This window comes from Akebia trifoliata, chromosome 14 (assembly GCF_017979445.1).
Source record: "Akebia trifoliata isolate Shusen 1 chromosome 14, ASM1797944v1, whole genome shotgun sequence".
NCBI classification, from domain to species: domain Eukaryota; kingdom Viridiplantae; phylum Streptophyta; class Magnoliopsida; order Ranunculales; family Lardizabalaceae; genus Akebia; species Akebia trifoliata.
Window position 1 is genome coordinate 13,049,849 of NC_141388.1, and position 131,984 is coordinate 13,181,832.

The window sequence follows — 131,984 nt, forward strand, 5'->3', positions numbered from 1 at the left end:
TCCAGTCCTAAGCTTACCTATAAAAGTCCTCCTAAGTACCGTACGAAAAGTCAAGAAAGATAGCAAAGCATGATCAGACAGTAACTCTAGAAGTTCAGAGGAGAATAAAAAGATAAAAAATGATGAAGCCTACTAAGTTGAAAATCCGAAAAGGGCGACTTAAGCAAAAATTAAGGTAAGCTCGCAGGGTTGAAAATCTGAAAGGGTAACTTTGACAACAATCAGAGCCAAGAAAAAAAAAAGAAGCTCGCTAGATCGAAAACCTGAAAAGACGATCTAGGCAAAAACTAGAGCAAGCTCAATAGATTGAAAACCTGAAAAGGTGATCTAGGCAAAAGTTAGAGCAACAAAGAAAAATAGAAGAAAATTCCAAGCTGAGAACGGTCCGAGCTGAAACATCAGAAGTCTGAATAATCAAGTTCAATACTTAGCTTAAACTAGGCATAGACTCAGAAGCCACAAGTATCTTGTCTACGATCGATCTGAAAATTCTTACTTCCCCAAGTGAACCAATGGAGATAAGGGTGAATTTTATGATGAGTCTCAAAAGGAAATATTATGTTCTCTTGAGCCTGACTCAAAATCTTCAATAAAATTAATCAAAATTAAAAGTTGGATCTTTATTGCACTTGTAGTAATCAAATATTTCAAACCTTCAAATAAGGGGCATTTTTCTTTTCTCTTTAAATATGTAATTTCCCCCCTTGTACCAGAGGTATTTTTTTAATGATGTGTTTAATTATCTTCAATTCCATGTTTATTACCAAATTAGGGATATTTTGTTTTTGAGCAATGTTAATCCTAAAAGATAATGGGAACCCCAAACTTAAAGTTACCCTCTTGATAACAGTTTTTCGAAAAACCCTTGAAGTTCAAAAGAAATAAAAACTCAGGTTTTAAATTCATAAAACTTTTAAAAAAAAAAAAAAAAACCCTTAAGGGTCAAACAAAAGCGTTCTTGATCTCATATTTTGGTTTTCTCCCAGAGAATAACTCATTTATCTAAAGTAAGAGATAAGGCATTCTTTCGTTCCTAGATTCATTAATCTTTTTCTAGATCCATTCATTCTTGGATTCGATCATTTCTCTTCCAGATTCATTATCTTCCAGACTTATTCATTCATTCCCCGATTCAATCGTTATTCTCCAGATTCATTTTCAATCTTATCCAGATTCATTTTAATCATTCTTCTCCAGATTCATTCATTCTTTCCCAAAATTCATTCATTCCTCAGCCAGTTTTGCACAGTTGCCGCCAAGGGTTATCTTGGATTTTGCTCAGTTGTCGCCAAGGGTTATCTTGGATTTTACTCAGTTGCCGCCCAGAGTTATCTTGGATTTTGCTCAGTTGCCACCAAGGGTTATCTTGGATTTTGCTCAGTTGCCTCCAAGAGTTATCTTAGATTTTGCTCAGTTACCGCCGAGGGTTTTCTCGGAACTATGCTCAGATGCTGTCGAGGATTTTCTCAAAATTATGCTCAATTACCGCCGAGGGTTTTCTCGGAACTATGCTCAGATGCCGCCGAGGGTTTTCTCGAAACTATGCTCAGATGCCGTCGAGGATTTTCTCAGAATTATGCTCAGTTACCACCGAGGGTTTTCTCGAAATTATGCTCAGATGCCGCCAAGGGTTTTCTTGGAATTATGCTTAGTTACCGCCGAAGGCTTTCTCGGAACTATGCTCAGATACTACCGAGGGTTTTCTCGGAACTATGCTCAGTTACCGTCGAGGATTTTCTCGGAATTATGCTCAGATGCCACCAAGGATTTTCTCGAAATTATGCTCAAATGCCGCCGAGGGTTTTCTCGGAACTATGTTCAGATGCCGCCAAGGGTTTTCTTGGAATTATGCTCAGATGCCGCCGAGGGTTTTCTCAAAACTATGCTCAGTTACCGCCGAGGGTTTTCTCGGAATTATGCTCAGATGCCGCCAAGGGTTTTCTTGGAATTATGCTTAGATACCGCCGAGGATTTTCTCGGAACTATGCTCAAATGCGTTGGAATTCTGCTCAGATGCCGCCAAGGGTTTTCTTGGAATTATGCTCAGATGCCGCCAAGGGTTTGCTTCGAATTATGCTCAGATGCCGTCGAGGGTTTTCTCGGAACTATGCTCAGTTACCGTCGAGGGTTTTCTCAGAATTTTGCTCAGATGTCGCCAAGGGTTTTCTTGGAATTATGCTCAGATGCCGCCGAGGGTTTTCTCGGAACTATGCTCAGATACCGCCAAGGGTTTTCTTGGAATTATGCTCAGATGCCGCCAAGGGTTTTCTTGGAATTATGCTCAGATGCCGTCGAGGGTTTTCTCGGAACTATGCTCAGATGCCGCCAAGGGTTTTCTTGGAATTATGCTCAGATGCCGCCGATGGTTTTCTCAAAACTATGCTCAGTTACCGCCAAGGGTTTTCTCGAAATTATGCTCAAATGCCGCCGAGGGTTTTCTCGAAACTATGCTCAGATGCCGCCAAGGGTTTTCTTGGAATTATACTCAGATGGCACCGAGGGATTTCTCGGAACTATGCTCAGTTACCATCGAGGGTTTTCTCGAAATTATACTCAGATGCCGCCAAGGGTTTTTTGGAATTATGCTCAGTTACCGTCAAGGGTTTTCTCGAAACTATGCTCAGATGCCGTCGAGGGTTTTCTCGAAATTATGCTCAGATGCCGCCAAGGGTTTTCTTGGAATTATGCTCAGTTTATATTCACTTCATGATCAGATTTGACTCATTTCCAACTCAAACTCTTTGAAATCTATCTCAGATTTTGAGTCCACACACTTGCACAGTTGTTACATCAGTCAAGGAGAATTTTCTAAAATTCAAGGATCTGACACTACCAGTGAGAGCTCACACTCAAGGACTTGACATTTTTCTAGTTCGGGGAGAGTTTTACCCTTAAGGATCCGAATACCCCGACGAATTGCTAAATCAGGCTGCAAAATGAACTGTCACTAGCTTTGACATTCGGATATCGCACTATCTATAAAAATAGATTTGCTATCTAGTTTGCTTCAACCCACTGCCAAAGAGGGGCATCTGTAGACATCCCATTTTTACACTCGCCTGATTAATCAACTCGTCAACCCAATCGCAGCAGTTCCCAATGATGGATGTTTATTCCAATGCATTATTTTGTTACCAGATATGTTTCAGAAATCCGGATGAGGTATCTCGAACTGACAAAACTTTAGAAACCACACTACGCTAGGAAAATACAACCCGAGAAACATAGAAATCATCATCTTGCAGACCAAAAAGAAGCTTCACAATAAAAATCACTAAAAATGACCAAATTACCAAAATACCCCTAACATCAAAACAATCCTACAGCCTATGTTACAATTAGGAAAACTCATTCAAACACATAAAATAACAAATCGAAATCAAATAAATCATTTCGTCAATTTTCACAAAATTCGACAAAATTATGAAAATGCCCCTCATAAAGTTCACGACCATTTCATACAAAAAAATTCATAAATGACAAAAACCAACATTCCCATTGAATTCCTTATGAAAAATTGATTCCAAAACATCTTGAAACATTGAAAAACGACTTAAAACGTAAAAAGTCCTTTCCGAGGGTAAAACGATAATTTTACAACTTTAATAATTAAAATTTTTGAAATTAATAAACAAATCATTAAATAATGTAAAGTGAAACATTAAAGTCAATCAAGTAAGACTAAAGTCAATCTTAAAGTCAATCAAGTAAAACTAAAGTCAAGATATTAAAAGTCAACCAAGAATGACTAAAGTTAAAGTATTAAAGTCAATCTCATAAGACTAAAGTCAAAACCCTAAATCAAACCCTAATCTAAACTAATCAAGTCAAACTCATAAGAATAAAGTCAAAACCCTAAATCAAAACCCTAATCTAAACTAATCAAGTCAATTTCATAAGATTAAAGTCAAAATCCTAAATTGAAACCCTAAAGACTAAGTCAATCTCATAAGACTAAAGTCAAAATCCTAATTAAAACTCTAAAAGAAACCCTAATCAAACCCTAATGCTTCTAAAAAACTTTATAAATAGGAGCCTCCACACCCTATTTTCGTATCAAAGAAAAAATCCTAGAAAAAGTAAGTGAAAAAACCTCCACAACCTCTCCAAAACCTTAATTTTGGAGCCCCAACTCCTTACTTAACACCCATACTTATATTTTAGCCTGAAAAACATCTAGAAACCTTTCAAAAATACTCTAAAATTCATAACAAATTCAAAGCATCCAAATCCAAGAAGGAGATACCTTGCCTCGGAGATCAGAAATCAAATCATGAGACAGAACGAAGTAAGGAGTACGGTACAAGGAGCAGTTTCACCAGATCTGAGGGAATAGAACCTTTGCGTATCGAAGGTAACATTTCTATTATTTTTTATCTAGGTTTTGCTATTAGCAATGTAGTCTTATTTGGGATAAGTAGAGACCGGCACTGGCCGGGCGGGATTGGTGCCTAACACCTTCCAACCCCGTAATGTGATCCCCGGATTCAATTTTTCTGTAGTAGATTAGTCTTTTATCCGTTTAAAGTCAGTATTCTGTTCCTCGACCGTAATAACTAGGTGGCGACTCCCAAACCTCAAGGGTCAAAAGTGGATCCACGCACCCCGCGGATCGAGGATGCTTTCAGACATCGCCATATTGTTGAAACTGGCATCACTCTCCTTCATCACTCCTCTTTACCTCCTTCGTTTTGGTCTCATATTTTTCTTACTGCAACTTACTTAATCAACCTCCTTCCCACACCTCTTCTTGACAATAAATCATCATTTGCCATTCTTTTTGGTGACTCACCAATTATCTTAAGCTGCGTGTGTTCGGTTGTCTATGCTACCCACGGTTACGTCTCTACTCCTGCCACAAACTTGATTATCACTATTGTCCATGTGTCTTCCTTGGCTATTCACTCACTTAAAGTGCCTATAAATGCCTTGATCCATCAACACAACGTATCTTTCATTCTCGTCATATCGTCTTTCATGAGTCTGTGTTTTCTTATCCTTCATATTTTCCTTCTCCTACGCAAAACCCTATCTCAGGTACTTGGTTCCCCACCCACACTGATGTTTGTGTTCACATACCAGTCTTTCATGGCTCACCATCATTTGGGTAGCCTACACTTCATCCTATTTTGCCTTCATGCTCATCACATTTGCTGATTATTGCTGATGGTTCATCTCCCTCGCTTGTAGCTCCTACACTAATATCTACATCTCTTGCCACACCACCAGCCACCTTCCCACCTACCTGCATCACCTATATCTTCAAATGCTCCTCATGACCCGCCACTTGAACCTGAGCCTATACGACTTCCTTTCCCATCTTCTCAGTTGGTCGAATCACCCAATACTTCACACCGCACTCATTCCATGACCACTAGAGCTCAACATAACATTGTTAAACCCAATCCCAAGTATTTGAATGTTACTACCAAAAATAACATCCCACCTTCACTTGAGCCAACTTGTGTCACACAGGCCTTACGTGATCCTAAATGGCGTAGTGCCCTGTCGAAAGAGTTTAATACTTACTCTACAATGGTACATGGGATCTAGTTCCTGTCACTCCTCACAAAATCTCATTGATTGCAAATGGGTGTTCTGTGTTAAATACAAATTGGATGGTACAATTGACTGTTACAAAGAGTGACTAGTTGCGAAAGGTTTTCATCGACATCCAAGCATTGACTATACTGAAATATTCAATCTGGTTGTCAAACCCACCACAATTCGGATTGTGTTTAGCCTTGCTTTCTAACACAATTGGCAAATTCATCAACTTGATGTCAACAATGCCTTCCTCCATGGCTTACTTTTGGAGGAGGTATATATGTCTCAACTACCAGAATTCACTGATTTGAGGTTTTCTTCTTATATCTGTAAGCTTTGATGAGCTCTCTATGGCTTCAAACAAGCACCTCAAGCCTGGTACCACGAGCTTAGTTCATTTTTACTCTCTTATGGGTTCATTAATGTCAAATCCAACACATTATTATTTATTTATACTTGCTATGATGTTGTTATCTACTTCTTTGTATATGTTGATGATCTTATTGTTACAAGAAGTCATGACAACCAAATATCTCATTCCATTAGTGCTCTCTCACATCGGTTCTTTATAAAAGACTTGGGATTCCTTCACTACTTTTTTGGTGTTGAGATCATTCACACTCCCCATGGATTATTTCTTACTCGACAAAAATACATTCGTGATCTTCTCGTTCGAACTCACAAGGATGGCACTAAGGAGGTTAGCACTCTACTTCCAACAAATGACTCTCTTGTCCTTCACGATGGTTCAACTCTAGTTGATGCAACCAAGTATCGCAGTGTAATCCGTGTTTTACAGTATCTCAATCTCACACATTCAAACATCTCTTTTCTTATTAATAAACCATCCCAATTTATGCACAATCCTATTGAAATACATTGGACAATAGCCAAACGCTTACTTCCGTATTTCAAAAATACCATTTTTCATGGGTTATTTCTTCAGCGAAATAAGCTTTTATCTCTCCATGTATACTCTGATGCTGATGGGGCAGGCAACCTTAATGACCATACATCTACAACTGCCTCTATTGTGTATCTTAGTGAAATCACATCTCTTGGAGTTCCAGCAAACAACATTCAGTTGGTCGCTTCTCAACTACAGCTAAGTATCGTGCAATTGCCTCCACCGTCACTGAACTCTCTTAGATTCAATCCTTACTTCATGAGTTTGGTGTCAGTCCTTCTCAAACTCCAGTGATCTACCGTGACAATGTTGGAGCTAATTATGTGTGTGCAAATCCTGTCTTCTATTCTCACATGAAACACATTGCCATCGATTTTCATTTTATTTGTGACAAAGTCTTTCAAGGCGCACTTTGTGTTTCTCATGTAGCTACTACTGATCAACTAGTTGATATACTCACCAAGCCTCTCTCTCGCCAACAGTTATCTCTTCTTCATCACAAGATTGGTATCTCCAATGGAAGCACCACCTTGCCGGGGGGGGTTGGGCATGTAAAACCTAAGTCATCCAAGTCATCAACAGTAAAACCTAAGTCATCCAAGTCATCAACATAGGCTAAATAAGTCAACCCATTTGATTCCAGCTACATATGCTTAATTTACAGATTTGTTTCCTTTATCTATGACTATTTTTAGTTAGGATATATTCTGTTTTGATTTACATTGATCTTGTAAATGTTGTAAATTTGAAAATATGCATCACAAAAGAATAATCAAAATTAAGATTTTCATTCAAAACAATATTCAGAATCTTTAATGAAACTGATTTTTTTTTTCCTCTAAATATATGAAAAGGATTTTGTTATTGTAAATGAATTAAGCGACTCATGCATAAAAAAGTAGAAGAGTAATGAGAAGTTTGTTGTGCAACTTCATTCCCAAATGAAACTCTCTTTGAATCATTATGGAAAAAAATTTGGATTCAACACGATAAATATTTTTCAAATTTTTTATAATTATGTACTTTTTTACTTGAACGTTTATGAATTATGAGTAGATAAAGAATAAGAATAATGATAAATTGACTCCCCCCTGACAAACTCCCCTCAAATTCTCCCCACTTGGTTGTGCGTAGAATCATAGATTTTTTTCCTTCGGGGTACACAACTGCACATATTTATGGGGATGTGCAGTTGTGTATCTTGAGGAGAAAAATATATGGTTCTACGCACAGCCTCGTGGGGAGAGTTTCGAGGGAGTTTGTCAGAGGAGGAGTTAGAAAACCACGACTCAAAGAATAATTATCTAATTAGTACACAAATAATACATGAGATAAATAAAAAGGTCAAAACTATTAATCAAGTAAACAAACTAGTTGCATTCTTCACTCCTATCATTCACATATTTAGGAAACTTCCTAATCTTATTAAGATTCATTATGCAACTTTAAATGCTGTAAAAAAATTCTCAATTATGGATGAACTGTGAGATCGACTCAAGATATAGATAAAAATCATCTGAACATGAGCTGGGAGAACAATTAATGAAGCCCGCCAAGTTCTCCAATTTATCAATAACACTAGGGTATTACTAATGCTTGTCAATTATATGTTAATTCTCGTATTTTAAAAAAAAATAGAACAAATTTAAAACTATGAAAAACAAAAAATTTCTAAGAGCTAATCACATTATTAACATGAAGCTTTATAAATGTGAAGCAAAGAATATGTTACTTAATCAAATATGATTTCCACCTAGATTCCTTTTCAAAAAATCTAGAGAGGAGGAGAGAGAAAGGATGAAGAAATTGATCTACTTGTAGATAACCTTGGACATTAGATGACAGGTAGCAAAAGTTATAGTAAAGTCGTGAAGTATGAATGGAGAAAAATTAAAGAATGTGTAGCCGTGCAAAATTCAGATAGAAAGAAAATTAATTTAAAAAGAAATAAGTCATTGTTTTTAATCCCTTTTAACACGATTTTTTTTTTTTTTGTTTAATTCAGGAAATGAATAAATAGTAAATGAAACGTCAAAAAACAAATCAAGACTTTCTTCAAGTACATGAATTGAATGGCCATTTGAATTAATTCTTATATTATTCAAGGAATTCATTAATTATTCAGAAAATCGGTAACTATAGGCCTCACCATTTTCATCCAATTTAACAAATAATTCACCCCTATAGCCACCACTAGCATCATGTTCTCCATTATTAGTTTAAAGTTAGATTTTGAGAAAATCCTACCCACCATTGGTAAAGAGAGATAGAAAACAAATACCCAAAATCCTATTAAAAGGTGGGCCTATTATTGTGTTTTGTGTTCATGTTTTACACTAAAGATTTGCTCATCAACCAAGCCCCTTTCTTTTGATAATCCAGACTAAAACATTAGCCTAACCAACAATAGCCTAGCTCATTGCTAATCTTTTACCCATTATTTAAGGTCCAGGTCCCTTTACTTGGCTCCCAACGACTTAAATCCAATCGGTTACGCCCATTTCAAAAGAAATAAAAGCGTGTTAATAATGAAAGGCCTTAACAACACCAAGATTGAGCCCATAAAAAGTGGAATTGAGACCATTTCAAGCCGAAAGAGACATTAACCCATAATCGAACCCCGTGAATAGTCTATGAATATTGAAGTCCTTTTAAGGTCCAACAGATGCCATTTGATTGTTTCTTGTAAGGAAAATGCTGAAGAAACATTCAAATTGACATTGTTTCACACACTGCTGAAGTGGATGTGTGTACAGTACCATAGATGATGTGGATGTGTTTACAGAACCATAGATGTTCATCGATACGAGTGAGAAACAAGCATCACTCGTATCAAGCATCTATGGTCAGTCGGAATCTCGGTTGAATTAAAATTTTGAAAAGATCCTCATTAAGTTTAAGAGGGAACTCTTGATGAACTATAGGTCCCCTTCTTTCATCTATATTTAAATGGGATGGCATCCCTATTAAAGAAACATAAAACTGGAATAGTTGAAGGCTTTGTGCTAGAGACGAGGTGATCTCCATCAATCACTGAAAACCCTAGTCGTCCCAAGCGTAGAGAGAGTAGAGAAGTTGAGTCTAGTAATCAAAGAGAAAGTGAATCAATCTGATTCACAACACATGGGATTTTGGATATCATTTTATAGCTTTTATATTGCTTGGCTAAACGATTCATAAAGGTTTTCTATTTCTTGGCTAATCGATACAATGGCACAAGGTACGCTTTTTATTAACCCAAAGATTAGGATTCACATGTTTGTTGGAATTTTTGAGATATATAGGAGTTCTATTGATCCTGTATAATTGTGATTAAAGATTGAATGTTCATGTAGAATGGATTTTGAATATAGAAAAATCTTACTTCACAGTAACTCAAAGTTTGGCTGGATCATCCAACATAGACCCCGGAAGATGGATCTCAAATAGGAAACAAACCTTCAATCTCTGGTTGAATTGTTCAATCCTTCAAATACAGTGCCTAGAATTTCGTTATTCGGTATATTTTGTTTCCATTCCTTCATTCCACTTCAGTTATAAAATCTATAAAGAGGCCAAATTATGAGTGGTAAAACAACAGACCTACCCCTTGCCTTCAAAAAAAACAAAATATATATATATATATATATATATATACACTCATGATTCATCAATTCACACACACGAAACATGATGTATGACATCACACATACTAGATAATTCCTGCAATTAAATTCAATGTTTGGCTTTTATATTTCTTCCTCACATCTTAAAACTGGAAAACTGACAATGTGCCTTCTCATAGTGATGCTCAAGAAGATCCAAAGCATCTAAATGGATTAATATGTGGTATATATGTGAAAACAGATCAAGTACCTGCAACCCATTATGAACCATTCTGCGAAATATCTCGACGGGCAGCCACAGCTATTTTTCTGAGAGTAAAACTTATTTTACTATTTTGCTCCAAACTAAAAAAGAGACTACGTAGGTGGTGCTTGGAAGATATTTCTTTGTAAAAACACTCCCACACTTGCCTAATAGCAGTTATGGAATGCAGGATACATAACATGATCAAAACAGAAAACAATGAAGCTTTTTTTTATGGAAAATAACTAAATAGTGATATCAATGATAAGGGGAAAACAAACATTCAAGAACATCATTATCAAAGCCTTATCCCAAAGATGTGGAATCCACTAAACTAATTTTGTTCCTCCATTTCACTTTGTCTAGATCCATCATGTCTTTTGTTATTGAAAGTATTTTCATATCTTTCACCATCTCTGAAGATGATTTTTTGGGTCTTCCACCCTCTTTGAATATTTAAATATGAAAAGGAAAAACAGGAAAAAAAATAAAAAATAAAAAAAAATAAAAAAAATTCTACGTGTAATGATTCAAAACAATTAAGTTACGAAGTTCAGAATAATTTAGTTCTAGCATCCAGTGTAATATACATGGGATAATTTGGTATCACTACTAGATTCAGACGTAGATAACTTCAAAATGCTAAAATAGTTTCACGATTAGAAAAATAAATCAATAAATGTGTATTTTACAATGGAATTATTTTGATAAATTATGACCATTTGGTATTATAAACCTCCAATCTTCACTTTTAGAGATAAAAGCATAGATTATAGAGCTGAAATGGAACAATGGATAGAGTTGGTCGTTGGACATGCCATCTGCACCATACCTGTTTTCCAAAACTTGTTCTTGATTCAGCTCCCAATCCATGCTTTCTTCTTCGAAATAGTGTAGTTTCTCTCTAATCCTCGTGAAAATATCTTATAATTATCACAAGGACTTATTTGATGTAGATGCAACACTCTTAATATACCATTACAACAATTAGATCAAACAGACTAGAAACGCAATGCATGACAAATACACTTCTTTGTGATAGGTGTTTCTTAGCATAGAATAAAACTGATCCATGTACTAAACATGTTCAATTCAACTAAGAAAAAAGACAATATAAAAGTTTCCCTACCAGTGCGCTTCATTAAGATCTTTTGTCCCTTACTAGCTTGAAAGCATGAAGCCGCAATCTTGGACAATAAATATGTAGTTATAATCAATTGATGAGTCTAAGGAACAAGGGGAAAAAAACCCAAAAAAAAAAAACAAGAATTGAGAAGCAAATATAGTGCAGATGAAGTATGCAAGAAGGAACATAGAGATATATACCAAAGCATCAGTTAGGCAAGGCTTTATCCATACCAACCAAGACATTCCACTTCTGGTGGGATGATGGAGCTTTTATAGTGTGAATACCTTGCATCCAAGGCATGTCACTTGTTGTAGATCACTCCAAACTCCAGAGATATTTAGAGGAGTTCTGTTGAGGACATTCCGCATTCCATGCGTGAAGGGTGCTTATTTTGCCAAAATTGATGTTGTTGCCAATGCTTTGGGATCAGAAAGCACAACGAACATTCAAATGAAGGTAATATATGCAAAGGTCGGAAAATTTAGCAAATAATAAGGTATAGTCTCTTCATGTTTGTAAATCCATTTTTTTCTTACCCTAAGGTCATAGAGATATTATGAAAACACGACCAACTTTTGACGAAATTACGAGTCCAGCTCATTGTTTGTTGTTATTACCAAAACGTGAACAGTAACAATATCAGTGGTTTTAAAGTGACAATTTCGCAGGTTTAAAGTGACAATCTTGCAGGTATCAAGTGACTATGTCGCAGTTTTCGCTAATTTTAGTGAGATCGGCACTATACAAACCAGCGAGATTGTCAGTTTGGGGAGGGAAAACCAGTGAGTTTGTCACTTTAAACCTGCGATCTTGTCACTTGAAAACCCTGCTATTTCCCACATTCACATTTTGGGAATTAAAATGAACAGTTAGCCTGAATCGTAATTCGTCAAATTCAGCTCATGAAATGGTAATTTACCCAAGGTTATAAGCAGCCTAATGAGGCACACCCTAATCTAGATGTTTTGAAACGTAATCAATTTGTGCAACATCCAAACCCTTACAATAGAAGGAAGTCTAAACTCAAGCTTCATAATCAGAAAATATTCAACGGTAATCATAATTAGCCAGGCAAGAATTTTTTGATACTCTTCAAATGAATTTCTATCCCCAATCCTCATCAAAAGCACCAAACAGATTGTCAGCAGAAGCTTACATAATGCATAGTGCATAATGATTCCTTCTTCACTTGGACCACTCAAGTTACACTTACAGACCTACGTTTTTAATTTATAATGCGATTGAATTGGGGTTTTATTATAAGAACCAAAATTGGGTTTACGGAGAGAATAACAAAACCAAAACTATAGCAAGCAAACCTAATTAGAAAGATCCTAATAAACCTAATCAATTGACATTAACCCTAAAATCTTATAAAATATATATTGCACCACAGTTTTTCTATATTGTGATGAGACACACCAATAATTGGATTTCATGCACTTTTTCACATTGGATTTCATGGTCATCATATGCTCTATTAGATTCATTCATTGAAAAGCCACAATCTCTCCATCAATAATATTTGAGACTTATATAAGAAAGGTAACCCTAAAAGCTGAAAGCCTTTCATCTTAGTTGCATTCAAATCAATACTTCCTTTCAATGCTACCAACAATTACAAACATGCACAATCAACAGTTTCACTATTTAACAACATTCATGGTCAGAAGAACATAATTTATTTTTTATGTGCTAAGCAATTCTTCTAAAAAATCAAACATCCAAAATCCAAAAGAAACCTAAATAATAATGAATGCAAACAAAGATAATACTAGCTTTGACCAATGACGAGAACCCTTGTAATTTAATTATCCAAAAAAGGAAATAATTAGAACAATATATGTATATAGAATGTAGAACATTTTACCCATATGGATTTTCTTTTCTTTAGAGGAAAATAAAAATGGATTTATTCACCAAAGTCCTAACCCTAATACATGAACCTATTAAAATGGGGAAAAATTCTTTCCTTTTAACCAAAGACTACAAGCCATTACACAAGGATCATACCTTGAGATCTATTTCTAACCAGTAAAGAACATTAATGTAAGAAGAACCCCGGAGCCAAAACCACGCTCTGTTGACACATGAATTCCATCTTCTTTTGATGGGGTGCAATCTCTTTCATCTTCAAATCCACACTTTTAAGGTCACAATTTGATGGAAGTGCTTGACTCAAAATATCGTAAAATTAAAGGAGAGAGAGAGAGAGAGCTTGCATGCAAGTATGTCTCCCTGTTCTTTGCGGTTCTTTGAAAGACATGAAGAGCTTCAACAAATAAATAAAACCCGAGTCAATTAGAAACCGGTCGATATAAGTTTGTAGAAAAGGATCAGAACCACATCAAAGAAGAAACCACTAGAGATCAAAGAACAAAAAATCTCCATCATCCCAAAGATAATTCGGTGGGTAGTCATCGTCGTTGGTATACGGCCACAAAGATGGAGAAATCGGTCCAAAAGGAACCGGCTCTGGTTCAATGGTTGGCTGTTCAGGTACAGAACCCGGTTCACAAGTGAGAGACAAAGTAGAGTCTACAGAACCAGCAAGAGACATCATCTCCTCCTCATATAATCGGCTATTAATATCATTAGGGTTTACAAAAGAAGAGGTAGTGGGCCCACAGCCAATATCTTGATGATGTTGATGTTGACGCTGTTGTTGTACGATTTGTGTACCTTGGATGACGTTAGGGTACAAGAAAGCAGAACTAACGGTAGGATAAACGGCGTAAGGGACATAAGATGACGGCGTTAAACCAAATCCAGAAGGACGAGGAAGCAAAGGCCGTAAAGTTGGAGTAGAAGAGGAAGAAGAGGAGCCATGAGAGGATGAGTCAGCCGATGAGCCAGAAGGTTGTAAGTTGAGCTGAGCCCTAGAACCATAGAAGATAATGGCGGCTCGGTCGTAAGCTCGAGCTGCATCTTCAGCAGTGGAAAAGGTTCCGAGCCATTTACGAACCCGTTTACGAGGTTCTCGGATCTCGGCGACCCATTTGCCCCAACTACGTTGACGAACACCTCTATATTTGAATTTATTGTTATCTGGACCTCCTTTGCCCTTGCACTTCCTGCTAGCGCTGTTGTTGTTGTTGCTGCCATCACTGCTGTTGCTGTGATTGGTGATTGGATGCTTTTCGGGTGCACCATCCATGATGGATCTCCTTAGTTTTTAAAAATGAAAAACTAAAGAAAGATGGGGAAACTTCGTTTTCTGGGATGGAAAATGGAGATCAGTGTGGGGTTTTGGTGCTGTAAGGAGGAGAGTTTCTTCTGTGTGGATGTAAAGGCGGTGGTCATAACTCTAATATATATTTATAAGAGAGATAGAGAGAGAGAGAGAGAAAGCTCGTGTTAATTGGGTTTTGGCTTTATTGTATTTTAATGTGTTTGCATTGTGTTGTGTTGTGTTGTCTGAGAATACAGCTTGGAACGAAGCTGTTTCTGGCTACTGTGGCTCTCTGTATGGGTGTCTTTTTTTTTTTTTTTTTTAAACTTAGACGCTTTGTTTGGATCCTTCTTAAAGAGCTTACTTCATTGGGAAGTAACTTTAGGTAACTTTGCATGAAATTGAACTTCAAATTGAAAAACTAAAGATTTTAAACGAATTAGATGGGCGAAGAACAACCTCATCCATGCCGATCCTGTGGTACAGGTGTTGAGGAACATTAACCAACTTGAAATCATATTTGGCCATGTGGCATATTATTTAAGAAATGTTGGCTCACATTGTAGTGGATGTAAATATAAAACAGAGTCAAGTTCGCCACACTAACCTAGTAAGATTTGAAATCTTACTAAGGGACCACATGGATTACTACGTTGGCAATCCAACACCACGACCCTTTTGAGCTCATGGAAAAACTTAAATTCTAAAATTTAAAAAACAATCATTTTTTATTTTTTTTTTACTTGATCCAAGGTTTTGAAAATGGATGGTTACTAAACTCTCAAATTTAAAATTAAAATTCAATGGTGAAAAATTATATTTTTTGAAAATACTAAAAGTTTTATCCTCTTCAACCTTGTGGCATCAGATTTTGTTTTTGGATGCTACTAGGTGATGTGATCAAGAAACTTTCGTTGGTAACTTAATAATAAGAAAAGTGTTTTTCTAAGAAATTAATAAACATTTTTTCTTTCATCACTACGTTTGTTTTTAGTGAGAGTATAATAATTAATTGACGATCAAATTAGTAAAACATTTGATAGGGTAACCATATGCTTTTTAGACCAACAGCTAATTTTACCTTTGCTTCTGTTTATCCTTCTTACAATTGTTTTTTACAATAACTTTAATTCTAGTATCTTTTTTCAACTTATATCATAATTGGAGATTGTAGCACTTATATCTAAAGTTTTTCAGAAACTATTTTTTACAAGATGCATCGGTACATGTCACTTTGGATTGGATTTCGTAATTAACTTAGTAATCAAAAGACACATTAGTTGATTTTTTTTAGATTGTGAATAGTTGTTTCGGACACTAGATCCCGACACAAGACTACGTTGAATCATGAATTACAAATTTTCACATTTTGGAGAGGGTGAATTTCTATTTCTTGAGTTGAAAATGAGTTATTTATGATTTCGGTTAACTATTCATTTTAATTACTAAAATGTGAATAATCACGTTTTCATCAAAAAAAATTCATAATAGTAACAAATTCGACGGTTTTAAAGTGAATATTTCCAATTAGGCATTTTAAAAACCTTCAAATTTATCCTCCTTCATGTTTTGATAATTAAAATGAACAGTGAACCAGAATCGTAAATTCGTCAAAAGTTAATTTATTGATAAATTTGAATGCCCCTATGATACCCCTTGTTTTTCAATGAATGAGAGGAAATGTTTCCCAGATCAATAAATTAAATTTAAACCCTTAACCACTTGATCACATAACAAATCATCACGTTTCATAGTCTACATCCACATTGAACACTTCTTAGGATTTTTCTTGGAATTATTTTATGATTAATGCTAGAGTGACCTCATGTGAGGGACACATGAAGGACATCTTGATATAGTGGCACGCACACCAATAGATGTATTTTCTCCGTACTCCAGCAACAGTCTTATTTTATTACGTGACCCTTAGCTCTTTGGGGTAGTCTTTTCTGTGATTCTATCTCAACTTGTGGAATCGGCCTTGATACCAAATATTAGGTATCCCTTCAAATTTAAGTCTTTTGTACCACTTGGGCAAAAACTTAAAATAATGAGTCTGCCAACAACTACATGTAGCAAAATCTTCAAAGAACCCATTGCAAGTAGATTGCATTTCTCCTCAAACTTCTATGTAGGCTAGACGTACCAAACAGGCTAAACGGATAGAAACAACCAGAGTGCAGAGTCGTTTGCATGTACGCCACGTGGACAGAAGACAGACGCTTAGTTAACTGTAAAAGTCTTTAAACTGAGTTGGATGGTCAACGTGTAGGTTCAAAAGCACATTGGGAATAGGCAAATGAAGTGGTGAAATCGTTTTCTTCGCCATTACTACTGCCGCTGGGAATCAGCTGTGATCATTAGTTTGAGAGAAAATTTGTTGTCCCTAAGGTGCTTCAAAGTTTTGAAGTTACAACCAAAATCGCTTTGCAATACACACTTTCCATTTTCACTTACGATATTGACCCACTTATTTCCAGACATCATAAAAGAATTAAATTGATTGATTATATCAATAAAAGCTGAATTGTGATTTTCTAAGGCCCCTTACATAAGCTCTCTGACGTGGCATAGGCTAAAACCATAGATTTTCTCGGGATGCACAATTGTACATCTCAATATATATGTGTAGTTGTGTATCCTGAGAAAAAAAATCTACAATTCTATCACACACCGTGCCAAGGAGTGTATCTCAAAAAGGGGGGGGGAGGGTGTCAAAAAATAATTATTCATTAAATTTATGAAGTTTTCTTGGATCAAGAGCATCTTGATGTGGGATGCAAATTCTGAAGATCAAGATCTTTTCAAACCTCTGTCCCAGATCCTCAGCTTATTATTAGGCCTGCGAAATTTGTAGATTGAATCGATCCATTCTGACTCGATTGAGACAAATCCAAATGGATGAGTGCGTCAACATTCATTTGGAGGATTCCTAGTTGGAAAACGGAATCTATCGAAAAAAAAGGGAGGAGGAGAAAGAAAGATGCACAAACAAATAAGGGCGACTTGAGATGCCGCCCAACTTTATCCTTGCGGGAATTGCCTCCTCCCTTGGTGGGCGATTGAGATCGATTTCTAACCGGCCTGGAGCTCGATGAGCCCGCATCAAATCCTCCTCCTCCTCCATCTCCCCCCGGAACATGGTCTTTCGGGGTAAAATGGAGTCGATGATAATTATTTTTACTTTTGATAGAGTAAGGTATTTTTATTTGTGATTATGTACCTTTTTCCATTTATTGCCTGTTTAGAAGATCTCATTTTCTTGGTTATAATGTATGACATCTTACCTGCTCCAAAATCCCATGCATATCCTTCCTTGTCTGATGATCATTTATCAGTAAAACGTGATAGCCTATCTCATCGTTTTGTATGTCACGCCTCTATTTCTGGATCCACAATTCTAGTCATAATCCATGACTCAACTTGTGACCCAGAACTAAGGGGTGAGATAAAGAAAATAAATTTATTTAATTAATGGATCAATAATCATAATTATTATTTTTTTCGACGCATGAACTTAATTAATTACTCATTCATTATATTTTTCAAATCTATAATAAATGAAAAATCATTTAAACATGTTAAAATAATTCAAATTACAACCTTAGCCCCATACACCCTTACCATTTATTATTAAAAGAAAAAAAAAAATATATAACTAAAATAATGTGGCTGAATTTCAAGGACTGCTTGAAGGCTTAAGACTCGTTCCTCTACAAGGCTTAAACCTCAACATTGAATCAGATTCTAAGATAATGGTTGAAGCTCTAAAAGGTGGTGTTGCTCCATGGGAAGTGGATTCAATTGTATTCCAAGTTTGGTACATTTTGAAAGATGTGCATTGGGATTTTCAACATGTCTATCGTGAGAGAAACTCAGTTGCAGATAGTCTGGCTAATTTTGCTTCTCGAACTGCTTCTTCCGTAACTTTTTATTCGTTTGCTAGTCTCCCTTTGTTGGCAAAGTACTTTTACTTGGGAGACTTGATGGGTATCTCTTGTATAAGAAAATATTAATGGCCTAATGGCCCTCCATTTCTTTCCTTCATAAAATTCCTCATTTGCTTAGCAAAGAAAAATCGTCTCCTCTCTTAACCTCATGTATCTTCATCACTCCTTTCAAAGAAAATCTAAAATATTTTTAAAATAAAACATAAGCCACAAAGCTCGGGTGCAAACTCATCTCCACCTTTTTATAAGAATTAACATATTATAAATGAATGGAACATGAAAAATATATACGTAATCAAGGATAATAATTATCTCAAAAATATTATAAAGTATTATCATCATTGTCATCAAACTCCAAGCAAAGAATTTTATAACAATCTAATTAAATCACAATCTCAAACATGCAACTCTCAAATTCTATCATAAATATCTTATTTTAATTAAGAGAGAAAGGAAAAGATGAACCTACATTTTTATTACAATATGTCTATAATTTTACTATGTTGATCATCCTGATCCTACGAATGATTCTTCCTTCTTTAAGAATACCAAACAATCAAGGCTTGATTGAGATTACGATTTTTTTTTTTTTTTTTTTTTTTTTTTTTGAAACCTCAATTTATTAGAGTTCCAGAGAAAAGTATATAAAGAAAATCATGAATAAAAAGATGAAGATCCTCCTTTTTTAATGATATTAGACTTTTAAATTAAACAAATTATGCCTCCAAAAAAGTTACGGATTGTTATTTATTTGCTCTAAATCTTAATTCTCCTACCAATATAGATCACTCATTAATTTACCAACCCTTTTATTACCATTAACATTCTTTCTTTATTATAAAAAAAAATATGAAAGACATCAATTTAAATTTAAAAACAAAATATTCCAAAATACATAATTTTATTTAATAAAGGATTTTAAATTTAGAATGACTTTCCTAATCCATACTCTTAGATGATCTATGGGTTGAGATTTAAAGTTACTATTTTATTTTACTATTACTATTCAACTAAAAAGGAAATGAGCACTTATTAAGGACCTTCACAATATGTAAAACTTTCTATTTTTTTATTTTAAGAGATTGAATAATACTAACTTGAGTTTTAATATCTTCCCAAGATAATTCATACAATTTTGACTTCACTGAGGGGATCTTTTGAATATTTATTTTAAAAATCTAAGATAACACCAATATTCCATAAAACACCTTATTTTTTAATTAAATAAAAATCCTCCTTATGCATGATTAATTGCATTATAATGCCATTATCAACTAAATTATTGAAGAAATTATCAAAAAAAAAAAATCTTTAAAAAAATTATTATAAAAAAGTAAAACATTTTTTGTAATTAGCAAAAAGAATACAAATCGGCACTTAAAGTGCCGAATTTTTCTTTTCAAATGGCACACACGCCTTTTGGCTCAGAGCCCAACAAACATTTGACATCTGACGCAATGATATCAACAATAGAGAGCTTCTCTCTTTTGCCTGTTGCCCACAAATTTATTTTTTAGATTTCAAATCTTAAAAAGGGTCGTTGGGCCCACATTGATAATCACATTGACAATCCAACAACACAACCTTTTGGATTTCATGAAAATATTCACATATATATATATATTCGAGCTTGATCCAAGATGTTGAAAATGGATGGCTAACGAGCATCCAAATTTAAAGATAAAATTCAATGGTGAAAAATAGTTTTTTTTTTTTTTTTTTTTTCATAGAATTTTGTTCTCTACAACTCCATTGTATCGGATCATATTTTTTAATGTCACAAGGTGATCAAATCATAATGTTTACTTTTAAATTTGGATGCTCGGTGGCCGTCCATTTTCAACATCTTGGATCAAGCTCAAAATATATATATATATATATATTTTAATATGAATATTTTCATGAAATCTAAAAGACTATTGTTAGATTGTCAATGTAATAATCAATGTGAGCCCAACGACCCTTTTAAGATTTGAAATCTAAAAAAGTAAATTTGTGGGCAACAGGCACAAGTGAGAAGCTCTCTCAATTGTTGATGTCATTGTGTCACATCTCAAACGTTTGTTGGGCTATAAGCCAAAGGGTGTGTGCCATTTAAAAAGAAAAATTCAGCACTTTAAGTGCCAATTTGTATTCCTTTCAATAATTATAAAAAATATATTACTTTTTTATAATAATTTTTTTTTACGTTTTTTTTTTTTTTTTTTTTTGTGTAATTTCCCCTAAATTATTGCATAGTGACTCATTTATCCTTTTCAACAAATGCTACTCACACAACATGGATTTCTATGATTTGAGTTACTAATGGGTATACTAATTTATTTATACATTATAAATAAAAACTAAATAAAAATTATTATGTTGCATAAATTCTACAATAGTAAGCAATTTTTATCCCATAAAATCATAAAATTTTGGCAATAGATGGGAATATGACATTAACATTTTCGACTTCAAATTTTAATATAATTGCATAAAATGATAAATTATACAAATATAACTAATTACAAACTACCATTATTTCAAAAAACATGATTATGATATATTCTCCTTAAACCTCTTGAAAGCATTTGAAGGGAAATATTAACTAAATAATTTAATAGTCTTTGGATCATAGCCTTGTCAATGCGCCAATGATTGGATGTAGAAAGAGTTGTAGAGATCGAGAGCTCGAAGTGGAGCTATCATGTTGCGGGGTGGAGCAGAATGAATGAGTGTAATTAGTCCCACATCAAATAAGAGAATGTTTTGAATTTGGGCTATAAAGACAAATCAAGCCTTACATGGTACAACTCATTTTAAAGTCATTGGGGTTTAGCCTAAAGAGAATAATATTGAACTATTGTGAGTTTGTGGCATCACAAATGGTATCAGAGTCTAATATGACTTTTCCTATCTGTTGGGGAGGTAGCCACAGTCTCATCGAGGCCCTACTAACTAGACGTGGAAGGAGTTGTGGAGATCGAGAGCTCAAAATGGAGCCGTCAATCTACATGGATGGAATGACAGGGATGAGTATGATTAATCCAACTTCGAACAAGAACAAGTTATGGACCTAGGCTATAAGGACAAACCAGACCCTACATAGTACAAAGCATTTTAAACTCGTACGGTCATCGGCCTAAAGCGGATAATCTTGTACTATTGTAGGCTTGGGGCATTACATTATATGTGTTCACTTGGAAATTATGTCCATCATTTTATTTTTGAGATTTGTTGACTTAAAATAACTTAATCTTCGAAATTACATGTATCCAAATGTCTTTTAATGATTTTTTTATTAAGAAACTTTCTAATTCGAGAAATTTTTTTCATAATACTGCAATAAGCATGAAACCAATGATTAGGTGTCCATCGTTAGGCCACGTTTGGGAATGATCTAATCATCTCTACATTTAGGACTTCTATTTTAAGTTGAATTTTATAATGAAGGTGTAAACACCCCATTTTAGTTGGGATCGAGCCTTGAGTGATTCTAAAAGCTTTTACTAAAGGGTTTGACCTAAGGAATCTTTCAAGAGGGCTTCAAATCCAATCAAAAGAGGATCTCATATCTCAAAAGGCATTTAGAAATTTGGATTTCAACCAAGTTGTGGGTAACCCATAGACCAGGCCATTTCTGGCCTAGTCCTTGCCTAACCCACGGACCAAAAAACTTTTAGCCTGATTTTTGCCTAACCTAAGGACCTATGCAATTTTCTTGGTCCCCTACTCACCCAAAGGACCAGTTGGTTAGGCTACTTTGATTGGGATTTGTGCACTTGAGTGCTTAAGAGGATTTTACCTCTAAACCCCTCTTAATGTCTTATTTTTTAGATAATTTAAAGTATTTTTACCTCTTTACCCCTTCATTAAGGCATGCTTAAGCATTTCTATTTGGTTTTAATGTAATTGAGCAAATCTTCAAGGTTTGATATTTAGTTCCCACAAAGTATCATTACCATCATACCCCTAATTTATTGAGATTTAATCTAAGATAATTGACCATTAAGGCCACCATCTTGTGATTAACTCAAGGTCATTCTTTAAGAGTTTTTTGTAATTAGACTAAGTTTAAGGAATCAAGATCTTTTTGCTAGGGCTGTATTGTGAGTAGGCAAAACCCAAACCCGTTGGGTTGAACCCGACCTTAGGTCAAGTCTAGGCATAGTTACTTTGGGTTCAACCTTAGGTTCGAGTAGCAAAAGAAAAATGCCCGACTCAAATAGAGTTGAGTGCAGGTAAAGGTATAGGCCAACCTGATTTGCCTGAACCTGAACTTAATATGATTATAGTTTAAAAATATTTCTTAACAATTGGTTTCTTTCACACTCATAATTCATATTTCAATATGTATGCTTTTGTTTATTTATATATTGAAACTAATTTTTTATTATTTTCATTAGATAAATAATAGTTGTGCTATTAATGTTTTGTTTTAAGGATAATTCTATATTTTCATACAATGATTATATTAAAACTTTAAATATTTTTCTTTCCTTGAAAATTATGATTATTAATATAAAAAAGATTATTTTAGTTAATCTTATTATTTTTCTTTTCACTTTAAATTTGTTTATAATTTATGTATGTATACTTTTGAAACACATTTTTAGGAAAAAAAATTCTAAATTTTAAGTTTTTTACAATCTACTTATCTTTATACTAACTCTTACCAATCAAATATTACCTAGTATTGATAAGGAATTAATTAATCCAACCAACCCGACTTGGTTAGGGTTCAGGTCAAGCATTTTATAACCCAGGTCAGGGGTGCAAATTGGTATTTGTCAAGTTTGGGTTGGGTACGGGTTGATCCCCAGCTCGCTTGAGATGCAATCCTACATTTTTCCCATCAAAGGAAACTCTCTATAACCTGGAACAATTACCCTTTTACCCTTAAGTTCTTTGAGATTCTATTCAAGGTACTTGACTATAAATACCCTACAACCTAAATTATTTGCATGTCATTGATCTTGTTTTCTTTGGAGTTTAACCACTTTTAAATGGTTTGGACATCTTTGCCCCCTAAAAAAGAATTATCTAGAACCTAAAAAGTAATTACCCTCTTAAACTTTATTTGTTGAAAGTCATGATAAGTTAATTAACCCTTAGGTCCTCCTCTTGGATGCTATTTACATGTCATTATAATCAATTTTCATCCAATTTATTATCTTTTAAAAGGTTTAGACACTCTTATCTCTCCAAAAGAATTTTCTAGAACCTTGTGAGCCTTTACACTTCTATCATTTGATCATCATGATTAGTAAGACTTATTGATAGATAATACACCATCAAGAACACTTTGTTTGAAGATAAACAATGTCATTTAGTAAGATTCTCTTGCTATTAAAATGAATTTTTTGAATTTGGACCTTTATATTCCCAAAGGTCACCCAAAAGCCTATAAATCAAGGATCTTTCGAAGGAAAAAAGAAAGTAAGTCTTCCTTCCCAAAATTCTACCAAGTTCTTTTTGTTAAAGCTTTCTAAAACCCCAAAATTATGTCCAACCATCCACTCAAATATTTTAGAAGTTATAACAAAAAGAAGAAGAAAAAGGAAAAAGACCAAGGTGGGGTATAATATTTACTTTTGTATTTTTTACCCCCAATCCTACTTCTATCTCTCACACTCTAATCTCTTTACTTTCAAGCAATGTCATGTAATTTTCCTTTCTTTTCCAATAGTTAGGAAGGTAGAAAATAATTCCTCCATGTGAGGTAATCTTTCCTTAAAAAGTCCATAATAAATTCCCTAGGGAACATTTAGTTGTCTTTCAATTATTTACTTTCCAAGCTCATATAAATTTCAAAGCAAGTAGTGTAAGTTTTTTTTATTTTCAATGGCTAAGAATGAAGAGAGTAATCCCTCCATGTGAGGTAATCTTCTCTTTTATAAGTTCATAATAAGTTCCTTTGGGAATATTTACTTTCTAGGACATGTTTGATATCGCGATAACACATCGTAATTCGACAAAATAACAAGAAATTACCATGTTTTGCATTTCACACAAGTTTGATTGTTAAACCAAAATGTGGTCCACCGGTAAATAACAGTAAAACATCGAAAAAAATAGCTAAAATACTAGATTTTTTTACAAATAAAAAAGTCTTAAAAATTTACAATTTTAACTGATTTTCTCCCCTTTTCTACCATCTGTGTCAACCCACATAAACATTACTCCATCTATCAAAACCTATTTCTCTATCAAACCTTATCTTTCTCTCACTATCAAACTCTCTCTCTTTCTCTCCATTTTCTTATTCTCCATAGATCTTGAGAGCGCCCAAAACCTCACCAGGTTTATTTCTCAAATAGTTGTGTTATTGTGTTCTTGAACTGGATTTAGGGATGAGGGAAAAAGAAATAGAAATTTAATTAGAAATTACAAGAAACAAGTGATTTAAAATAAATTGAAAAAAGTCAATTCTGCAAATTGAAGGTTATTGTAGCACCTAGTACTTCGAGTTGTGCATTTAGGGTGCAATGAAGAATTGCACATTTTATTAAAGAACAATCCATTTTGTTAACTTCCTCTCCCCATTATCTAATTTATTAGAAATAATGGAGTTCTAAAGATAGTTTTCCTCTACTCTTCTTTTTTTTTTTTTTTTTTTTTTTGAGGGGGTGGGGGTTATTTTCCTCTGGTGTGGAGATTAGAACATGAAGATATATGTTGTTTTGCTTTGTTGTTTACATTGCAACATTAGGATTTAAATGAAGTAAGGAAATGTGTAGGGTGGAATTAGGATGTAATAAAACCCCATTCTAAGAATTTGGTGATGTTGGTGTTAAAAAAACTTTATTTTTCTTATCTTAAGAGAAGAGAATAAGTCAAAACCAGCAAGTTTAGTTTTCATAGATAGGGAGATTTAATGTAGATCTTATTCCAAAATCACCTTGGATGTATAATAGCAAGTTTTTGGGCAATAGTTTTAATTAAAAAATTTATTTGATAAGTTTTTTTTTTTTTTTTTGCTGAGCAAAAAAGGAAAGTATATTAGATTAGAAAAAATTGTATCTAGGGAGATCCCTAAAGATTTACATATCGAAATTGAGAAGATCAAGCTTATCACCAAAGTAAGCACTTTTAACAATTAAAAGCAGATCTAGAACTCGTCTGAAGATCATAGCTAAATAACTATGAGTTTCAGTAGTAGCAAGGCCATTTGTAGTTGCATTAGCCTCTCTCCAAACATGATTCACCCAACAATCCATCTTAAAAATCAGCATTCTAGCTTTATGCACCCAATGATCTAATCTCCAAGGAACTTTCTGAGTAAGAAGACCTTTCACTATGATGGCAGAGTCAATTTCAATAATAAATTTTCTTCCAACTAAATGAAAACTCTCCAAAGTAGTTACCAATGCATGGATTTCTACTTCATTGTTTGTCACAACACCAAAACTCCAGTACGTCGCTTCAACAAGGTCTCCATTTTTATTGCGAAAATGGCATCACCTCCTGATCGACTTGGATTACTAATGGAAAACCCATAAGAGTTTAATTTAAACCAGTCAGATGGAGGTCTTTGCCAACTAACAATGGCTATATAGCGAGGAGGAATTTGTTTCTTAAGGATTTCAATATCCACTAGCTTTCAAATTGTGTCATTTGATGAGGAAAACTTGAAAGTTCGATGCTCTTCTAGCTCCTTTATCCATTTAAAGAAACCATGGATGACTCCTTGGACTCCTTAAAAAAATAAATTTCAAATTTTTTTAATAGTAAACATTCACACCTTAAACTCCTTGGATGGTGGTAACTCCCAAACCCGAAGTAGATGAGGTTTAAAACTTTAAATTCTCACATATCTACCGAATGAATGTCAATAGTTAAAAACCCTCATATGTTAGAAAATAAAAAGGATTCTCATTGAATTTTAATATGAAAACCATGATGGATTTGAATGCTACATACAAAAGACGAACTATAGGCCCTCTTCTCTTATCTTTATAAAAAAGGGGACAACAACCCTAGTACAATATATCATATAAAATCGTTGAAGGCGTTATTGTTAGAGATTTTGATTCCATCAATCACTATAAACCCTAACCGATCCAAATAATATAAAGAGAAAATGTGAGTTTAGTATTCAAGAAAGGCGGATCAATCTGATTCGCATATAAGGGGTTATTGAATTTTTTCTAGAGGTTTCTCTTCCTCAAATCTTTTGATTTCAATGGCATAAGTTATGTTTTTGAATAATTTTGATCGTATACTTATCAAGCTAATAAGTTTCTTGAGATATATATATATATATATCAAATACAATTAAATTAGTACAGTTTTCTATTTTTTGAGTTGGAGATAAATGTCCCTCAACTAAGTTATGTGGTTGAACAAATATCACATCGACTTACACCACATTTTTGTCTTTTCTCTTCACTCTCTCTAACTCTATTATATCGCCTCTTTAACCCATTATATTAAAAAAAAATTACTTTTACCTATTAATCTCAAAAAAAAAAATTAATAACAATGGTAGGTTTAACTTTTTTGGAAGATAAATCCAACTAAGATAAACCTCCCATCAACCTATAATTTTATGGGGCCCATTTTATTTTATTTACTCTTTATTCCTAAATTTACTATATTTTCTATTTTACCCTCTTTAATATATTTTATTATTTTTCATCTTTTACCCCTTAACCTGAAAATTCTTTAATAATACCCTTCTAACTTAATTTTCTCACTTTTACTTATTTACACTTCACCCACTATAACTTTCCTATATTTTTTCTTTGACCCCTTTAAATCACTTCATTGTTTTTCATTTTTTACCCCATCAACCTTATTTTTGTTGATAATAACCATCCAATTTTATTTTTTACACTTTTACCCTCTTAACCCGATATATATATATATATAAAGCCTTCGAAAGTCCTAACCAAAGTATTTTGTCTTATATGGACTAAAAGTTTTGGAATGGGCTGATTTTTTGTGAGGGTGATTTCTATAATGAGGAGATCATCCTCACAAAAAAACAGTCAATTCTGAAACTTCTAACCCTAGTTTATAGGTTGAAGAATTGTTGATCGTTAGTTTTTACCATCAATTTGTAAATCACTTTTGATGGGGTTAGAAGTTCAGAATGGATTGATTTTTTGTGAGAATTATCTCCTCGTCATAGGGATCATCCTCACAAAAATCAACCTATTCCAGAACTTTTAGCCCTTATAAGACAAAACTTTGACTAGGAATTTAGTTGATGAATCGGATTATATATATATATGTGTGTGTGTGTGTGTGTGTGTGTGTGTAAAATATTCAATCTATGTATAAAAACATTATGTTGTCTTAATCTTCATGTTGAATGGATTTTTGAATGATGAAAATGCTAATATTCATAGCAAAAGTGCTTGAATCAAATAGCTTGGTTTCAATTTTTGTTTTTCTTTTCAGATCTATCAGAGTGAAGGAAGAAAATTCAAAGGTCAATGATTTAAAAATAAAGTGTACCACGTGGTCTTGATTTGGAGCTCTTATTCAACTCTGCCATATTTTCTTTGATTTTATTTCTCTGACAAGTTAGGGCGTGTATGATTGTTTGTAGGAGAAAATGGGAGAATGAAATGCTTTGACAACTGATCAGCTTGATTTTTATATTTTTTCGAAATGGGTAGGACCCATTATATACCTTATATGGTAAGACTCATGGAGATGTAAGAATCCCAAAACTACATTGTCTCCCATGTGCAAGGCAGAAGTGGATGGAGCTCCACTCAAAGCTTTGTTTCGACTTTCGATAACCCAAACAACCATATGTTACAATGACCAAAAACCAGTGATGGGACCCAAAATTTGTCAACTTGGAGCCAATTTCATTCCATAAACTTCTAATTATATAACCTTCCAAATTCTGATTAAATTTGATTAATAAATAATATTAAATACATAAAAAAAAAAAACTTTTTATTATAGTGGAGGACTTCATAGGAATGATAAAGGTAAAATAGTGGTGGGATTCAACTTATGTACTTTGGTTTTTTAACAAATAATAAAGCAGAATTCCATGTTTTATCAGAAGGACTATAATGTCTCCTAGTTAATTATCAACACTTGATCAATGAGACGAGTTCTCAATTAACGAAAATAATTAATGTTTGAAGGAGATTCAGAGAAGAAATTACTGGAGTAGACTAATGTGTTGGCAAGAGAGAAAATCCTTTTTAAAGGTTTCACGACATTTTAGCTCTCTTTGCACATCAAAACCTACGGGTGAAGTTTATGTAAATTTTTCATCATTTATATAACACTTGCTTCCTTGTCATCATGGTCGAGTTGATAGAAATTCTGGAAACACTGACGTTTGCTCAAAGAAAAGAAGGTTCGTATAATATTCCCTTTACTCAATTAAATGTATCAAAAAAGATATCAAGGTATCTTGGCAGTATGCGGAAGTTGTTACATGGAGATTCAGTTGATTACAAAGGAATTCCTATATTGTCACTTCGAGTTCTTATGGTGAGAAGCCAATCGATTGGCTGATTTTCTAGCTCATTTAAGGGTGTTTGGGAAAGAGTATTTTATCAATAAGGGTATTAATTGTTTATCTGAAGAACAATCGAAAATTCTTTATCATTCTTTCCTATAACTACACTCAATAGAATTTGTAAATAGGACGGGCAGAGCTAGTAAGGAGTTGGTGTGCCTCCACTAAGGCACCCATATATTCTCAACTAATTAAATGTCCCATTCGTCCTCATTCCCTCACCTCTCTCCTCATTTGCTCCCACACCCTCAGCTCCCTCTGTACAACTAACCATAGTTTACCCTCATTAGAAGAAAATCATGACTCCCCCTGAATAGGGAGAGGCCTTTTAACCTCAACTTATCAATCAAAATAATAATAATAATAATAATAATGAGTCACAATCTAAAGAGATGTCTCATTCTTATAGCAATGTATATTGTCTACATGACATCTTTTGATTGAAAATTAAATAAATAGGGTTGTGTGCAAAGTAGAAGACAACTTGGTTAGGAGGTCAACGTGTTTTAAACTCCAACCAAGGCATGCTACGTGGACACCATTCCAACTCTATAGGAATAGACACTTTACTTGATCCTACCCCTACTACTACTAATAATAATAATATTTATTAGGTTTGATTATAAAATAGTCTTCCTCTTTTGAGAATCATTTATACTATAAAATGGATTAGTAAGTAGTTACTAGGTGATGGTTAATCAACTAAGTAAGTATATCCTATTAAAATTTTGGGTCTTTTTAGAAACACCCCCTGTGAAATAAGTGAAATTAGGGTAATTCATTTCAAAATTTTGAAGAGATCCACTCAATTAAATTACACGTGGCATTTAAAAATTTCAAATTTTAGCGAAAATGCAAGAGTGAAACAAATTCAAAATGACACGTGTCTTGTAATGAGAAGTGTTTCTTCAAATTTTGAAGTGGTCGTACTCCTTTCTTAGACAGTATCTACTAAACTTTAGAGAATGATACCATTTTAGACCCCCATACTCCCAATCTGCAAAGATTTGTCACTGTTGTGGTGGGAGGGACATGAATGGTAAATAGGTGGGTCCCAGAATCACGTTAGAGATGCTACTTTTCTACTGTCAAATAAAGTAACATCAACAAGTTGATAAGATCGAGGGAATTTAGCTACTTTCCAAAGAGGGTAATTAAATTAAATATTGCATGAACACGCACGTGTCAACAGCTTTAAAGGGCCAAATAAAAGGGTATACATGTGGTGACCGAATTGTAGTGTAGACTAATACTAATAGAGCGCCTCGAAACTCACAAAACAAAAACAATGGGAAGTGAAGAAACTGCGGCGCACTTTAGCACTGTTTATATTTATTTCTTTTCTAGTTTAGTGGTCGTTTGAGAGATGCTTTAAAAGGTATGGAAGGGAGGAGCTGTTCCATCTGAGGCCGCAACCAAGAGTTCAATTTGTTTTATTGTTTGGAATCTTTCGATTCTCTTTCTGATTTTCATTCATTGTTTCTTCTTGATAAGTTCTATCAATGACACTAATAATTTTCAGTTGATAATTGTCTGGAACTTTTTTTTTTTTTGCCTACTAATGATTTTCATTTATGTCAATGTTGGACTCATGAATGAACATATGATTTTCATTCTCAAACATAAATTTTAAGATGCTCAAACACCGCCCGTAACAATAATATTAAGTTTTTCAAAATTATTATGTATAAGACCTCAATGAATCGTACACTTAATTATCAATATAAGTTATTCATTAACAATAGCAATTATGGTTCAAATTAAATAATTAAATTAATGGGAATGAATAAACACCAAACAATGACTCCTATAAATATTGATCAACGTCGCCCACCCCTGCCTTTCTCTATCCCTTCCCCCCTAATTCAATCATTCACTAGGAGGCCAGAGGGAAGGGCTTCAACTCGACCGACTCGACCTGGCTTTTAAGGTGTGCTGCAGAAATTCGATAGCTCGATCAGCTCGACAAGCGTTATAACATATGTAATAAGAATAGAAATGCCAAACAAATGGTAAGAACTCAAACCAACCTTTTTTACGATTAAATTATCTGCAATTCGATGATTGTCTTAAGTTGAAAATATAAATCAATCTTTTAGAAATTCAGTTGAGTCTTTGTGATTGAGCATCTAGTAATCCACCTTAATCTCGGTATTTGTCTCCTCTCGTCCCCTCGTTGATATCGAGTTAACTCACCCCAATCATCTATTTCAAATTGTATAAATCATTTAACTCGGGTTATAATTATTTTTAACTTATATTCATTTTCAAATAATTATAATATTCTTAGAATAAGGTAGATTAGAAGATAGTTAATCAATAGATTATATTTTGTTAAGATAATAAATATTTAAATTATTAAAAATTAATTATTTTATCGAATAAGACAAAAATCCAATTGATTTGCTCAAGTTTTATTGGCTCAGTTGATATTTTCAAAATATTGGACGGCTCATAACAAATATCAGATGAACCAATGTGAATGATAATTCACATTGAAAATCATGCTCGTTCGTGAATAATAATATGCCAAGACAAGTTATAATAACCATGTGTTTTAAAAATTTATTTGTGTAACCATGTGTTACAATTTTTGTACTTAAAAAAAAAATTATTTTATTTTTTATTTCATATGATATTTTCTCAACTTTTTGTCAAATTTTTCCAAAGTTTTCTCTTGCCAAATTATTCCTGAACCCTGACTTTATTACTATGCTTGGAACAATGGCCCATCACTATCCCAAAGAACCTGATACAAACACGCTAATACTACACATTGGCATTTAATTTGCTAACCCCCACTATGTGAAAAAGGCTCATATTTGACGGTCTTAGCCCGTCAAATTTTGAGAAATTTGACAGACCCTCCCGTCAAATATTCTCTTGTAGAATTTTTTTTTTTGACGGCCCTAGACTATCAAATTATTGGAGAATGGATTTAAAAAAAAAACAAAAAAAAATCCATAGAGTATGCCCGTCAAATTTGGAGGTTTAACAAACAATAACACGGTCCTCTAATTCACCAATCACAATGAACGAAATAATATATAAAAAAATCAAAAAAAGAAAAATCATAAAACAAGCTCCAAATTAAATTAAATAACCCAAAATTAATATACATATAAACCTCTTTATTAAGATCAAAAATTCTGTCGAAGCTACAAATAACTGACAATAAAGCAGTATATGATATATATACAGCTATTTATGTCACACTCCTGATTTAATTTAGAACACAAAACACAAATCAAGTGTTCCTTTCGAACACCTGCCACACTTGATTCACCGTCGCCCCCGCCATGTTCTTCGGCAACACCACTGTAACATATAGCCTCATCACACCATCTACGTACTCCGCTTCATAATTTACATCTTACGTCTGCTTTTGTGGAAACGAACGACTGCATATCTTCTTCCATTTCTTTTAATTGTTGTTCCTGCTGCATTATGGAAGCTGCAACAGTCTTTATGCAAAACCTCAAGTTGTTGAGTCAATTGCGACTGGAATTTCTGAACAAGAGTTCTGTTTCCATCTTCTATTTTATCCTTGCATTCTACACACCAATCACATTGCAAAAGTTTATAGGCAATCTTCATGCCTTGTTTTTTAGTATGATATACCCAACATTGTGTACTTCAAAACATGGACACAAACCAATTTTGGCAAACAATCCAGACACATCAGATGTTGCATTCTCTAGCTCTGATCGAAGCTCAAATGCCCGCTCCATGAGTGCTTTCTTTGAAAAATAAACAATAAATGTCACTGAGGGAGGAAAGACAGAGTGAGGACCAATGCAAGATGGCAACCGTCCAACACCCCTAGCAAGATGGAAGCTATTTGAATTAAGGGTACTGGTTCAAACTATGTAAAGTAGATACAGATGTGATGAGTGTGAAAAACCAATGGAATGGTCAACATGTACTTAAAGCTAAACTAAGTTGTTAATTAAATGTTCCAATCGATTACAACCTTTTCAGGCACCCTTCATCCAATCCAAATAATGAGTGAGATAAAAATATCAATGCCAAAACATCTCAAAATATTTTTTTCCAAAATTCAAGCCTAACATGGAAGTTCTCGAAGGAAACAAAAAAGAAACACCATTTCATAAAACAATAAGGAAAGGGTGCTGAAGGAAAGTGATGGAACTTTACTCACCTGATCTGAGGAGATTAAAGATTAAGAATTCCTTTTCTTTAATCGTTGAGTTGGCCTGTCTATATCTATCCTCTAGATCGAACAACGCATGTTCAGTGTTCTCGAGTTTTTTCTATGGACACATACAGGCAACAGCAAAGACTTTAATTTCTTGCATTGAGGCAAAGCTTAAAAGGTCAGGAGAATGACTATACAACAAGTCACCTGAGACTTTTCAAGTTTTTCACTTAATTCTGCGGTCAACAGTTACTGAGAGTTGTAAAGTTCTTGAAGTCCCATTACTTGCTGCTCACGGTATACAATTAGCTGGTTAAATCTATACATATAGTAACCAAAAAGACAAATAAAAAAACCAAATACAGAGGTTGTGGATTGTACCTTGTCCTTGGACTCTGAATCAAGTTCCATGCGTTCTATTTTCTCAGACATAGCCTGGAGAACAAAGTTGAAATGTCCCTCTCATTAAGAACTTCGAGAGAGAATACATTAAAGATGAATTACATGGTAAGAATCAAACCTTCTTTTCAGCTTCTTCTTGTAGATAACGATCTCGTGGTATATAGATGCCATTCTTCTCTCTTGCAGTATACACCACTAATTAGAAAACGTAAAGCATAATTGTATAAATGAGATCCTAGTTTTGATAAAACCTTACCTAAGCATTCAATTGCTTAAGAATAATTGTTAATTAAAGCACTTACATAATACTCTTTATAATTTGAGAGATAATCAAGAGAAAAGATCAAATGAAACTACAATCAATCACCCAAACTAGGAAGCACTCACCTTGCTTAAGGCGGTCAATCTCAGTGTACAAATCCTTGATCATCGCAGATTTCATCATCTTCTGATTAACCTGGAAATAGTGCGAATAGGTCAGAACAGTTGAGGTGGATCCAAGGAAAGACAGTTCAAGAGCAAAAAAGAAAGAATGGTACCACTACCAACCAATGCCAATCAAATAAACTGACCTCAGGCTTGTTCTTGATATTTTTAGCGCGGTATGCATAATCTAAGGTGCTGAGTGTCTCTTCCAAACAGTAAATAGAAGGGGATATAGTGGCAATTACGCACGTCTTTGTTTTCCCTCCCAAAGAATCCCTCAATAATCTTGTTAATTTGCTATCCCTGATGTCCAAGCAAAGTTCTTCTGTGACTCCTCATATTTTACTTTCGATAACATATCCAAGATGCCAATAGAAAAATGTGGAGGTGAAATCACAATCATACCTATATGGAACATGACCCGAATGCTCAACAAGTGCATTAATGACCCGGCCAAGTGTAAGCAAGCTTTTATTGATCTCTCCAGCTTCCCTTGCCCTCCCCTGTAACCATAGATGTAAAATTACACTAAAACCTAAAGCAAGACTTTTTTATGAGGTATGCAACAGATGTTGAGGAAAACTAATACGATACCTCTCTTGCACCAGAACGGGAAATGTTCTCAGAACCAGCGAGGTCGACAAGATTAAGCTTTCCACACTTGATCATAAACTAGAATAAGATAAGTCATGGTATACACATTTTTTTATTCCTAAATTATGATATAAGAAAATAACTTTAGGTGAACCACATGAAGATAAAACCTTGAGTAAGATATCTCACTCACGTATATGATCCCTTAACTCATCATCTGAAATCTTGGTTCTTGCATAACCAAAAATGTGAAATTCACTTGGTTGTAGGACACGACACGTATAATCAACCATAAATTCACACAAATAGAGAATGTGAAGCACCAAAACCATGTAGTTTAGAGGAAAAAAAAAAACAGAATGAATGAAAGCTTTGAGAACACAATTATGTCATATTTAAGCAAATTCAGCAACAATTTAAGGCATCAACCTGATCAAGACTATGTTTAAGCAATTGCATTACATAGGACTAATGCAAAATATATACATGAAAACAGACCTAATCGGCCCCAAACACCCACACATTATATCATGAAATCAGTCCCAAATAATAGCCTTTGGGGCTATTGTACCCTGAACAGTTTTCAAGGTTCAATTTTGTAAGCCACATGAGCTATGTCATTGTCTCTTTGATATTGCCAATACCTACCTTTGATTCTCTACTTATTTGTTGTCTATAATGTGTACTTTCAAATTAAATGGAACAATCATAGAAGCTAAACAAAAGTACTCTTACTCATCTAATGAAATGGGCATTATAGAAATAAGTATTTTATAAGAAAAACACTTTCCTTACCATCATCATGGAAACGCTCAGATTAAAAAAATGGGTAACATAAGGGACTGACTCCGGCTTGGCTTGAGATGAATGAAACAGATGATGGGAAATAGGAGTTGAAGAAGAAATTGGTGAAGCATAAAGCTGCATGGGTGATGGGGGACCAAGTTCAATAAGTTCAAGTATTTTTCGTTCAAAATGTCTCTGAAAGCTACATAGGTGTTAGTAATACTCTGCAATCTGTTGTATTGATTGGCTGTTTGCATATGCGCCCAATGAGATCAACTGGCAGGGTCAACATAGGCATTTTCGAAAATATTGTAACTCTTGCACAAGAAAACTCTAAGTTGGTAAGACGTGTAGAGTGTTGTTCCCACGTCCTAAGTTCAAAACCCATCAGGAGAAGAGAAAAAAAATGGAAAATCAAACACACAGAAGCATCCAAATATATGAGAAAATTCGAGAAATTAAAGCATTCAAATAACACATAAAAAGAAAGAAAAAAAAATTGGTAGGTACATCATCCAAAAATTTCGACTACAGTAAATGCACTAGAAATTAAAATATCAATGCTTGCACTCCCAAATTTTTTGAACACAAGTAAATGCATTAGAAATTAAAATATCCGTGCTTGGACTCCCAAATGATCTCAATCAAATTAAAACAAACCAAGAACTAGGTACATGCCTAGTCACTTGCAATCCTGGAAGTTTGTCATGGAACCATCCATTTGAGTGACAAGCTCAACTCTAAAACTGTCATCACTATTACTTTAATAGCTTTTGCATCTTTTCTAGATTTACTTATTTACAAAACATATATATTAGAGATAAAAGTTACACAATTTTTTTCATGACTTTGGTGTTAAATTACAGTTAGGTCGATATAATGTCTACTTTCCACAATAACATACCTGTATGTCAGCAGCAGCTAAGAGGTGCTCGATTGAAGGCATGACTTCTGCCTGCAGAAAACTCCCAAATCCCAATATCAAACAAACTTCAAATATTGAGGAATAAACAATCCAAGAGTGCAGCCAGGTACCTTTGGCTCGTGATATACAAAATGAAGGTAGTCAACCAATAGGTGGTCGAATAGTGTTAAGCACCGGTCCTGGCTAAATGCAATGAGAGGAACCTTGGCTAAATGCAATGTACAAGCCCACTCCCAAGATCCTATACAAATCAAAACCCACAATTCAGCTTGTAATGTAACAATTAGCCACATAAGTACAAGCATATAAATTTGAAGTTCTAGGCATGAACATGGGACACTAGACAACTCTAAAACTTCCTAGACATACAACTTCTGTCCACAATACAACAATTTAGGTCTTGTACAATACAATGAAGCATACATGGCATAGGTACTAAATCAAGTTCTAGCATGCAAGTCATGCTAACCTGCCACATGGATTCTTTCCAATATTCACGCCAAACATTTCCTTCCGTATCACGTCCAGATTTTTCTGAACCAAGCTCCTTATGACCAAACTGGTCCGCAGCCTCCCAAAACTTATCTTCCCATTCGATGCTTTTGTCAGCACTAACTCCCCTAGTTAGTGTCCACCGGCAAACAATCCCATCAGGTCGTTGTTCGACCCGTCTCCTTCCACCACTTTGAGCCATCAGGTTTCACTCCTTGAGATAAACCTTCACCAACCTTATTAAGAGCCTCGGCTGCCTCTGCTGCATTTACTGAAAATGGCAATCCAATTTCATGTTTCTCACCCAAGTTAGGAAGCTCTATATTGGTATTAGAAACATCTGCTTTTTGAACTTCCACGAGTGACTGAAAAGGTGGAAGTGGAGGGTTGTGGCTTTCAATTGAGGTACTCTCAAAGGGAATCGGCAAAAAATCTAGGGACCGATCTTTCTCTGACACTGACTGGATTGGGTTTGGAGGTGCGGCTGTTCCTGCTGGTTTTAAGTTACTGATATCCTCTGAAGTTGTAGTACTATCCAGAGGAGGTGTCCACGACCAAAAATCAGGACCCAGTGTTGCTCCCCCCAAAGTTCCTGACGGAGGCACAAATACATCCCCATCAACAGCAAAGTGTAGCATGACCTAGGAAAAAATTCAGAAAAGTTGGCATGGACTAACTAGTAACAACTACAATGGCCCTGAATTCAGATAGGAACTCCACCATGATGAGAGAATTACCATTCAGCTCATGTTGATCATGATAAACATAAGAATTAACTACATCACATGTGGCACACGTAAGGGAGCAGTTTCCGCAAAATGAGTTGATGGTGAGAACCAGTTGGAGAGATCATGGTGGCCTGCACATTGTTGATTCTCAGATTGCTGATGTGTAGGTGCACACATAGCCATAGATGCTTTTCACTCATATATCTCAATGAAAAGCATCTATGGTTCCGTACATACATCCATGTCAGCAATGTGAGAATCAATGTCAATTTTAATGTTACTTCAGCATTTTCCTTCCAAAATTGCTTTATGTTAGTCAGAGTTTTTTCCTTTTATTTCTTTATGTTGATAAGTAGTGCAAGCATTTTAAAAATGAAGTAGTTGTACTCCTTTAGAAATTACTCAAACCATGAATCAGATTTGAGACAATTCATTGTAGTTCACGAATGACAATAGAGGGCAGATGTCCATAGTTCAAGAATAAGAAAAAGGCATTGTGATGCTGAAAATACCTTAATTCCAACAGTTGAGCCTATGAGAGGGTTACAAAATGCAGTAGAGGCATGTTCATGAGAATGATAACAACATAACATGTTTTAGCAAAAGCTTCAAAAGGCGTAGTTAGTCTCAAAGGATTTACCACCATTGTTGGCTATATGAACAGGTATTATATACCAGTTTACCTACCGCAAATGTAAATTATGTTGCCAATTTAACAACGTACCAATTTAACTATGTCGTGACCTAATTAAAACCTTCACATGGTCTTTATCTAACCTGGATAACATAGATCAATATTATCCAACAGCTAACACTAATAAACACAATGCATCCCTCATGTACAAGAGAGAAATTGGAACAAGTGCAATTAATGATAATTAGTTCAGAGCCATTAAACAAACTAGAAGACAAATGAGTAAGAAAAATCTAAAGTTTTTCTGTCAAGTTTTTTCACCAGTTTAATGTTGATGAGATCTTCAATGTCACTATGTGCTCTTTCCGCTGTGACACCAACAATGAAATTAAAAATCTTTCAATCAATCAATGACACACTATACCAACTACTTGGGTTTAGCTTCATGAATACGTGGTCTATAGTCCACTGTAGTCCACTCACATCCTTTTTCACTCTTTTTCTCGTCCTTTTAAGGCATATTCAGTAGTATAAAGATATTTCAGATGAACCAATCCAACATCAGAGTCTCACAATCTGAACCAAATACTAACAAACCAACCTAGACCTAATAGCACGAGTATATTTTTCATAAATTACATGATTTGAACCAAATATACTTAGAATTTCCCCCAAAACTACTGCTACACATTCAAGATGGAATCCAAAACACAAACATTCAATAAAAAAATAATAATGCTGCAATTAAAATACCAAATCAATCTTCAAAAACCTAATTTTACGATCAGATCTACAAATCACCATCATAAAAATGAACCTTGATCGGGACAGATGATAGAGCTTGAGAGAGGTGGGATTCTGAAGGACGATAGACTGGTTCAACAGATCTGGCTTCGAGAGATTAGTTTAAGGCTCCAGTTAACCCTAGATATCATCTTCACTCCATCATTTTTGGTGAGAGATCGAGAGATCAGAAACAAAGTGAGATCGATCAAATATAGAGAGAGATGTGATCGAGGGAGACAAACACAGAGAGAGAGATTCTCACAATCGGGAGAACTTCTCACGAATTAGAGAGAGAGTGAAAGAGGTGGGAAAAAACACAGAAAAATATCTCAAAATCGAGAGGTTCTCACGAACCAGAGAGAGAGGGGAAAACGCATAAAAACCAGAGAAAGAGAGAGGGGGGAAAATGCAGAGAAAAGAGTAACCAAAAAGAAAGAGAGAGAGAGAGAGAGAGAGAGAGAGAGAGAGAGAAGAAATGAGCCGGTGTTCTCTAAATTTCGTGTGCCTTGGCCGTCAAACTTTTGTATCTAAAATTCGTCGGGCCGAGCCCATCAATTTTTCTCTTCCATTTTCTAAGTTTTCACGTAGTGCCTTAAACCTGAAATCCTAATCCCACCACCTCTCAAAAATAAAAAGAAAATAAAACAAAACAATTGTTAACCCAATTGGTAATCATCAATTTTTATGAGGCCCAAGTCTAAAGGTGCAGCTCAGCCAACCAGCCACAATGTAAAAAAGTCTATATTTGATGGCCCCGGACTGTCCGATTTCATAAAATTTGACAAACCCAAGCATCAAAATTTTCATTATCATTTTTTTTTCTTCAACGGATCGAAATTGTCAAATTAATGGAGGATGAGAGAAATTTAATGGCTTTATGCCATTGAACCATTGAATTAGAGAACATAAAAATTTTCAACGGTCATGACTTGTCAAAATTCGATCTCTAAAAGTCAAAATTTTCAGTTTTCACAGCCAATTGTTAAACAAGCTCAGGAATCATTTTTAATTGCAGTCCATCTTTCCAAGCTGTAGGGATATATAATTTGTTACTTCTGGATTATGAAGCACATTTCTTAAGAATAACCAATTCTCATGAATAATCCACCTACTGCACGTCTCATTATTCATCATTGAGATATCATGTTACCATTTAATTATATGATCATATATCGAGGTGACTAGATATAGTGGCCTCATTGTTTTTGTCCCCTTAGTTGGGTAAGGGGTACACTTATTTCATATCTTCGTAGAATGGTATGAACCTTCCTCTTTTGTTGCCAAAATGGCAAAATGTTTGTGGCAGTACGTACTCATAGTTGGACCTATCAGTCCATATACATTTGGTGACCATTTGTGGACCCATATGTAAAATTTATCGAACCTTCCTACTATAATTGAAATTCCAGTCAAGCTGATCATTGGTGTATATAGTTAGTGGGGGCAAACTATAGTTAGTTGTATAGTTGAAGAATTTGAAGATAAAGGATTTTAAAGACAAATTCAGAGGTTTTTTTATTAGGAGTTGAACAAAAAGATATTTAGGTCATTTCCAATTAATATAAGAGAAGGCCCCGTCAAGAGGCAATGTCATCAACAAAAAATTAGAGGGAGGTGAGGGTGTGGGGGCAAATGGGGAGAGAGGTGAGGGAATGGGGACAAATGGGGCATGTAATTAATTGAAAATATAGGGGTGTCTCAAAGTTCTGTGGGGGCAATTGCCCCCACTAACTCTGCCCTTGGGTGTATAGGCCAAGTCTTGGAAGATATATGAGAGACAAATGTCGCGCACAACAAGATTTTTTCTTTTTTTTTTCTTTGGGGAATCAAAATCACCTTTCTCCATCCAATTTCTTGCAACTCATCTCAACCATCCATCCGATTTCTTGAGATCCATTTAGTTTAATTAGGTCTTGACTTCTAATGTCGAAACCCCATCTAATATGGCCAAGCTTCAATCCATGGAGCTAATATATCGGCCAAAATCCCATGGGACAAAGTAACTAGGCCAAGTCATGTCCCATGAGAACTAGTAAAATATGCCTGATCTGATTGATCGGAACCCTACAAAACAGATAGTTTGGATTGTTCGAGTACAATACTAAAGCCAACCCACCATTTGGCCGGTACCACACATTCAAAGAGAACAACAATTACATTTGGAGCAATTGAAAAGTAGAGAGTGTGATAGGAGGGTAAGTACCAAAGGAGGTGTAATGGCCTACAAGTGCATGACTGCCCCAACCTTTATAACAAGAGGGAGATCTCATCATAAGGATCAGATCCTTATTTGCATAAATTGATACTAAAGAAATCTACTCTGCAATTTTATTTTATTTTTGGTGTTCAAGGAACTAACACTACGTGAAAACTGAAAAATTCGATAGAAAAAATTGACAGGTCAAGACTCACAAATTTTAGAAAATGAATTTTGACAGACTAGGACAGTTGAAATTCTAGATATTCTTAGATTTGACGGCTTAAAACTGTCGAATTTCTCCCATCCTTTATTAATTTGACAGTTTCGACCTGTTGAAAAAAAAAATTGACAATGAAAATTTGACGCCAATTTGACCCCTTTGTCTGTCAAATTTTATGAAATTTAACAGTGCAAGACTGTCAAATTTGGATTTTTTTCACATTGTGTAACTAGACCACCCAAGAATCTTTGGTAGAGATTCTTAGTAGACACCACACTGATGTCGGAGCAATCGAAATGTACAAATTGGAGAAAAAAGGAACAATCATCGGAGGAAATCAGATTTACGAGATCGCATTTGGAAACACATATCTCAAGACTTGTGATGTAAAAAGATTCCACAACGTGTCTGATAGACTGTCTCTCCCCATATGTTTTAGTCATTTTGAGGGATGATCAAAATAAGGGATGAATATTAATTTGGTCTTTGTCCACCTATTGGTGGACCCGCACAACAAAATTGTTTTTCTCGATTGGATTTTGAACATTTCTGGTCTCACGATGGAGCCCAATAATTTTTCCATGTGCCTTATCCATTGCTCTTTGGAAGGTAAATGAAAGTGAAAATTACTTAATGCACCTTAGGGTGGGGACTTCTTGAATGCACCCTGACTTTTGGTGGTAACTTAATTACCCAATTGGTAAAATTTTCTTCTTTTTTTTAATGCCCCCTCACCAGTCACCCCAATAAAATGTTAAAACCAAATCATTGAGATTAACAATTCGGATCGTTGAGATCCATCATTCAAATGATTCAGATCGATCATTTAAATGGTCGATCACAATGATTTGAATTGTTGATCTCAATGATTCATGTTCAATCATCGACATTAATGATTTATAATTGCTGATTATGGTGGTTCTAAAGATTGATCTCAAAGATTTGAATCTTCCATCTCACCAATTGAAATGGGGTGAGGAGCATTAAGAAAATAAAATGTTTATTAACTGGATTATCAAGTTATACTACCCAAAAGTTAGGAGTACTTAGAAAGAAATCCCTCCATCGGGTTTATTAAGTAATTTTCCCTAATTGAAAAGTTTAAAACAAAATAAAAACAATGCCGAAAAGCGTTATAAGTTGCCGTATAACGCTTATTTGGTGACTAGGTCAAGATCAAAAAATTAGGTTAATGGGCCCTGATAGTATACACCTGGCACTTCTAATATAAGTTCTAATGGGTCGTTAAACAGAAGACATTTTGGGCGATAAAGAGATCAATTGGGCGTGAAAGCCGTCTAACCCTTCCTGGCCCATTAGAAAAATAAGACTTGGGCTACTACTTATGAGGAGTTAGTTTTCTAAGAATATTTTATTTTATTATGTTATATTCAAAATAGTCTTAGTTAATATTTTATATTATAAAAGTTCCTTACAATATAAAAATAATAAAATATGATATAAATTAAATTATTTATTTTAAAAAATTATTCTTTTATTTAAAATTTTATTCATACACAAATCCTTAGTTTTGTAAAACATGTGTTCTTGTCTACTAGTTAGAGCACCTCCAAAGGATATGGCATCTGAGGGTAGTAATGCCAGATTTTTGCATGTCAACAAAAAATTGTGCTCCAATGAATGTGCTAAAAATTGTCTCAAATATAAGAATGTTATATTTTATGTCAAATTTGACATTGAATTTAAGATATTTTAAAATATAGAAAAGTATTTTTTGGGTTAAATTGAAAAAAAAAAAATATATATATATATATATATATATATATATCAATGGCCAACTTTTTGGCAAACTTTTTGGCAAAACATTTTTCAAAACATGAGTTAGAGGTTTTGGAATGGGCTGATTTTTGGTGAGGATGATCTCTACGGTGAGGAGATCATCATCACCAAAAATCAGCCTATTCCAAAACTTCTAACCCCATCAAAAACAGTTTACAAAAAGTGGATGGTCCACGATTTTTCAGCTTATAAACATGGGTTAGAAGTTTTGGAATGGGCTGATTTTTGGTGAGGATGATCTCTACCAAATATATACATTGTTTTTAAATAAAGCATTTGAGAGATATGTGCCAAATATAATTTTTTTCTTCACTTTATTATTTTTAAAAATGAAATTGAGAGGCAAACATGGTTCAAATCTTAGTTTGATATCTTGTTTATGGAAAATATCGAGTTGTCTTGTCCGAGTCAACTTGTCTTGAGTAAGATAAATCATTTAACTTGACTTACTGAAGACACCACAATTTGAACAGGCCCCCACTTGAAATGATCCAAAAAATTGGTTCTTTTTAATAAAATTCGTCCATGGGTCTAAAAAGTCCAAATCGTTGAAACTCAACATTTTGATCAAATCGAAAGTTCGCAAGACTCCTAAAGGTCTAATGGACTCACAATGAGACTTTGCATGCCCCCCACCTTCTTCATCTTTCACTGCTCCACTCTCGGATCCGAAACTACCCCAAACCCGCTTAAAGCCCACCAACCTTCAATTCGCAAACAAATCATTTTCACCTTACTCAACTTAACCTAACCCTAACTCCAACTCCATATAACTCAAACCCTAAAACTCACTTACCTTCAAAATCCTATCCTAAAATAAAATCATAATCAATCCCAACAACTTAAAAACCTAAGCCCAACATATCAAGGCCCACACCCATATCCATAATCATAATTTACAAATCACTACCGACAAACCACTATCCAAATCAATCAATCAACATTTGATCATCAAATGAGACAATTTTCTTACTACAACCCACCTCCCAAAAATCATTCTACCCAACTTAACCCATGACTTTTCTCTAACAAAATTACCACCTATACTACTACCTACACTCTATGTCATAAACCTAACCCATCACCTTTCTTTAATAAAATAATCTACCCACATCACAACCCACATCATTTTCTCATCATTCCCTTCAAACTCATCCTTACAAACCATCATCACACTCATTCTACCCAATCCATCCATCCAAATACTCCATCTCTATACATTTTGGACACATGTCACTACATCCCTCACCCTCGTAAAACCTAACCATCTAATCCTTTACACAACCCATTATTTCAATCAAACACCACACCCCTTCATCTCACCAAACACTCAACCTAAATGGGTTGAGAAATCTAACATATTTGGATTAAAAGTTACCCATTTACTTCCCCTTCTACAAATACCCTTCTCTCAACCCTAAATTTTACAATCACCGCCCTCAAACCTCATGTCATTTCTTACCTTTCTACATTTTCACTTCATCCTACCTTCAAAAGTAATCATTAACACCTATAAATATGTCCCCCCACCTTCTAAAAAAAAACACCAAGTTTAAAAAAAATCCCTCAACTTTCTTATACTCAACTCATATCTTCTTTCATTATTTCTTCACTTTAATAAATATATTTTTATAATTCTACTAAGGACTCAAGAAGAAGAAAAAAATGAACAAGGGAAGATAAGGAATACCAAGTCTTAAGGTAGGGTTGAGGATAACGTTGCATTCCTCCCGTCTATCACCCTCTTCTATCTTCCCTTTCTCCTTTTTATTTTATTTTAACAAACCTCCAAGATATAGTGTTTCTCTTCCCCTATCTCTAGTAGATCGAACTTTGATTTGATTGAAAATATAAGGGTTGTAACCACCTTCAAAAGAAAATCATTTTAAATCTTAAAACACTCTTTACCCACACCTCGTTTAATTCGTTTTGAGGCAATCAATATTTGGTTCCTTTTAAACCCATGATAATGGACTTGCAACCATTAGCTAATATTCAAAAAATATATATATATATATACATGTTGTTTTCAAGGCTAGATTTTCATAAAGATCATCTCCTTTAATAAGATGATCCCTATAATCCGAATCAATAATAAATATATTCTTAGGGAGCAAGTTGTCAATCAGTTGACTTTTTTTATTTATTTCGTTTTATTCGAAAATGACCAAGTTACTTTTGAGGTTATCACCAACTGATGGAGAGAAATGAGTGCTTAGTACCTTTCCATTTTTCTAATCAAACCGTTTACCTAGATCTTAGGTGGATCGGTGTTTTATCCGTATGAGGATCACTAAACACCAAAATCACTCTTTCAAAAAAAAAATGCATTTCAAGTGACCATTCACACCTTTCTATAAAAAAGGAATGGTGACAACTTCAAATCGTCGTAGAGGTGATATTTGGAAATTGAAAATTACACATCTACACTTATAATTATTTATTCATATATATGTTTATATAACTAACTATATTTCTTTTATATAAAATAAGGTAGATTAGAAGATGTTTAGTAACAAAATCATATTTTGTTCATATAATAAATATTTTAATTCTAAAAAAATTAATAATTTTAATTAAAATATACAAAATCCCAGTTGAATTGGTCAAGTTATACTGATTTGGCCTATATTTTCCAAATATTGTTAGATGATTTTCATATATCATCTGAATCATCTTGTTTACCTCGTGAGATAGTGTGAAGCTTAAGACACCATGTAAATTTATTGTAAACGATTATGAGATTACTCGAGCAAGATGTTGAACAAGATTTGAAACAATAGAAAAAAATATAGCATTTCCATTAAGGGTATGTTGATTGCATGTAAAGTGTCTTTCCATGGAATTTGAAATCCATGAAAAAAAAATGGCGAAAAATAGGTAGGGTTGGAAACTCAAATTTTGATTCTTTGATTTTACTTGGATAAAATCAAAGAAAAAATATTTGAGGAAGATGAAGAAGAAGAATAAGAGGAGGAGGAGATGAGAGGAAAATGAGAGGTTTGGGGTGGAGAAGAAGAGGCTTGGGGAGAGGGAGGATGAGGAAGAATAAGAAAAAGAAGAAGAAGAGGAGGAGAGAGTGAGAGAGAGTGAGAGAGAGAAGGGTGACCGGTGACGGAGATGACGATGGTGTGACAACAGTGAACAAAATGACTGTAATGGTGGCTATGGAGGTGGTAGTGATGGAGCAGAAGAAGATATGGAATTAGGATTTTAATTTGGGATGGAAAAAATGTGTGGATTTCATTTTTTCACCTACATACATATCCAAGATTTGTGGGACTTTAAGAGTAGGGTGAAAAATTATTTTTCATGTAAAACTGATATTAAACACATGAAAAATGTCATTTTCCACCCTATTTTTCTTATGCAATTAAACATACCCTAAAGTTGCTCTTAGATCTTGATTTATGAAAAGATTTGACGGCTCTCCAATCCTAGACTCTTGAAACATCAATTGCGCTTTGATCCCAAAAAAGGATGTCCCATATAGGCATTTACCCATCTCGCATATAACAATTTCAAACTCTTCCCTTCACTTAGCTTGACACAAAAAGACTTTTCAGATTGAAGTCCCAATCAGGGCTGAAGTGCATCAAGTTATTATTGTTATGGCCGTACTTTGTTGATTGGTTGATTCTCAAAATCATCTCCGGAGGCAATAAAAAAAAAGCCTTCAGGGCCACAAATGAATAGGAAGTGGGCCAGGTAAAAACCAATTCTATGAATCTCTAAAGACACGGCTATGGTTTATGGGCCGGCAAATATCGAAATACAGCAAAGCAGGAAATAAGTGCCACGCCACAGTTGGGTGAGATATATGGGTCCCGTTCGCCACCCTTAGTTTTACCACACACTTTAACAAACGCATTTTGTCTTACATGGGTTAGAAGTTTCGGAATGAGCTGATTTTTGGTGAGAATGATCTCTATGGTGAGGAGATCATCCTCACCAAAAATCAGCTCATTCCAAAACTTCTAACCCCATCAAAATTGATTTACAAAAAATGGACGGTCCACGATTTTTCAACGTGTAAACATGGGGCTAAACATTTCGGAATGGGCTGATTTTTGGGGAGGATGATCTTCTAATCATAGAGATCATCCTCACCAAAAATCAGCTCATTCCAAAATTTCTAACCCATGTAGGACAAAAAACGTTTGTTAAAGTGTGTGGTAAAACTTAGGGTGCTGAACATTTCCCGAGATATATATATACCTATATATATATATGGGTGGCGTTCAAGGGCCAACTTTTTAGCAAACTTTTTGGCAAAACATTTTTCAAAACATGGGTTAGAGGTTTTGGAATGGGATCATCCTCACAAAAAATCAGCCCATTCCAAAACTTCTAACCCATGTTTACAAGTTGAAAAATAATGGACCGTCCATTTTTTATAAACTGTTTTTGATGGGGTTAGAAGTTTTGGAATGGGCTGATTTTTGGTGATGATGATCTCCTCACCGTAGAGATCATCCTCACCAAAAATCAGCCCATTCCAAGACCTCTAACCCATGTTTTGAAAAATGTTTTGCCAAAAAGTTTGCTAAAAAGTTGGCCCTTGTATATATATATATAGGGTAGCGTTCAATGGCCTACAGTTTGGCCAACAGTTTGGCAAACACATTTTTCAAAACATGGGTTAGAGGTCTTGGAATGGGCTGATTTTTGGTGAGGATGATCTCTACGGTGAGGAGATCATCATCACCAAAAATCAGCCCATTCCAAAACTTCTAACCCCATCAAAAATGATTTACAAAAAATGGACGGTTCACAATTTTTCAACTTGTAAACTGGGGCTAGAAGTTTTGGAATGAGCTGATTTTTGGTGAGGATGATCTCCTCACCGTAGAGATCATCCTCACCAAAAATCAGCCCATTCCAAGACCTCTAACCCATGTTTTGAAAAAGTGTTTGCCAAAATATTTGCCAAACTGTTGGCCATTGAACGGGACCCATATATATATATATATATATATATATATATATATATATATATATATATATATATATATAGTAGCGTTCAATGGCCAACAGTTTGGCAAACACATTTTTCAAAACATGGGTTAGAGGTCTTGGAATGGGCTGATTTTTGGTGAGGATGATCTCTACGGTGAGGAGATCATCATCACCAAAAATCAGCCCATTCCAAAACTTCTAACCTCATCAAAAATGGTTTACAAAAAATGGACGGTTCACAATTTTTCAACTTGTAAAATGGGGCTAGAAGTTTTGGAATGAGCTGATTTTTGGTGAGGATAATCTCCTCACCGTAGAGATCATCCTCACCAAAAATCAGCCCATTCCAAGACCTCTAACCCATGTTTTGAAAAAGTGTTTGCCAAACTGTTGGCCACGGATAGGGACCCATATATATATCTATATATATATATATATATATGGGAAATGTTCAGCACCCTAAGTTTTACCACACACTTTAACAAATGTTTTTTGTCCTACATGGGTTAGAAGTATTGGAATGAGCTGATTTTTTGTGAGGATGATCTCTATGATTAGAAGATCATCCTCCCCAAAAATCAGCCCATTCCGAAATGTTTAGCCCCATGTTTATACGTTGAAAAATCGTGGACCGTACATTTTTTATAAATCAATTTTGATGGGGTTAGAAGTTTTGAAATGAGCTGATTTTTGGTGAGGATGATCTCCTCACCATAGAGATCATCCTCACCAAAAATCAGCTCATTCCGAAACTCCTAACCCATGTAAGACAAAACACGTTTGTTAAAGTGTGTGGTAAAACTAAGGGTGGCGAACGGGACCCTATATATATATGGGGTGGCGTTCAAGGGCCAACTTTTTAGCAAACTTTTTGACAAAACATTTTTCAAAACATAGGTTAGAGGTTTTGGAATGGGCTGGTTTTTGGTGAGGATGATCTCTATGGTGAGGAGATCATCATCACCAAAAATCAGCCCATTCCAAAACTTCTAACCCATGTTTATAAGTTGAAAAATTGTGGACCGTCCATTTTTTATAAACTGTTTTTGATGGGGTTAGAAGTTTTGAAATGGGCTGATTTTTGGTGATGATGATCTCCTCACCGTAGAGATCATCCTCACCAAAAATCAGCCCATTCCAAAACCTCTAACCTATGTTTTGAAAAATGTTTTGCTAAAAAGTTGGCCCTTGAACGCCCCCCATATATATATATATATAGGGTAGGGCTGTCAACGGATACCTATCCGATCGGATAGTGCTATATCCGAATTCGAATCCGAAAAAAAATGTTGATATCCGAATTCGAATTCGAATCCGATCGGATATCTTTAACCAATATTCGAATTCGAATTCGAAAAATATATCGGATATCCGATAATATCCGATTCGATAAAAATCCTAATTCGATGTAAAAAAAATCGATTTTCCTAATTTTTTCGACATCAGAAGTTTTACTCTTCAACGTCTTTCATTCTTAAAATCAAATAGGCTTTGATTTTTGAAAAAAAAAATGGTTTTAAAATCAAATAAAATTTGATTTTTGAAAAAAAATTTATGAAAAATTTGAATAAAACATAGGGTTTTACTGAGAGAGAGAGAGAGAGAGAGAGAGATGAAGAAACTACCTGATGCTCGCCGACCGGAGACGATGGCGGTTATGGAACTCGCACGATTGAAAAAAAAGTGGGTTTTAGAGATACTTTGAGAGAGAGAGAGAGAGAGAGAGAGAGTGAGAGAGTGAAAGAGAGAGAGAGAGTGAGGAAATACCTACCTCGATGTTCGCCGGCCGGAGAAGAGGGTGCCTGTGGGAGCTTGCACAGTGGAAACCCACGGTAGCTAGGAACGATTGCTGGTTGGATGAGAGAGATTAGAGAAGATAATATTTCGAGTTACATTTCGTTGTGAAACTCGAATACACGAGAGCATATATCTATATAAATAACTTTTGTTGTGTAACATGAATACGTAACAGATGTGTTTTTAATCGGAGCGGATATTATCGAATCGGATATCGTAATATCCGAATTCGTATCCGAAATTCATTCGAATGTTAAAATCACATCCGAATCCGAATCCGATATCCGAAAATTTCGGATAATATCCGATTTTTCGAATTCGAATTCGAATTCGAATTCGGATTTCGGCTATCCATTGACACCCCTAATATAGGGTCCCGTTCGCCACCCTTAGTTTTACCACACATTTTAACAAACGCGTTTTGTCTTACATGGGTTAGAAGTTTCGGAATGAGCTGATTTTTGGTGAGGATGATCTCTATGGTGAGGAGATCATCCTCACCAAAAATCAGCTCATTCCAAAACTTCTAACCCCATCAAAATTGATTTACAAAAAATGTACGGTCCACGATTTTTCAACGTATAAACATGGGGCTAAACATTTCGGAATGGGCTGATATTTGGGGAGGATGATCTTCTAATCATAGAGATCATCCTCACCAAAAATCAGCTCATTCCAAAACTTCTAACCCATGTAGGACAAAAAACGTTTGTTAAAGTGTGTGGTAAAACTTAGGGTGCTGAACATTTCCCATATATATATATATATATATAGGGTAGCGTTCAAGGGCAAACTTTTTAACAAACTTTTTGGCAAAACATTTTTCAAAACATGGGTTAGAGGTTTTGGAATTGGCTGATTTTTGGTGAGGATGATCTCTACGGTGAGTAGATCATCCTCACCAAAAATCAGCCCATTCCAAAACTTCTAACCCATGTTTACCAGCTGAAAAATTGTGGACCGTCCATTTTTTGTAAACTGTTTTTGATGGGGTTAGAAGTTTTGGAATGGGCTGATTTTTGGTGATGATGATCTCCTCACCATAGAGATCATCCTCACCAAAAATCAGCCCATTCTAAAACCTCTAACCCATGGTTTGAAAAATGTTTTGCCAAAAAGTTTGCTAAAAAGTTGGCCATTGAACGCCCCCCTATATATATATATATATATATATATATATATATATATATATATATATATATCAAATTTTTGATACAGGTGGGTATATCAAAGCTGTTTCTTAGTTGCTTTTGTTCATTCGTCCAGGTCTCTCGCTCAACTTGAACCCGGCCAACTGTTTCTCTGTAAAAGACATCTTTACCCGTAAGCCCTCAAACGCCTTTCGTGCTTCCTTGCTTATTCTATACTACTTCTTCATCCATTACAGAAACATCTCACCTCTCTCACCCACTTCACCTTTTTTTTTTATTATAAATATTTTTGTTGGTTTGTTGAAGATGAAAAAATCCCATTCCAAGGAAGTTGAAATAGAGAAAGGAAACGTTAATGAGGAGATCGATTGGGAACTAAGGCCTTCTGGTATGCTTGTCCAGAAGAGAGATGATGGGGTTGGAGCTTTAGGACCCACAATTAAGGTCAAGGTTTCTCATGGTTCTGCCCAACATGATATCAGCATTCCTGCTCAATCTACTTTTGGTAATTCTCAGTGTTTTCTTTAGTGGAGTGTCTGTTTTTTTTTTCTATGTAACATACATGGATTTTTAGTTTTTGATATTTAATGGAAGGGGTTTAAACTTTAAAGTGGGTTCTTGCTCAACAATCTAGTTTTTGTAGTTCTTAGTTTTCCTTACTTGGTTTTGTTGTTTTTCAGTGTGAGATTGATGTGCAAATTGATTTATTTGGTCTGTAATTGTTACTAACCTGATAATCAAAACATAATAAACAGTAAAAGTTTTTTATTTTTTAATGATTATAAGGTAACAAAAGTGAAAGATGAGGTTCAGAAGAGCTACCTTGTACAACAACAACAAAAAGTCATAGGAAGAAAAAATTAAATCACTAAACATAAAATAACCCAATCCCAAAACTATAATTTCTCAAGCTCCCAATTTAAAAGAAAATCTTTAAAAAAAATTCCTTTTAAATGTGCATGGAAGAGAGAGACTTAAGTATCAATCCTTGATCGTCAAATGTCGGAACCCTCACTTAAGCACGTACACCGCCATGCACTTACTTGAACCACCATGATTAACGGAGGCATACGCCTTCGTCTAGCCCACAACCATCATCCAATGAGAATTTGCATGTAGTTTCTGGTCAATAATGGAAGCAGTCATCCCTGTCCTTGTGGCAATTCTCTCTCTACTCTAGCCTTGATTCCAGTTCTTAATACTGGCGAAACCCATATGTATATCTGATTCATTGATTTGTTTCACCGAAAAAACATGAAACCAAGAATACTCATGATGACCAAGTGAGCTTCATGCTCTTTCTCCTCAAGAGTGTGGATTTCGCTCCTTCCACGAGGCCTAACAAATGGAAAAAAGGGACCAAACATAAAAGGATTGTTTTCTTGGAAGAAGAAGGCCCATGGACTGCCAAGATTGAAATAGTGATAGCATGGATCTAGGGAACACCCAATGAATGCGGAAAAGAGATGTGAAATGGTACTAAATTATACAAGTGAACTTACAATGGATTAGGAGATGATTCAACGATTTCCCCCCTCTTTTGTTTTTTTTTTTCCTTCCCTTTTTTGATAAGCAAATGCAAAATATATTGAAATGTGGTAAGGTGACTAAAAATCTACAAGGATGGAATACGATTACTCCAAATTGCAGCAGTGGGAAAGTCATTCTCATAATTAGAAGCTATGGAATGGTAAAATGATTTAACCGAGAAGGTGCCATCTCTACTTTGCATCCATACCGAACAATATTACTCAAGAGGGATATGGGAATGGAAGACAAATTGTTAATAAGGTTAGAAATTGACTTGACCTCCTAGTCATTGATATTCCTCATGAATTTGAAAATCGAAGAATTTTCTTCTCCAAGCCAAACCAGGAATTTTGCACCAGCTCATTCTTTCTAGGAAAAAAAATAAAATTAGAATACACATTTGAAGATTGTGAATTAAGAGAAGAATTGCTGCACTAGCAATCCTCCCAAAATTGCACCCTATTCCCCCTTCCTACTGTTAAGAATAACTTCCTCCAAAATTCAAGAAGCAACTTCAACATCCCATTCCAAACACTGCGTCCTTAAGATGATGCTTTCACAACCCATGATTTCAAAAATTTTACTTAGATAGCTCTCTTTTAAAGACTAGCGCTATCCGCTCCAAACCTCCACACCACTTCCTGAGAAAATAATAGTTCATAAATCATTATCCTAATATTATGAAACCCTTGCCCTTTCGCTCTTCTTAGAGGAACAAATGATCTTCGCACTAACAAGATGAAAGTTTTGAGTACTCTATTATTTGACAGAAATTTCCAAATCAACTTATCTAATTATACTACCGTGCTCTTGGGGATACTGAAAGGGAGTGAGTACACTAGGATGCTAGCTAGGAAATTCATAATGAGAGTAATTTTTCCACATTTGGAACTTTGGATGAGAACCAAGTCTTCCGAGAGCAAGACACTGGGTATTTTGCTGCTATGATCACTTCGAGGGTGCTGGCCTCCTTCTTCGAGCGGAAAACCACCTATAGGATTTCTCCCAAATATATATTCTTTCTGAATCTAAATCCCTATATGTATGTTATAACCAGTTTTTGATATATAAGATAGGAAATTCTTGGTATCTTAATCAATTTAAATTACTAAGAATCCTAATCTAATTAAATAAATGTTATTGGTAAATATTCAAAATCTAGTCCATATCGTAACTACCAAATTGGGGCTTCTCTCATTCCACTACTCTCTAAAGAAAACTTGCCCTTACAGGTTAAAATTTGAGAAATTGATGGAAGGGTTCTTCAAATCTTCCATTGAAGACCATGTGTTCTTGCGATTTTTAAATCCTCATGTGGGTCCAATGTGACTCTGGAATAGTCACGTAAGAAATCTGATACTATTTGTTACAAACCTGAAAACTAAAAAAATATAAGAATAAAATCTCCTAAAGAATTTCTCCCAAATGGTTTTCTGTCTCTTAATCTAAATTAGTAAAGGCTTATTTATAGCTAGTTTTCTATTAATAAGATAGGAAAGTCTTGGTATCCTAATCAATTCAGATTACTAAAAATTCTAATCTAATCAAACAGATCTTATTTTGCGAACTTAATGCATATTTGCTTCTTTTTACCTTCTTTGATGTGTGTTCAAGTGGGTTCTTTCTCATTGATCTAGTTTCGGTAATACTGATTTTCTCCTTATTTGGCTTTGTTTTTCCTATGTGAAATTTATGTATATTTCTTTATTTGGTTTCTAATGGAAGGGATTTGATGTGGGATCTTGTCTTTCAAGCTAGTTTTAGTAGTTATTATTATTTTTTTCTTGTGTGAAATTGATTTATATTTTCTTCAATGGCCTTCTATTCTCTATTGGAAGGTATTTGAGGTAGGTTTTTCCCTATTAATCCACATTCTGTTATTTTTTTTTGTTACTGAGTTCTGTCTTTTCTCTGAGAAATTATATTTAATTTGTCTTATTTGATCTTTAACTGAAGAATAAAACGTTATTAATTGGACATATGTTTGAGATTGACGTACATTTACTTTGTTTGGTCATTAATTGAAGGGGATTTGAAGAGGCTTCTTGCCCATGAAACCGGTTTGGAGCCTAGGGAACAAAGGTTGTTGTTCAGAGGGAAAGAAAAAGAAGATGAGGAATGTTTGCATATGGTAGGTGTGAAGGACATGTCAAAGGTGGTACTCTTTGAGGATCCAGCAAGCAAGGAGAGGAAACTCGAGGAGAGGAAGGGGAATCATGGGATATTGAAAGCTTGCGAACCTGTCACAAAAGTAAGAGCCGAAGTTGATAAGCTCGCAGAGAAAGTTGACCACATTAACCTGAAGGATCCAGCAAACGAGGAGAGGAAACTCGAGATGAAAAAGAATCATGGTATATCGAAAGCTTGCGAAGCTGTCTCAAAAGTAAGAGCCGAGGTTGATAAGCTCGCAGAGAAGGTGGACCACATTAACCTGAACACCCTCATTTTGCTTGGTGCCATGTAGACTTGCGTGAATGTTTTTTTCTTTTAATCTTTCGATAGGTCTCTGTCTTGGAGGCGGCTGTGCAGGGTGGGGCTAAGGTTGAAGAGAAGGAATTCATTGTGTGGACAGAGTTGCTCATGGTGCAGCTGTTGAAACTCGACGGCATTGAGGCAGAAGGAGAAGCAAAAGTGCAAAGGCGGACTGAGGTTAGTGGTTGATTTGTCTTTTGGGATTGTGCTCTCTTTTATTGTTTTCATTCTTCTTGCAATTGTTTTTGCTTGGATTGATTTATCCGGAGCTTTGGAATCCATGTTTCGATATATTTGGCTTCTTCAGTTAAATTCTCTTTCGCTTTAGATCAATGCTTACTGTCAAGGGTTTAAATTTTCTATTTGTGAAATAAGATGGGTATGTTTAATTTGCAATAATACTCTGCATATACATACCGGAGAGATTGATTCACTAATTACTAGTTAGAAACTAAAGCAGTTTATAGTAAAGTAACACAGTTGAGCATCTATGAGTTATAAAGCAAAGCCACGAGTTCAATTTGATGGTCGATTGGTCTTCGGGGAGGAACTGACTTGGGGAGTTCCTTAGGCATGCATCTAAGTGGTAGTTGAATAGCTTACCCACACTCAATCGCATAAGGAGGCCTAGACTATTACAAATGGCCTAAATAATTAACCTCATGAGTCTTGAAATGCTCCATCATTGATCTAACATCTTAAACAAATGGTTAACTTACTTCTGGTTTACAAAAAAAACTCAAATTCTTTCCCTGAATCCAACTACCTAATTGGTATTCACCCTTATTTGAAGCATCCATACAATCTAGATATTTCCATGGTTGTTGGTGGATCATTGTGCAGCTATTTTGGAGTGAATTCTGTCTCAAACCATTCCAAAGTTGTTTTTTCTCTCTGAAGTCAAATGATGACCTTGCCCTAGTAGGTTAGTGAAGAAACTTATTGAAGCTGAAACAGGATCTAATCACGTGCTTCAGCAATAATGCTCAGCCTCATAACGTCAAAGGATGAGAAAAATAGTTTACCTTTTTCTAATTTCAGAGAACAGTACAAACACACAAAACTAAAGGCTTTCAAATTCCTGCTAGGACCAACATTAGTTGTGTTGACAACCATTTACCCCAAAAGACCGATCTGATGGGGAAAGGTGCAACTAGGAATATAAGAGGATTATGGGCCAAACTGGGGCACAATACGTGAGCACGTGACACCTGGGAGTGGAGGCGGATAACACAACACTCAACACTCCCCCTCACCCATAAGAGTGGAAAATTCCTTCAAGGAGACTTGAACCCGTGACCTATACAAACCTAGCACTCTGATACCATGTTGACAACCATTTACTCCAAAAGACCAGTCTAATGGGGAAAGGCGTAACTATGAATATAAGAGGGTCACGGGCCGAACTGGGACACGATAGGCAAATAACACAACACTCAATAATCGGAACATCTTATGGAAAATCTTGAGCATAGGTATCACCATTTTATTAGATTTCATGAGATGCGCTCCTAGAAGGAAGGACCAAGAAAATGAATCAGTGTTAAGAGATTGGAACGATAGAGAAAAAAAATATAAACATTAGAGTAAACAAGCAAAATCCTTGCATCAACTGATCTTGAATTGATGTTTAGGGAAGAATCTCAAGAAGATTAGCTGATTAGACATTAAAGAAAGTGATGTGGTACTGTATTGTCAGAGGAAATTTTGATTGATGCAGTGGAAGAGTTCTCAAAAAGTGGCAATGACATATCATGCAAAGTTAGCCTCAGGAAACTTGAATACAATCTCCTTGACAGCTACAAAAAAATGGGGTATTTTAGTAAAAACACCCATATAAAATAGGCGATATTATTGACTCCTCCCCCCACCCTGGCGAAATGCAAGATGAGGTCTACCCCATGGACTTTTGTTGACTTGGTCAAACAGTTAACGAAACGATTCTGTGTTAACAGAGACTGTAAAATGCCTAAAATGCCCTCATATACATGCAATTACGAAAATACCCTCAATTACACCTGAGTCTTAAAAGAAAACAATTTACAACTATTGGATCAAATGAATGTAATCTGTCCAATTTTAATATCATCTTCTTAAAGAAGATGAACGTAGGGTTTTCATTGTCCATGAACTTAAAGTTTCATCATTGATCTTACATTAACAACAATTGAAGATCTAACATTAACAACTTCGATTTTGGTTGTTCAAGATAAATATCCAACATTTTGGTTCATCAAGGTAAATGGGTGGAGGTGAGACTCTCAAGTGAGTTATTTTAGTAACCCCTCTTGTAAAATAGGCGGTATTAGTGATCCCCCCCCCCCCCCCCCCCCTCTCTTGAAATGCAAGATGAGGTCTACCCTTTGGACTTTCATTAACTTGATCAAGCCGTTGATGAAATTGTTTCTATGTTAATAGAGATTGTAAAATATCTAAAATACGCTCATTTTGGGGAAATTACTAAAATGTCCTTCAATTAAAACGTAACCTGACCTAATTTCTTTGTTCTTCAATCTACAGACTATGAGAACCCTAATTGTTCTCAACTCCAATCATCTTCAACCATTCATCAATTTGAACATAAAATGTTGAAATTTGGAGCTGAATCTCAATGTCTTCAATCCCTTGGGAGAGTTAATAACCCATTTTCATTATTTTCAACCTAGACTCATCGTTTTCATTGTAGTCTCATCATTTTGGACCCAATTAGTGAATTTGGCTTTGTTTATTTGAATTACGACCTCAACTCACCTCAAATCTCATTGTTTCTCACTCAATCAGTGACCTGTAGCATAATTTCGATCTTGATTGAGAATTTCTTAGGTAAATAGGGTATTTTAGAACTTGAATTTCTATTTTCTTGATTTATGTTAGCTCTAAAATTGGGTGTTTATTGATTTTTTTAGTTCTAAAATAGGATATTCGATATGTTTATCTATTTTTCATATCAAAACTTGGGATGTCTTATATTTTATTGATTTTTTTTTTTTGTTATGAAATAAGGAGATTCTTGATTAGAGTTTTATTTAAGATCCCACATTGAATTACAATTCGTTGTTTACCTTATTAGATTAACTCATATTTTTGTTAGATCTGATTTGAGTATTATGTAGCTTGTTTATAGTGTTTCACTGATTTAAAACACTTAGCTTATTGTTCCATTTCGTTCTAGTTATAGAGTGTTATTTACCTGTCCGAATTTTCTTACGTCTATTTCGGATTTTAGTTCCATATACATATGGACTATGAGTTTCATGGCCCAAAATCCTAACAAGCATCCCACGATTAAATGTTAGAATCTCAAGGGGTGAGATATTTCACATACAGTGATAAACACATAACTCAGCAAATTCCAATAATGATACCATATATTGCAACAGAAGCATAACTCAATATGATACATAAACAAAAACAAGAACAACAATCCTATCTTTCAACTCCCTTTGTTTATGTATAACAAAAGGAAATAGTGGCACATATTGCCAAAAATATACTAACTTACTCTCTCAACATAAACCAACTACTTTATCTACTAAAGCTCATAACACACAAACCTACTGATCTCAAAATTGCAACAATCCTAAAGCTGATCATCGACCACAAATACTTTCTAAAACTGAGATGATTGGTAGGATGAGTAACAGGGGAGTTAACTTGCAAGAAAAATATATTTATAAATCATAGTCCTAATATGCTAGTTAATTACACAAATTCATTTGTAAATAATGCAGGTTCATTAAAACATAAATCCGTCTAAACGATCTTAATAATTGAGAAATAAAACACTACAATAAGTCATGACTGATGTAAACATCTCAGTCAAGATACGATTGATCCAAAAACTTCACCGATATGGAATCCCACCATTAATTCCTGATTCTATGGCTAGCCTCTGCCATACTTGGATAATTAATTTTCTGGCTCAGGCTAGCCGTTAACCAAGGCCTTAAGAAACGGGTTAATTAAATGGGTCATTTTGTCCTGATTACTATAGAGTATTAATGATCATTGACTAGTCATCTTCGTCTATGCCAATCTGGTGTGCATGTAATCTGCAATAAAACTCTTATCATTTATACAATTATCTTTACATCTTATTCTCCACTAAAGATAGAAAGAAAATTTTTCAGATTCCTGTTGTGATGTTAAGTTCTTATGCATCCCATACTATTTAAGAAATCAGACATCACAATTGTTATCCTAGAATAACATGTCGCTTCGGAAGGGACACAACATGTTATTTTTTGTAAGCTTTCACAATTTCTTCAATAGATCACTAAAATAATATATATAAGTAAAATCTTTCCTTTTTTTTTTTTCAAAACGTGAAACAGAAAATAACAGCCAAGTATGTGAGTTGAATACCTAGTCTACCACTCAACATAATACACTCTCTTTCTTTTCTTTTCGTGTCTTCCACGACAATGAACCAAAGTGTTTTCGCTCATTCCCACATTCGTGTCTTACACAATCCTCAGATCGAAGCATGTCCCACATATCTATCTTTCGTGACTTACATGGTGTACGCCAAATCATCTCACCACTGGGCATTCACTCCACATACACACTTAACTGAGAATCATGTTCTTAATAAAATTACAAGTTATCACATCTCCAGTGTGACTTTAATATAAAAGAACCATAATCTCACGCGAAAGTATGTTTCTCGACAGTTTTAAACTTACTAATAATACATAATTGACCAAAAAAACTATCTCATCATAACTTTGATTATTAATCAATAAATTTCATAAAATTTATTCGTTGAGATACGTAATAAAATTTTCAGGGCATTATAGTGAGTCTACATTTGGATCCCATTAATTTCTTTGCAAATGTTATCTTTTTATTGCTAATAAATGTTATTCTTTTTTGTAAAGTTCATGTCACACCCAATGATATTCAAAATCAATGCAAATTCCCCAATGGTACCACCATTAGTATTCAATATCTGAACGATATGGGGTTTTTGTGCAATATCAAAGGTTATAGAGATTTGATGAAGATGTTGGGGTAGTTTTAGATACAAAGTGGATTGGGAGACATTTATGTTTCTTGTGAGGTTTTCACTCCTAGCAGTTGTCCATCCTGACCACTCAACTGGAGTTACTTCCTTGACATGTGACCAGAGAGATTCTTACGCCCTTAGCTTCAACTTCTTCTCCTAGGGTTAGGGGTCGTGGTTCATCTTATGTACATCCAAAATATGAGGCACGTGGTGTGTCATCTCAGACACCTTCTGTCGATAAGCCATATATATATAAGTGATGAAAAAGAAATACTTGTCTATATACCACCGTCTCCTACCACAAAAAGACTCGTTAGTTAGTTCCAATTGTTGATAAAGAAGATAAGGGTGCAAATTGTCATACCCCAGTCAAGTCCCGTGACCCCTCTTATATTCATTGTTCTCCCCTTCTCCAACAGATCGGTCTTCTGGAATAATTGGTTGGTTAACATGGTATCAGAGTGCTGGGTTCGTGTAGGTCTCGAGATCAAATCTTTCCACCCTTATGGGTGAGGGGGAGTGTTGAGTCTATATTTTCCTCCATTCTCAGGGTGTGTCATACCCCAGTCAAGTCCTATAACCCTCCTATATTCATTGTTCTCCCCTTCCCCAACAGATCGGTCTTTTGGAGTAGTTGGTCGGTTAACACAGATGATGATTACTAGTTCTCCAGAACAGAAGAAAGTGAAAATTTTGTTATGTTTAAACGAGGATGATGATGAGATTATTGATTCAACTTATTTTATTGAAGACGAGGATGTCACTCCTCACTCAGTGCCCGAACTTTTGCATAGGGTATTAGCAGTTAATACTTTTGTAGTCCTCAGATGCACAAACTTATAATGACCATCTTCGTTACACTATTTAATTTTTTTAAATATAAGTTGCTAAAGAACAAGAGTTACAAAGTCACGACAATATGTGCACATGCTCTGTCTTGCTAGTGGAAGTGCTATGCTTGTCGTTTGAGCAATTGACACATGTTCAGATTCGAACGATGTGTGAACATCATACATGCGAGAGTTGTACTTGTCAATTCCATAAAAATGCCGGACTTACTAGGCGGCGAAGTTCATTCAACTAAGTCTTCAAACTCGCATAGTCATATAGACTAAAAGACAATGGATGCGATGATGCAGAAATTTAACATCCAGATCACATAGTGGACAACTTGGAAGGCTAGAGTGATTGCCCTTGAGCTGATATATGAAAATTAGATGACTCCTACCGACTTACTCCGGAGTTATGCTCTTAGGTTTTGATTAGTAACCCTGGTAACATGGCCAAATATGAAGTATGTATTGATGATAGAAGATTCAAGTTTGTATGTATCGCTTTTAGGACTTCTTTGTAAAGGTCCAAGGTTGGTTTCCGACCCATCATATTCATAGATGGGTGTTTCTTGAATGAAAAATATGGGGTAGTCTTGTTATAGATAATAACACTTAATGGTAATAATGGACTATTCCCCGTCAACATATACATAATGAGGCCTAAAAATGAAAAAAATTGGATTGATTTTCTCGAGTTTTTGGCCCCTGTCCTCTACCATGATTAATTCATTACGATCCTCTTTAATTGACAAAACGGGTTGATTAATGTCATAAAGAAAGTTTTTAGAGTACATAAACATAGATTTCGTTTGCATCACTGATACAAGAACTTAAAATAAAAACATCGTGGTTAGAGGTTAAAGAATTTGGTTTATGGGACTGCCAAGCCATGAAAACATCAGACTTTTAGAGGTATAAGTCTGCTTTGAAGGACATATCAAAGGTTGTTTTCACTGGGTGAATAATGTTGGGGCCGAACACTGGTGCAGGGCATATTTTATATTGATTCCAAGTGAGTGGAGTCACATCCTTCATCAATTGGATCAAACCTATTAGAGATCTCTCAATAACATTGCTTATGGAAAGATATCATTTTATGTTGATGAATATGATACATAAGCATTGGATGAAGGCGGAAAATGTTAGATTTGGATTCAATGAATTGCTCCCTCGTTCACATGTATTGTTAGAAATACATGAAAAACACATTCACAATTACATTGTTTGGGGATCATCACCCCATATCTATTGTATGGAGAGCGGCCATGATCATAGGTTTGTTAACTTGATGGAGAAAACATGTTCTTGAATTACAAATTTGTTATTTTTCTTGAGTGCATGTAATGCGTTTAATTAAAAATGATCGACTACCTTGGGTGTAGTAAACAATTTTAGAATGCTAGATTACTATTTTATTTAGTTTATCATGATTAATTTCACCACCACCATGCTTCACCATTACAGCCCACCTAAGGGAAAATTTTAATATTGAAAAGTTAAAAAAATACCCTCGACCTAATGCGGAACACAACTGATGATGAGAATTACCACAATTTTATTTTGCCAGTGACGAAATCTTCTCAGTCGAGGAGAATTGATGGTGACATCAAATCTTAAAAAGTAGATTTTAATTTTTATTTATATTTCTGTTTTATGGCATTATTTTTATGTTTTTGAGGCTTATTTTGATGTTTTATTTTCCCATGATCTTAATATAATATTTAAGGGTAGTTTAGTAACTTTATTTTATCTTTTATTTGCGTTGATTGGGTTGAAATACTAGGAGAGAAAATTACGAAATTAGGTTTATTTATTTGGTATTTTAGTTTGATTAGGATTCTTGATTTATTTTCATTATATAGATTGTATTAGGGTTTTTTTATTAATGAATGAAGAATGATGAATAAAAAGAAAGTTTGAGCTTGATCTGCCCAACAATGGGTGTGGTGTGAGGCCATTTTGGAGTGAGTCCAATATCTTTTCTTCTTCTAATTTTTATTTTTATTTTTTATTCTTTTTTTTTTCTTGAAATCTTGAATCCATCAAGATCATTTTCTTGATTTTCTTTTAATCATGTTCTTGATTTTCTTGATTCTTGAAACCTATAAACCTCAACCCGTAATCGTTTCTCCATTCTCTTAACCTTTAATCATTAATCTTTAAATCTTAACCAAATTCCCTAAACCCCCCATATTTTCTTTTCTCCCCTAACCATCGTGCATCAGATAATCATTTCGATCGACAATAGGATGGATGAAATCTACATACATGGCTTGATAATGTTCCGTTGTGTAGTACTTGCTGAAGAACATGTGACACGTATCATAAAATTAGTCAATTACAATAAATAATCATAATAACCTAAATAAAACAATAATCTAGAGCTCTAAAATTCGAAAACTAGTAGTTCACCCTGTCAATCCTCTAGGATCCAAATAACTTGATTTTCGCCCATGAACTATTTGTTTCAATGGATTAGTTTGATCCAAAACTTGAAATAAGGGATGTAGGTCTAAAAATGCTTACTCCAACCATGTAGCTGATTATTTTTATTACAAACATTGCATGCCACAAGACAAGTCAAGAATTTGTCATTTTAAGCAAGAGCATGTTTTCTCCATCAAATTAACATGCCACTTGTGATAAGGGCTGCTCTCCACACCATACATATGGGGTGATTATCCCCTAAACAATGTAATTGTGAATATGTTTTTCATATACTTCTAAGTTCCAACATCTTCCTCTTTCACCTTACACTTATGTATCAAATTCATTAACTTAAAATAATATCTTTACACAAGCGATGTTACTTGGAGATCTTTGGTACGGAAGCTATGATTGTTGGATGATTTTGAAGTATTGTTGTGACTCCACTTGCACTTGGAGTTAACACAAAAAAAAGGCCCTGTATCAGTGTTTGACCCCTAACATTATTCATCCAATGGAAAAAAAGGCTTTTGGTGTATTCTTTAAAGCAGACATATACTATCTTCTAAACACCTTCTTTATGACATTGATTAACCCCTATTTTTGGTCAAAGACGATCGTGATTGGTTGATCATGGTAGAGGATAAAGGCTAAAGTCTCGAGAAAATTACTTTAACTTTCTTTATTTTTAGACCTCGTTACATATATACTGATGGGGAATAGTTCATTATTACCATCAAGTGTTACTATCGATAGTAGGACTCCCTCATATTTTTCTATAATAAACACCCATCTAAGAATATGATGAGTCGACAACTAACTTTGAACACTTGCAAAGAAGCTTTAAAAGCAATGCATACAAACTTGAATTTTTCTATCATCAATACTTACTCCATATTTGGCCATTTTACTAGGGTTCCTAATCAAAACTTGAGAGCATAATTCTGGAGTAAGTCTGTAAGAGTCGTAATTTTCATGTATCAGCTCAAGAGCAATCACTCTAGTTTTCCTAGTTATCTAGTACATGATTCGAATGCTAAATTTATGCATCATCTCAACCACTATGTCTTATGATCTATGACTTTATGTGAGCGTGGAGACTTGACTGAATGAAATTGGCTACCCATTGAGCTTGACATTTTTATGGAATTGACTAGCACTGCTCTCGCATGTATGGAGTTCACGTATCGTTCGAATCTTGACGTACGTTCATTACTTAAATGGGAGCATAACACTTCCATTGGCAAGGCAAACACATATTTTGTGACTCTATAACCCTCATTTTTTATCAACTTGTATTTGAAATGATTCTGAATAGCGTAAGCCCGAAGATGATCCATATAAGGTTGTGCATCCAGGAACTCCATACTAACTTCTAATACCCTCTACAGAACTTATGACCATCGATATCCTCATCCTCGTCGTCAATAAAATCAGTTGAATCAACGATCTCATCATGATTCTCATCTAAATATAACTCAACAGAACTCTCACTTTCTTTTGTTCCAGTGAATTGATAGTCATCATCTGCACCCTCATCTTCTTCATCAACGGTTGGAACTGACTTGCAAGTCTTTTCTATGTTAAGAGACTAAGACATATCGTTAAGTATTTCTTCTTCATCTCATATATATATATATATATATATATATGGTTTAAGTCGACAGAAGGTGTCTAAGATGACACACCATGTGCCCCACGTCCTGAATGTATATAAGATGAACTACGACCCCTAACCCTACGAAGAGAAGTGAAGTTAGGGGTGTAGAAATCTCACTAGTCGTATATGTCAAGGAAGTAGTTCTAATGGAGTGGTCAGGATGGACAATAGGAGTACAGGCCTCACAAGATACATAAATGTCTCATAATCTTCTTTACATCTAAAACTATCCCAACATCTTCTTCAAATCTATATCACCTTTGATATTATGCAAAAAAAACCCTATTGTTCGGATATTGGATATTAATGGTGGTACCATTGGGGAATTTGTATTGATTTTGAATATCGTTAAGTATATCAATATACCAACACCAATCCACATCATGTCCAGAGATATGCTTTTGTCTTCCACTAATGTGATCATTACTTTTATATCTTTGAATCATAGCATCTTGTGGAAATCTACCTCAATAGTAAATGATGATATCAACATTAGAGTACGATGTGAATGTTTTAAAAAAGGATAGCTTTACTAACAATAAAAGGATAATATTTGTAATGAAATTAATGAGATCCAAATATAAACTCAGTCCATATATATGTGGAACTCAAATCAAAGATAGATCTAACAAAAATCTTACAAGGTAAACATATAAGTCTATAACTAGAACTAAATGTAACAAATAAGCTTAGTGTTTCAAATCAGTGAAACATTGTAAACAAGCTAAATGGTACTCAAATCAGATCCAACAAAAAATATGGAGTTAATCTAACAGGGTAAACTGTGAACTAGAACTCAATGGAGAGTCTCAAATAAAGTCCTAATCAAGCATCTCCCTATTTTAGAGCTAACGTAAATCAAGAAAAAGGAAGGCAACCCAAGTTCTAATATGAAAAATAGAGAATCAGATAGAATTCCCTATTTTAGAGCTTAAAAAAATTCATTCTACCTTATTTTAGAGCTAGCATAAATCAAGAAAAGAGAACACAAATTCAAGTTCGGAAATACCCTATTTATCTGAGAAATTCTCGATTGAGGTCGAAATTATGCTCCAAATCATTGATTGAAGGTAAAATGATGAGATTTGAGGTAGCTGGGGTCTTAATCTAGATAAATACAGCCAAGTTCACTAATTGGGTTCAAAACAATGAGATTAGGTTGAAAATAGTGAAAATGGGTTGATAACTCTCACAACTCAAGGGGTTGAAGATGATGAGATTCAAGTTCAAATGTCAATATTTAAGGTTAAAATCGATGAATGGTTGAAGAAGATCGGAGTTGAGAACCTCACAGACTGTAGATTGAAGAGGGCTCACAGTCTATAGATCGAAAACATATAAATTAGGTTAGGTTGTATTTTAAGTGAATGAAATTTTGGTAATTTTGCCAAAATGAGGGTATTTTAGACATTTTATAGTTTCTACTCACAATCTATTGATTGAAAACAAAGAAATTAGGTTAGGTTGTGTTTTAATTGAAGGAAATTTTGGTCAATTTGCCAAAATGAGGGTCATTCAGACATTTTACTGTCTCTATTAACAGAGAATCGTTTTTGTTAACGGTTTGACCAACTCAACGAAAGTGGGGGGTTACTAAAATACCCGAAAAAATGACACTTTGATAATGATGCTTGAACTATGGCCTTTCAAAATTTGTGGCTCATTTGTGATCATATAATTTGCAAGCTGTTTACTTTTTTTTATTATTATTTTTGGCCGTAAATTGTTTTTTGAGGGAATCTAGTTGTTCTTAACTAGTTGGGTATACTGATTTCTGTGTTTAATTTCCAACACAGGTTCACCGTGTTCAGCGTCTCGTAGAGAAACTCGACATTTTGAAGGCAAGAAACTCCAACCCTTTCTCCAACAACAACAATGCTGTCTCCGTGACAACCAAATGGGAGACAGTTGAGTCTGGAATGGGAAGCCTGAGTGCTCCACCCCCAATGTCATCTTCTTCGAACTCAACTCAGGACTGGGAACCTTTTGACTAGCCAAAAGTCCCACCACTAGTCCTTTTTGTACACTCCTGTTGAAGCTCTAAATGCTATAATACTCGGAACACATTATATGTAGTCTTTGCTTTGCTTGATTAATATTCAAAATTTTCTTTATAAATGACAAAGGAGAAGCCTCAATGACTAGAGAGAAAACTACATTGAACAGCTATTGATATTTGTATACAAGGATTTTTTTTTTTCAGAGACTATACATCATCTATGGTTTCACCATTTTGTGTTGTGTTGTCCCTCTGTCCTTGTCCAGCCAAAGCATAGGCCTCTTCACCATGAGCTGCATCATCGCCAATCATAAGTTCCTCCACAGACATCCTTAAGGGTATTAAAAGCCGAATGATCACGAGAATGATTGACGTGACCAAGACATTCCAACCTATTATGAAACTTGCACCCACCAACTGCTTCAGGAATTGGACACCACCCGGCCCGCCATAAAAGGCCCCTTTGGAGTTGGTCACTGGGAGAAACATGTTACAGAGCTTTGGGTGCGCAAAGAGTCCTGTTAGGGCACCACCCAAGGTGCCGGCAACTGCATGAGTGTGAAAGACACCGAGAGTATCATCGACCTTTAGCAACAATGGGAACTTATTTGTGAGACACATCATGGTGTACCAAGGAATACTTCCAGAAGCAATTCCCATTACAAGTGCTGCCCATGTCTGAACAAGACCTGTAAGTCAAAAATATGAATAATCTTGTTAGTGAGACCAGGAAAAAGAAAGTGTCTCCTTGTGAATCAGGTTGGAGTTTGGTATTTTTTTACTGTTTTAGTAGGATTTTTTTTTTTGGGTGGAGAAAAGTTTGACCCTTAAAACCTCCGAAATTGACTCAATGGAAAGGCACCCTTACTGAACCTAGAAAGAAAAGAATCAGTTTGATTTGCAAGATTTCTATCATCGTGATGTACAGGGACCACCAGAGGTGACCAATCATCAATGGGATTTAGTGGACTTGAAATAGTGGTGATGATTGGTCAAACTTTGGTTCTAAATTCATGGAGAAACTCTTTTTTTTTTGTTTTTCTAGTTTTGGTTCTGACCTGCACCAGGAGTTATGCAGACCAACCCAGTTATCATTCCTTGTATAGCTCCAATAACAGATGGCTTCCCAAAGAAGATCACATCCCAGCAAACCCAAACTAGAATACTCGTAGCTGCACATATGTGGGTGTTAAGTACTGCAATGGAAGAATCCACGTTTGCTGCAAAAGGATCACCACCGTTGAAACCCGTCCATCCCATCCACAAAAAACCTGCACCAGTGAGTGCAAGCAAGAGGTTGTTAGGTGGGAATTCGTCTCGGTCCTTCTTCAATCTTGGTCCCACCTACAACCACCAAAACAAACAACTTAAATCAAAATTACATCCCATGATGAAAATGTACGCTTGAGATCATTAGAAGGATTGGTATCACACCCAATAAGCGGCTGTGAATCCTGCAGTACCGGATGCCAAATGAACTACATAACCACCAGAGTAATCCATGATTCCCCAATGGAAGAGAAACCCACCACCCCATATACTGAAAGCGCCTACTGTATAAGAGAAAGTGAGCCAAAGAGGAACAAAGACCATCCAAGCCTTGATGTTCATTCGACCCAATAATGACCCGGCGAGAAGCATCACCGTGACAGCTGCGAAGGCATATTGGAAGAAGACCATTGAGGCCATTGGATACCAAGGTTGAACTGCAGCCGTCTCCAGTTCACCATCGTGTTTAGTGTGATTCGTGGAAGGAAGTAAAGCTTGTTGGATCAAGAAGTCTTGTGAGGCGGCAAGTCCGGCTTTGCCCCAGAAAGGGAGGAGCTCATGTCCAAAGGACATTTTATAGGCCCAAAGAATCCAGCATGGCATGACGGCTGCAAAGGCATAGAGAGCCATGAAGGCAGAGTTGAGAGCCCATTTCTTCTTGACTAGGCCGGCATAGAGAATGACAAGGCCGGGCATGCCTTGCATGCCAACCAATGTGGCCGAGACCATCTGCCATGTGTTGTCACCCTTGTTTAGCCAATCAGGTACGACAGCGGAGGTGTTACTCGCTTGGTAAGCCACCGGAACCACGGTTGAAGCTGCCATTGTTGTGGTTGGGACTTGGCTTAGACTCAAGCGTCCTTCACAGAGGTCTCACACAAACACTTGCTTACATAAGTAGTCGTTCAATGTTTAAGTAAAATGTTGTTGGATTCTAAATGTCCAAAGAATGGCTATGATGGCAAAATATTCCTAGGGATTCCACCAAAAAACTTGGACTAATAACTAGTTTTTCAGAGTGTGAAAAAAAAAAAAATTAACCACATATTGGTATCAAGTCCAATTTTACTTGAAAAAATATTAGGTAGACTAAATGGTTGGGATGAACCTTTTGTTCTTATTGGAGATGATCTCGATGAACAAGTTATGGTGAATCTTGAATCGTCAACATCTCTGCCATTAAAAGCACCGACGCGAAGGTTTCGCCGTCTTGGTGAATGTATTAAAGATTGAAAGACACATCGAATCTCAAATGTTTAAAAGTCCAAGTCAACTGCTCATAGTCTTTATAAGGGACACAGATTCATAAACGCTGGTGGACCACTCTCTGTAACTTTAGCTACTTATTCCAAATTCTTTGGGAGCCATAGTCATCAGCCATGAAGAAATTAACATTTAAGTTCACATCTAGATGTTGATCTTAAATGGTATAATACTTAGAAGTGGAATCATCATTTTTTTTTTTTTTTTAAATTTCGATTTTTATTTTAAAATAAGTGGAATCAAAATTGGAATGGCAAAGAATTGTGAGTACCCATTGATTTTGATCCTCAAAAGTTGGAATGAGACCCCAAAATAATTAAGAGTGATCGTAAAATCACATAGTTTTTACATGCAAATCTTTTTTTTTTTTTTCATCGTCAAAATCTATGAGAAATAGGTGAAAATGATTTTACAAATCATTACTGAAGTTTTTTTTTTTTTTTCAAAAACATATTATATTATCTACAAAAGCATCAATTATATAATTAAAATTTGTTCTAATAATACTATGACTTAATGTTTTTTTTTTTTGCTTTCAAAAATTAACATTCGTCTTCTTTACAAGTAATAAATTTATAGAAGAGATTGTTATAAATAGATTGTTTACTTTAAGTTCGAAAACATATTTCTTTAGAAGCTCGAGGGAATGGATGTTTAGGGATTGTAAATAATCCTCTCTTGTTGATTCATGAAAATTTTGAGGGCTAATTCCATAACGATACCAAAATGGGAATTTTCCTCGAGAATGACATCAAGATGAGATTTTCCATGTCCCTTGCACAACCACCAAAACAGTCATGATTGACAGTGTGATACAACTCAATCCCAAATGATTACTATGGAGGTTCTTTAAGACTTTCACACCTTGGGATGTGCGAGATTCTTCAACAAATCAATTGATCTATCATCCTCCGACTTTGCTTTTTGGACTCTTGATCTCCTGACCTTTATTTTAGATGTTGTTGATAAGATAAACTTTCGATCTTTGAAGGATGAGGCACTGATGTAGTGCATGTTGGAATTTAGAGGGTTGAATTAGAAAACCCTTTAATATTCATTTAATTGCAACCATATGGTAAATCAATCTATTAATCATAGGGTATTTAAATCCCATGTTTGCTTTATACTTTTTACTTTATGCTTTATGCTTTTTACTTTATTGCTTTATGTTTAGTTGATAATTTTGATTTTGCCTTTAGTAATTTTAGTCCCACATCGACTAGGAGAAGAATTGATTTGCAATTCTTAAGTAGTTGTGCTTCTAATAGCTTTAAAGTGGATAGAAGTAGTGGGCGGGCTCACGCGTGCACACGGGGGTCCAAGAGGGAAACCCATGGTTCTAATTGGAATTTGGCTCCACCGGTCCGAAAATCTTAATGCGTGTGCGCGTAGGGGGGGTGTAAATTCTCGGATTTACACTTAACGTGGGTGCGCGCAAAGGCCCGTTTGTGCTTTAATTTTCAAGGTCCGTTTTTATTTAAAAATTCTAGACATGTTTTAAATAAAAATTCTCTTTTATTTATATCAATTGTTTAATCGATTTAAACTACTTGATTTTCTCTGCTATTTTATATTTTCGAATTATCAATAATTTATTATTCGTTGTGAGAGCACACAACATCGTCGAGTTCGAAGTTACGTTCCAATTTAGAGTACCCTTTTGGATACGTGGGTTGTTGAATCCTGCAGAACGAACGCCTACAGACTGTGGTACTGTAGCAGGGGCGAATTTTGTTTTAGGACAGTGCTTTGTGCACGCCTCAACCATTTATTTTTAGGTAATATTTTTCTTTTACATTCAATTTCGAAATTAAGATCTGTTCTAACTTCTTCTCTATTTTGCCATAAGAAATCAGTATTCAGAAACAACAATCTAAAACGAAATTCATTTTTTACTTATTTCTATGGAAACAGTCTCTAATTTTGTACATAGTGAAAAACCCGATAAATTCGATGGAAAGAATTTTAAATTCTGACAACAGAAAATGTTGTTTTATTTAACAACATTACATTTGGCTCATATCATCACTCAAGAACCAGTTTCTTTAGATGATGATGATGAGGACCTAATCAAAAGAACCGAATATCGGAAATGGGAACATTCCAATTTCATGTGCCGGAATTATATCCTAAATGGATTAAATACTGTTCTTTATAAGGTGTATTCCTCTATTGAGTCTGCCAAAACATTGTAGGAAATTCTTGAAAAGAAATATACTTTAGAAGATGCCGGCACAAAGAAATTTGTTGTTGGGCGTTTTCTAGATTTTAAGATGGTAGACTCTAAGTCAGTTGTATCACAATCCGAAGAGCTCCAAATCCTTATTCATGAGATTCATGCTGAAGGCATGAGTATAAGTGAAGGATTCCAAGTTGGATCGATAATTAAAAAATTACCACCATCTTGGAAAGACTTCAAAAATAATTTGAAGCATAAAAGAAAGGAAATGGGACTCGAGGATCTAGTGATAAGACTTAGAATTGAAGAGGATAACCGAAAGAATGAGAAGAAGAGTGAAACAAACTCTATGATTTCTAAAGTGAATGTAGTGGAAGAAGAACCTTCCAAATTCACTAGAAAGTTCAAACCCGGATTTTAGAAAAAATATGTAAAGAAAAACTTGCATGGTCCAAAAGCCAATATCCAGAAGATCAAGGGAAATTACTATTTTTGCAATAAACCTGGACACCGGGCTAAGGATTGTCGCAAAAGGAAAAATCAGCAACACCATCAGAAACATGAACAATGCAATGTGACTAAAACTCAGAACCTATCAGCGGTTGTTTCAGAAGTGAATCTGGTAGGAAATACCAATGATTGGTGGTTGGATACGGGAGCCACCAAACACATATGCTCTGAAAGAGGCATGTTTTCCTCTTACAACAATGTTGGAGATGAAAAGTTATTCATGGGAAATGCTTCCACATCCGTTGTGATCGGAAAAGGAAAAGTGAATGTGAATTTCACATCTGGCAAAGTTCTGACTTTGAATGACGTGCTTCATGTTCTAGACATTCGAAGAAATCTGGTTTCAGGTTCTCTTTTAAGTAAGAGAGGCTTCAAAATGGTGTTTGAGTCTGATAAATGTATAATTACAAAGAATGGAATGTTTGTGGGCAAGGGCTATCTATGTGATGGGTTATTTAAACTCAATATAATTTCGGATTCTATTAATAATATTAATTCTTTTGCTTACGTTTATGAGAATTCTAATATTTGGCATGCTAGATTAGGCCATGTTAATAATAAATCAGTTATCAAATTAATGAATAGTGGTATGATTCCTAACATGGTAAACTCTTTACTTGTTAGTTCAGGTGTACCTTTAAATTTATGGGCAAAAGCTCTTTTAACATCTTAAATAAAATTCCATTAAAGAATTCTGATAAATTACCTTATGAACTTTGGAAAATTAGAACATCTACTTTTAAATACATGAAAGTGTGAGGGTGTTTAGCCAAAGTGGCTGTCCCTTTACCTAAAAGAACAAAATTAGGTCCTAAAACTATAGATTGTATTTTTATTGGATATGTCATTAATAGTAGTGCATACAGATTTCTTGTTTATAAATCTGATATAAATGATATTAATCCTAACAATATAATTGAATCTAGGGATGCTGAATTTTTTGAGGATGTGTATCCTTGTAAGGATAAAATTGAAAAACCATTAAAAAGATCTCACATTGAATTATCTAACAATGAACCTAGAGAACAAGAATCTGATATAGAACCTAGGAGAAACAAGAGAACTAGAATAGCAACATCCTTTGGACCTGATTTTATTAGTTTTCTCTTAGAAGGAGATCCTCAGACTTTTAAAGATGCAATTTCAACACCTGAGGCTCCATTTTGGAAAGAAGGTATAAATAGTGAAATGGATTCAATTATGAGTAATAACACTTGGGAATTAGTTAATCTACCTCCTGGTAATAAAAAAATTGGTTGTAGATAAATTTTTAAAAGAAAATTAAAATCTGATAGAACTATAGATAAGTATAAAGCCAGATTAGTGGCTAAAGGGTACAAACAAAAAGAAGGCATTGACTTTTTTGACACTTATTCTCCTGTTACTAGGATCACTTCTATTAGAATTCTTATTGCTATAGCTTCTATTTATAAATTAGAAATTCATCAAATGGATGTAAAAACTGCATTTTTAAATGGAGAACTTGATGAAGAAATATATATGAATCAACCGGAAGGATTTGTAATTAAAAGGCATGAAAATAAAGTTTGTAGATTAATTAAATCCTTATATGGTTTAAAACAAGTTCCAAAACAGTGGCATGAAAAATTTGATACTATAATGATATCAAATGGATTTAGAATCAATGAAGCTGATAAGTGTGTTTATTATAAAATTATCTTTGATTCTTATGTGATTATTTGCCTATATGTAGATGACATGCTAATTTTTTGATCTAATATAAATGTTATAAATCAAACTAAGAAATTATTGTCTAGAAATTGTGACATGAAAAACTTAGGTCCTACTAATGTAATTCTTTGAATAAATTTTTTTAGAAATAATAATGGATTTGGTTTATCACAATCTCACTATATTGAAAATGTTCTAAAACGTTTTAATCAGTTTGATTGTATTCCTGCAAAAACACCTTTTGATTCAAATTATAAGTTAATGAAAAATATTGGTAAAGGTGTTTCTCAATTAGAATATTCTCAAGTTATTGGTTGTTTAATATATATTATGAACTGTTCTAGGCCTGATATTGCATATTCAGTAAATAAATTAAGCAGATACACTAGCAACCCAAGACATGATCACTGTGAAGCTTTGGTAAGGATTATGAGATACTTAAAGTATACCATGAGTTATAGGCTGCATTATAATAGGTATCCTACCGTACTAGAAGGATACAGTGATGCCAATTAGATATCAGACTCGGAAGAGTCGAAATCCACTAGTGGCTATATCTTTACACTTGGAGGTGCAGTAATCTCATGGAAATCCACCAAGCAAATGTGTATAGCTCGTTCCACCATGGAAGTTGAGTTTATTGCCATGGACAAGACTGGTGAAGAAGCTGAGTGGCTAAGGAATTTTCTTGTTAACATTCCTATTTGGCCTAAACCAGTATCTGTAATATCTATTCACTGTGACAACCAAGCTGTCATTGCAAGAGCAAAAAATAATGTATATAATGGCAAGTCAAGGCATATTAAACGGAGACACAACTCTGTAAAACAACTACTCTCTAATGGAATTATTTCCATTGACTTTGTAAAGTCTAAGAAAATTTGGCGGATCCTCTAACAAAAGGATTATCTAGAGAGTTAGTTGCAATGACTTCGAGGGGAATGGGCCTAAAGCCTATTGATTAAAAATTATTTCAATGGAAACCCAACCTAATTGATTGGAGATCCCAAAAACTAGGTTCAATGGGAAAACCAATTGAATGTAATTTAAAAAGAAAACACTAATGGAACAAAGTGTTCCAAGTCCATTCCTATGAAGTGTTTAGTGTTGCCTGTAAAACAGAAAGGTTGAATTATAATTCTTAATGTTGCCTATACTTGTAAAAGTGGAGTATGTCAGGGTATTTCTCATAGGCACACTTAAATGAGTGTAGAATTGGGTCGATTCTATGAGAGTTAAGGCTAAGCTCTCTAAAACACTCATGATACCAGGATATGTTCAGGGCCAAAATGAACACCATCGATAGAACTTGATAGTTGATTGAGTAACCTGTGTGTATAGTCTATTGTTTAGGTTTACACTAAAGGTTGACAGTTCAAGACTTAAAGTCCACTGATTGACTTGTAAATCCGATAGACTTATACTAGGTAAGGTTCAAGTCCAAAAGACACCTATGCTGAAACATGGTTGTTCAAAGTGCTCTCTCTTTATATATTTTATATATTTTTATTTTGAGTTTTCTGCATTCATGTGGGGGATTGTTGGAATTTAAATGGTTGAATTAGAAAACCCTTTAATATTCATTTAATTGCAACCATATGGTAAATCAATCTATTAACCATAGGGTATTTAAATCCCATGTTTGCTTTATACTTTATACTTTATGCTTTTTACTTTATTGCTTTATGTTTAGTTGATAGTTTTGATTTTGCCTTTAGTAATTTTAGTCCCACATCGACTAGGAGAAGAATTGATTTGCAATTCTTAAGTAGTTGTGCTTCTAATAGCTTTAAAGTGGATATAAGTAGTGGGCGGGCTCACGCGTGCACACGAGGGTCCAAGAGGGAAACCCATGGTTCTAATTGGAATTTGGATCCACCTGTCCGAAAACCTTAATGCGTGTGCGCGTAGGGGGGGTGTAAATTCTCGGATTTACACTTAACGTGGGTGCGTGCAAAGGCCCGTTTTTTGCTTTAATTTTCAAGGTCCATTTTTATTTAAAAATTCTAGACATGTTTTAAATAAAAATTCTCTTTTATTTATATCAATTGTTTAATCGATTTAAACTACTTGATTTTCTCTGCTATTTTATATTTTCGAATTATCAATAATTTATTATTCGTTGTGAGAGCACACAACATCGTCGAGTTCGAAGTTACGTTCCAATTTAGAGTACCCTTTTGGATACGTGGGTTGTTGAATCCTGCAGAACGAACGCCTACAGACTGTGGTATCGTAGCAGGGGCGAATTTTGTTTTAGGACAGTGCTTTGTGCACGCCTCAACCATTTATTTTTAGGTTTCTTTTACATTCAATTTCGAAATTAAGATCTGTTCTAACTTCTTCTCTATTTTGCTATAAGAAATCAGTATTCAGAAACAACAGTGCAAGTCAAAGATCCTCCGAAGATTAAGTCAATAAAAAATTTGAAAAATAGAAGAAATTGTGAGGGTTTGAGATGGGAAAGATGATGAATAGTGAGTTGCAAAGTGATTCTCTATTCCATGTGTGTGTATGGAATTAATTTTTCTAAGCCCTCTCTCAGTCTTTGAGATGGGATTTTATAATTTTGAGTTTGGGATATGTGTCACCACATTATCATTCCTAGTTCTCACCACGTGGGGTCTGAGACGGATGAGGACTGTTGTCTCTGTCCTTAGTTCTTGTGCCCCATAACTCATAAATGCTAGAATTCGAATTTGATAAGTAGTGTCTTATAATATTAATAGTTAAGTTAATTTTATTTCACTATTTATGGATTGGTGAATCAGAAAACATCATTGTCAATACTATTCTGATTAGTACTCGCGGATATAGAATTTAATACGAAAATTTGGCCCATGATTGAGTTCTAACCACCATAATTTTTTGTCTTAATTATGATCAAGGTTTACCCACCCGACCTAACAAAACTTTGTTCTGAAACGTTGTCTCAGTTGATCGGACTTACTAACCTCCGAACTCTACTCTTTACTTTGGCTCGGGTGATTCGATTTAAGGGCTAATTATGTGGTTCTTTTGAGTTCAATAATTTGCTCGGATGATGCTATATTACCCATCCCATGACAATCTTTGGATCCCATTAGTTAATGTCTAAAATTTTATTCAGGCCTACTGGATTCAAGAAGGAGGCGTGTCCTTATCTCGGAGCATGACAGAAATCTGCTCGACAATTACCTGGCAGATTACAAAGCGTGGTTGCGAGAGGCATGCACACACACAAGGAGTAATCCGCCATACCACAAATATTGGGCCAGCCAAAATGGTTTTAAGAGGCTAGTCCAGACACCCCTGTCATAAAAAAAACAGAAAGAAGAAGTACCCTTGAATGTAATCGAAATGGCTTTGATTTTTATTTGATCCAATTCTAATTCAGTTTTAATTATATGGGTGCACATTGACACCCTTGGTCCATCAGTGACATTAGTCTACTAAGCTTAGATCGATAATGGTGAACAAAGTAGTGTGTCCATTACAGGTCATCTGAAAATCATTTTTCTATCAAGTGCCCAACATTCCTATCAAGGATTTAAAGGTTTCCTTTTTTATTTTTTATTTTTTTTATTTAATATATTGGGATAATTTTTTAGGTACTGATGGAGGTTCTAGTGTAAATTAGACACTTCTCCAAGTTTTCCAACTAATGATATACTGCATTGACTTTTGCCTGTAATACTCTCCAAGTTTTAGAGTACGTTGATTGCGTGGAAAATTAGGAAAAAATTGAAATTCCATAGAAAATAATAATTTTTCAGTATTTGACGCGTCAAAAATTTTAAATTTGTGTGGAAAACGATTTGTCAACACCCTTGATTTTCCTTCATTAACGGCAAATCATTTTCTTACTCCTAAGAGTATGATGATTGCACGGAAAATTAGGGAAAAATTGAAATTCCATAGAAAATATTAATTTTTCAGTGTTTGACGCGTAAAAAACTCTAAATTCGTACGGAAAACGATTTGTCAACACCCTTGATTTTCCTTCATTAACGGCAAATCATTTTCTTACTCCTAAAAGTATGATGATTGCACGGAGAATTAGGGAAAAATGGAAATTCTATAGAAAATAACAATTTTTCAGTGTTTGACGCGTAAAAAACTCTAAATTCGTACGGAAAATGATTTGTCAACATCCTTGAATTTCCTTCATTAACGGCAAATCATTTTCTTAGCCCCCCCCCCCCCCCCCTCTGGAAAATGATTTGCTAATACAAAACAAATAAAACAAAATCATAATTTTATTTATAAAATAAATATTAAAATTGTTAAAAAATTAATTATTTTTATAAAAAATTTTAAATTTATCTAATTCAATCCATTTTTTGTTGTTGTAAATTTCCGATTGAATAATTAATTTTAAATTATATCAATATTTATTTTATAAATAAAGTTAGAGAGTTGCTATTAACACCCCAAATTTTATTGATTACACTCTAAATAAAAAAAATAAGTGAAAGTTGGGTACCAAAAGAAACTATTTCATTATTTGCTAGATTTGATCCTCTCTTTTTTTTTTTTCTTTTTTTTTTTTGAGCATTTTATATGAACCTAATCATAATTGTAAACAACTACTAAAATTGTTTGAACAAGTGCTATAATGTTGAGATTATAATTTGAGCCAAACCTTTGTAACGTTTGAAGAATGTGTTTTAATCTTTAATTGGGGTGTGGTAAATAATTTGAGAAATTGGGGTGGAATAACTACAATGTAAAGTGCCAATAATAGCTCTCTAAAAAAATTAGGGTGTCAAATAATAGTTTTCTAATAATTTAAGAAATTGGGGGTGGAATAATTAAAACTTAAGATGCCAATAGTAGTTCTCTAAAAAATTTGGGGTGCCAATAATAATTCTCTAATAATTAAAGAAATTGGGATGTAATAGTTCAAATATTTTCCAAAAAGACGATTTTGTCATTATGTTTTTTATATTTTTGTATGCAATTCAAACAACAAAAATAATTTTCCATGTTGAGCTCAAATAGTAGAAAATGATTTGTCTTGAAAATGTTTTGCCAACTAATATTTTTTCTACAATCAAACATCTCCAAAAAAAGAAATTATTGGTATGTTCACACACATAAAAAATTGTAAGAAAATAAAAGCGCTATGGTAGAACAGTTGGTGTTTCTGTAATGAAATTTCGCATATTACTTCTCTTAGAAGAGAAAATTATATAGAAAGAAATCCAACAGTCAAAGATTAATACTGTTAAAGAAAATAATAAAATTAGGACAATAATATATTCGCTATTTTATAGTAGTTATTATGGTAACGCACATACTCGTCACTATTCCAATGGTTTGATCTAAAACGTCTTTTAACTCAATAATACAAATAAATTTTAGTGAAATTATATTAATCTTCATTAGACACCGCACCATTGAATTTGACTCGACGCCCGCACATGCGTGTGTGTTTTACTAAGTCAACGATTGTGTGTGTATTTTATTTAGGATAAATTACACTTTGGCATTATTCAATTTTGGCATCTTAATGCTTTGATAATTACACTTACCTCCCTTATAGTTATAAGGGGTTCACTTATGCTCCTTCCGTCAAATTGTCTTCAACTTAACTGTTAAATTCCTTTTATAAAGATCATTTCACCCTTTTAAAAATATTTTATGCCAGTGAAAAATGAGTTCAATGAACGCTTAGGAGAGAGGGGGGCATTTTAATTATTGTTTTAAAATTTATTTTTTCTAATAAAAATAACATAAAATATGAGGGTAAAATGGTAAAATAACATCTAGATTTTTATCTGATAAAGAAAAGGAGGTGTAAGTGCAATTATCAAAATGTTAGAGGGCAAACATATAATTTACCCTTTTATTTATTAAAATATCCAACATAATCTCATGTGGAAGTACATTATTCATTATCCCCTCATACTTCCAGGACTCACCATGAGAGGATTTTCAACCATCATCTATGCCTAGGGGTAGGACTGCAACTTGGGCGGGCAAAACCTGTACCCACTCGGTTGAGCTCAACCTTGGGGTAAATATCTGGTCATAGTTAGTTTGGGTTTGGCCTCGGGTTCAAACAGAAAAAAAAAAAAAAAAAATGCCTAGCTCAAATCGAATTGGGCGTAGGGATAAGTATCGACAACCCGATTTGCCTGAGCTTGAATTTAATATGAATATAATTTAAAATATTTCTTATCTTGGTTTCTTTCACTCATAATTCATATTTCAATATGTATGCTTTTTTATCTATATACCAAAACTAACGTGTGATTATTTTCATTAGATAAATAATCAATCTTTGTTATTAATGCTTTGTTTTAAGTGTAATTCTATATTGTCAATTGTAATTATTAATAAAAATAAATATTATTTTAGTTAATCTTATTATTTTTCTTCTCTCTTTAAATTTTCTTATAATTTTATGTATATAAACTTTTAAAACACATTTTTAGGAAAAATAATTGTAAATGTTAAGTTCTTTTATGAGCCACTTATCTTTATATAAACCCTTATTAATACTAAATTACCAAGTATTATTAAGGAATGTATTAACCCACCCAATTTGACTTGGGTAGGGTTCGGGTTGAGCATTTTATGCCCAAGGTCGAGTTGGGCAAAGGTTTGGGTTGGTGTTTGTCTAGTTTGGGTTGGCGCAAGTTGATCCCTAACTCACCTGAGTTGCAACCCTACCTAGGGGTTATAGAGGAGTTTAGGGACAATGACCATGTAGGCCTAGTTTTTTAAAATATTGGACCAAACAGTCCTCCAAATGATAATCCGAATTCTGGAGCATTTAAGATATTCTTTTTAAAACATTGGACCCATCGAAGAGTGAAATAGAACATGAAATCGTAAGCCCTCAAGTAGTGGGAGGAGACCAGGGCCGGATCTTCTGATATAATTTTTAATTAAATACCATAACTACCCTTTTAAACAAATTTCCAACACGTTAATGAAGTTGCCTCACTAGCTCACCCTACCCTTCCAAATTATGATGAATATTAGAGATAACCCTATGAATTTTAAAAATGATGACAAGCCCCTTGACATCAGACTTTTTTATTTATTTATTATCATTATAAATTAATGAAAATGACATAGGGATCCTTGATTTGTTTCCCAAAAACATCTTCAATCTCTTGGATGATGAGGATGATGATAGTGGTAGTGATAGTAATGGTGATGATTATGTAGACCTAATTTGGAAAGCAATTAGGGGGGGGGGGGGAATGATCGTGTTGGACTATTTTTTTTTTTTTTTTAATTTTTTTTACCAAAGACTTTATTGATTGAGAATACGGACCATTAAAGACACTTTTTAAAAGATTAATGAGAAAGGATCTAACCTAAAAACCCTTGATTATCTCCCAAAACATGTCATCTTTCACCCTTTTAGGATGATGATGATGAGGAAAATGGATATCATGATCATCATCACAATAATTATTGTGGAGGTCGATTTTGTGATAAATTGACCTTGATCACGATTTCATCATTCAGTCCATAAAATAATAATAAAAACATGAAAAAATAGAGAACACAAGGATTTTTTACGTGATTCGGCAAACGTGCCTACGTCTACGGGCTCGGGGGGGCCGTTTCACTACAAATTTCAAGGTTACATAGCCTCACCTCCCTCTTCTTCTACATTCTTCCTCCCCTCCCCCCCGGTACAATGGCTTCAAGGCCTTTGAATAGAAAAATCGTAAAAAAAATCTTAACCTTAATTAAGTTACAATTGATCATATTACCCCTTATCCAAATCAATAATTACATAAAAATAAGAAGAATCATCTTAAATTGGGATTCTTCCTTAATAAGATAGAGTCTTCTTCAAATGATATCACGTGTCTACCTCGAGATGCGTGTTGATGGTGTGAATGAACGATCTGGATGAAAGACGATTTTATTTTTTCACATAGCCCCCTTTTAAAGTTGGAGATTGATGTATTGAGACTTGCCTTCGAGAAATACTTCTAACTTGAGTAAACACCATCCTTGATTTTAGAATTAATATGATTCTTGATACCTTGAGCTTATTTTTTGCAAACCTGACATTCAACTTGGTTGATCTCACATAATAAGTAGATGTTTCAATAATAGAATTGACCGCAAGCTGGACTTGGTTTCCTTAACGAATCAAAACTTTGACAAATGATAGAAGAACCAACCGAAGTCCTAGATTGGGTTTAGATCCCAAACAATCCAAGACTTACATAAATAATAAAGGAACCAACTGAAGTCCTAGATTGGGCTTGGATCCCAAAACTATCCAAAACTTTGATAAATAATAAAATAACCGACGAAATCCCAAATCGAACAAAACTTTGATAAATAATAAAATAACTGACCGAAATCCCAGATCAAGCTTGGATTTCGAAATGATACAAGACTTTGATAAACAATAGAATAACCAACCAAAATCCTAGATCGGACTTAGATCCCAAAATGATCCAAGACTTTGATTAACAATAGAATAATCGACCGAAGTCCTAGATCAGGCTTGGATCCCAAAACGATCCAATACTTTTATAAATAATAGAAGAACCAATGCCTTTGTCCTGTAAAAACTTGCTCCACTCCCCTCAAAGTGAAGTTCGATTTACGTATAACTGATCTTCTCGTCTTATTGGATTTTTGCATCACTCACCTTATAGAGTAATGCTCGAATCCAAGAGGAATCGACCATATTGGATTTTCATATCACTCACTTTATAGAGTGATGCTTGGGTCCAATAAGAATCAACCTTATTTGATTTTTGCATCACTCACCTCATAGAGTGATGTTCGGGTCTAAGAGGAACCAACATTCTTGTCTTATTTGATTTTTTTGCATCACTTACTTCAAAGAGTGGTGCTCGGGTTCAGGAGGAACCAATATTCTTGCCTTATTGGATTTTCGCATCACTCACCTCATAGAGTGATGCTTGAATCCAAATGAAACCGACCTTCTTACTTTATAAAAATTTGTGAATCGACCTAAAAAACTTGAACAAACGGAGATCATAAAATTCATAGAATATAATCATTTTATCTCGGTAGGTTAGAATTATGGGTTGAACCTCTCACCTCAACGGAGTCCTTATACTCAGTCAAGTTGGATACGAGATTAGCTCCTATACTACTTTTAAATCGAGCCTTCTCAAGTAACAAATTGGGTCATATGGGACCTTTATTATGAACTCAAACTAAACCCCCAAACATACAACAATGGATTATAAATTGAGCTACTTAACTCAGCGAAGTCTATAAACTCGATCGAGGTGAGCATATAATTAGCCCCCAAAATTTTCTTTTGTTGGGACAACCAAACAAAACAAATTATATCACATGGGATCCATCTTATAGGTCCACACGAAGCCCCCAAAGCAATGAATTGTCTTGGTACAATATATCGGTTAGCTAGGTTAAGTCGATGATTTAGTAACCCAAGTCACCAAGTTGGATTTGGACTATGCCTACCTTTTGTTTTGCTAAATAATTTTACCAAGTAGATGTTCAATGCACATCAAAAAATCAATGTGTGTCGACACACCTAAAAACATCCTACCAAATCTGATGTATGCCACACGGTTTAAGTTTACCTTTGAATTTAATATTACTTCTAATTTTAAAGTCATAATATTTTAACCAACTCTCTAGTGAAACAATAAAATAGTCTGATACATCTAAATTGATGTATAAGCAGGTAACGAATCCAACCCATCCTATACAAGTTCTGTTTTCAGACTAATGGCATTATGCACTAAATATAAAATCAATGTACATCAATTTTTGATGTGCATGTGATATGCCAAAATTTTACCGTTTGAGATATATTCAACTAAAAAAGTAAGTAAATATCTTGCAATATGCAATCACCCACGCACCTCTTTTGTTGCTACTTAGACCAAGTTTTTGTTGCCTCAACTATCTTCCAACCCTTCTCAATCGAACACCCAATGGATTAATTGAACAAAAATAAAGTAGATCTCAACCATAGGGTTGGATGTTTAAATTTAAACATCCAAACATTCCACCCCACTCCCTTTGCTAACAGTACGTTCACCAATTCAGTTGCTCACATGCATATGGTACCCTTTTTTATCACGAAATCTGTAATCAATATTGTTTCTCTCTTTCTCCTTGATAAATTTAAATAAAAGACCTTGTGAGTTTGGGTTCGAAGGTTTAGGAGTTGTAGAGAGTTACAGAAGCAGAGAAGGCCGTATAGAAGTAGTGTGGAAATGATGGAGAGAATTTGATATGGCTTATGGGTTTGGTGAAATCAGAAATATAGCAGTGATATCGATTTGGGGCTCCATTAATGGAGTTTGTATATAGTTGGAAGATGAGGGTTGAGGGGTGAGAGATGCAGACATGGCTTCTTGCATCTATAACTCAAAAGCTAAGGCGAGATCGGATTCGAGATCTTTGGCTGCCATCAATTCTCGATGATGCTTTGAAACTAATACAATCAGATCGTCTTCATTTATCTCTCTCCTCTCATGAGATCGATCGATAGCTCACTGAGATATCTCTCGTCAAAGGATCTTTGCCATACGATGTTCAAAAGCTTTGGTTTTTCGAGAAGTCAGCATAGATCGTGATCGTCAAGTTCTGACAGCAAACACTGCTAAGCTATGTTTCAAAAACCAATTTCTTTACTTCTCTCCATACCTCTATGATAGCCCTCTAAAGTTCCTCACACTTTCTCCCTCGGCAAAATTAAATAAAAAATCTTCAATCAATGAAGGGTTCCTCTAGGTGATAGCCCTTAATTCCTGATTTGGAACTCGACCCTTCCATATAGTTTCTCATGGTTTCTATTCGATTTCCCACCGACATGATTTTCGCAAGTGTTCTTGATTCGTTTCCACGGATGACGCCAATTATGGAGGTCGATTTTTTGATAAGTCGACCTCGATCACGATTTCATCATTCAATCCATAAAATAATAATAAAAATATGAAAAAATAGAGAAGATAAGAATTTTTTACATGGTTCAACAAACATGCCTACTTCCACGGGCTCTAGGAACCGTTTCACTATAGATCTCACGGTTACATGACCTCTTCTCCTTCTTTCCCTCCTCCCTTACAATGACCTCAAGGCCTTTAAATAGAAAATCCTAAAAAGAGTCATAACCCTAATTAAGTTACAATTGACTATATTACCCTAATCCAAATCAATAATTACATAAAAATGGGAAGAATCATCTTAAATTAGGATTCTCCTTTAATAAGATAGAATTATCTTCAAATGATGCCACGTGTTTATCTCGGGATGTGTGTTGATGGTACCGATGAACGATCCGGATGAGAAATGATTTTATCCCTCCACAATTATTATCGTCATTGTAATAATCATCACATCACTACCACCATCATCCTCAGCCTTTGTTATCGTCATTGTCGAAGAGGTTGAAGATGTTTAATTCTAGAGAAAAATCAAGGTTTTCAGACCATTTTTCATTAATTATAATGAAAGAGATCGATGACAATGGGATTGTCATAAGTTTTATTATTCATAAGCATACGTGTTGTGGAGGTCGATTTTGTGATAAGTCGACCTCGATCACATTTTCATCATTCAATCCACAAAAAAATAAAAAGAATGTCGAAAAATAGAGAAGACATATTTTTTACGTGGTTCAGCAAACGTGCCTATATCCACGAGTTCGGGGAGCCGTTTCACTATAGATCTCACTGTTACATAGTTTCATCCTCCTTTTTTTTCTTTTCCTTTACAATGGTCTCAAGGCCTTTAAATAGAAAAATCCTAAAAAGAGTCTTACCCCTAATTAAGTTACAATTGACCATATTACCTTTATCCAAATTAATAATTACATAAAAAGAGGAAGTATCCTTTTAAATTGGGATTTTTACTTAATAATATAAAATTCTCTTCAAATGATTCCACGTGTCTGCCTTGAAATACGCATTGATGGTGTGGATGGACGATCCCGATGGGAGATGATTTTATCCCTCCACACAACCCCCTCTTGAAGGTGGAGATTGACATATCGATACTCGTTTTCGAGAAATATTTTTGACTTGAGTGAGTACCATTTTTTATTTTTGAATTGGTATGAGTCTTGATCCCTCAAGCTTATTGTTTGCAAACTTGATACTCAACTCGGTTGAGCTCCTATGATAAGTAGATGTTTCAATAATAGAATTGATCGTAAGTTGGATTTAGTTTTTTTAATGAACCAAAACTTTGATAAATGATAAAAGAATCGATCGAAATCTTAGATTGGGCTTAGATCCTAGACTGATCCAAGATTTTAATAATAGAAGAACCGACGGATGTCTCAGATCGAACTTGGATCTCAAAATGATCCAAGACTTTGATAATAGAGAACTGACCGAAGTCTCAGATCGGGTTTGGATCCCACAACGATCCAAAATTATGATAAATAATATAATAATTGATCGAAATCCGAGATCGAGCTTGGATCACGAAATGATTAAAGATTTTGATAAACAATAGAATAACCGATCATATTGGATTTCGCATTACTCACCTTATAGAGTGACGTTTAGGTCTGTGAGGAACTGACATATTGGGTTTCGCAACACTGACTTCATAGAGTGATGCTCGAGTCCATAAGGAATTAGTTGTATTGGATTTCGTATCACTCACATCATAGAATAACGTTCGGGTCTGTGAGGAACATGCCATATTAGATTTTGCATCACTCACATCATAGAGTGATGATCAGGTCTGTAAGGAACCGTCCTTATTGGGTTTTACATTACTCATTTCATAGAGTGATGCTCAGGTCCATAAAAAACTAGCTATATTGGATTTTCACATCACTCACTCATAGAGTGATACTCAGGTCCAACGAAAATCGACCTTCTCGTCTTATTAAAATTTGTTGAATCGACCTGAAAATTTTGAGCAAACGAAAATCACAAAATTCATAGAATATAATAATTTATCTCAGTGGGTTAGAATTATGGGTTGAACCTCTCACCTCAATAGAGACCCTAAACTCAATTAAGTTGGATACGAGATTTGCCCTCATACTATTTTTGTATCGAGTTTCCTCAAGTAACAAATTGGGTCACATGGGACCCTTATTATGAGCTCAAACTAAGCCTCCAAACATACAATAATGAATTATAAATTAAGCTACTTAACTCAGTGGAGTATACATACTCGACCAAGTTAGGCATATAATTAGCCCCTAAGTCTTATTTATCAAGCCAACCCAACTATCAAGAAATTGGCTCGACGTAATTAAGCCCCCGAAAATTAATTGGCTGGATGAGATTTTGTGGGAATTAGGGATCCCCTATCCTTTTTATATTTATCCATGTTTGAAGATGTGGTCTTATGCACATCAGATTTGACGAACATTCCAGACATCCTAATAAATCCATAAATCCTTTATCTTTCAAAGGACTTTAGCACACAAAAATATTGGTATGCAGATAAAACATCCAATCGACCCCCAACTTTTATCTTTATTCAAGTTCTGTTTGGGACCAATGTTACACATCAAATATTGATGTGTATGCGCCACACACCATCTCAACTCTTTACCTTTATTCATTATCTCATTACATTTTACTGAGTAGGTTCCCATGTATCAAGAATGATACATAGGGTAAACACCCATCCAAATTTTATACTTACTTCCTTAAAAAGCATGCAATTGTGTATAAGTTTAGAAATACCTGGCATCAAGAATAGTTGCATCATCACCTACGCTGATGTTAGGTTGCACAAAGACAATGATTCCATCCTCTACATAAACATTCGTAACTTCATAATTATGAGCATTTACAATAGTTCCTCCCTTGATCAAGTGTATCGATGAAGACGAGAAGCCACACTCCATATCTCCATATCTGACTCCACAAAACCCGATCGATCTTCCCTTTTCTTGCAACCGGAGCTGCCATTAATGATTGCCTTGCACCTCTCCTCTTTGTTTTTCTCTTACACACAATAGGTAGTTATTGAAATCACCATTAAAGGTTTATTGTTGTACCATGTTGCAACCATTGCTAGCCCATGACTCCATCAACACAACAACCAACCCATCCTCCACCCTCTTTCCGATTTTTCTTCTTTATCTGATAGTCCAACAACCAGTTTCAAAAATATCCATTCAAGAGGTTTAGTTCGATTTGAACTCCTTCTACAAATCGAGGAGACAACATAACCATATACGAGGGAAGCTTGAGAAAGAATCGCCATTGAAAACTTGTAAGAGTTTTTTAGGAGAAACGAGGAACAAATCAACATCTTAGTGGATCGAAATAGATGTTCCAAAGATTTTTTCGAAGTAGAAATCTGAGATATCTAACAAATCGAAGGAAAAAAAAACAAAACCTAGGGGAGCTCTCGAATCCCTTAATCATATGCCTCTCGAATCAAATGATTCAGCTTGCAGGAATGAGTTTAGGGTTTTTAATTTTGGGGAAGAAAAACCCTAATATGGTGTCCTTCATGAATATGGCGTCGCCGTTGATCCTCTAGAATTGAAGCCCTTTCTATATTTCTCCTATTACTAACGCCCATACAGACTTCTCTCACACATGGTTCTACAACAGTCTTATAGAATTCATCTCCCTTTCTTCCTCAGCAAAATTAAAATAAAAAAAATCTAAATCAATGAAGGGTTCCTCTAGGTGATAGCCCCCAATTCTTGATAGAAATCTTGACCATACCATGTGGTTTCTCATAGATTTTCCTCTTTGTTCCCATGGACGACGCAAATTGTGGAGGTCGATTTTGTGATAAGTCGATCTCGATCATGATTTCATCATTCAATTCATAAAATAATAAAAAAAATTTCAAAAAATATAGAAGACAATGATTTTTTATGTGGTTCGGCAAATGTGCCTAAGTTTACGGGCTCAGAGAGTCGTTTCACTATAGATCTCACGATTACAAAGTCTCTTCCTCCTCTTTTTTCAATGGTCTCCATGCCTTTAAATAGAAAAATCCTAAAAAGAGTCTTAACCCTAATTAAGTTACAATTGACCATATTACCTTTATCCAAATTAATAATTACATAAAAAGGGGAAAAATCCTTTGCAATTGGGATTCTTCCTTAATAAAATAGAATTCTTTTCAAATGATGTCATGTGTTCGCCTTGAGATACGTATTGATGGTGCAAATGGACGATCTGGATGGAAGATGATTTCATCCCTCCACAATACGTATTTCTATATTATGATAAATTTGTTAAATGTATTGGAAATTTGGAATGTTGTTTAAAATGATAGTTATGGTATTTAATTAAGAAATATTTCAAATTGTCCTTTTAAGTCCAAGGTTTTAATGGAAGGCCTTACTTGGTCCATATTCTCTTTTAGGGGGACTATTTGATCCAAATTTTCAAAATTTTGGCCTGCACGGTCTTTGTCCCATAAGTTTATTAATTTCTTCACACTTTCTCTCTCTATTTTTTTCGCTTTCATCCTCACTCTAGAAAATTTTGAAAGTAGCCTTAATGAAAATCATATTCGTTAAGAGTTTTTACTACTTCAGCATTGTTTATTGAGTTGTGTTAGTAGTGCCATTAGCTCCTAGAAAAAATGTATCTCGTTCTTAATTTAAAATTTTCCTAATATTTTTTTAGAATATAAAAATCAAAATATTTGACAAATAATACCCTAATGTTCTTGGTTTGTACTTAAAAGAATTAGTATGGCTTTAATTGTTCTCTTGAGCTCATGTTTAGAAGAATTGTATTCATATCTCAAACCAATCATGTATATATATAGAGGGTAGTGTTCAATGGCTAACTTTTTGGCAAAATATGAGTTAGAAGTTTTGAAATGGCCTGATTTTTGGTGAGGATGATCTCTACGGTGAGGAGATCATTCTCACCAAAAATCAGCCCATTCCAAAACTTCTAACCCCATCAAAAATAGTTTACAAAAAATGAACGGTTCACGATTTTTCAACTTATAAACATGGGTTAGAAGTTTTGGAATGGGTTGCTTTTTGGTGAGGATGATCTCCTCACCGTAGAGATCATCCTCACCAAAAATCAGCCCATTCCAAAACTTCTAACTCATGCTTTGAAAAATGTTTTGCCAAAAAGTTAGCCATTGAACGCTACCCATATATATAACTACATATTAATAAACACAAAAGTTTAAAATGGCTTGACTTGTGTTGGGATATAAGTACGTTCGATTGTGTGGACCAATAAGATGCCTCCACTTGGCCACTAAAGCAAAGCAAAGTTGAATCGAGAATGATGTGTTGTTTCAAGTAATAAAACCAATCAATGGGTGAATGATTTAGTATAGGCATCCATGTGACATCTTAATCGACTCCTTAAAGAGAACCCACTTTGAGCGACATGTGACAGAATTAAAGCATTTGATCGAATGTAGCTGAGTAGTTAAACAATTAAGGAAATTTTATAGAAATACAAGAGAATTAGAATGAACTTCAAAAAAAGATTTTCTTAAATCATTAGGATTTTATGTAAAAGCAAACACTTAGATCAAATTAAGAATATACAAGTATAAATAAGAAGGTCTTGATTTGGGAACTCTCCTAGATTTGAGTCTTCTTACAAGAAAAAAAATCATTCTCTAGATACGAATTTGGAGGTTAGGTAATTATTTTTGCCTACAACTTGTATAAAAGAGGACGGATAGAACATTGGTCTCTAACTCTTAGGGAACATTGGTCTTTTAAGACCATCTTCACAGCCCCTTTATTGTTTTCTCCAAAAGCATTTCATCTAACCTCACCAAAAACCCTATCTTGTTTGTGAAGATTGACTAAGAGAGAATCCGATAGTTGAACATAATGAAATTTTCAATTATAACTATTAGAAGATGCTCAATTACCCAAAAAAAAAAAAAATTTCTATATCCATACTCTCATTTGAAAAAAGAATCATGATTTTCTAATGTTCCAGCATACGCTCCTATATGCTCCCTGATGTGGCATGGGCTAGAATCATATATTTTTTTTCCTTGACAAACACAACTATACATCCCCATAAATATGTGCAATTGTGTATCCTGATGAAAAAAATCTATGATTTTAGCACATGCCATTTAGGGAGTATGTGGGAGTGTATGTTAGAAAATCATTATTTAAAAAAAAAAGAAAAAGAAAAGTGTAAAGATTTTCTAACTCAATCTGAGAGATTAACTCAAAAACTCATTGGCGTGGCATGTGCAAGAATCATAGATTTTTCCCTTGGGATACACAATTGCATATCCCCATAAACATGTGCAATTGTGTACTTCGAGGGAAAAAAATCTATGTTTCTTGCACATGTCACGCCAGTGAGTTTTTGAGTTAATCTCTCAGATTGAATTAGAAAACCAGCATTAATTTTTATTTTTACAGTCACTTAACTTGCACATGTAGGTCATCCACCTAAGGGTTTTAATGGATAGTCGAAATTTCGAATTCGAAAAATCTGATTTTATCTGAAAATTTTAAATATTATATTCGAATTTAAATAGTTTTATATATTCAAATCTTTAACGGATATAGATTCGGATATTAACATTTCGAATCTTATTCGAAATAATATATATATATATATATATATATATATATATATATTATATATATATATATATATATATATATATATATATATATATATATATTATTTTATTTATTTTATTAATATTTATATAAATAATATAATATATATTTTATTTGATTTATTGATTATATAAATAATATAATATATAATAATTTTTTTAATAATGAATAATCAGTTGGATAAGGAAAAATTATGATTATATATATATATATATATACAAATTATTCGAATTCTAATCGGATTCAAATTTGGATAGAGTTTTAGAACATCTATCATATTCAAATTTGAATTCGAATATTGTTGTATCCAAACCGATAAGCATTTGTTGACAGCCCTACCTTTACCCCTTGTCAAATCTTCTTACACCCTGATTAAAGAGCTACTATTAACACTCCATTTAAAACATAGAGAATTACTATTAACACCCCAATTGTATTTATTACACCCCAATTTGTTAAATTATATGTCCACACCTCAATTAAAGATTAAAACGCATCACTTGAACAAATAAAAAAGTTAATAATTTTTTTTATTTTTTATAACTAGGTATCCATGTAAACAACGGACAAGGCTCGTATTTGGGCTTTCCCCAATCCATGGACCATGGTCTTGTCCAAGGACTAGTCCCAAGGCATGTGCAACACCCGCACATCACACACATCAGTTAAGTGAGGGTTCACACTGGTGAGTGGCTCCTAAGGAATTAATGCTCATACCGGGTATCGAACTCACAATCTACGGGCATTAACCATTTATCGGTCCAAAATTGCCATTGAGCCAACTTCTCAAGTTAAAATTGATAATTATTAGAGAACTATTGTTGGCACCCTAACTTTACTCATTACACTCTAATTTATTAAATTATGCATCACACCCCAATTAGAATTTACAACACACCATTTGAACGTTACAAAAGTTTGGTTGAAGTTATTACCTCAACATTACAAAGCATCATAAACACATTCAAACAACTTCAGTTGTTGTTTACAATTATTATAGAGAGCTACTATTAGCACCCTAACTTTACTTAGTAAACCCCAATTTATTAAATTATTTATCACACCCCAATTACAAATTAAAACACATCATTTGAACATTACAAAAGTTTGGAACAAGTTTTTGCCTCAACATTACAAAGAATTTTAACACATTCAAACAACTTCTGTTGTTTACAATTACGATTAGGCTCATTTAAGATCTTATAAAATCCTAAACAGAGAGAGAGAGGGAGGCATCCGAAATTTTACTAATTCTCAATCATTGATTTATTTATTTTAATTTTAATTGGAGCGTATAAGTAAACATTACAAAGTTTGGTACAAGTTTTTGCCTCAACATTAAAAAGAATTTTAACACTTCAAACAACTTCTGCTGTTGTTTACAAATAGGTTAGGCTCATTTAAGATTTTATAAAATCCTAAATCAGAGAGAGAGAGAGAGAGAGAGAGAGAGAGAGAGAGAGAGAGAGAGAGAGAGAGGCACCCCAAATTTTACTAATTCTCAACCATTGATTTATTTATTTTTATTTTAATTGAAGTGTATCAAGTAAAAATTGGGGTGCCAATAGCATTTCTCTAATTGTAAATTGTAATACTAGGTTCTTTAAAATAATGAGTAAATCTAACCTTACTTATTTAGTAAGATTTGAAATTTACCTTTAGTCATTGAACTCACCTTAAGTCATTGAAATTTACCTTTAGTCATTGAGCTTGTGGCGTCGAAAACATGATTTGATGCCAAAAGGATGTGGAGGACAAAATTTTATATACTTAAGAAGAAAAAAAAAAGTTAATTTTCAGCATTAGATTTTAATTTTAAAATTTGAAGTTCGGTGGGAGTTCAATAGTCAGCCATTTTCAAAACCTTGATTTAAATACAAAATTACCTTTAGATTTCATAATAAAACTCCGATTGAAAATACAAAATTATCTTTATTTTTATTAAGGGCATTTGTATTGGAATTAAAAAATTTACAACCCCACAACTTTTAGAATTGTGTGTGTTAGTTTAAATTTTCTAAAATAATATAAATATCAATTTTATTATGTTATCTACAAAGTCACCTTGGTTAATATTTAAATTACATATATGATAATATATGAGTTAAATTATATTATTAGATTAAATTTTTTGAATAATTATACAAAATTAAAATTTTTTTTAGTACTTTTGTGTATGCACAATTGCAATTTGCACATGCCACCTATTACTTATATTAAAAAAATATAGAATCCAGTTGACTCGGCTGAATTTTCACTAACTCAGCTTATAATTTTAAAATATCAGACAAATCAACTCAGATGAACCAATGTGGCCAAGTCCAACTATAAGCCCAGATGCCATCTTTACTAACATCAAACCACCAACGCGTCTCCTCGGCTACACGCCTACACAGCTTTTCCTCACACCATGACACCAACAGCAGGCACTCTCTCTCTCTCTCTCGCACACACACATGTTTTTTAGATGTTTATTTTGTTATATAATCCCTTTTTCCAATTTTGGATTTACAATCAAATCATGCACGCTATCTGTTTGATAAGAAGTCTTTATTATTATTATTATTATTTTTTCATTACGGCATAAGGCAGAGCAACCCAAAAAAAGAAAAAAGAAAAAAAAAAACAACAGTAATTACCAATACACAAAGATACAGAACACCCAAGTTTTAATAAAGATTTGTGAGCTCACTTTATGGTGGATTCAATTGCAAGTTAGTATTTACATTTAAGATGGAGCTTGTTTGTTATTAAGAAAATAATTTATTTTTAATGGAAGAAGTCAATGTGAAATGCACTTTTGGTTCTAGGGTTTTAGAGAAGGTGAAGAAATGAGTTTCATAATGTGTTATTCGATTCTTCAGTAATTATTCTCTTCTAAGACCTCTGTTTTAGTCCACACAGAGAAGGTTAATCTACTAATTTGATATGGAAATCTACATGTTCTTCATTGAATTCTTTGTTTTTAATGTTTATGCAATCCGGGTTTTATTTTTAGGTGCTAGAAGTGTGATTTTTGTACATATTGGCTAGTTTTAGGTTGAGGGTTGTTTTATTTTTAAAGGAACTAATGTATTATGAGAATGGGCTGGAGAGTAATTTCGGATAAAAGATAGGGTTTTGAGTTATCGTTCGAATGTGGTTACTGTAGCCTTGGCTGGAATTTGAAGGCTTCTTTGTTTCCTTTGAGGATTCATGATTTATGAAACTAGGTGGTACTATATTTTTGAAAAGTGGATTCTTTTTTATTCTTCATCAAAAATGAAATTCAATATATATATTGTGAACTCTTTCTATTGTTAATTTGAGAAGTTGAAGTTTTGGTTTTCTTGTTTTGGACCATCAATGTTCCTAGTTATTTTCGTTATGTTTATGTTTGTATTGGTGATTCAGGTTTTGATGTCAGGTTCAGTAAAAGGGTCAAGATGATTTATTTTCTTGAATATCTCAATTTTTACTTAACTGGGCAGATGGGTGTTTGTGGAGAATCTTAATTATTTGAATGTTGACAAATTTCTTCAACTCTAGGGTGAATTCTAATAGGAAACCAAACACTAAAGTTATAATTTACTCTTACTGTCAACTTTCAGGAGTTGAAGTTCCGACTATCATGGTGAACTCTCGCCTTTCAAGCACACTCATATTATTTTTCTTTCTTTAAAATTAAAATTTCTTCAAAGTTCAAACATGGAGGAGCTCTTGAAGTACCACCTGTTTGCAACCCACGCAATTGCTGCTGCAGGGTCCGTGACTTTTGGCTCTGCTCTCACTCATCCACTCGATACTCTCAAAACGTTGATCCAGGTTACAGGCTCTAATCCCTTATCTCACTGTTTTCACTCTTTGTTTCTTTTTCTTTACTTTTTTATTTTAATTCTTTTGGTTGATAATCTTATATTGCCAACCTATAACATAAAAAATCAGGTTATAAAGGTGGATTCTTAAATGCAGGTGGGTACTACTTCCAATAAAAAGTTGGCCGTTGCTCAAGTTCTGGACAGAGTTCAATCTTTATCCGGAAATTTAGGTGATTTCCATGAAAATTTCTTCATGTACCCCCTGTTCCCTTCACTAGGAATCTGTTAGTGGTTCAATCACTGGTGAATCTTGAGCTGGGAAGTAGCAGTATATTTAGGGTACTGGATTTGATGGAGGAATTAGGGCTAGTAGAATCATGATCCAAGTTTGTTTTTGAGATTGTTTTTACGGGCAGAGAGTTTGAAGAGAATGATTAACCTGACAAAGAGGAATAGTTACATACTTTCATAAATTTGTAAAACATGTTGGTGCAAGGTTGGATAAGCATTTTTCTCATATTAATTGTTTTGATATAGTGGCCATTTGTGAAGACAAGAGTTGGGGCATTATGCAATAAATGAAGTATAAATCACTATTTTGGTCTTGTTAACTAATTTTAGATTTTATATATGTTTTAGGTTTGTATAAAGGTTTTGGGTGGTCAACCTTGGGGAGGATATCGGGAGTGGGAGCTCGTTTTGGAGTGTTTGAACTTTTGACTGCGTTCTATAAAGGTAGAATATCTGCATTTTACACATGGTGCATATCAGTACATTTTCTTGATCGAAATCTTTTAAAGATCATCAAATTAGTTTTCTTATTATTTGACTCATGCAGCATGCCTTGCTTTTGCTAGATAAAAATGACATTGTAGGGCTTCACCTTTCATAAGTTCTTGTTATAATTTATCCATGCATATCATTCCACCAATAAAACTAATATCACTATCTATGATAATGCCTTATCTCAATTATCTATGATCGGCTTATACATTGTACATCTAATGAGAAGAATAAATGTAAACTAGTCTGTCCATTCTCATACACATGATTCACTCAAAGCCTTGTGACTGGGAGTTCAACTTTTTTTGTATTCGACATGAACCATAATTTCTTCACCTGAACGTGTTTGGAAGGGCACCTGGCAGAGGTCATACTTAAACCGGGTTTACAACTTATTAAAAAGTTGAATCTTATATGGGAGATGGTACTCATGTAGTAGTCAATCAATGAGTTAATCATGGAATGTGGTGAAAGAGGCGTTGACATGATGAGGTGAAATCAGAAATAGGGAGAGAGAGAGAGAGAGAGGGTCCTATGAAGGATTATGAAGGGAGTCTGAAGATGAAGAGTATTGGTTTGATGGAAGAGGAATATAAAGAGATGACTCAAGCAATGAATTTTTTTTTTTTTAAAGTTGTGGACAATGAGGACAAAATAAAGGAAAAAGGAGATTAGAGGTTGATGGGAAAAAGAAGTGGTTGTAAATTATTATTGAAAATGATGTGATGGAGAGAGAAGGAGAGAGAGCATGATGGTATAGAACTCGAGAGTAGAGAAAGAAGAGAGTGCATGAAGGGATTGAACTTGGGAGTAGAGAAAGGAGAGAGAGAGAAAGACTTTTCTTAGTCAGAAATTGAGTGTCTTTTTTCAATCAATCACTTCTCCTATTTATAGATCTCTATGAGAATCTAATTGATTGCCACTTCCCTATATTCATAGGAGATTAAAAGGGGGTAGTTGAGAAAAGATAGGGAAAAGTGGAGATTGATCAATTTGATGAGAAAATTTTGAATTAGTATAAAGATAGACTAGGTTGATGAGTGTGGGAGAGAAAATAGGGGAATAAAAATAAATAAAAAAATGGATAGCATCATTGGTGATTTTGATTAGATTGAATCAAATGAATGATGGACTACATAGTGTGAGGGCAATTTTGTCTTTTTTCTAATTTTGAGAAAATTTTATAAAAAAATACAATTTGGAGTTTGGGCACGTGTTTATAATTGTTTATAAGGTTTTTCGACCTTCTGAGTTTATTTTTGAAGTTATTTTCGATAAAAAGGGACTATTTGAGATCGAATGTCACGTTCTTTCTTCATATTGTCAGTTTTGCATCATTTTCTTTCTTTTTATTTATCGGCTCTTTTTTCTATCTCTCAAAATCTCGAATTCTGCAATTGTGCAATTTTGGGGTGTCTACAGTTACCCTTCTTTGTAAAAATTGCTTGCAACGAATTGCAAAGATTGTATACAACTCAAAATTGCATAATTCACTCTTTCAGACCCATGGCTTGGTCAGATATTACATGTAGATTAAACTCATTTTGGATTATGTGATAGTTTATTCTATTTTCGGAGTGTTCAGTAGGTTTAGCTTATTTCGAAGTATGTACAATAGTTTATACACTATTGTACACTCCGAAAAGAGTATAAACTATTGTACATGCTCCGAGATGAGGTAAAACTACTATACACTCTGAAAAGAGTATAAATTGCCACATACTCTGAAATGAGTTTAATCTACATGTAACATCTGAGCAAACTATGGGGTCTGAAAGAGAGATTTGTGCAATTTTGAGTTGTATATAGTCTTTGCAATTCGTTGCAAGTAACTCTTGCAAAGAGAGGCAGTTGTAAACACCTCAAAATTGCACGATTGCAGAGTTAGATGTCCCGAGAGATATGAAAATGAGTTGATGAATGAATAGAGAGAAAATGATGCAAAACTAACAATTTGAAAAGAAAATGTGATATTAGATCTCAAATAGTCATTTTTTTTTACTGAAAAAAATTTCAAAAATGAACTTAGAAGGTCGAAAAATATTAGGAATGACTGTAAACACTTGCCCAAACTCCAATTGTATTTTTCCTAAAATATCCGCAAAATTGGAAAAAAAAAAATAAATTACCCTCACATACTTAGTCCATCATTCATTTGATTCAATCTACTCAAAATTACCAACGATGCTCTCCATTTTTTAATTTATTTTTATTCTCGTTATTTTCTCTCCCACACTCGTCAACCTAGTCTATCTTTAGATTAATTCAAAATTTTCTCATCAAATTGGTTAATCTCCACCTATCCCTATCTTTTCTCAACTACCCCCTTTTAATCTCCTACGAATATGAGGAAGTGCTAACCAATTAGATTCTCATAGAGATTTATAAATAGGGGAAGTGATTGATTGAAAAAAGACACTCAATTTCTGATTAAGAAAAGTCTCTCTCTTCTTTACTCCCAAGTTCTATCCCATCATGCTCTCTCTCCATCACATCATTTTCAATAACAATTTACTGTCACATCTTTTTCCCATCTAACTATAATCTCATTTTTTTTCCTTTATTTTGTCCTCATTATCTACAACTTAAAAAGGAATTAATAAAAAATTCATTGCTTGAGTTATCCTTCTTCCATCAAATCCATCACTCTTCATCTTCAGACTCCTTCATAGAACCCTCTCTCTACCTATTTCTCTCTTATCTCCATTTTAAACTTGCAAGGATAGAAAAACAAAAAAAAAATTAAAAAAAATATTAAATTTTGATTTCACCTCATCATGTCAATTCCTCTTTCACCATTTTCCACGATTGTCTCTCATTTGATCTTTTAAAAAACTTTACTCTCGTTCTTTCTAATTATCACAGTACCAACATAGAGGAGTATTTGACCATTAAAAAAAAAAGATTGAAGTCAGAAGGCCTTCTCTTTGGTAACCTTCAAAGAAGAAAAGGGAAGGAAATTTATTCGGACATGTGTGAAACATCTCTTCTATATTTGAGGAGCAACAACTCTTAAGTCTACTTCTCTCTTTTTGGACTCTTGTGTGAAGCAAAGCTTGAAAAGGAAAGAGATCTTTTACAATAAGAATTATAGAACCTTAGTTCTCAAGTCTCAAACATGAGAGCTTGATCTATATATATATATATATATATATATATAGAACAGCGTTCCTAAGACTCATATTGGGACTCACATTGCGACACACCGTTTTGTCTTATATGGGCAAAAATATTTGGAATGGGCTGATTTTTTGTGAGGATGATCTCTATGGTGAGGAGATCATCCTTGCCAAAAATCAGCTCATTATGAAACTTCTAGACCGTCCAATTTTTGTTGAAAAATTATAGACCGTCCAATTTTTGTAAATCAATTTTGATGGGGTTAGAAGTTTTGGAATGGGATGATTTTTTGCCAGGATGATCCCCTCATCACAGAGATCATCCTCACAAAAAATCAGCTCATTCCAAACATTTTTGCCCATATAAGACAAAACGGTGTGTCGCAATGTGAGTCTCAATATGAGTCTTAGGAACGTGACCCATATATATATATATATATATATATACCTAAAAAGGTGACTAGATAAATGCCCTTACAGAATTAACATAAGCAACTACTAATGAAGAGAAGCTACTATAGAAACTACATTATATTACAGAAACTACTGTATTTCCAATACTCCCCTTCAAGATAGGGCAAATATATCAACTAAGCCCAACTTGATAAGATGAGAGTTAGTGACAGAAGGACCAACAGATTTCGTAAGCATATCAGCAAGTTGTTCTAAAGAAGATACAAAGCCTGTCTGTAGAGCACCAGATTGAACTTTCTTCCCGAAAAAAGTGAACATCAATCTCTATATGCTTGGTTCTCTTATGAAGAATTGAGTCAGAAGCAAGCATGATGACAGACTTGCTATTGCAAAACAAAATAGAAGGGCCTGAGACTGGAAAACTTAGCTCCATAAGTAAAGATCTAATCTAAGTAAGCTCACAAGTGCCAAATGCCATATCATGATACTCAGCTTCATCAGAAGAGCGGGAAACCATACCTTGTTTCTTACTTTTGCTTGAGATCAGGTTACTATCATGGAAAGTACAGAACCAAGAGGTAGATCTTCTATCGGTTAGAGAATCAGCGTAATCGGTATCGATTAGAGAATCAACGTAATCGAACCATCTAGGTCCGAAGTACTTCAAACTCAAGACGTAAACCCATGAGAAATCGGAATGTTTGATGTTGAGCAATCCTTGTAACCATGTACTTGGCCATTTCTACAGATAGTTCAGCCATAGATTCATAGTGCGAGAGTTCCTCCTAACGGGACTGGAGAAATCCAAAATAATCAATGACGCTTTGAGTCCCTTGGGTAGCCTAGGCAATGTCTCGATAAAGTTCATAAATCCTTAAGCTATTCCTATCATGAGTGTATGTTTGAGTGATGGTTGCCCATAAAGATGAGACAATCTCATGATACATGAACATGGTATAAATGCGCTATTTCGTAAAGTTAAAAAGTCATCCAAGAATGTACAATTATCGATCTCCAATTGCTCAATTTTGGAATCAGTAAGGGGTGGTTTATTAATGGTGCCTGAAAGCCATCCAAATTTTCCTTTACTTCCCAAATAAAGCTGAACAGATCGTAACTGAAAATTTTGACCATCTAATAAGGCATTGGTGATTCGTTGTGCTGAGAAATTTGCTCCAAGAATGGTGTTGGAGTCTTTGGTCTCTTAATGCGATGCCATTGCTTATTACAAATAAGAAGGAAGAAACTTTGGTTTGAAGAGAGATCTCTTATACTTTCAATTAAAGAAGGAAGAATTATTAAACAACAATTTTCGCTGTCGCAAGTCAAACTAACCACAAAAAAAATTCAACCTAATTGCTGCCGCAAGTCTCAAAGGATGACCCTAGGTGCTGTCGTAAGGTTGTAACAAAACAGAGAATGACAACAACACAAATCTGATTGCTATTGTCATGGGATTGCACGTAGCCCCAAAGATAACACTATCCCAAACAGCAGCATTGTCGCAACAAATAACAGCCAAAACAGTCACACAACAACACTATCATAGCAAAAAAAAGTCAACACAGTCCCAATCTGTCGCACAGATCCATCGCAAGGAAACCACACAGACTATAATCGCAAGAACAACCATATTGTGACTGGTGATGGGAGGATTCCATATTTTAGATCAAAAAAAAAAAAAAAAAGGTTGGGCGATAAAATTATTGGAATATTTTCTTCACTGAATTTTCAAATCATCACGGAATCAAGTGAGACCACTTCCAGTGTGTAGAGAATTTTCATATTGACCAGATCCATCAAGCAAACCTTTGCGAAAAACCCCCACGAAATCAAACGAACAGAACTTCGAGAATCTGATTTTTTTTTTTTTAATTTTTCTGAGAAATCTCTACAAACTCGATCAAGAACTTATCTAAAAATCTGGCAAAAAATACCAAAAACCTCTATAAATCATGGCGATTCAAGCCATGTAATTTTTGTCCAAACCCTGCTGATGTCAATAGATGACGTTAGTAGCAGCTACTATGTTCTTCAAAGGAGACATGAAAATCGGATTCTTTTACTTTGATACCAAGAAGAATTATAGAACCTTAATTCTCAAGTCTCAAACATGAGAGCTTGATATATATATAACCTAAAAAAGTGAATAGACATAAATGCCCTTATAGAATTAACAGAAGCAACTACTAAAGAAGAGAAGCTACTATAGAAACTAATTTATAGTACAGAAGCTACGTTGTTTCCAATATTATATTATGATATTTATCTTCCTTTACAAGTAATGGCTTTATTTTCATTTTATTTATTTTGATTAGATGGAATGATGATTGAGTTTTAAATGTGGTAGCAATCTGATCCCATGTGAAAAGTTTTGTGAGAAATCAATGGGTATAATATGTTGAGACAGAACTAGCTTTACTAGCTTAGTAAGGTTTATACTCTTGCTAAGGGTCATTGAGTTCATCTTGTGATACCCATAAACATGATCCAACGCCACATGGTAGAGGATAAAATAATATTTATTTTTTAACTCATAATATAGGATATGGGAATTAAGTGGCTATTATTTATTTATTTTTATTTTTTGAATATTTAGATGGAAACATAGTTTATAATAATAAAAGACTTTATTTTGAATTTGGGTTTCCATGAAATATAAGTTGCTATTATTTGATGGCCAATGTGGTAGTCCATTTGAACTCGATGACCTGTTGTAGGATTTCAAATTTTACAAAGTAAAGTGTTTTCTCACATAATAATTGATGCTTTGAGATTCAAAGAACTTCCCTTTGGAAAGTTTCGAAGTATCTACCAATGTTTTCATCAGACTTGGTTCAAGAAGTCTTGGTAAGGTTTAATGTAGTAAATATTTGCAACAATTGGAGTTTTGTTTTAATCGTCTCATTTACTTGAGCCTACTGACACATTGATTTGATTTAGGGTTGAATGGTTATAGATTAGGTGCATTCATCCGATAAAAAGATTTAAAAAAATAATAAAAATTAAAAATTAAAAATTAAAAATCAACACTGGCACACATTATGTTGGGTTGGATTTAGTTAAATCATGAGCTTCAATCTGTTGATTGGGCGATGACGGAAGGCAGTGTCAGAGCATGAACTAGAAATCCTCGAATCATAAATAGGTGAAATGCTTATGATTTATTTAAATCTCGGTTAGATATACTGTACAAATAATATCAAAATGATACAAAAAAATAATAAAGTTTTTTCAGTCAAAAAATTAAATGACGTTAAGTAGGTAACCATGTAAATGGGTGAGTCGGGGTGCCTAAAACCTTTCCCTAAGTCACAATTGAACCTCTGAACCTGAATCTTTGACTTGTAGATCTTTCTTGGAGTCAACTCACCAGAATTTGTTTTTTTGTTTTTTTTTAAATCAAAAAAATCAAATTGGGTGGCCATTCACACCCAGTTAATGTTAAAAAAATCTGCAAAATTTGTAGATGTATGTGACCAAGTGAGTCTATTTGAGCTATGATTTAAGTGGGTCCCACATTTTGTTTAAGGGCGGGACCACTTGGGAACTTATTATTCTCTTTGAAGATAATAATTTCATTTCTTAAGTTGTCGAAAATCTCTTTTGGGTGAATGAGAAATCAGCTCTAAACAACCCCTTCTAGCCATGGTTTGTTAGTATATGGTTTGTAGAGCTATTGAGTTTATTAATGAAACTCTTTAGTCCCACATCGGATATAAATAAGAAATTTGTCTAGTTCTTATATAGAACTTCTCATATCACTTAAGTGATATGAGAAAGAGACTTGGGTAAGCCCACGCACGCACAAGGGGCCTATGGGCTCCAGGAAGATTTAAACTACAGGTCCAAAAATCCTTAATGTGTGTGCATGCACATGATGCGCACGTAGGGGGTGCAAATTTCGACAATTTGACTTTACGTGGGTGTGTGCGTCGGGCCCTTTTGCTAATTTAAGAGTTAGGCTTGGGCTTAATCCGAATCTTATTTTCAGATCTTCTTTTAAAGAGGTGCACCCCTTAATTCTATTACATTTTCCATGGGTGCCTGTTCGTCTAAAAAGGTTGTCTTAAAAAAGACACCTCTTTTAGATTTTGGGTTCTCTTAAGAGACCTTTCTTTTTCCAAGAGACATCATGTTTCTTCCTTTTCTTTAAATAAGTCATTTCGACCTTGGTTGATTGATTCAAATTTTTTTCTCTTTTCTCCTGTTTTAACTTGCATTTTGAATTTATAATCTGCATTCCTTGAGAGTACAAATTTAGCGTTCGGTTCGCTAGATGTGCAGATTGAAGTGCTGCCTCTGCACGTGTGATCGTTGTATATTGGGAGATTATTGTTCATAGATCTGTGAGCACCAAATTGTGGGAACAAAATTGTCTTAAGGACATTGTGTTCAACACAAGTCTTGATCAATCTTTAATTTGTTCGATTCTCGAGTATCTATCGAATAACAATTAACTCAATGAATGGTGGCGACTTCAAATCACGTGACCAATCGATTCCATCTCGAGAATCCGGTCGCTACAATGGCTAAATTAAAACATTATTTTATAAAATACTTGAATTACCCCTTCCGTAGCATTAGAAGTTTGGAAACCGTGTGTTGATCTCGAACCATGTGTTTGGGACTTTCACATTTTGGTGAATATTTGAGATACCCATATCTTTTAAAATTGACTACAAACCACCTTGATCTTGGTCTTGTCTTACAGATTAATGAAAAATGATCAAAATGAAAAAAAAGAGGTTATATAACTAGGATCAAATGAGTTAAATAAAGTTATATATATATATATATATATATATTTTTTTGAAAAGTAAATAAAGTTATATTAATTTTATGAAAAAACACGCCTTTATCACCATTGTCCCTAAAATTTAAGCTTTGTACATTGGAAATTTTGGAGAGAAGGGGTGCTAGACTTAAACCTACGAACTGAAAGTTGAGTATTTTAGTTGCAATAGGTTGACCAACTGAGCAATGGGTTCAAGCCCACTTCCACTTTATCTTATTTCCCATTTCTCCTTGTTTTGGCTTTCCTTTACGTGATGAGATTGAAACGGCAGCACTGTAACAATTATTGCTTAAAGTTCTATTGTATTCAGAGGAAATGGGCGTCAAAACTGAAAGAGGAATAGAATTATATTATATTTCATTAAATTAGAAGAATCCTAGTGGGGTTTAAATAGAAAATTGCATCACTCTAAAAAGAAAGTTGACATTTCCTATTTAGAAAACCTAATTGACTTCTAATTGATACTCGCTTTCACCGTAGTAATAACAACAAAGCCTCATCCTAAAGGTTTAGGGTTGACTAAACAAATCTTGCTCGTCCATTCCATTTTGTCCAATGCCAAGTCTTTTGTTATTGAAAGTGAGATCGTATTTGCTTTCACCATCTCCATCTACATTTTTTGGGTCTTCCTCTCACTCTTTTAGGTCCTAATTGATACTCTAGCTTATACTAATTAGAAAAACCTAACTGATATATACCTGAATAAATACTCTAATGTACCTCCCATTACACCACAACATGCCATTTTGAAATGGGATACACCAGTGGTGATTCATGTGTATCTATACACCTTTATTCAATGCTCTTTGTGCTCAACGAAACCATCATAAATGCTACAAACAGGCTCTGAATTTTTGTTTTCCTGCACCTTGCTTTGTTAGTACTAGGATGACATTCCGACCCAGTATGGGTATGTCATCCATCTGGTATATGGGTCAGTCTTGACCACCTTTTTATTATAATGGAAAATACTTTGAGAAAGTAGAAGACATATTTTATGTCTGGAAACTAATGAAAATATGTTATGATTTTAGGGAAATGTTCAACACCCTAAGCTTTACCCTACACTTTAACAAACGTGTTTTGTCCTACATGGGTTAGAAGTTTTGGAATGGGCTGATTTTTGGTGAGGATGATCTCTATGATTAGAAGATCATCCTCACCAAAAATCAGCCCATTCCGAAATTTTTAGCCCCATGTTTACAAGTTGAAAAATCGTGGACCGTCCATTTTTTGTAAATCATTTTTGATGGGGTTAGAAGTTTTGGAATGAGCTGATTTTTGGTGAGGATGATCTCCTCACCATAGAGATCATCCTCACCAAAAATCAGCCCATTCCAAAACTTCTAACCCATGTAGGACAAAACACGTTTGTTAAAGTGTAGGGTAAAGCTTAGGGTGGGGAACGGGACCCATGTTTTTATGTAAGTATTAGCGTAACTATTATACATAGTTTATGTTCCTTTATTCTGATATATGGAGGGTCACTCTAGTCCAACAACAATACCCATCTTCATGCCTGAAGTCTATCCACAATAGGTGATGTAACTAGCAATTGGCCATATGATTCATCATTAAAGATTGAGTGCTATTTAAACAAGGACATAATGACATTGGGTGGTTAAGGTCCATAACATACATTGTCAATTTCTAAACTAAGACTGTTAGTCCACATGTGCTAGTTCTACATGCCTATCTAGCTCTATGGTAGGTGCTAACACATCTATTGCCAATCATATAGAATCCACAAATGCTTGGTGTCTGGATTTGAGCAAGAGATTCTAAGAATTCCCAATCAATTGATTGCAACATAACTGATTGTTGTTATGAAGTACTTGTTTTCCTTTGCTATCAATAATAGTTTGCATTCCCTCTAAAATCACTAATCCATATGATTGTCCACATTATGCATTGTTTACCAATACTTTTGCAGATGGACGAGAAGAGAACTATGTATATGTCTCTGAGGCTTTTTTAGCAGGCATTGCAGCCGGTGCATTAGAAGGTTTTATAAGCACTCCTTTTGAACTTTTAAAACTCCGTGCACAGGTGGCCTGTGCTTCTTGCCACCCAAGTTCTGCTATGGCAACAAAACAAGTCACTACACCTCTAATTACAAGATTACTACGTGGATATACTCCAAATAAGGAGGCATGGGACCTTACTGTTGGCCTTTTGTCCACACTATCTACAAAGCATCGCAATATGGTTGGCGCTTTGAAGGTCTATCCATGGCTGTTGACTGGATCCGGAAGGCCTCCTCTTGTTTATGAAGTTAAAAGGTTTTCAGATATTATTTCCTTGGAAGGATGGTATGCCTTGTGGAGAGGTTTACGATCAGGAATAGTTAGGGATTGTGTTTTTGGTGGCATTTTCTTTTCGAGTTGGCAATTTCTGCACATTGCAATGCTTGATTGGAAAGCAATTGATATGGACCCTCCACCCAGGTTTTCATTTTCACTCCTCAATTCTCTGCTTGTTGAGCTTCTATTACGGATTATCCATGCTTGATGCGTACTTTTTTTTGCAAACTTTCTTTTCAATCCTAGATATGCCAATGTGTCCTGATAGCTTAATCCTTATATCTATATAGACACACACTAGAGTTTGCTCGTGCCTATGGCACAGGCATGCTCTTTGGGGTTAAAAGGGTGAAAGAGGAAAGATATTAAAGTTAGAGGGGTATTATTGTAAAAGAGGAAATATAGTAAAATTTGAGGGATATTTTGAAAAAAGAGGGGAGGGGGTGGAGAGGAGCGACAATAATGTTGAAGGGGGTGAAGAGAAAAGGCACCCCATTCCATTGTAGTTGAGTGTGATGTTTATCCCCACAAAACTGTAGTTGGTGCGGGACCTACAGTTGTGTTTTATTATATATATATATTAGAATACTTTGGTTCTCATAATTTAAAAAGAGTACTTTGATTCATCTGAAGTATACACTATTGGAAAATGTATTTAGATAAGTTGATATCTACATAATAAAAACAGAGGCATGGTTTTTGGTATTTTACACCAGTGCAAAGTATCAAACAATCTCCCCTGCAGAGACTTGCTACATCCACACATTCTTACAGTTTATTTCAGATCTCAGAATATATTAAGAGCTTTGTACTTAATATGACTATGGTTGGAATGTATTTAAGCAAGTTTATATACGTTAAAATTATATAACCAACAAATAAAATTTAACTTGAATCAAAATATTTAATAAATTAAGATTTATTTGAAAGTTTGTGGACCTTGGTATAACATATTGATATGACATGACGTCCAACATGGAAGGTTCTTGGAAAATGGAGTGTTGCTATATTAGCTGTACTAAAAATCATATAAACAATGTATTAAAGTATTCTAGTAAAACTTCTTTGTTAAAGTGTGTGGCTTGTGTCCAACAAGTGGTATGAGCCAATTTCTGACATGGCAAGTTCTTGGCAAATGGATTGTTGTTGTATATTTTTCTTCTTAATGATGGTATTCCTTTTAGATATCGTATCGATTTTTTTTTTTAGGTTCGAGGATCGAAGATTTTCCCCATAAATTGATATGCAAATTCAATTGTAAAATATTCTCCTGGAGTGCCATGTTAAAGTCAATTAGGTCACACTTTTTGTTTGCAACAGCCCAACAAGTCATGTTCAAACAATCCTCTAACCATCCAAAGAATCCAAAGAATGCAAATTTGCACATAGAAAAGCCTTGTTTGTGTGATGCATCGTGACAATTCTTTCGAGAAGCAAAAACATTTTCATACACTAAGGCTTGTAACTCCTCGATACTTTAATTCTTAGTTTATTTCATTTTACTTCTTTTTTAGGTCCATTGAAGAAATTGGCCCTGTGTCCCCTTTGGCTGCTAGTGTTGCAGCTGGAGTCTCTGGTTCATTAGCAGCCGCTGCTTCTCATTGTTTTGACACAGCTAAAAGTCGATCAGAATGCACTGTAATCCCAAAGGTATCAGAATTTAGTTGTCTATATTATAAAATACTATGGTGGGTCACACTCCAGCTACATGACATATGAACTAGAATGATAATTATTTTATTCATATTTGGGCTTCTACATGTGTTGAATATTTGGATGTTGAACTCCTTTGAGCAGTATATCTCCATGGAAAGGAAGTTACTCGGATGGAAACAACCTGGATTTTGGATTGAGAGGGTTGCAGGAATCCATCCCTCAGATAGGAATCTTCTATTTCGTGGGATTGGGTTGCGGATGGCCCGCAGCGGATTGGCATCCTTTGCAATCGTAGGGAGTTATTTCTTTGCTGTTGATCATCTCAGTCCAAGATGAATGGATTTCATACACCAATGAATCCAAGTAAGTTTACATCATGTAATGCCTAGTCTCTGCTCTTTCCTTAAAATAAATATTATTTAGCATCAAATAACTATTATGAGGTCTTATGCCTTGGGATAAGGAACGCAGATGGCACACGTGCCGAAATCGGATCATGTGGCATTCTTTTTTGAGCCCAGTGATAGACTGATGTTTGGACCATTGTTCAGAGGACCTATGGTCCCAAAATCAGCTTGATTGGTGATATTTAATTATTGAATTCTTACTACTTTTTTTTTTTCCTACTTTGACATATTGAGCTTGAAATCACACACTATGAGCATGTTCATAATATCCATGATTGGAAAAAAGAAAAAGAAGGGTCTGTTTGATTGCCCATGAAAACAGGTGGGAAAACGGATATTTTTGGACAAATTCAATTTCTTGTCTAAAGTAATTTTCTACCTTGGAAGGGATAATCAATTTTCATTCCACCAGAAAATAATTTCCCATTGCTTATTACAAAACTAAATATCATAGTTTTAAAATTGAACTTGGCTCAGTTGTCCATCCAGTCAATTCCAGTCAGCAATTTGAATGAGTCAAATACAAATAAATTAAATATATAAATATTAAAAAGAAATAGTTTTTAGTATTTTAAAATAAATAAAATTTGAAAATTTTTGTTCTTCACCCAAAATATTAAGTATGGGAACTGCTCAGCAACAAACATTTTGGCAAAACATTTTTCAAAACATGGGTTAGAGGTTTTGGAATGGGCTGATTTTTGGTGAGGATGATCCTTACAGTGAGGAGATCATCATCACTAAAAATCAGCCCATTTCAAAACTTCTAACCCCATCAAAAATGGTTTACAAGGAAGGACGGTCCACGATTTTTCAATTTGTAAACTGGGGTTAGAAGTTTTGGAATGGGCTGATTTTTGGTGAGGATGATCTCCTCACCGTAGAGATCATCCTCACCAAAAATCATCCCATTCCAAAACCTCTAACCCATGTTTTGAGAAATGTTTTGCCAAAATGTTTGTTGCTGAACAGGACCCATTAAGTATAGCCAAATAACTCAGTTGAGTTTCTAACCTTCACTAAGTGCATTTTTTTTAGGTGATTCGAGATTTGCAATTTGGTTTGGTCTAACTTCGTTAAGTTGTGATGGTAAGGGTGATTAGATTTGCTCTTCAAGTCATACTTTCAAATTTTTAAATGCTCATCCATATAAAGTGATTATATTTAATTGTTGTACACGTACAGGATGGTTGGTATGTGCAAAAATTGATTGTTAAAATTATACTAAAATCTACTCCCTTTTTGATATTTTTCAAGGTGCAATCAAATAGTGGAACTCACTTTTTCATGGTTTTTATTTTCCCACGATAAGATTTTCAATGAATTCGTATTCCATTAAAAAAAAAAAAAACAATTAAACAAACACGATTGGGTCGGATCTGGGCCAGGTTACTTATATCCCAATGATTTTGTTCTTTTAAATAATATGACAATAAAAGGCTTGTCTTTACTATTATACTGAGAGAAGGGGGAGCATTTGGTACCAAAATTTGATAACACAATACATTAAAACTTGCTAATTACTATAGGTTTTTTCATAACTAACAAAAGTGCAAATGGACAACTCCCAATAGTCATATAAGCTAATTTGTTGAAGTTAGAAAATATCCTTTTAATCTTCATTATTATTATTATTAGATGAGGGTCTATTGCAAAGTTAATTTGTTAAAATTAAAAAAAAAACCTTGTAATGTATTAAATTATTTACTATGATACAAAATCAGATTTTTTATTTAATTTTTTTTTTTTTTTAAACCGTTATCTAAATCATTCACATTATAATGATAGTGAGCGATATATTAGGGAGTTGAAATCAAAACAAGTGCAGATTTACATTGGAGGCACTGGCCCCAGTGAGAATTTTTAAAAATTACAAGGACCTCCCGATCTTACCCCATGTTTTCCTCCACATCTGAATTTTTTTGCATTTCCCCCCTTCCCTCTTTCAATTTTTTAGATTCCTTAGAAATTCCTCTATTTGGTTTATTTTGAGATGAATCGTGATAATATGACTTACTCATGTGGCATATTCAATCGAAACCCTTGACGTGACATGTTTGGAACAATAGATCTGTACTCCCCGCATTATAGAACTGTGCTTCCCTATAAAAAAAAAAGTGCAGTTCTATATTCTTTGGAGTGCAGATCTACAGTTCTCGAACATGTCATGTCGGGGTGTCAATTGAATATGCCACATGGGTATATCAGATTATCATGACCCTTTTAAGATACCATCTTTGTCTTCCAACCAATGACATGCCCATTTTTTCCTTGAAAGTCCCCTCAAATTTTCAATAAACTTTTGACGCACTTTGACTTTCAAATCAATGACATATCTTCTCAAGATTTGGACGTTTCTGTAATTTGGGTGAATATTGAAGTTACTCCTATGTTTTCAAGCTAGAGACTCACAAGGCCCCATTCACCTTCTTTTTCTATTCTACATTTCAAAAATAAAGTAAATACCCTCGTCTTCAACCAATGAGTACAACCACTCATTTTTGTCAAAAAATTAGTCATTTTCAAACTCCCCAATTTTTATAGAAAATTACTTTTAATTTATTTAACATCATCTTCAATCCATCATTTTGAACCTCATCTTAATCTTTTTGTAAAGAGATTAATAATTTTCTTTAAAAAACAAAAAAAATCTCATCTTCTACTTCAAAAATCCTATCTTATTTGTAAGGTTTGAAGGTTAAAGTGAATTAGTCATGTTATTAAAGACTGGTAAAGTATTTTATCCAAGATGTTGAAGATGCATGATTTTGGGAGAGAAATCAAATGGTTGTTTATTTTAAATTGAAGGAGAAGGTTTTGAGGTCATTTTGCATTAGCCTATTGGAGAAAATCGAGGTCACAGAGGCATGAAGGCGTTTTAGCCAATATTTGAAATCACCGTATCTATTTTTTAAACTGATGACATTGCCCCCTTGACTTGAGTCTTATTTGATAGAATAATGAGAAATGATCTAAATGCCATTTCTTCAACCTCTAATAAAAAAATCCTTGAATTTTCTCACCAAAACAATTCATCTTCAAATTCTTCAATCTTATTTATCAACTATAGTTTCCCCCACTCCAAGAAAATCTTTGCTCCACCCTTGAATCAAAATGTTCTTCCTCAAGAGAGTGTATCCTCTATAGACCATTTTCATGCAGCTCTTTTCAAGGGTTGAGGGTGTGCCACATCATTTAGATAGTTTCATTCAATTGTTAAAATTTAGGAGTTCGGTGACGGTCCATTTTTAAACACTTGATTTGAGCAAAAATAAATTTATATATATATATATATGGGAAATGTTCAACACCCTAAGTTTTACCCTACACTTTAACAAACGTGTTTTGTCCTACATGGGTTAGAAGTTTTGGAATGAGCTGATTTTTGGTGAGGATGATCTCTATGATTAGAAGATCATCCTCACCAAAAATCAGTCCATTCCAAAAATTTTAGCCCCATGTTTACATGTTGAAAAATCGTGGACCGTCCATTTTTTGTAAACCATTTTTGATGGGGTTAGAAGTTTTGGAATGAGCTGAATTTTGGTGAGGATGATCTCCTCACCATAGAGATCATCCTCACCAAAAATCAACCTATTCCAAAACTTCTAACTCATGTAGGACAAAACACGTTTGCTAAAGTGTAGGGTAAAGCTTAGGGTGAGGAACGGGACCCTATATATATATATATAGGGTAGCGTTCAAGGGCAAACTTTTTAGCAAACTTTTTGGCAAAACATTTTTCAAAACATGGGTTAGAGGTTTTGGAATGGGCTGATTTTTGGTGAGGATGATCTCTACGGTGAGGAGATCATCCTCACCAAAAATCAGCCCATTCCAAAACTTCTAACCCATGCTTACAAGCTGAAAAATTGTGAACCGTCCACTTTTTGTAAACTGTTTTTGATGGGGTTAGAAATTTTGGAATGTGCTGATTTTTGGTGATGATAATCTCCTCACCGTAGAGATCATCCTCACCAAAAATCAGCCCATTCCAAAACCTCTAACTCATGTTTTGAAAAATGTTTTGCCAAAAAGTTTGCTAAAAAGTTGGCCATTGAACGCCCCCCATATATATATATATAGGGTCCCGTTCGGCACCCTAAGTTTTACCACACACTTTAACAAACGCGTTTTGTCCTACATGGGTTAGAAGTTTCGGAATGGGCTGATTTTTGGTGAGGATGATCTCTATGGTGAGGAGATCATCCTCACCAAAAATCAGCTCATTCCAAAACTTCTAACCCCATCAAAAATGATTTACAAAAAATGGACGGTCCACGATTTTTCAACTTGTAAACATGGGGCTAAACATTTCGGAATGGGCTGATTTTTGGGGAGGATGATCTTCTAATCATAGAGATCATCCTCACCAAAAATCAGCCCATTCCAAAACTTCTAACCCATGTAAGACAAAAAACGTTTGTTAAAGTGTGTGGTAAAACTTAGAGTGCTGAACATTTCCCATATATATATATATATATATATATATGGGAAATGTTCAGCACCCTAAGTTTTACCACACACTTTAACAAACGTTTTTTGTCCTACATGGGTTAGAAGTTTTGGAATGGGCTGATTTTTGGTGAGGATGATCTCTATGATTAGAAGATCATCCTCCCCCAAAATCAGCCCATTCCGAAATGTTTAGCCCCATGTTTACACGTTGAAAAATCGTGGACCGTCCATTTTTTGTAAATCATTTTTGATGGGGTTAGAAGTTTTGGAATGAGCTGATTTTTGGTGAGGATGATCTCCTCACCATAGAGATCATCCTCACCAAAAATCAGCTCATTCCGAAACTTCTAACCCATGTAAGACAAAACGCGTTTGTTAAAGTGTGTGGTAAAACTAAGGGTGGCGAACGGGACCCTATATATATATATATATATATATATATATATATATATATATATATATATATATATATATATATATATATATAGGTCCCGTTAACATTTTGGCCAACATTTTAGCCAATCATTTTTGTCCTACATTGGTTAAAAGTTTTAGAATGGGCTGATTTTTGGTGATGATGATCTCTACGGTGAGGAGATCATCCTCACCAAAAATCAGCCCATTCCAAAACTTCTAGCCCCATGTTTACAAGTTGAATATTTTTGGACCGTCCATTTTTGTAAACCATTTTTGATGGAGTTAGAAGTTTTGGAATGGACTGATTCTTAGTGATGATGATCTCCTCACTGTAGAAATCATCCTCACAAAAAATTAGCCAATTCCAAAACTTCTAACCCATGTTTTGAAAAATGTTTTGCCAAAATGTTTGGTGCTGAACATTTCCCTATATATATATATATATATATAGATAAAAGGGACGGTTCGGCAGCCCTAAAGTTTGCCAAGTTTGATGCCAAACAGTTTTCAAAATATGGGTTAGAAGCTTTGGAATGAGCTGATTTTTTGTGAGGATGATCTCTATGATGAGGAGATCATCCTCACCAAAAATCAGCCTATTCCAAAACTTCTAACCCCATCAAAAGTGATTTACAAAAATTGGATGGTCCACTATTCTTCAACTTGTAAACTATTAGAAGTTTTAAAATGAGCTGATTTTTTGTGAGGATGATCTCTTCACTATAGAGATCATCCTCACAAAAAATCAATATATTTCAAAACTTCTAACCCCATCAAAAGTGATTTACAAAAAATGTTTGGCATAAAACTTGGCAAACTTTAGGGCTGCCGAACCGCTCCCATATATATATATATATATATATATATATATATATATATATATATATATATATATGGGTCCCGTTCGGCACCCTAAGTTTTACCACACACTTTAACAAACGCGTTTTGTCTTACATGGGTTAGAAGTTTCGGAATGAGCTGATTTTTGGTGAGGATGATCTCTATGGTGAGGAGATCATCCTCACCAAAAATCAGCTCATTCCAAAACTTCTAACCCCATCAAAAATGGTTTACAAAAAATGGACGGTCCACAATTTTTCAACGTGTAAACATAGGGCTAAACATTTCGGAATGGGCTGATTTTTGGGGAAGATGATCTTCTAATCATAGAGATCATTCTCACCAAAAATCAGCCATTCCAAAACTTATAACCCATGTAGGACAAAAAACGTTTGTTAAAGTGTGTGGTAAAACTTAGGGTGCTGAACATTTCCCTATATATATATATATATATATCAAATCCGATATTAATCATGGGTACAAAAGGACTAAGTTGGTATTTCTTTTTTGTAGACATGAGAAATTCATCAAGTGAACTTCAAATGTTACATTGGTTTGGAGTTGTCACTATTCTTTTTTAGAAAATGGTGTGAATGGTCCCCTAATTAATATTTAAAAAAATTCATTTTTTTAAGCAATTAGTGTGACTCCAAGCTTTGGATAATGAAACTAAAATGCTTAGAGATCTAGGTAAGGGATTCGGTTAAAGGTTGGGGAAGGTATTAGGCACCCCTCCCTCTCCATCTTAGATGGTAACCTTATAAATATAGCCATTTTGATAAAAATAAAATAAAGAAGTAAAATTTAATAAAAAACTTTTTGTTTATGTCCTTATATGAATAGACCTTAATTTTGGCATATAAAATGAGGGTCTCCTCATTGAAAGATGGAGATCCCAAAATTTTGCCTTAAAATTATATTTTTGACACACAAAAAAACCTTAAAGAAGAAGGGAGAAAAAGAAGATAGAGCGGGGATAAGGGGAATTACATTATCCCTATTACATCCTACCTTAAAACTTGATTTGTTTCTCTCGATTTTTTTTCTTGATCTTCAATGAAAGAGCCTTGATTTCTTTGGATTTATTTGTAAAAATTGGAGTTAAATAATGGATGGTATAAGGATAAAAGATCTAGAGAGAGAGAGAGAGAGAGAGAGAGAGAGAGAGAGAGAGAGAGGTGAGTAGAGATTTTAAATTGAGAGTAGGTGAGGTGAGAGTGTTGAGGGAGATGACATGAGGGGGGGGGTGTTCAAGCATTAGTTTTTCAAAGGCTGATGAGGGTTTTTGAAGAGTTTTGAGATAACTTTTAAGGGTAAAATGTGAACTAGTGGAAAATGGCATGAGACTTATGAGTGAGGGTGTATGAAATTTCAGGATAGAGGAAGGTATATGTAAAAAATTGTGTAAGTGAGTTGTTTCAAATGAGTTGGATCTTTCAACCCATATGGGCTGAGTGTTAGGTAGGATTGAGAGGAATTGATTTTGATTAGAAGAATAGTTGTGTAAGGGGAGTAGGTGTTGATATTTTGAGAAGCCAGAGGAGATGGTGACACATGGCTAAAGAGATATGAGAGTGTGTATTAAGTGAGTTGATTAAAGAGAAATGGTGTGAAGGGTATGGAGATAACTTGTAAAGTTTTTTGAGAAAAATGTGATGAGGTTAGATAGTAGCATGTAGTATGATGTGGGAATAGTGATGGGGTGATAAGAATATTTCTTTTGGGAGGTTGGTTTTAGGGGTGACATGTGTCATTTTTTATGATTATGAATTTTTGTGGTGATTATGGGTATGATCTTAGGTTGGGTTGGAGATTGGGTAATGATTTGGGTTGGGTTAGATTTATGATTGGTTCAGGTCCAATGGACTTAGGGGTTGGGTTGAATTTGATTAGATTAGGATATGTGTAGGATTGGGGTTAGTTCTAGGCCATTATTTAAAATAAAACAAACTTTTTTTAAAGGTATGAGCTTTTAAGCCCATTTTCATTTTAACGTTTTTTTTTTTTTGACGTTTTTGCATGGGAGCCCGTTCAAATTAGAGCGTCTACATTTTCAATGTGATATTTTGTGAATTATAGGACAAAAGCTATAGGAAGAAGGGATTGGAGAGGATCCTCTTCCCTTCGAATGTGACCCTACATTACATTTAAGCTTACAAATTATTAAGATCTTTTTTGTCAAATGGAATAGAGTTGCTAATGAGACAAAAGTATAAAGTTAAGTTAAACCCTTTTCCTTATTGACATAGTAAGATTTTGAGTCTTACTAAGGGTTGTTTTCTCAAGTGGCTTACCACATCAGAAATCCAACATCACATTTGGAAGCATGGCTCATGTTTTGGGATGCCAAGAGGTGAGCGCAAGATCCCTTAGTAAGGGTGATATTCTTACTAACTTAGTAAGGCTAGGGCTACAAAGTTAATTCGTGGAAATTATACAAATATCATTTTAATTTTTAATGAAATAATGAGATAGGATGAAGCAAACTCAAAAAGGGTCCAAATAAATATTTTAAATAACAAATGTACCAATCCTATATATATTAAAGCTTTAACTATGATGTGATATTAGATTTATCTATTTAAAACAAATGTTTAAAAAAAATCAGACCGACTGTTACACCAACATTTTGCCAAATTGGTAGGATCATGGTCTTAGTGACTAAAACATGGAGCGGGCGCGAGGGTAGGAATGAGGAAGCACTAAGTTCTTAAATATCTTAGGGTATAGAATGCTTCTAGAGCGTGACATAAATAATATATTTAAATATCAATTTTATTTTGTTATGTGTCATTTATTTACTATTCTATCTCCACTTACTCTCCGTTTTGAAAAAGGCATCTTTTACAATTTATAATTGACAAAATTTAAAAAGATAAGCAAATTTTATTCAATAAATTTCATATTAAAAATATAATTATGGATCCACTAGTGTCTATAGCTATTGTGAAGGGATAAAATCATCTTCCATCTGAATTGTTCATTCGTACTATCAACACGCAGTCCAAGGTGGATACGTGACATTATTTGAAAATGACTCTATCTTATTAAAAAAGAATCTCAATTTAATTCTTTCCTCTTTATATAATTATTAATTTGAATAAGGGGTAATAAGGTCAATTATAATTTAATTAGGATTATGATTTTTTTATGATTTTTCTATGAGAGATTTACCGGGTAGACCTATATGTTGCAATTTTATTACAAAAACCCTCCTACTTTATCAAGTTTGTTACTTGCACAAGTGTTGCTTTATGAATCATGCTACTATGACTTATTTAGTAAGATTTCAAATCTTACTAAGAGTCATTGGGCTCACATGGACAATCAAATTAGCAATCTAACAACACATACTTCTAGATTGCATGTAAAAACTTAGATTCGACAGAAAAAAAAAATTTAAAAGAAAAAAAAATATTTGATCTTGATAGTAGATGTTGAAAATGGATGGATATCAAACTTCAAATTTAAAATTTAAATGCAACAGTGAAATTAATTTTTTTTTTCAATTTTTTTTTTTTTTTGTTCTTAGATTTTGTCCTTTATGATCTTGTTCATCAGATCATGTTTTTGAACACAAAAAATTAATGTGGTTAGAATCCACTCCAAGGTATGTTAAGTAACAAATTAACTATAAAAAATTAGAAATTTATGATGTGGATCCCGCTCTAGTGAACTTCATAAAGCAAGGTTCCCTTGGAGTTGTCAGAACTCCAAGGGGAGTTTTTGTAATAAAAGTGCAACAATAGACAACATGTTTGTCTTATATGGGCAAAAATGTTTGGAATGGGCTGATTTTTTGTGAGGATGATCTCTGTGATGAGGGGATCATCCTGGCAAAAAATCATCCCATTCCAAAACTTGTAACCCCATCAAAATTGATTTACAAAAATTGGACAGTCTAGAAGTTTCATAATGAGCTGATTTTTGGCAAAGATGATCTCCTCACCACAGAGATCATCCTCACAAAAAATCAGCCCATTCCAAACATTTTTTCCCATATAAGACAAAACACGTTGTCTATATGTGTGTTGAAATGGTTGTCGTTTGAACCTGACCCATATATATATATATATATAGGGAAATGTTCAGCACCCTAAGTTTTACCACACACTTTAACAAACGTTTTCTGTCCTACATGGGTTAGAAGTTTTGGAATGAGCTGATTTTTAGTGAGGATGATCTCTATGATTAGAAGATCATCCTCCCCAAAACTCAGCCCATTCCGAAATGTTTAACCCCATGTTTACACGTTGAAAAATCGTGGACCGTCCATTTTTTGTAAATCAATTTTGATGGGGTTAGAAGTTTTGGAATGAGCTGATTTTTGGTGAGGATGATCTCCTCACCATAGAGATCATCCTCACCAAAATCAGCTCATTCCGAAACTTCTAACCCATGTAAGACAAAACGCGTTTGTTAAAGTGTGTGGTAAAACTTAGGGTGCCGAACGGGACCCATATATATATATATATATTATATATATATATATACCTTCATTTATTTTGAAAAAAAAAACAAGAGATTTTATAAATACCGGTGGTTCACTAATCAAATCCATTTGATTAAAGAATTCTGATTGGGCCACCTTTGGATCCAATCTTTAAAACACTGGTTAAATTCTTCAATAATTATTAAATTAAATATAAAATATAAAATATAAATCTTAATATATTTTTTTTCATACATGTGCGTTTGCACATGCCGGAAGAACTATCACATCAAATTCAAATTCTCTTCTTTTAAAATTATAAACAAAGATCTCTGTCTCTTTACCGTATCGGAATTGGAATCTGAGCAGAATCGGTCAGAAAAAGTCAAACTGTCAAATTAAATGCAACAGTCAAGTCAACCCATTGTACCAGAGAACAAAATAAAATCAAGAGCAGGGGCTTCTTAGCAAATATTCGTACTTTACGACGGCGCTCTTTGGCACCGCCACCATCACCTTCACTCCCTCTTTCTGCTCGAAAACTGGCAAAAACAAACAGTACCTATCACTACAAATGGGCCCCACATGGACTGCTTTTCCCATCCCAAAGTCAACCCTATCTAACCCAAGTCTTGACCATTGCGACACTATCAACACGCCCACCGAGTCAGGACACGCTCTCGATTCACTCACCGCTTCAGCCACCGATCTCACGTACTCATCCCCAACTCGCTCTTTTGCTTTCCTCACCAGCCCAGCAGCGAAACCCAATCCTTTATCTGATAGTTCCTTAACACTCGTTTGTGCGCACCCGAGTACAAACCCGTTTCCGTAAAACCCGTCAGGTAGACTCGGCTTAATTCGGGTTCGGATGTTGACGCTAAAGTGAATCCGCAAAATTTGTGTTGGAGCCAACTCTAATGATCGAGCCCAACACCTCCACACGTGTGCAGAGAGCACCTCGAACGACGTGTATGATGACCCACTGGGTCGACTCGTTGACGAAGCAATGGTTTTCAACTCGGTCAGTGATCTTCGATCGAACGTAACAGAAGTTGGAGACAACGATTCACTGTCGAACCGGGAGACGAACCCAGAGAGATCCTGGACTTGGTTGAACTCTGGGTGTGCAACGGACCGATTGTTAAATCGACCCATTGGTTTTGGATCGAGTAGGTGACGCTCCCAAACCGGTTTGGGTTTAAAATCAGCGAGTTGTCTTCGCCCAGTAGCTAAATCAGCGAATGAGTTAAGAAACTCAGCGCTTCCAATTCCGTCACAGATACAATGACTAATCCCTACACCAATTGCCACGTCACCATTAGCTAGCCAAGTCAGCTGGACTACAAGTGGTGCGGCGCCACATAGAACATCATGAACATGGACGGACAAGAGATTACTCCACTGAGTCGAAAACCGTGGAGCTCGAGTGAACTCAGAGATTGAAATATCAGAAACCGCTTCGATGAATAGCGCACCTTGGGCTCGACAAATAACTTGAAGGTTCGAGCCATTAGGTTGAGCCCTGACTCGACCGGCTAGTGGATAATAAGGGACCAAGACACGTGCGAGTGCGGTTTTAAGTGAAGCCACGAGCGTGTTATGGTTCGAACCGGGTCGACAGCGGTACACGAGGAGATATTCGATTGTGAAGCGGAGGAAGCGTTGAGAATCGAGAGATGAGAGAGTGAGATCATGTGATGGTGTTGGATCTGAAGGTGTGACTAAAACAACTTCTTTAACCTTAAAAGCGCTCCCCATAAGCGATTTTTGGGGGGTTTGCGAGGTTTCAAATTGGTTTGGTGAGTGTTTGTTCGCTACTTAAAGAGAGAAAAAGTTTTTAGTTTTTATTTTTTATTTAATGAGGTCGTGTGTGTCTACATTTTGAAAGATTTGTGCGAGATTCTCAGATCATAACTTTATGGAAAAATAAAAGTAGTAAATACGGACTTTTGGTCACTCTCTCTCACTGTGTGTGTTTGATTTGATTTGATGGACGACGGATCAGATACCTGTCCTTCTCTTACTAGTCGATAAGGCCATCTATAGAACGTACCCAAGGGAGGGAGCACCATCGTTGAAAAATGGGGGTGTGGTACATTCTATTGGACCCACTTATGAAATTGACAATTGGGACCACTGATCTTGTATCTCATCGTGGAATCTAAGGTTCAAATTTGTTCCAGTAAACAATTGCACCGACTGGAGCTTATGTCTTCATCAATTAACTCTTCAGAAATATTGATCCAATCCAATTAAAAATGTTTGTGTGTATGTAATATAATTATAAGCACATTTCTTAAGTGCGAATGTTGCCAAACATTAAGAAGACTTATTTGATTGTCGTGTACTTGGTACATGTCTCCATATAGATTGAGGAGAGGGTAGCACTTTTTTATTATTATTATTATTATTATTTTACTAATCGAGTGTTCGGGCCAGCTTGCGCGCACCACGACTAATGTTGGGGAGTACGCCTAACGCACACTTCACATGCTCGCCCTTACCACTTAGACAACCCGTAGGTGGATAATTAATATTATTGATAAGATAGGGGTAAAAAGGTCTTTTCCTGAAAAAATAAGATCTTAATGATAATGATTACAACTTCAATCTTTTCTTAATATTCTCGAAAGTTCTTGAGGAATATAAGACGCATCCTCAATTATCAGAAATCCGTTGCCCAATGCTCCAAGCTTTGTTAGAAAATCAACAACACTTTTTTTGACAATTAAGAGCGTGTCACATGGTCAAGGAACCAAGTCACTTGGGAATTCCATTCTAATAACTTATGTTCACAATCTTTGATCAAGTCAAAAGTTCTTGGTTTTTTTTTTTGTTAGAAAAAAAGAAGAAGATCTTATATAAGCAATCATAAAACAATCTTAGAGATTCGAAAATCTATAAATATAGATAACAAAAAAGAAAAGTACATAATTATAATTAAAAATCTGATAAAACTAATAAAATTGAGATTAATTTAATCGTTTGCATGTTAGTAAGTGCAACCATACAATCCTGAAAATCTAATCAACACCAACAAAGAGAAAGGGAAAAAAAAAAAAAAAAAAATGAAAGGGTCAATCAAGATTAAGAAACCATAGAAAGCATCAATCAAGTTGGTTTCAAGTTAGCATTTCTTAAGTTTAGTTGGTTGAGAAACAGGGCATCATTTGCTCTTGCTAGATGATCAAGACATCATTTTTGGAGTGTCAACTCATATGATAGAAGTACAAAACTATACTTAATCTTCCTCGAGATCTATAATGAAAATCTGAAGGACAATCCACTACTCGAGGTCCATTATATCATTAGATAGTGTATCTATCATCATTATGAGTTGATTCGTTAAACCAAAAGTGTTGGACCCAGTAGAATTGTTGTTCCAAAAGAGTCCAAGCTTACTGAGTGGGCAAAGGAAACCTTTATGTCATCCCTTAAAAGGATACATGGCATGCTTCTGACCCTTCTTCTATGATTCACCTCTTTTGGTAGAGTTGCACATCGAAATCAGCTTGATCATTGATATTAATAGATTTGAGCATTGACGATGAGTTTTGTTATATATAAAATAAAACTAACAATAAAGGTTTGCTTTCTTTGGTCATGTGTTGAAAATTGAGTAGTTTCTGACTTAATTACATGTTGGGAAACTTTCATGGGGTCATAATGTGTAGTCATAAGGATTATTCCCACTCTACCGTGTGGAAATAAAAACCATTCTTTAAACATCTTCTGGGATGATTATAAATAGAGAGATTTTATTGCTACACTAATATTTTACTAACGCCGCCTCAATTCATATGTAAATACCAAAGAGTTAGCACACATCTTGGGTTGGCATTATCATATATATAGATTTTTTATTTGTAAAATCTAAGAAAAAAAATACTTTCGGATAATGCTTTGATGACAATGAGCCCCGATAGGTGGGGCAAATGCTCTTAGGGTCAATTTGCTTTCTTTGGTCGTGTGTTGAAAATTGAGTAGTTTCTGACTTAATACATGTTGGGAAACTTTCATGGGGCATAATGTGTAGTCATAAGGATTATTCCCACTCTACCGTGTGGAAATAAAAACCATTCTTTTAAACATCTTCTGGATGATTATAAATAGAGAGATTTTATTGCTACACTAATATTTTACTAACGCCGCCTCAATTCATATGTAAATACCAAAGAGTTAGCACACATCTTGGGTTGGCATTATCATATATATAGATTTTTTATTTGTAAATCTAAGAAAAAAAATACTTTCGGATAATGCTTTGATGACAATGAGCCCTCGATAGGTGGGGCAAATGCTCTTAGGGTCAATGAGCCTAAAAATTGTCATGTAGCTTTTAGACATATATTAAAGGATATGAATTAAAATAAGCGGTGAAGTAACGACATTTAAAATACATAATGTAATCATATCTAGTTGAATTAATCATTATAAATCAGCTTAATTTGTGTACACCTATAATTGAAGACTCCTATTAATAGGAAGTAGGAACAACAATTGAAGTCATTGCATTTCTCAAAAATGTCGGCTTGAACTTTTGACATGAAATACACTTGGGTCCTACTAATGGAGTTCTTGGAGCCATGATATGGAAAGTATCTGAAGTAATAATTTTATCAGATCTCATAACATAGAAAAATCACTAAGAGTCATAAGTCAATATAATTTCAATCATTGCAAAAATAGATATATATGGATAGATATTATCATTGTTGAATAAAAAGAAGAAGTCGGACCACAATTATAGTATTTGTAATGATTTTCTAAACCCCCCCCCCCCCCCCCCCCCCCCAAAAAAAAAAAAAATTGTAGGTCATTTGCCTTGAGATACACATAAATATAAATCTTTTCTTGTGCATTTCGAGACAGTTGATCTACGGTTCTGTGATAGGGGCATAAGGGGGTGTGGGTCAAAGAGGGGGCGTCATACTATCACTTGTCTTATAACATTTCAAGATCATAGAATGTGTAGTGTACACAGTGGGTGCCCATTTTGTTCCTCCAATTCCTATATTTCACTTCTTTTTTTTTCTTTTTTCAAGGATTGCGCTTGTTTCTCCACTTATGGACACTGTCAACATATTCCGACAATTTAATTAGCTATAATTTTGACAAATAAACAGATACTTGATTGCAAATATTTTTCTTTGAAGTATTCGTTAATGGGGTTTTTTTTTTTTTTTTTTTTTCAAATAACAGTTTATTTTATGGTGGTTATTCTCCAACTATATCATTTTTTTCCCTATCGGAATCATTTTTACATGTCATCATTCTATATCATTTTCGTAAGATTTGACCTTTAACAACTGAGATCATCCTATGTATTATAGCTCACAAAGTCACCTCTTCTATGCCAAATTTCTTTAGTATGTGTTGTCATATTTACATTATATGACGTTTGCTGATTTGGAACACACCAAATAGTCATTCCGAGGCTATTTATTTTTACCTTCTTGTCCTCGACATAATCCCAATACCTTCATCAAAGTATATCATAAAGCTAGTTCTCAACCTTTTCATTTGTCAATTTTAGAGGTGTGAAGGGGCTTTCTTTGCCCCGATAATGTATATATATATATATATACATCATGATCAATATCGAATAAATTATGTAAGATAGATATCCTACTTCACTCTGCGATACAACAATGCAAACTACATTTCAATCTTACCCGTGAATACATTTTCACTCTCAAATGTACAGCTAGAACGGAGAATCAATACTAGGATATGTTCACTAAAATTTGAAATGACACAACTTCACTTTATTGAGATGATTTTTAATATTGAAAGATTTAGATTCAATTTCATTGATAAGATGGTGAGGTAACATAAAGTTTTGGGTCTCAGATTTAGTCATGAAAGTCACTATAGTTTATATTTATATAGCCCTCGCTTGTCACATATAGATTCCTAAAACCAAATCAATCCAAAAAAATAAAAAAAATAATAGACCAAAGTTAATTATTTCAAAAGTAAGGGTGGGGTGTTGCTTACACACCCTATTTGTTTGTCGGGGAATATAGTGGAGACCACTGTACCTAATGGTTAATAATAGCATCTACTTAAGCATACTGTGCTTTTCCCCCCTCTTGTAAAAATTCCCTATGGTAGCTAATATCTTCATTTCTGAAAGTAGGATGGAATCTCATATTGTGTCTCTTTCATTGTTTGGGAGCGTATTGCGGCTAGCTTACTACTCATTAAAATACCATATAGAGGTGGTAAGTGGTGACATTGTGATGCTTCAAGTAACCCAATTGCCCTATATTAGAATACTATATATATATATATATTAAGAAGAAGATACTTTCTTTTCCTTGGGAGGTGTAACATTTGAGTTATGTTAGTCATTTGTATTTAATTTAGTGAAACACTTTTGTTACTAGCATTGTAAGATTTTAAGTCTTATAGAGGGTCGTTTTGCTCAAATGCATTATCACCTCCTTAGCAATCCAACACCAGAGTCCTTTAAGTTTTATTGAAAATCTTGGATAAAAAAAAAGTTCGAAAAATAATTTCTCAAAGGTTCTCAAAATTAACGACTACCGAACTTTCACCTAACTCCCAAATGTAAAATTAAAATTCAACGGTAAAAAATAACATTCTTCGGAATAGGATTTTGTCCTCTAGAACCCTGAAGCATCAGATTATATTTTTAGATGCCTGAAAGTGAGCCTAATGTCCCTTAGTAAGGTTGACCTAATCGAACTCTTTCATTTAATATGATGGTGATTAAATTATCAGGTTTTGGTCACAAATTAATGCCTCTGATATCATTTAATGGATCGCTACATCAAAGGCACCCTGATTGATGAAATCTAACCATGTCAACCATATGTTTCCTCAATTAGTAAAAGAATTATGATTTCAAGCCTTTAATGAAAAACGATCAAAAACTATTATCATGGTATCAGTCATTGAATTTGAGAATTTTTTTTTTAACAAGGATTAAAACCTAATGTTTTTACCTTAATTATTGATTAAAATGCTAATAGAAGTGACTTGTTGGGTAAAACAAATCCATCAATAGGTGCATTTGGCCGGCCAAGTTATGTCTTAGTCTAATTCTAAAAATGGGTTTACGCCTTAGTCCAGCTTTAAGCCCCTATTTGACCAAAATTGGCTTAACCTTAATCCAATTCAAACTGATCTAGGCTAAGTTCAGCCGAGATTTTTGGCTTGATAATTTATCTTATTCACAGTTTTGAGAGTATAGGGATAATTTTTGGATAATCCAACCGTATATTCAGTCATTCTCATAATACTAATCGATCAATGTTAAATTAAAATTAAAAAAAAAAATGGAAAAATAAGTTTCAATATTATTATTTGCATAAAAAAAAATTTCCTCAAATTATTATCAATTAATTGTAATGTTGTTTTCAACTTCAAATCAATTTTTCTTGTTTCTTAAGTTATGAAAGTTAAAATGGCTTGGATTTTTTGTGAGAATAATTTATAGACTATGAAAAATTCATTATTTGATTGAATTGTCCGACATGATATCTATGTAGGCCCTACAAGTGATGGGGACTCAACATCAAGTCCCTACTATTTGTTTTGCTGATTTTATTAGCTGGATCAGTGGGTCAATCCCTAACTAGCTTTGTTCATCCGTTTAGATAGTAAATAAATTTTCCAAAACAAGATCAACTTTAGACGAAATTTCGATTCCAACTCACTATTCATTTTAATTCCCAAAATGTAAATAGCGAAATCGATTGCAAGTTTTTCAAGTGACAATCTTGTAGGTTTCAAGTGACTCTCTTGCAGGTTTGCTACTTTTAACAATAACGTCATTATATAAACTAACAAAATTGTCACTTTAGAAAAAAAGAAAAAAAATCAGTGAGATTGTCATTTTGAACATGCGAGAACGTTATTTGAAAAACTTGTGATCTCGCTGTTCACATTTTGGAAATTAAAATGAACAGTTATCTAGAATCGGAATTTCATAATGTAAAGCTCACGAAATGGGAATTTAGCCTATGTAGTATATCTGTTTTTTTTAATCTATAAAACCTCACGAATCATCGTATCGTAGTTACAAAGTGGGAAACCTACTTTGGGATCATCTCACAATGATGTTACAAGAGATGCTCTTGTCAAATCTAAATCAACTTACTACCTAGTTTTTATTTTTATTTTCGTAAGAGAATCCAAACCAGGAACTAAAATGTCTAGTAGGAGCAATTGGAGGGGGGACCATGGATGACGCATATTTCTCTACCACATTTAATAAGAATGTAAAGATGTTATTATCACTTGTTTTTCTTTTAGATTATTATTGATAGAGATAGAGATGTATATGCATGGCATGTTTCCCGTCTTTTCATACAAAGGGAACAACAAAGCGTGGAGTATATTGGATTTTGATTGATTTCAAGGGATTTGGGGGTGACATGGAATATCTTCCTTAGCTGTCTATGATCCTCTCTATATATTTATATTTATTTTTTTTTTTTTTGAGAGAGAGAGAGAAACTTTTCATCTAATAATGGGTAAACTATACTTTGATCCCCTCTTATTTGAGATAATTTTATTTTGATCCCTAACAATCTTATAATTTCACTCATCTCCCCTAAGACGTATCTAAGGGTCTCATCTAGACTACTTCTACTTCTTGTCAACCAAATAATTGAAATGTCTTTTTTCTCTACATTTAAAGATTATTAAAAATAGTTCATGTACATGATTTCAAAACTCGGTTAGAGATCTCGTCTCGTCCATGACAAGACCTAGTTGCCTCAGATAGGACAAGATAAACCTTTTAATTCGATTTGTAATAATTTATTTATATATATATAAAAGAAAAAAAAACTTATAACTTTTTTAATAAAACAAGGGAGATTAGAAGATGTTTAGTCATATTTTATTTATTTATTTATATAATAAATATTTAAATTCTAAATAAATTAGTTATTTTAATCAAAATCTACAAAATCCTGATTGACTCAGTTAAGATTTTAAAAATATTGTCTGAGACATCGTTTATTTTGCCAAATGATGTGCATGGTGAGATACAGTGTATATCCATTTTGTTTCTTAAAGATTCTAAGATAACTCAGGCGAGTCATCTCAATCTCAGACAAGATTTAAAACCATGTTCATGTGTGAGCGTGTGAGAGTGCATAGATAGAGATATTTTACTTTTTAAATTTTAATTTTTTTTCTTAATAAAATAAGAGGGTAGAATAGTAAAATGGTGTCTAGACTTAGTGTTATGGGTGTCAATTGAGCCCACTATAAGGATTAGTACCTTCCTATTGAACTCGCAAAGGTAAGGTGGGATTCAATAATTTTCAGCCCATAAAATCCGGGATGTGGGTCATGATTTAATAGTGCCCAACCTAGCACAACTCGGTACTATATCATATAGATACATTACATTCATAATGTATAATTAATTTCAAATTTAATTGAATAATCTTGGACACAATTTTTTTTTTTGAAAATACAATTATTTTTCAGTTAAAATGTTGGATGCTAATCATTTTATTTGGATTGAGTTTGCTCTGCATTCATTAGGGTTGGATTAGGGTTTACTCGAGTTAGATCTGATAGGGGTATATGATTGGTCTAAGGTAGAGTTTATCTCTTTCGGACTGGTTTCGGATTCATTTAAGCTTGGCCAGAACTTACTCATTAGTACATAACCTCATCTATGACAAAGGAAGTAAGTAAATTTATAAGTACATTAAGGGGTTTATGTAAAATAATGCTAACACAAGAGGGGTGTCAAAGTGTAATTTAGCTTTATAGGAATTAAAAGAGAGATATCATTGCACAGTTGAGTTTGATATTTTGTACTCAACAAATTAATAATTGATTGTAACTTTGTAAGAGGCGAAGATAAGTTCCATGCCAGACCCCACACACACGCCAGACCATGGTCATGAGTTTTGTGTTGGAAGAGAGAGAGAGAGAGAAAGATATCATATTTTTTTTAAGCCTTTCTAGCACAATTGCACAAGGGATGTGGTGGGGGTGGTTGCTGCTCATCTCTTTAAAATCATTATTTTTCCCCACGAATCAAGAAAGATTATTCCCCTTTTAAATACCTCTTTTTCTTCTTGTTATCGGGGACAACAGAGATAGAGGTTTGTACTGTTCTATTGTCCTCCTTAAATACTTATTGGATAGTCCATCCAGATCCAGTATAATTTGCTGTTGCTTACCACACTCCACTTACTTTATACAAAGGACACGTGTTAAAAGACATCAAATCAAACAATGTAAGAAAGCATCTGCACACGTCAGTACTATCGTGTGATAACTTTTACATTGGTCCCACGTGTGGATCATGCCAATAATATATTGTTCCCACGTGCCCCACTTTCCTGACTAGAAGAATTTGAGTTCTGGGGTGAACAAATGGTGTGACAGCCATTTATGAACCGACATGGGTAATAGGGGATGGTGGGTGCAATTGGCACTTAGGTTGGGGAACTTATGATGCAAGTGAAGTGTGCCAAGTTTGGTACATAATATGTAAAATGAACCAAAGCACGTTAATGTCTGGTGGTTGTGTGTTTGGTGGGGATTTCACATATAGGAGGTGGATTGAATAGAAGTTCTAGGAGGAAATACTCCCAAGTTCAACAAGTACTTGAGAAAAATCCAATGACTATCCACTTAAAGGTGCAATTTTATATGAAGTGTTGACTTGGGATCTCGAGAATAAGATGATAAAACGATTAGATAGATCGTAATATCTTCTAGAAACACATACAACATGTATGGAAGGTTGCGTATTGAACTTTCATTATGTAGAGTAATGTTAGAATTTTTTTTATTTCATTTTCATTTATAAAATTTATTTTAGTAAAGTAAATTATTTGTTTATAATTTATTTTGAAATTTATAAAATTTTAAAATTCAAAAAGATTGGTTTAAAAGTAGTTGTATTTTTAAACTATTTTTATACTTTTATAAATTTCAAATGTTCTTGAAAAGAATTCAAATTTCTTTGAAAAACTTTAATGTTATGGAGACTAATTTTTAATTTCTATTGTTTTTAGTCTCATATGGAATAGGAGTAAGACTCACCTTAAGTTTATAAAGGACTCTTTATAATAATTGTTATTTTAGTAGAAAGATTTTAATGTATGTGCATAGTGGCACCTCGCTACCGTGTTCACTTATGAGCGCGTCGTGCGAAAGGGCAATTGAACGCTTTAGAGGCACTCTTTGCACATACACATCGTCACGATGAGCATTAAGAAGCTCTTTTCTATTTGTTTAGTGTATATTGACCATTGGATAGACGATCGGGTTAATTAGTGGTTGGTGGTTCAAAGTGATTGATCATGGTAAAGACTGTGGATCAATATGATTTGGCCGTGCTATGACTTGTCAATAGGTATGACCATGAGTTAAGCAGAGTTGACCGGGTCAATAAGGTTTATGCAATTGTTGGTGTCTATTTTAGAAGGGTGTCTAACAAGAACCCTTAGATGACCATTGCTTCAACAGTCATGGTGTATATTCAAAGAGATACAATCACTCTATAAATTCAAAATTTTAAAACCCTTTTACACGTTGAAAAAATTTCAAATTTCTTGTATTTTCAAATCTCTCTCTCCCTCATTCTTGGGCATAATCTCTTAGTATTTGAATCTAGTTTTTTCAATCATTTATTGTTTCCATACTATTTTTTCCAACAAGTAATTGGCATTTACTACTTCTACGAAGTCTAGCGTACCAATTGAACAACACCCGACAAAACTACAACTAGAAATCAACCAACATTAGCTAGTTTAGATGCACGCATGCTACAGTGTTTATGTTTTTCCACAGGCTTGAAAGTATTATAATTAACTATAAGTAGTGCAATAGCATTTTTCCGTTGGCTGGTAGTTGCAGTGCGTAGTGTACTAATGAATAGGAAAAGCGGATTGAGACTACTAATGACTTATGGAGGTTGAGGATGTTAGAACATGTTCGATTCCTTACTCTAGACTTGGCACGTGTCAACATTTCCGAGTGATATGAATAGGACATCATGTATTATGATCGATCAATCAGAAATGTTAACACGTGCCAAGTCTAGGATCATCTTAATTGAAATTGCATCGCTTTTCTTATGTTTGTTACCTATTTATTTTATTCCATTTTGATCTTCAAAGTGTCTTCCTATGATTTTCAATTAGAATCAAGAGGAGAAGCAAGCATCATCAGGGATGTAGAAGATTTTGCCCCACAAGAAGCAATTTGACTGTGGTTGTGGTTGTGGTTGTGGTTGTGTGAATGAAGCTACGGATCGAAGATTTAATGGCTAAAGCACTGTTGTGTTGAAATAAGACAAGCAAGTATGATGAGGTATACATCCAAACAGGTCCTTTTAGTATATGAATGGAATATTTCCTTGCAAATATTAACTGAATTGGTTCATCCCAACAATACAATCGATCCTTCTACCCTCACATATATGTTCCACGCATGCTATTAAGATTCAAATGAATAGAACAAACTTTTGTCAATTGTCAATCCCAAGGGTTAATGGGTGGCCCAAATAATTAGTCATTAGGGCCAGTGACCTGATGAGCAGCATGGCCCAATATCAGACACAGTGTTCGGGTTTAGGTGTTTGACATGCTTTGGACACATCATTGGGCCAGTTCTCAAGCTACAGGCAAGTTTTGATCAAAGCTACCAACTAGCTTAGTTGGTAATTGGTATAGTCTATAATCTGTATGGTACTATAACCTTGGGTTCAACTCCCACCATCACCAGCTCATATACTTATTTCATTACTAAAAACAGACTCATAGACAAAAATAAAAGAAGCTTATTTGAAAAGATTATAGTTGTATCTTTTTTTTTTAAAAGTTACTATTGCCTCACCAACTTTTACTAATGCCACACCAACTGTGTAAAATTCTTTGGTGATTTACATAGAAATTGGTGTGGTATTAATAAAAGTTGGTGTTTCAATATCAGCTCTTTTTTTTTATTATATATAATGATTTATAAGATTTTAAGTACATGTAGACACCCCAATTTGAACGGACCCCCATGCAAAAATGTCAAAAAAGGTGTTTCAAAATCAAAATGGGCTTAAAGGCTCAAACAAAAAAATATACTTGTTTTATTGCAGATACGGGCCTAGGG

General features: G+C 34.4%; 6 protein-coding genes across 21 annotated transcripts; 2 read left to right on the forward strand and 4 right to left on the reverse strand.

The window, feature by feature from the left end:
• Positions 1-11,665: 11,665 nt before the first annotated feature.
• On the reverse strand, positions 11,666-14,629 carry ABI4 (Integrase-type DNA-binding superfamily protein). Its single transcript, XM_086423516.1, has one exon. It carries the CDS (start codon positions 14,587-14,589, stop codon positions 13,795-13,797), a length of 795 nt encoding a protein of 264 aa, XP_086279642.1. The 5' UTR covers positions 14,590-14,629; the 3' UTR covers positions 11,666-13,794.
• An 18,768-nt stretch (positions 14,630-33,397) lies between these two features.
• On the reverse strand, positions 33,398-39,550 carry LOC147386344 (kinesin-like protein KIN-5D). Of its 12 annotated transcripts, none has more exons than XM_086423096.1 (11): positions 38,995-39,550; positions 36,793-37,407; positions 36,434-36,564; positions 36,303-36,353; positions 34,613-34,690; positions 34,424-34,521; positions 34,165-34,321; positions 33,980-34,049; positions 33,711-33,787; positions 33,572-33,625; positions 33,398-33,478 (listed from the first exon to the last, which is right to left on the reverse strand). In XM_086423096.1, exons 4-11 carry the CDS (start codon positions 36,342-36,344, stop codon positions 33,440-33,442), a joined length of 615 nt encoding a protein of 204 aa, XP_086279222.1. In that variant the 5' UTR covers positions 36,345-36,353; positions 36,434-36,564; positions 36,793-37,407; positions 38,995-39,550; the 3' UTR covers positions 33,398-33,439. The 12 variants fall into 12 exon arrangements, 11 of the variants coding, with proteins under 11 accessions (XP_086279222.1, XP_086279221.1, XP_086279220.1 ...); XM_086423095.1 differs by having other exon boundaries at positions 36,793-37,456; XM_086423094.1 differs by having other exon boundaries at positions 36,793-37,762.
• An 11,591-nt stretch (positions 39,551-51,141) lies between these two features.
• LOC147386345 (BAG family molecular chaperone regulator 4-like) lies at positions 51,142-67,145 on the forward strand. Its single transcript, XM_086422919.1, has 5 exons — positions 51,142-51,262; positions 51,397-51,595; positions 54,648-55,036; positions 55,123-55,269; positions 66,817-67,145. The coding sequence occupies exons 2-5, from the start codon at positions 51,397-51,399 to the stop codon at positions 67,012-67,014; spliced, it is 933 nt and encodes a 310-aa protein (XP_086279045.1). The 5' UTR covers positions 51,142-51,262; the 3' UTR covers positions 67,015-67,145.
• Positions 67,146-67,226: 81 nt separating this feature from the next.
• LOC147386346 (ammonium transporter 3 member 1-like) lies at positions 67,227-69,286 on the reverse strand. Its single transcript, XM_086422918.1, has 3 exons — positions 68,454-69,286; positions 68,078-68,363; positions 67,227-67,708 (listed from the first exon to the last, which is right to left on the reverse strand). The coding sequence occupies exons 1-3, from the start codon at positions 69,111-69,113 to the stop codon at positions 67,227-67,229; spliced, it is 1,428 nt and encodes a 475-aa protein (XP_086279044.1). The 5' UTR covers positions 69,114-69,286.
• A 24,394-nt stretch (positions 69,287-93,680) lies between these two features.
• Positions 93,681-108,909, forward strand: LOC147386347 (Mitochondrial substrate carrier family protein). 5 transcript variants are annotated; one of them, XM_086423075.1, is made up of 8 exons: positions 93,681-93,864; positions 94,832-94,905; positions 95,026-95,242; positions 95,390-95,465; positions 95,875-95,970; positions 106,283-106,796; positions 108,167-108,302; positions 108,450-108,909. In XM_086423075.1, the coding sequence occupies exons 3-8, from the start codon at positions 95,126-95,128 to the stop codon at positions 108,642-108,644; spliced, it is 1,134 nt and encodes a 377-aa protein (XP_086279201.1). In that variant the 5' UTR covers positions 93,681-93,864; positions 94,832-94,905; positions 95,026-95,125; the 3' UTR covers positions 108,645-108,909. The 5 variants fall into 5 exon arrangements, with proteins under 5 accessions (XP_086279201.1, XP_086279198.1, XP_086279202.1 ...); XM_086423072.1 differs by lacking the exon at positions 94,832-94,905 and having other exon boundaries at positions 95,029-95,242; XM_086423076.1 differs by lacking the exons at positions 93,681-93,864; positions 94,832-94,905 and adding an exon at positions 94,006-94,152 and having other exon boundaries at positions 95,029-95,242.
• A 10,326-nt stretch (positions 108,910-119,235) lies between these two features.
• On the reverse strand, positions 119,236-120,721 carry LOC147386348 (HXXXD-type acyl-transferase family protein). The gene has a single exon (XM_086422021.1). It carries the CDS (start codon positions 120,621-120,623, stop codon positions 119,310-119,312), a length of 1,314 nt encoding a protein of 437 aa, XP_086278147.1. The 5' UTR covers positions 120,624-120,721; the 3' UTR covers positions 119,236-119,309.
• Positions 120,722-131,984: the final 11,263 nt, after the last annotated feature.

What these genes read in the sequence shown, in the direction of transcription:
- ABI4 (XM_086423516.1), bottom strand. Translation starts at nt 14,589, where the DNA reads ATGGATGGTGCACCCGAAAAGCATCCAATCACCAATCACAGCAACAGC.
- LOC147386344 (XM_086423097.1), bottom strand. Translation starts at nt 36,344, where the DNA reads ATGCCTTCAATCGAGCACCTCTTAGCTGCTGCTGACATACAG. An exon ending in CCCGTTCTGGTGCAAGAGAG is followed by an intron (nt 34,522 to 34,612) that starts GTATCGTATTAG and finishes CTATGGTTACAG; the next exon opens with GGGAGGGCAAGGGAAGCTGG. An exon ending in GATTGACCGCCTTAAGCAAG is followed by an intron (nt 33,788 to 33,979) that starts GTGAGTGCTTCC and finishes TTTTCTAATTAG; the next exon opens with TGGTGTATACTGCAAGAGAG.
- LOC147386345 (XM_086422919.1), top strand. Translation starts at nt 51,397, where the DNA reads ATGAAAAAATCCCATTCCAAGGAAGTTGAAATAGAGAAAGGAAACGTT. An exon ending in TTGATAAGCTCGCAGAGAAG is followed by an intron (nt 55,037 to 55,122) that starts GTGGACCACATT and finishes ATCTTTCGATAG; the next exon opens with GTCTCTGTCTTGGAGGCGGC. An exon ending in AAGTGCAAAGGCGGACTGAG is followed by an intron (nt 55,270 to 66,816) that starts GTTAGTGGTTGA and finishes TTTCCAACACAG; the next exon opens with GTTCACCGTGTTCAGCGTCT.
- LOC147386346 (XM_086422918.1), bottom strand. Translation starts at nt 69,113, where the DNA reads ATGGCAGCTTCAACCGTGGTTCCGGTGGCTTACCAAGCGAGTAACACC. An exon ending in GATTCACAGCCGCTTATTGG is followed by an intron (nt 68,364 to 68,453) that starts GTGTGATACCAA and finishes TGGTGGTTGTAG; the next exon opens with GTGGGACCAAGATTGAAGAA. An exon ending in CTGCATAACTCCTGGTGCAG is followed by an intron (nt 67,709 to 68,077) that starts GTCAGAACCAAA and finishes TTTGACTTACAG; the next exon opens with GTCTTGTTCAGACATGGGCA.
- LOC147386347 (XM_086423075.1), top strand. Translation starts at nt 95,126, where the DNA reads ATGGAGGAGCTCTTGAAGTACCACCTGTTTGCAACCCACGCAATTGCT. An exon ending in CTCTCAAAACGTTGATCCAG is followed by an intron (nt 95,243 to 95,389) that starts GTTACAGGCTCT and finishes TCTTAAATGCAG; the next exon opens with GTGGGTACTACTTCCAATAA. An exon ending in GATATGGACCCTCCACCCAG is followed by an intron (nt 106,797 to 108,166) that starts GTTTTCATTTTC and finishes CTTCTTTTTTAG; the next exon opens with GTCCATTGAAGAAATTGGCC.
- LOC147386348 (XM_086422021.1), bottom strand. Translation starts at nt 120,623, where the DNA reads ATGGGGAGCGCTTTTAAGGTTAAAGAAGTTGTTTTAGTCACACCTTCA.